General features: G+C 39.5%; 1 protein-coding gene across 5 annotated transcripts; it reads left to right on the top strand.

The window, feature by feature from the left end:
• Positions 1–13,348: 13,348 nt before the first annotated feature.
• On the top strand, positions 13,349–100,568 carry FHIP1A (FHF complex subunit HOOK interacting protein 1A). Of its 5 annotated transcripts, none has more exons than XM_050337875.1 (14): positions 13,349–13,520; positions 28,601–28,723; positions 59,958–60,073; positions 63,924–64,153; positions 65,518–66,144; positions 70,997–71,155; positions 73,275–73,361; positions 83,293–83,460; positions 86,719–86,798; positions 88,196–88,383; positions 88,883–89,917; positions 94,680–94,858; positions 95,149–95,287; positions 99,310–100,568. In XM_050337875.1, exons 4-14 carry the CDS (start codon positions 64,052–64,054, stop codon positions 99,558–99,560), a joined length of 3,015 nt encoding a protein of 1,004 aa, XP_050193832.1. In that variant the 5' UTR covers positions 13,349–13,520; positions 28,601–28,723; positions 59,958–60,073; positions 63,924–64,051; the 3' UTR covers positions 99,561–100,568. The 5 variants fall into 5 exon arrangements, with proteins under 5 accessions (XP_050193832.1, XP_050193835.1, XP_050193830.1 ...); XM_050337873.1 differs by lacking the exon at positions 13,349–13,520 and adding an exon at positions 13,691–13,871; XM_050337878.1 differs by lacking the exon at positions 59,958–60,073.
• The last annotated feature ends 9,757 nt before the right edge of the window (positions 100,569–110,325 follow it).

Raw genomic sequence — 110,325 nt, 5'->3', positions numbered from 1 at the left:
ACTTCAATTTTTCAGATTGTTTTCAATCTGTAGTTACTGCTTATACAGAAAATAGTCTAATTATGAAGACCCTACAATATTTTATATAGGAACTGATAGTCTCTGACAAGACATAACCAGGGACTGTGTTCTTCAGAAGTTAACATCTACAAGAAATTAGATCTCCACCAACCTTGGAGTTTTCCTCTTGACTTGGGTGTGCTAAAAATGAAGGCAGCAACACATCTCAGGCTTGCTTTTTATTCCACTTTCTGAACGGAAACATGCAAAATTGCACAAGGATGAGAAATAATAGTACACACGTTCAACACAACTTTTGGCTGTGAAAGGCCTTGACACTGCAGGACTCAGATTGAAGTGCTTATGGGCAGACAAATCTAAGGCTTGCTCACAGTACTCCAGAAGGCAGATCTGCTAAATTTCAACCCTCTCCATTTTCAGATGCAGATGTGAAAACAGTGACTTATATCATAACTTAATAGGTAATGTATTCTAACCTTGCATAAATGAAAATATTCTTAATAAAAGTTTAATGCCCCTTTAACCCATTTGTAAAGCACTGTGTATGGCTACATATAAACCTCTACACTTAAAACACAGCTTGATTCCCTTCCATGATTTAGTTATTCCACAGATTCAAAAGCATCAAAACTTCATACTTATGAAGGACACCAGGCACAGATCAGCCAGGACAAGCAGTGGTGAATTCTATGTCAGTGTGCTACAGTATGCACATTATTAATGATCAAAAACATTGTCTATAACATATTTAAAATATCAGGCTGGTAGGTGCCTACACATGAAAGGGTAGATTTTTTTATTTGTCTTCTTTTAACGTATTCTTACTCTCATTGTAGAACATGAAACCCAGACGTTCTCTCACTCATTCCCAGAAACTCCTCCAATACAGCTTACTCCAGTGGAACTAAAGCTGCAGTTTATGTGCACGGCCATAGAGTGGCAGCCTAGTAACAAAAAAAAAAAAAAAAAAAAATGTACTTGATATTCCTAGAAGTGGGTATTTCCTAATGGTTTAACATTGCAAAGGGGTTTCTAAACACTAGAGAGAAAAATGCAGGAGGCATGACTACTCCCTGGAGGGAAAAAACCCCTAGCCTTGATAAAAGCTCAGTACTAAGGGGAGGGAGGGGAAAGAGGTTGATAATTAGATGGCAAAAGGGGTCAGATTACGTGCCCGTGTCAGCAAAACTGATCAAAGAGTATGAAACGAAGTACTTGATTTATGTCTTAAAAATCAAATGCTTTTTTCTTCCCTTTGATACAGGCAGTTAAGTACTTTCCTCATCTGTGGAAGCTAGTGGACAGGATAACATTAATACAAGCCAATTTTTAGTCAAGCAGTTTCACAGACTTTTCATTGATAAAAATACAGCTCAAAAAGCCTCTGAATGTTCCCAGCATTGCAAATCTAAAATGTCAAAGAACAGTATTTCATTGTTCTGTTGTTTGCCATTTTATGTGTGAAATAAGAACAATTAGATCTATCTGCATTAAGCTTTATTTTTATGTAGAATTAAGTGGGTTTAGAAATTCTGAGCACATTTGAAACTGTATGTAAAAAATCACTGGGGCTGAGCTTTCTTTGCATTTATGTAAATGAAAATTAGGATTAACTCCATTAATGCTGGTGTTTTAACAGCATGAAATTAGTGTGAGAACAGCATTAGCCACAGCAACTTTTAAAGAAGTTAGTTCCCAGTGCTACTAAATTATATAGCTCATTATCCTTAAAACCAGAATTATTTTATATGAACCATTTTAATTTTACTTCAAAGGGCTGCAATTATGAAATTTGGTTATTACACAATAAATATCTTCATGCTGCAATTCCTGATTTTTCTGTCTGTGATGTCCATATATTACTTACGTCATTTGGACACCAGATGTAATATTGAGAAAATTGAGAAGATCGAGAAAAGTGGAGAGAGAAATACTAAATAATTAGCAACCAAATATGGGCTGCTCTATACTTTAAAGTGAACAACTTTCACCGCAGCAAGACTGGAAATTACCTATCAGACTAAGACATAATTTGAAAACTGAAGAGTACCTCCACACAAAGTTGAAGAAGCCTTTGCTGGCAAACTCGTTTTCCTTCAAATTACCACATATCCCTTTTACCCACACATATCCATCTGACTTACTTGGCTGACATTCAGTGCTTAAATTTCAGAGAACTGGTAAATACAATACTTCCCAGAACTGTAACAGTTACTTGCAATACTAAAGCATAAAAATGAAGGTGGGAACCTACAACCTTCTCAGCATTCTCCTGGATATCAAAACAAAGCCAACATCTTCTTTCTTCAACTTTTACATCACTATTACTTAGCTTGTTGATAATTTCATGTTTTTAATGTGAAAAGAGATGAGAGCCACATACTCAGTAATGGCTCACATAAATGGGGCTGTCCAGCCTGATGTCCCATCTTCTGCAATAGCAAATAGTACATATTTACAGGAAAAGGATGAAAATAGCTTGAGTAACCTCTGTCTCCAGCAGTATGCTTGTCAGAAAAGAAAAGCTTTTTTCTGAGCCAAAGAAGTGCCAGGAGTACTTTTTCAATATCAATTATAATAATGGGACTTGTCCTCCATTTCATTTACTCCTCTTTGATCCTGAGACTTCTTCCTAGGCTTCAGTTGCTATCCCTCACACTACCACTACCTCTTGCTTACTCACTTGCTTTAAACCTGCAACACTGACAGTGCTCTAGTGCCTTGGAGAATAACGATGGCACAGTCTCTCCTGACTAAAATTGAGGGAATAAGCATAGGAAGGCCCTGGACAGCTACCTCTCCGAGGAAGCCGGACATCGCAACTGGTTGAATTGCTGGGCCCAGGAAGCCATCTAGGATCAATGGTACAAAATCCATCTAGCTGTCACTTACTCACAGGGCTTTCAGGCAGGGATGGATACTAGGGTCAATACTGTTTAACATCTTTAATAAGACCCAGATGATGGGATGGATTGCATGCACAGTGTGTTTGTGAGTGATACCAAGCTGGAAGACATGGCTGTTACACTGGAGAGCAGGGCTGCTATTCAGAAGGACCTCTGGATAAATGGGCTGGCAGGAACCTCAAAAAGGACAAATGCAAAGTCTTGTGTCAGGGGTGGAATAACTTCACGCAATAGGACAGGCTGGAAGCCAGCTGGGTAAAAAGCAGCTCTGCATAAAAGGACCTGGGGATGCTGCTAGACACTGAGTTGAATGTGAGCCAGCAGCACACTCTTGTCTGTTATTGACAGTGCAAAGCAATAGGGCAAGAGGCACTGGACCTAAGTTAGGAAACAGGAAATTCCCATTAGGTATCAGAAACAACTTCTCATGTGGGCAGTCCAATACTGGGACAAGGGCCCAGAGAGGTTGTGGAATCTCCACTCATGGAAACATTTGAAGCTGGGCTAGAAAAAGGCTTGAGCAATCTAGTTTATTTGGTCCTGCTCTGAGCAGGGGTTTGGCCAAGGTGGCTTCCAGAGATCTCTTCAACCTGAATGATTGTGTGTTTCTATTAGTCTCCAATTGCTACAAGTGAACTAGAAGAAGGTGAGGAATGAGGTGGGGAACACAAGAAGGATATGAACCTGTTGGAGTGAGTCCAGAGGAGGGCCATGAAGACGATCAGAGGGTTGGAGCAGCTCTCTTACGAAGACAGGCTGAGAGCTGGGGTCTTTTGTGCTGGAGAAGAGAAGGCTCCAGGTAGACCTTATAGCAGCCTTCCAGTACCTAGGAAGTCCTACAAGAAAGCAGGAGAGGGACTTTTTGTAAGGGCATGGACAAGAAGGAATGGCTTTAAACTGAAATAAGGTAGATTTAGACTAGATATTAGGAAGAAAATCTTTACTGTACGGGTGGTGAGGCACTGGAACAGGTTGCCCAGAGATTATGTGGCTGCCCCATCTTTGGAAGTGTTCAAGACCAAGTGTTATGGGGCTTTGAGCAACCTGGCCTGGTGAAAGGTGTCCCTGCTCATGGCAGGAGGGTTGGAACTGGATAATCTTTAGGGTTCCTTCCAACACAAACCATTCTATGGTTCTATGATTCCCAGAAGAGAGGAAGAGATCAACTTCTGTCAAAAGAAGCCCGTTTGTGAACTCAAGCTTGAAACAGATGAACTCCCATAAATTATTTTCAGAAGTGCTTAGGACTTTGTACAGGATTAGTTTCAAAGAAATCTTGTTTTGCCATTTGAAACAATTATGCACTATACAACTATAGCACTTCAACAGCACAATCATCATCATCACAAGTCCATAAACTTCAAGTTTTAATATGTATTATTAGCATGTATTCTTGGCTACGGTTGCAAACACAATAAACAACTTCCATTTGACTTTCTAGATTCCAATAAAGAAAATGAAATGCTCTGGTTCATTCTGCCACTTTTTTTCCTACAGTTGTATACAACTTTCCCAGGTTATTTTCATGGAATTGGCAAGTTACAAGTGTCCAGCTAATGAAGAATTTATATTGCATCTTTTAAAAAAATCATTAAAAAATTAAATTAAAATATAATTGTATATTATATATATGAAATATATATAATAAATAAAAATGAATACATTAATTTATAAATTACCTTATCGAGTAGGAATACCGGCCTAGGGATACCTGCACAGGAATACCTGTTTTGTGACTGCTCTCCCAGGTTTATCGAGGTATTCATGAAGTTGCAGTACTGAGGCATTATTAGATCACCTTGTCTTACTTTCTGTGCATCACAACTATCCAATGTGTTTATTGCTTAGTTTATCCAAACAAGGCAGGGAGGTTCCTTGACTACAGCAAGTATGGCCATATGTGTGTTATCTGGTCCCACTCACAGCCACGTGCACACAAAGAACTATGTGAATAGTCATAAATGTGTATATACACACTTTTATACTATTCACACACAAATACAGAGTAAGGTATCCTGATCTGAGAATAAAGAACTAAACGAAAAATCCTACAGGCTTAAGTTCTCAACTACACCACAGATTTTCTTTTTAATAAGATACAGATATTAGATACTATATTAGATCTTTGAATATAACGGGATTTATTCTCATATGACTAATGCAGAATAGATGCTACAGGACTTCAAACTTTAATACTGGTTAGTGTCATCATTTGTCAAGGGACATATTTCCCACAGGTCGCACAATTCTACATATTTATTCCTAGTGATTCCACTAATCTGTGGTCTGGAAAGCCAAGTTCCTCTGCTAGAACTTCTCCTCCCGTCCGATGCAGATAACTCCGGCAATAAGCCCCTAGTGAGTGGAACAGATGTTGCTGTTTATTTAATTTATTTATCTTACTAATACACAGCTGCCAGGGCCAACAAATAAAAAACACTGAATTCTATCAGTATTGAAATTTCTAGTGAATGCATCTTCAAGGACAGAGACCCTAGAACTTGTATTTTTTAAAAAGAAGGGTGTTAAGCTTTAACTTGAACAAATAATTATTATGATAAAGAATCTCAAGACATGAGTATCTGGCAGCTTACATTCTTACATATGAGTTCTTGGATGTGCTAACTGTAACTGATTTCTCAGAGACAAGTCTATACAACTCATACTGTACATTTAGGCCATATTTCTTGAACTGTAACAGTCCAAGTTCAAAATTATTAACATTTTAATATATCATCCAATTTTCCTGGGATAGCATCTTTGTTCTATTTTTCTTTGTATAGGTAAATGACAATCATATGCGAGTTTCCTCTAATGCAAGTAGAATACTACAGAATCTCATTTTGGGGAGAGAAATGCAGGGAAAAATAGGAAAAGCAAAGCAACTTGACATAAATGCCCTAAAAAAGGCAGCTGAAAGTTTCCTTAAATGATAATTCTGACTATTTCTGGTTCTCTATTTTGCCTTCAGCAAGACAATTAATGGCCAGATTTCCAACAATGGTGGCAATGTCTAACTTTCAGATGCTGGAGTGAAATTCATACCTGAGTTTCATGTCCTTCATGGAGTGCATGGGGAGAATGAAGCCCCTTACAAAGGCCATCCAAGAAGTCCTCACTGAGCAGGGAGCTGCTTTGGGCTGGCTGAAGGGCTGTGTAATACACAAGAGTGTAACTGCAGTCCTGTCCTCCCTGGAGACTGAAGGTACAAACTAGGACTGCAAATGCAGATTTTTTTATTTAGTCAGAGTCTAGAAACTATTTTAGAAGGAACTGAAGGGAGCTTTCTTCAGAACGCATCTGCTGAAGAGCTGCTGTTGGCCCTAGACACAGTACATTAATAGATCATTTGCCTGCAAAATAAAAGTGCAGGACTTAATTTTAACTCATCCAAAGGAATTCAAACTCACTTCTCCTTCCTTGCATCAATGTTTCTTACCCATCAATTTATACAAAGTGGGAAACTAGGGAGTCTTTTGAAGCTGAAGTACTTTGCTGCAAAGAGCCCAAGCCTGAAAAGAGCAAGGATGAGGAGCATGATTGTACCAGCTGGCAGCTAGGAACTAGCTCTCAAAGGGTGAAAAAGAGACTTGGAGCCTGGTCTTTGATCTTAATGCTGTCTGTGAATTTTATTCAATGATTTTAAAATGCAAAGGGAAACGAACACTTCTCACCTGCCAGATGCTTTTGAAAAAATCCCAACAGGATTTTATTTCAAATAATTTAGGCACCTATCAATGCTGATATTTGACCTCAAATCTCCAACAGCCATTGACCTCTAATTCAGCAAATTGCTGGGGATGTCAGTAAAACTTCCTATTGAATACCTTGCAGAACAAGGAGGGACCTTAAAATATGGGGGGTTTTGTCTGTGATTTGGCTGGAAGTCATATCATACTGGAGGTTTTGTCTTTCTCCAGGTGTCTACTCTGAGAGCTTGAAGTATTTAATCTCACACAAGGATAGGTGCCCAGCTTTTCTCTTGTACTAAGTATTTATTTGGCAGAAATAAAATAATTAGTGGCAAAAAGTTAAAAACAATTTTTCAAAATATTAAGGAAAAACTATCAATTAGTACTTCATACTTAAGACTCTTAACAGTCACTCATAAACTCTGAAGAGGAGTTAAGCTACAACGCAAAACATTAAAACTAACTCAGTTTCAGGAAATAAATCCCTTTTTTTCTGTACATCCTATGCAAGAAATACAAAGCTAATCTTTTCTCCTTGGCAAGTCTCATTTCTGTCTCTTATTTTCTCTGTAGAAAGTAAGACCTACTGACTACACAAAGTATCTGACAATGGTAAAGAATCACTTTATCCCAGACCTAAGCCAGGAACGAAAAAGCACATGCAGAGGAACAGAACACTAGTAAGGATTGCTCTCTGATTTACTATGGATTTTTTTGGTCTAGTAGCTGAATGGTTCATCTCCTGTCATAGTATCTTCATAGTATTGGCCTATTCATAGAGGAAATCAGCATTCATATACTCACACAAAAATGCTACTTAATAATATTTCATTGTCTTTTAAGTAATACTTATACAATCTTTCACTGCCTGTTTTGTCTCTTCATCTTCCCAGGCATGCAGCTGGACAGTAGTTCCATTCAGAGTACAGTGGTCTTGTACAGTGTGATATTTTATTTCTCCTTCAGTAACAGTTTCCAGCAGGTGCAAATTCATATTAGTTCAGGAAAAAAAAACCCAAACAAATCAAAAAGAAATTCCAAAATTCCAATATGTCTTATTTCACATCTGGCAGACAGGCTTTGTATAACTCAGACTGCAGGATTTTCCCATATCACAGGTAACCTATTCCCCATTGTCAATAGCTCAGTGATTAGAGTCTCTCAGGAGGACAAAGTAGGTTTTATGAAAGCAGACAGAAGTGTGTCTTTGGGTGGGCAATCCAGTGGTGAAAACTAAGGGAGGTGTTGTGGAAACAGAGAATACTGTGTGGGTACTAATAAGCAAATGCTTCTCTGGGGAATTTACGTAGATTGCATTATAATTAGCTGGGGAGAGGCCTGGTATCCGAGCCAGTGTGCAAGAGTGCTACTGTGATCTACTGAAATTTTCCCTACTGGTGAACTGTCAACATTCTTCTTTTTACAAATCTGACATAATTAAATTATTAAATCCAGATTTTCAGAGGTGGCTTTTGAGTAGGGTGGGGATAGAAAATATGGATGTTTTTCCACTACTGACTGTGATGTGATGTGTGTGCAGGTTATAGGTAATGGAAGAGTATCTTTGGTTCTGTTTGCTCAAACACCATGTTTGCTATAATTGCAGTTTTTATAACCAGAAAAACAGAGTAATGCTGATAGCCTGATTTTCGTTAAGAAATGTGTTTTGTAGTTCTTGGCTAAAGCTCCCACTGGACCTTGGAGTACAACTAGTAATTATAAAAGGAGGACTGAGCCTTTAAAATGTCTGCTGATACTCATCCTCCACGGATATATTTTGGCTAAATATTCTTCACCTGTGTTCTTAAGGTAAGTGATTTGCGAGGGTCCAGACATAAATCTTCTCTGGCAGAGATGGTTTAGTAAATCTGAAAGAAATTTATGAGAGACTGAAAAATTTTCTATCCTGCAAGACTAGCAGCCTATGGAGAAAGAAGGAGGTTTTGGCCTTGTTTCTGTCAGAAGGAAGGATTTTGTTTTTCTTTTTTTTTTTTGTCTTTCAAGTTGTCAGTTACCTTCCTCCTCCCCAAAGCCACGACTTGAAGAATTTACAGCATAAGTCCAGGGTTCAGCTCTGTATCTTTAAAGCATAAAGAGAAAAAGAGAGCACCTGAAGAGGACAAGGGAAAATTTTCAAATAAGCAGTGGCTATATTATAGCATGTGCCTTAGGTACATACTCTGAAGCAAAAAACCCTAAGAAACAATAGGATAGAGCACAACTGTTTCCAGATGCCTACCTGTTAAAAGCCATTTTTTGAATCATGTTTTCAGCTTCACATATTCTTTATGCTAAGTTATGCTGCCCCAGTTCATTCCTGCCCTCATGCTGCTCTCTCTCTTCCGCCAGAGTAAGGATTTATGTGGTGGCAGGTGAACCAGATAAAAAACTTGATCCATGTTAAAGTTAAACACAAAAAAAGGGGGGGTTAATTTTAATCTGGACTGCGGAACTGATCTCATTTATTAAACAGCTGCATAGATCAGGGATGATGGAAATGTAGGGAGGGACAGAATGGGTGGAGGAAGGCAAGATTACTTCTTTTGATAGCAGTGCTGACCTGTGACATTTTACAGCACATGAGAAATTACAGACTACGAGTGGACTGACTTTTGGAGCACAGTGAATTAACTTATTCTCAAAATTAGTGTCAGGCCCTTACAATGTATCATAGATAACCAAATCTGGTTTTAAAGAGAAAAAAATAATTTTATTAAAGGGGCAGTGAACTTATTTTGGTTTGTCTCATAAATCAATAATTTATAATAGCCATAGGTAAGTCCTTTCAACTAAATCCTGTTATATAACTTTTTAAACAAACTTTCTTTTATTTAAAAAGTTGTTTTGAAACAGGTAAATCAATACATACCAGTTAAGATAGGCTACAGAATCTTTCAAGTTGTTTTCTGTTCACCAGAGCACAGCCACTTAAAGGTAATGTATTAATTTCCAATCTGTACACATATTTTTCTTAGTTAGCAGTCTAGCCAAGTGTCTGGATTCTATCCATATAAATATAACATTTATCTTTCATATACTAATGATCTTAGAATGGTACTACATTGTAAATTGTGTGTTGAAGCAAAATATCTGCAAAACCACATCTCAAAAAAAGCTTGGGGACAACTTTGAACATTAAGGGATTAAAGTGGTTTATACCATTCAGATGAAATGTGGCTTAGGTAGAAGTAACCAAAGATTTTTCATATGCATTTAAAGTACCGGGCTTTCCCTTCTTACCATGAAGGTTTTAAGGTATGTGTAGATAAAATTCTGCAGTAGCTTTCTGAAGATTTAAAGCAAACTTTCTTTTTTCCAATTGCTCACAGAAGATAAGGAAGAATGGCTGTGGCAAAGCATATAACATGACTTGGAAAGTTCCCATATTCCTCTTTGCTCTTAAACAGGAGATGTTTATCTTCTAACATCTTTCCTGGAAATCAGATTTCTTGCTAAGAAAGTTTTACTGAGGTGATATCTAGATCACATCTAAGAAAAATCTGTGTTAAATGGGGCAGTTCAGGGGTCATGTAATTCGCAGCGAGCATTCCGATTTCTTGACAGCGACTTGAGTTTTTGTAAATGAAACTATTTCTATCTTATGGATTTTCTCTTTGTAGTACAACTGTGACTAGTAACTGGAGAATGTAATTTAATTCTTTGCATAAAACACATTTCTTTATAGACAAATACACTAATACACTTTTAAAATATTAAACATGAGAAAATGGCATAAAAATTTACAATACAAGATCTCTTCTAAAAGCTGGCTGGTTTACCTACGTAGATACACTTGGCCATTTTTATCTGCAACAGCAAATATCTTTCTGATGCTGCAGGCATGTCCCTGGGTCACAGAAAGCAGAAACTTTCTGGAATTTCTTTAGAAAGACTGACCTTTCTGTGGAGTAAAACTGCTGATCAAAAGTGTGAGCATACATGTTGTCATGTTCTCTTAACTACTGTACATACAAAGTTAGCTGTAATTATTAAACTTCACTACAGGTACTGCAGAATTCAATGACACAACATTCAAGACTGACAGGTGCTGTTTGTTAAACTTTGTGTTACCTCTACTACTTGCAACTATCCTGTCAGTCAACTGTGTTTGGGTTCAAGTGTTATTCCTCTTACTCTTACACCTGTGCAAAGCATTTCTTAGTAGCAAAGAATGCCTTCAGAACAAAGAGGGTGAGTAGGAGGATTAGTGTGAGCTTGTGATAAGCCATCTTTACGCTTCCATGTCTTCTAACTGTGATAGAACAGCTTATCAAATGATTAAGAGATAGGGATGTAAAAGGACAGCTATCTTGGATTCAACCTAATTATCACAGGAAAAATAATTATGGAGTGTTTTTAACATGCTTAGAGCAGCAATAAGAAGAATTGAAATAGATTATATCAGCATCTGTAACAGGCACTGCTTCAGAGGCGCTCTCCTTAATGATCTGCTTATGATGAGATGTTTCACACAAAGGGCATCTTTCATCTGTGTGCTGGCTGACGGTTCCCAAGCTTCTGAGACCAAACAATTTAAACAGAAGTATCCTCTCAGTTTCTGATAAAGTCCTCTAGACAATTTTACCAAATTCCCAAGCTGGCTTCTGCTCTGCCGTCCTAGACAGCAGCTGAATGCCACCCATCCCCATGCCCAGGCCCTACAGCAGCAGATGGAAGCTGCTTCCTGAATGAATGGTAAGAAATACCAGATCTAATGCTGAAAACACCTCTCCAAACAGAGACATGCATGCTCAGATGTCTAGGCAACAGATTCTGGATTCAGACTATGAGGGGAATGGCATTAGTAGCTCTACTGAGCACCTTTACCACAGCATTTGCAATAATTATGTGGACCTAATATTTCATCTTGCAGTTCCAAACCAAATAAACAACAGCATGTGAGGGAGAAATTACAGTCTCTGGAAATGGCAGCTTCCCCTGCTCTTTGAAGTTTAGATTTAGTTTCAGTGTGTGCCACGATGTTTGTTTTACAAGAACCAATGATTCTTCCAGTCTTCCTAAGTGGAGGAGTGAAAGAACCTCACTCATGTTAGATCAGTTTTATTTCTGACTGGGATTTTTGGATGATGGTTTTATCCTAGCTTGGAAAATTTTAACTCTGGCATACCTAGGTGTGAGTTAGTTTGTGTGAGTCTAGTTATTTAGAAATCTCAGTAAATTGCTCTTTAATTACATGGAGTATTTAGAGAGAATGCTTCCTGAGTTCACAGACAACACCACTGCACTTGGTAAATTATATTATACGTTTATGTAAATGAGCTGTTACCCTAATAGGGCAGCATCTATTCCTATTTTGAGTCATTAGTGAAACACAATCAGAACCCTGACAGTCTAATTAATTTATCGAAAGCCATTTAAAAAAAAAAAAAGCCACAAGCATATTGAACTGTGCTTAACTATTCATCACAGCAGTCCATCACAGTGGCAGTGAGTTATTTAAAAATAAGAACTATATAGTATCACAGAAAAGTTTGGGTGGCAAAGGACCTTAAAGATCATCTAGTTCCAACCCCTCACCGTGGGCAGGGATATCACCCACTAGACCAGATTGCTCAAGGCCCCATCCAGCCTGCCTTGAACACTTTCAGGGATGGAGCATCCCAGCTTCTCTGATCAACTTGTTGCAGTGCCTCAGCACCTCTGAATACGTAACTTTTCCCTAACATCTCATCTAAATCTCTCTTCTTTTAGTTTAAAACTATTCGCCCTTGCCCTATCACTACCTACCCATATAAAATCCCCTCTCCCTCATTTTTATGAGCCTCCTTCAAGTATCACAGAATCACAGAATTGTTAGAGTTGGAAAGGACCTCTAGAGATCATCTAGTTCAACACCCCTGCCAAGCAGGGTCACCTAGAGCAGGTGACACAGGAACGTGTCCAGGTGAAGTCTGAACGTTTCCAGAGAGGGAGACTCCATGATCTCCCCGGGCAGCCTGTTCCAGTGCTCTGCCATCCTCATGTTGAGGTGGAACTTCTTGTGTTTTAGTTTATGGCCATTGCTCCTCGTCCTGTTGCTGGGCACCACTGAAAAGTGTCTGGCACCACCCTCTTGGCACCCACCTTTGAGATATTTATATGCATTAATGAGACCTCCTCTCAGTCTTCTCTTCTTTAGACTAAGCAAACCCAGCTCCTACCATCTGTCCTCATAAGAGATGCTCCCAAATACTGGGAAGGCCACATTAAGGTCTCCCCAGAGCCTTTTCCTCTCCGAAGCTGAACAACTTCAGCTCTCTCTCAGCTGGTCTTCAGAGGAGAGGTGCTTCAGCCCACTGATCACCTTGTAGCTTGTATCATTAGGGAATTACCTGTAATAACCTGTAAGATCGGGCTAGATTTAAAACGGTACTTCTGCCTTGCGGGTTTTCCACGTAGGGAGAAACAGATGGCAGGAAGCTTTCTTAGTTACAGGGGCACCTCTTCTAAAGTCGGGGCCTCCTAAACTCTCCTGGAGGGGGCCCGCCGAGGCAAGAGCAGCTGCCCGGCAGGGGCCGCGGCGGGCCGGGCCTCCCCGGCAGGTCGCGGCTCCTCCCCGGCGCTCTGAGTCACGGCCCGGCCCCGCTTGCACAAACCCTGCGGCCGGTGCCGAGCGGGCGCCGCCCGCTGTGAGGGCGCGGGGGGGCGCGGGGCAGGATGCCCGCCCTGAGGGGACGGAGGCTCCGGGGCGGGCGGGCGTGAGGGCGCTCCCGCCCGAGGGACTAACGGCGGCCTCGCCGTCCCGTAGCGGACGGCGATTTACCTGGCTGGCCCCCTCTCTCCCTCCTTCCCTCCCTCCTTCCTTCTTTCCCGGAGCCGGTCGTTTCGGCGGAGAGGGAGTGGAGCCCGCCTCGCCTCGCCCCGCCCTGGGGAAACTTTCCGTCGCCGCTGCCCGCGCCAGGTAGGGGCAGGTCCCGGCGGGGCGGGAGCCGGGAAGGGGCGGTGGCGGTGGGGACGGGCGCCGGACGAGTTTCGGAGGTGTCGCGCCACCGCTTGGCCTCGCCGGCGGGGCGGGACGGGACGGGGCGGGCTGTCGGGCCGGTGTCCCCCGCAGCCGAGCAGCTGCCGTCTGCCGCAGGGCCGCCGCGGGCTGAGGGCAGTATATAGGTCACTGGAAGTAATGCCCGCCTAATCCCCTTTATCTTTTTTGGCTCGGCTTTTCCGCTGCTGGTTTGTGGGGCGACCCTGGGCAGCGTTGGTCGCAAACTTCTGGGAGAGGAGCCGGGCTTCGCGCAGGGCTGCGAGTGCCGAGGTGAGAGCGTGGGATGCGCACTTTCATCTCCGGGGCGGCTTTTTGCTCACCAGTGTGACGCCTCACAGAGTGCCAGGTATTCCTGCGTGGGTCTGTCAGCCCCGTGGCCCTGTGCCTGGGTGGTCACTTCGGGTTCGGGATGCTGATTTAACAGGCGAATGACATTGATTACTTCTTTCTCGTTGCGTCACTCGCCACAGTCACCGAAGGCTGCTTTGGTATTTGCTTTGGATGCAAAAAAAAGCCGAGGTCTCGGCAGACTTCGGGGCCCTGGTAACTGGAGAAGGCAGTGCGCCCTGGTAAAGTGATTGCTGTGTTGCTTTCTCTGATCTTTGAGGAACTATTCGCAAGGTCACGTGAACCTGTCCTGTCGCCCGGGGTGGTTGGTGGTGACTCGGCATGGGTTTGAGCTGCTCCATGGGGACAGGTCCGTAGGTGCCGGCAGGTGCCCGCTGCCTTGCTCAGAGGCTGTGCCTGGGGCCAGCCTACCGCTACAGGAGTTCGCCAGGTTGGGGCATATGGTTTCTTGTAACTGAGGAATGCTCAGGCACACTTGATAGTCTTCGGAGATTTTTATTTCAGTCTGATTTTCCTCCTCTTCCCTGGGGTGTATGATTGGTTTTCTGATTAGCGTTAACGCAACTCATACGGTGATGATAAGAAGAAAAAAATGCACGAAAATGATTGTATTATTTTATATGCCACCTTACTGATCACCTTACTGATTGAATTGAAAGAGACTTCAGAATCTGGCAGTGCCCTCCCTCTCTGCCTAGGTATTTTCTCTTGATCAGTGTGAAACTCTGATGCTGTGCAAGGGTTTATAGTTGAATTTTCCTTCTGTACAACAGTATTTTTATTCTTCCTCATTGCAGTAAGAATTCAGAGCCTCATCTTGTTAGTGGACAAACATGATGGTTTTTGTTTTGTTTTCATTTTCAGAGGAAAAAGGGAGTGATAATAAACTGTCCAAAGAGATCACTCACACCCCAATAAGGTAGTAGTGTTAGGTCATGCACTACAGACCTACGTTTCTGGTTTGTGCTGGTTTCATGTCCTAATTTCCAGAAGTAAACCGTTTAGAGAAATTGTTGTTTGGAAGGGTTTCTAATACCTGAAGAAGTATGAGGGTTTTCACATTATTTGTGCTGCCTTACTTCTGGGCTGTCCAGAAGACAGAGTCCATCTGATCTGAAACTAATCTAAGAATTGGGACCTCATGCTGTAATTCGTTTCTTCCTCTCTGGCTCTGCTTTAATGAACTTGGAAAGTCAAAGAGAGAAGGGAAAGACAGAAAAGCTTACAATCTGCTTTGTAAAGTATAAACAGTTGCAAAGGGCAGGATTGTACCAGTGAGATATTGGTGTGACGATGGCAGTTGTGAAGCTCATGGAACATCCAGATGCCTTTTTCTCTTAGATGTCTCAATCAAGACAAATGTTTACAACTGACTTCTGCTAACAGCTATTTTGGTCTATTTATTGACCCATGGTGACTGACTACATGTGCTTTGAAAAAAAGTGAATTGTATTAGAATGATGAAAAATGTGTGACCAAAGCTCATGGAAGAAACTTAACTTTAGTACATACCTTTTTTTTTTTTCCCCCGCCTAACTGTGTCTCATTATATGGTGGTGATGGTAAAAATTGGATTGTGTTCTCTAAGGGTTGTTTTGGCTTTAGGTTGAGTTTTTTGTTTTGTTTTGTTTTCCCCTAAATAGCATACAAATCTTCATAGAATCTGAAACCAAGAGAACCAAAATTGGCGAAACTACTGCTCACGTGGTTTTATTTGATCCTTATGTGAAACTGAGTTTTAGAAATTATTATAGATATATTTTCTCTTCAAAAGATTATGCTAGTGCATTGATACCTATTAAGCTTAAGTCTTCAGATTTACAGTCTCAGTACCATCTGAAGCATCAGTTTCTATGTTAAACTGTTCATTGAAGAGTTATCAAGATTACTTTGCTATACATAATTTTAAGGGTTTTTTTTAAGAACTTACAAATGCTGCTGTTCCTTTTTTGCACATCTTTATTTATTAGTATACAAATGCTTCTTTTTGATGCTTGCAGAAGGTTTCATTGCAAAGCATTTTCAAATTTTAATTAGTCTCATGGAAGTCTTGTTTAGTTCTTTAATGTCCAGAAGTCAAGTTGCATACTTGACTTCTTAAAAATGCAGGTTTCCACATCCTGATCTAATATTATTGTGACTAGTAGTTTCCCTCCATCATGAGAGAGGCACTTTCTCTCTCTCTCTCTCTCTCTCTTTCTGTTCTCTGGGGCATATTTAGTGTCATTGATATGTTTGTGGTGTTTGTTATGTGCTGCTGAGAACAAAGCTTTTGTGACCTCTTACTCCAGTCATCATTTTTAGTAACAGTTTCATAACTATATTTTGGGCTACAGACACTTAAACTGCAAGACTCTTCTCAAACATGCTGACTTGGCATTGTTACCTTACTTGTGGTCTCTTCTCAGCCTAATGGGATAGGTCAGTCTTGCACTAAATAACTGTAACCCCCCCAAAAAAGAAAAAAAATCATATACTCTATCCCTATTAGAATAAGCCCCCAGGAAAGGGGGCATCAAGGAAGGCTATTGGCAAATAGTGCTTTTTGTCCTGCTTTTGGGTGTGTTTCAGGTAATGTAGTACAGAACAGCAGATGCCTATACTTTAGGTATGTTGTGTGGTTTAGCATACTTTAGGTATGCTGTGATAGTCTTGAGTAAAGACAAGCAACCTTGGGATGCTTCCAGAAGAGGCTGCAAAGGCCTGGACTGATCAAAAGGTGGGCCACAAATGACCTGGAGTTTCTGACATTTTTTCAGTCCTTTTTGCAATCCTGGCTGTTCAGTAAGAATTTCTGTACCTTTAAAAACTCAAACAAACACCTTCCAAGGAGCCGTACCTTTTCCTAATCTGATTAATTTATTTGGAAAGTAGAGGTAGAACTTACTGTGTCACAGGTAGCAGGTCAGTTAGACCTGGATCAGGTTGTTGAGGCTGCACCTCAAGAACCGTGTCTGGTTCTGGGACTCTCACTACAAGAAAGACATTGAGGTGCTGGAGTGAGTCCAGAGAAGGGTAACAAAGCTGGTGAAGGGTGAGTCTAAGTCCTATGAGGAGCAGCTAAGGGACCTGGGATTGTTTAGCCTGGAGGAGTCTCAGGGGTGACCTTGTTGCTTTCTAGAACTACCTCAAAGGAGGTTGTAGCCAGGTTGGTGATCAGCTTCTTCTCCCAACCAGTGACAGGACGAGAGGACAGAGCCTTAAGCTCCAAGGGGAGGTTCAGGTTGGGCATCAGGAAGCATTTCTTACCTGCAAGGGTGATAAAACATTGAAATGGACTGCCCAGGGAGGTGGTGGAATGTTCAAGAAATGACTGGATGTGGCACGTAGTGCTCCAGTGTAATATATGTATACACACACCAGTCCATTTTAAAGTGCCAGCTTAACTGTGGAGGTGCTGTGATGTCAGCAAAGCATTCACCAGTTACAGTTATTGTTATGAAGACTGAGGAACTTTTGCAAACACATCTTTGCGTTACTTTCTCTCTTAGGCATTGATTATGAGACTTCCTCTTATTATGGGTAGGTATCTTGCAGTCAGTGACTTACTGATAGTGAGCTGAGAATGCTTTCCATGTTAACCCACATGGCCAAAAACTCCTTGTGAGAAAGGTGATCCTGAGGGGCATATCCAGGGGAGGCAATTCCATGTGGAATGAAAACAGAACAGGTAAGGTAGGAGCTGGTGACAGTTGTGATAGAGGCTCAAGGCGTGTGAAGACATTACCTAAGAATGTGTTACCTCTGGTATTTAGCGGGATTGCTTTTAAAGAGGAAAGTTTGGAAACATGACATGAATATAGCAATTGGCACGCACGAGGCCCAAGATGTGCTTGGGTCTTTGACTTGTGCTACCTTTGAACTAAGTAGCATCTTTTCCTAGCGGTTGGAAAATTTGCACTGAAATTTATTGTGTTCCAAACTGTACTGGCTTACCATGGGTAGCGAGTTACTAGGAAATCAATGACTTTTTTTCTTTTTTTTCCTGTAAAAAAAAAAAAGAGGTCAAATTGTGATGTAATACTGAATTGCCTACACATACAGTAATGTTAGACCATGACAGCTAATTCTGGTCTAATCATGATTAGCATGGTAGTGGACATGTTATCTGCTTTTGTGTGGGGACATATATAGATAGATTAGTGCTAAAAGTGTTAGGTGAATTCTTACTATGTAGTTTTTTGCCACTTAACTGTTGAAGCATAGTCAAATGTTGTCTTCTCCCCTTGTACCTCTACTGTAGTCTCCAAACAGTTAGACAGACAGTTTTGTTTATTCCAACATTTGCATGCCTTAGAAGAACTTGTCCATTTTGTTTAAAAAAAAAAAAAAGGACAGAAAAGCTGTGTGATACTAAAAACATGTGCTAGGTTCTTTGCATTAATAACTGTTACTGAAAGACAATTGTGCCCATTATCCTTGTAATTCTAGATAGTTTTTACAAGTTACCTGTATTGTATATTGTTGGGGGGTAGGATTTATTTCTGTGAACATTTCTACATAAAAAGACTACTCTAGCAGTAGTTTAGTTTGCCTGAGGAACTGATCAAGTGATGGATGCCGGCAAAAGAGCTCACAGTTAGGATTTCCTCATGAAAGTGAAGAAAATAAAGCCTTCAAAATATTCACAAGACCTATATGCCAGTAAACTACTTCATTGTAACTTAAATTTAACTGTTGGCTGGTTTTTTTTTTTTGCACTGTGCAGCCAGTTGCAGAGTTGGACTCCTGGAGAAACAATCTCACTTGCATTCACAAAATCTTCTGTAAAACCTCAGATATCGCTGAGTAGGAGGAAAGCAAATTTTGTATTTTTGAGTTAGTTTTATTAAAAATTAACAGTAAATATAGTTGTAATAAATAAACTATTTTCACATATTTGGGGTTTTAGACACACAAGCCAAAGAGCTACGAATGAAAAGCTGCAGCCAGGTCCAAAGAGTAGCATGGGTTGTTACTGAGTTGTGTTAACTCATCTTGTTGTGGCAGGCTCCTACCCTAATGCAGCACACCTGAGAGAGAGAGAACTTGGCTTGCTGCTTCATCACTGTATTTGTCATTACATTAAGAGTAGTGTTTCTGTAAGCATGTATATCTGAAACATATAAGGGAAGAAGGGAGCCTGAGTAGAGAGGTGTGCCTTTTATAATTGCAAGTTGAAGGTGAGACATCTGTGGCTTGTTACACTGGACCCATGGGCTTTATTAAACAGAACTCTGCTGTTTGCTCCTTGCACACTTGTGATGCTTTTACGCTTTGCTTGTGCCATAAATGTGTTTTGGTTCAGTGTTGTAAATGCAGTATTCCTGTAAGAAAAGCTATGGAAGATGAAAGCTTCTCTCTCCTTTTGAGGAACTCCCTTGATTTTCAGTGCTGAACTTTGCTGGAAGCGCACACTCCCAACCACAGCGAGATGTGGATTCATTTTGGAAGTGAGGGCTCTGTTGTCTCTGTGAGTGATATAGAATCATCTGAATTCTGGGTTCTCTCCTTTGTGTGCCTGACCAAGGTACAGTGATGACAGGTGCTAAACAGCCAAAAATTTTACTGCTAACCATTAACATCTTCATAAAAGTGTGTGTTGCTCCTTTTTTTTTTTTTTTTTTTTTTCTGCTTTGATGTTGTTCTCAAACTACCCAAATGTCCTTGGAATGCTTTTGGTGTGGATTGGGAATATCAGTTATACTGGGACTCTGAGTTTCAAGGAAGTAATGGATTTACCTACTTTGTTACTTTGAGGTGGTCTTCCTTTTTTTTTTTTTTTTTCTTTTAATTGTCCATTTTACCATTCAGTACAGGGAAGCATAGAACACATAGTCAGCAGTATGTGCCACAGGATAATTTCCTTTCTGAATTGCTGACTTGCATTAAGATTAATTATGCTTGCCTGCTTGGAGTGGTTTCAGGTAAACAATTAGAAAGTTCTTTATCAGCTTCTTGAAGCATATTCATGGGATGAGGAGCATGTGAAGTGGAAGTTTGAATGGAGGAAAAACATGGAGGGCAGAAACTGATTCGCCCTCACAATTATTCTGTGCTTAATGTTTTGGTCCCAGCAGTGTGAACAACACCGGGACTCATTACTGTGAAGTGGCTGCCAGATAACACAGAGGTTTTTACGTCTGTCAGTGGTTGCATCTGCTTTCAGCATATTTTGCTGCCATGATTTTTACAGTGGTGATGTTTGCCAGCAGCATTGCAGTGCTTATGGGTTCCTGACTTGCTAATGTCGATACAGCAGAACACACAGTACTATTGAAATGTTTTTGCGAAATTCCCTTAGGCTAAATAGAGCTAAGTTTGGATTGCTTGGATGCCAGTGGAATGTTTGGACCTGAAGAACTTTTTTTCTTCTCTCAAGAACCTTTATTGTTGGAAAAAAATAAAATTAAATATTCAGAGAGTAACAACTAAGGCAGTTTAGCAAAGACTCCAATTTATAATGCATGCTATTTGCAAGTTTTATCTTTTTCTAGTGGTGTTTTTAGCAACCTGCATGTTAGTAAAGTGAGTAGATCAGAAACATTAACCCAACATTAGGAAGGGCAAGGGTCCCTACCGAAGGAAGTGGTAATACTCTGTGTTAGACTTCTGTAACTGAGGGAGCACACAAAGTTCTGGGCACACAGACCTTGGCTCTGCTGACACTCAAATCAGCTCAGTTAAATCGGCTGAATTATTTGAGTTTTGATGTCTGTAGAAGCTATCTGAACCCTTTTCCAGGTTTTAATGTTTCTTTTAGTCTTTGCTTATAAGAAAAAAAAATGATAGCAGAATTTCTGGCCTGTATTTGCATAAACTTTTCCCATTAGCCTTCTGTGAAATTCAACAGCATTTGAATTACTTTGTGTGCAGATACATCTTAAAAAGTTAAATGAATTAAAGATGAATGACGTTACCTGATTCTTCCTCTTGACAATTTAAAATTCTAACATGATAACGATGCCTCCCATTTCACAGATGTTGTATTAGTTTAGGAAGTGATAAAGTATGCATAGCTTAAATTCAGTACTTGCTGTGCATTGCATCATTACCATAGCAGGTACATGTGCCAGGATTCAGTAGGTGAAAAGTTACTGTTTAAATTTTAAAAAAGCAGCAAGTGTGGGAGCTAAAATTTTGTTGTGTTGGCAGCAAGGCATATTCTGTTACTAGTGTAGATTTGTACTGTACATTTGTACAGAGTTTTGGCAAACATTTAGAGTAACAACAGCTTAGATTTAAAAGAGGCATCAACTCAGCAACATTGCGAGAGGACTCAGCATTGGGCATGATGTCAGGAGATAATGTGATCTAAGCAGTTATAATTTCAAAGTACATTCAGATATTCTGAGATAAAAATATTATTTATTTAAGTACAGGAGTATTGGAGTCTGTGGCATAAGAGCACTGAGAAAACAGTTAATGGCAGAATAAATAAAATTTTTCATTCTAAATAATTCTACTAAAAGTCTGTCCAACTAAAAAGGTAAAGAATATTGATACTGTCTTGGTAGAGGTGACTGAAGGCTGGCAAATCTGGGAAATATTCTGAATGAGTGTATTTGGGACGCCTAGCAGAAATCATCCAGATCCAGGATTTTAATTATCTAGGAGTGTTGTGTAGGAGGTATGATGGGATGCAGGTTTCTAGTAAGTTGTTGGAGGACCTAAGTAAAGCTTTCCTGATGCTAAATATTGAAAAAAGCAACCAGAAGATAGGCACTTCCAAGCTTTGTTATAACCAGAAGATAAGTGACTTGTGTGAGAGTGAGCAAATGAGAGTCGGAGAAGGAGGACTTGTGCTAAAATAAAACAACTGGATTTTTAGAAAAGCAGACTTCAGATGAGTCTGGCTAACATGACTCTTATCAACTAGTTGTATGTTTTAAGAGAAAAAAATACTAGGGGAATATTGTTCCTTCAGGAAATTATGCTAGTGGCAGAAATTGAAAATATTCTTTTACAGAGGAAAATATGAAAAGTAGTGAGAGGCTGTCTTGGCTACTAGTGAGCTCTCCGACATCAAAAACAACAAGGAGGGAAAGGAAATCCCAGCTGGACTGCCAAGGACAAGTGTAAAAATAAAGCACAAGCACATATAGTTAAAATGCAACATTCAGAAGGGCCAACTCAGAGAGAGTAAGAAGAAATCATTATGGAAATAAAAAGTTAGTAAAAAGAAAGCCAGGAGAAGTTTGCTTCTGTTTGACAAGTGGAGCTGTGGACACATAATTCAAAGCAGATTGAGCTCTGTTGTTGGTTTGGTTTGGTTTGGTTTTGTTTGGTTCACCTCACCTTTAATAAGAGATACTGAGACTTAGAGGTGAACGTGGTGTCCAAGGCCTGTGCTAAAACCCTAAGCTGGTGTGAGGAAAGTGTGAGTTTGGGAGCATTTGGATAAGTTTAGGTTTAAAGTGTTTAAAAACACTACTGAAAGGGTAAGAGGTGGCTGATGTAATCCCTGAGCTGCTGCAGTCACTTAACTCATGGAGAATACGTGTAATACTGTGCCACTGAGAAGAATGGCTGTAGTGTCTGTCTGTACAGGTGTCAAGGGTGAGGGGGAAGTCGAAATGAGCTGTTGTAGACTCAGTTATTTATCTTTGATTATTTGTTCGAGTATTTTTCCTGGGAATTAAGCCTTCCTAAAGCAGCAGAGGATGACAAAGAAATAATGAGTAGCCCATATGAGAGTTTACTTTTAAGATTAAACCATGGTAGACAAATGCAGTTTCTGTCTCCAGAATGCTAACAAGAAGAGGAGCAGTTGGTCTCTGATAGCTTGACTCTGTGATAGAAACTGTAAAAACTTCATTCTTGCTAAAGAATTTCTGGAGGAATTAACTGTGGGTAAGTGCTAAACTGCTTGAAAAACATTGTTTTCTCTAGGAATGGACTCATGAGATAGTGTTCTGGTGTAGGGGCATGGGGGTTTTATGTATACATATGAAGGATTTATGTATTTTAAGGGATGACAAGAATCAACATTGTTATATAATTGTAAAATTAGAGAATATCATACCAAGAAATTATCATAGAATGATTGAATTCTGCTCTTAGAAAAGTTGGTTGTTTTTTTTTAAATAGAGCCGGTTCTCGGGTTGGGGCTGAGGTTTGTGTGGCAAAAGAGCCCCACAACACAGTTGCTTACTTCAAACAGAGCAAGGCTTCTTTAAAGTAATTTCTGCCTCCTGGCTTATGGGAGCAATTGGAGAAGGCCAGAAGGACCAAATGCTTCTCCCTGAGGCTTGCTTTAATAAACATTAAGGACCTTTCTAGTTCTTGGTGTGGGGTTCTGTGACTGCATCACAAATGCGAGAAGTCATCTCTGCAAGTTAAATGAAGTAATCTCGTCCAGCCAATGTTGATGTACAGTCCAGTTTTGAAGATGGAATTAATTTAAAAAGGAAAAAAAAAAAAGAAAAAAAAGTAACATGAACCTACTGGAGGGAGTCTGGAGGAGGAGAAGCAGTAAGAATACCTGGCTATCTGGAGGAATGACTGGATGAACTGGGAGCTGTTGTTTTAGCTTCAAAGAAGAGACGGAGGTAGTGGAGACATGAGAAAATGAGGGTTAGTCTATGTGTATGAGATACATGTGTTTTCCATAATGGTCTGCTTTCTTTCCTTGGTTGGTAAGATACTTTTGCATTGGAATATGTTATCTGGAAAAGTTGTGTATGATTTTAAGAACAGGTGATGAAAGCAGCTGCGAGTTGTGACAGAAATGTGATGGAATTACCATGGCATAGGAGTGATGATGTTGAAGGTGACTCAGGTGATTTTTTTAGCCTTTTACTGTATAGGGGAGATGGTTATTGTGGTGCAACACCATGTGTAAAATCCAGGGAGAGAGCAGAACTGAGAATTCATTTTCTCACTACCTCTGCTCTTATTTCTCATTGACAACACAGATCCAGAAGATATCAAAACATTATACCTCTTTCTTTATTTTTTTTCCCCTTTTCACCGTTGTGGAGTAGATGAGCGAGACTTGTAACTTCACAATATTGTGGCTGTTGAAAAATAGCTAGAACTCTCTGTTAGAAGGTAATAATATGAAAAAATGACTGTGGGCATGCCTATACCCACCCTGGCTCTGTGAGAGCAAATCCTAGAACAGACAGTGCTAGGAAATGTGGTGTGAAGTTGCCTAGATTAGCTTCAAAAGCAGTTTTGTCATATTTGTGTGGCATTGCATCCAAGCCACTGTGGTTTTATTGCTTCCAGGCCTGTGCTAGTCTGCTCTCTGCCATGCAGAGTTAATCAGCTTGTGTTCTTGAAAATTTGGAAAACTCTCTCATGTAATCCTCTGTACGTTGTAAACAACCCTCTATTGTGCTGCCCTTGTAGCCTGTGTTTATTTGAGTACACTAATTCTTTTCCTTTAATTAATTGTCCAGTTACAGCCCAAAGCAGAGGTGGCTCTTTGCTGTGTGAGATTTCTTGTCCAAATGACAGGGATAACAACAGTGACATTAAACAAAGGTTTTGATTTCAGTTGCATGCTATTGGGCAAAGCTGTGAATAGCAGAAGAAAAACAAAGATTTGAGGAAGTCCTGCAGTCAACTAATCTTTAAATCAAAAATAAATAGGCATATTTTTATGTAAAGTTAACAGTTTAGGAGACTTTTGGTTTGTTATTCACAGAGGGAAATTTCCCAGGATGTATCACTTCTATGACATGTTCTTTCTCTTAATTCATGTGTGTATGAAACAGGGACATACTTCCCTCTTAATATTTTACAGTCCATCTGTTGTTTTTGAATGCCATATATTGCTGCTGGGAGTGTTTGTATTGATTCATATATCTGTGGACTGTGGTTGCTGGGATTATTTTCCTGGGCTTTCACATGAAGTGGAAAGATAAGGAAAGCAATTTGAATTTCCCAAACCACAAAACTATGCATCTTTCATAATATCTAGCCTGGGTAATCGTGTTGGTTAAGATGCATGGGATGCAGTACAGTCTCCAAGGACAACTTTCATCTCAAATAAAATGCAGTATAATCCTGAGCTCAAAATTAATTGTGTTAAAAAAAAAAAAACAAACACCAAAAACCAGAGAGAACTTACAAATCCTTCAAAAGGCTTTTGCCATTCTTAGGATGGTCCTGGCAGCCTGTCTGTTAAAAGAAAGTTTGACATTCTGCTTTGGTGTGGGCTGAAGAAACACTGAAGATGCCCATCTGTTAGGATATGATGATATCGAGGTATAAAGTAGAGCATCTTAATTTAGGAATTCATTAATTGATTATTTTCGTGTTATAAAGATTTTTAATATACGCACCTTATCACACTCATTTTAGGACAGAATTTCAGGCTATCCAAGTAATGTAAGATGAGATATATATATTTTCTGATATTCCTATTATGAATAATGTGATTAATATGAATAATATGAGCCAGCAAAATATTATAAAAATTAATATCAATCATATGAATCAGAAAATATTACATAAAATATAACATTTTTATATCTAGTTCAAAGTTTTTGAACAGCTCCTCCACCATTTCATATTTTCCTCATCTGTCTCAGTTTTCAGAAATCAGAAGGCAGAACCTTTTTGTGTTTTCTCTCTCTGCCTCTGTTCCCTCCTCCCTTTCCAGGATACAGAATGCAGATGTGTGTTATTTTTTACCTGGTGTGTGGTGTTGCTTGCTTTCTTTTAAAAAGCTGTGTATTGGATGCAAAAGCAAAATATTTGCTCTTCCAAAAATATGTTACATAAGGTAGGACTGTGCTTGGCAATAATGGTTTATCAGTGCCTAGAAAGAGAGCCCAGTGTCAGTGTTCTCTGGAGATAACAATGTATTATTTTCTACCTGGCAGTACTGAACTGGTTATACTGTGTGATGAATATAACTCTCCTGGGCCACAAGTACAGAAGCTCTCTGTTTAATTATGACTATGCTTCTTTAATTTAATTACAGCTTTTTTAAATTAAAAAAAACTGATTTGAAATTGGAACGTTTTAAATTATTCAGACGCTTGTTATTTCATATACTAGACTGAGTCTTCTTTTGCTATCAAACCTAAGGTGCATGCTTGTGGGTTTTTTTTGGTTTTGTGTTTTTGTTTGTTTGTTTTTCAATGATTTGGGAAGCTAAAGGCTCCTAGGATCTGGAAATTTACCAGAGCTTGGTGCTACGGTTTCAGATCCAGTTTTTTTTATATATGTGTGAGCAGAGAATTGATCATTCCATGTTCCGAGTTCTTTCTCTTTAAAAACTGCACACTAATTGCATATCACAGAGAAATCTTTTGTAAACTACAAAAGAACTTTTGTAGACTACAGAAGAACAGACCTTTGTGATTTTCTATACTGCCTCAGTAGTAATAACAAAGATTCACTGAGTCAGTCTTGCAGTACTTTGAAGCTGAAACACTGAATATGTTAGGATAATATGGCACCACTCTTAAATATGTGTAGACTTTGACTCTGGGTAGGGGCTATTTCTCCTTTTTTTTTTTTTCCCCTCTTCCTCTTTTATGTTCTCTGTGATGGGCTATTTCTTATGTAGCTAAAAGGAAAGGAAAATGGTGGGTTGATCAACTTGTAGACCTCAACCATGAGGTTGTCATTTAGACTATACTTATTTCATTATGTGAGTAACAGTAGTTTTTAAGCTATGCTTCAAATTAAAGAAGATAAATCCAAGAAGAAAATTATTTAAGCTAATGGGCAGCTTGGTCAAGAACACAGTTATAGGCTCCACTTAAAAATGTACACAGCTAAGTGATAAAGCAAAACAGAAATGGAAAGACTGTATTTAAATCAAACTAATTCCAAATCAAACTTGGAATGACCAGATGCAATAGATGTAGGAAACAGACAGGAGAGGGTTAGGTATTAATTACAAATTATGGGAGTAATCTCCTTCCTGTAGAGTCCCCACTCAGAATTATTTTGAGTAATAAGAAAATATATTAAAAATAGCATGGTTTAGTGAGTTAGTGTTTTGTGAACAGTGTTTTTACTACCTCAGTGATGCTGCACACATCCTCAGGCTGTGGAAGCCAGCTAATAGTAACAAAGGCCATATGGAATGTCAGCAGAGAAAAACATACGGAGGAGTTTTTGTGAATCTCTTAAGGATTTTTATCTCCAGAGAACTGTGCAATATAATACCTTTCTGAACCGGGGTCAAAGTAGGAAAAGACCAACAAACTTTTTTCCTCATGGAATTAAAAAAAAAAATCTCAAATCTCCACATGCTATTTAAAGGGCACTTTAACAAAAAAAATCCCAACCCATAGCTCATAACCTTTTCTGGATTCATCTGGTTCCATGTTAGTGAAAGGTATTTATTTTCTTTTTTGTTCTTTAGAGTCACAGGATGGAGTACGATTGTATTAAGGGCAGGAAATGTTTTAGAGATTTCATTTGGAAATTGGCTAGTTTTTAGGACTACCTCTTTGTTTTAATAGAGGCAGAAAATGATGTTAGAAGACATGATGTTATGAGATTTCTAGTTGTCTCTGTGGAGAAATCTGATGTAATTGTCCCTACAATTCAGGAACATAAAATGACACGGATCATCTACCCTAGCCTGTACTGAAACCATGTTATATTTGTGACCTATAAACTCAAAGTGTATTCCTGTAAGATCTTAATTTTCAGATGTTTTGTTCATGCTACTTTGATGAGAAAACTGTTTAAGAACCTGGTTTAAACAATGAATTCTTGGCCAAAAATTAGGATGTTTAAAAAAATTATTTTGTCCCTTGATACATATACTTTTTTAACTTTTGCATGATTATTTTTGGCATACTGAAAACCTTCAGAATTTTACCTCCTTGCTTATAAGAGTGAAAAACTGACAGCCTCCCAATTTTGAATTTGTGTAGTCTGGAGGAATTTCTGTCAGACAGGTTAGCAGGATGTCTGTAAAATCAATTTTGAATGCTAAGCACTGTGTAAATGAACAGACACCCTTTTCATACTTGCATTTTTCTGTATGTGGGCAGCCTTGTTGCATGTCAAATGTAGATTTAATATGAATGACTTCAGTGTTGACAGAAAGGTGTGGATTCCTCCTTCTCCTTTGCATGTGTTTAGCTTGTTTAACAAGATGTTGTTATGATGCATTTCTTGTCTGAAAAATGAGTTTTGTAATCAGCTTTTTGGCAGTGTAGGCAGGTTTAGTATTCAGTGTAATACCATTTTTTTTCTTTTGAGTTTTATTATTTTTTTTCCCCCCAGTGGTTACTTTTTAGCCAGAACAGTTTCTTAGCTGCCCCAAACATATTCAGTGTGTGATGCACGAGCATTTTTGAGATACAGCATGCATGCAATTGTTTTTGAGTTGCAGCAGTGAACGGAAGGCAGTAAGGAAGGGAAGTGTGGATTGCTTCTGCAGTGGTGTGGGCTCATAGCTGATGATGTCCTTGGTGTTTTCAAGGGCTTCTCACTAAGGTATTGGTGAAAGGCCTCAAAGCTCTGACCTTGTGTGTCTGGACCTGTCTCGTGCTGTGAAACACACTCTGTAACTGCTTTTCTTTTGTATTTGAGATTTTATCATCTTGTTCTCTTTAAGATGATTTTGGGGCGTCTTCCCCCCTCCCCCCACCCCAAATATTGTTCAGGTGTTGGGCAGTCACTTTCTGTTAATAGAGAATGATAATTTTTACCTTTCTACTTTCTCTGCCTGTCCTTGTTTGTAGTGGAAAGCTGAATGCTGCTGAAAGGTGTCAGCTGAAGAAACTTTAGTTGAAGATCATTCACAAATGGAAGAGCTGCCAGAGCAAACTTTTCCTTGCTGACCTGCTGACATGCTCTAATTGCAGGTAAGATAAGTGTGTGTATGTGTGTTAGTTCAGAGCAGAAGTCTGTTTGTTGAACGGTGAGCTTTCTGTTTGCAATTATTTGGGTGTCAGGTTTGCATTTGTCAGTATTTGCAGTTTGCTGGGTGTCAGGTCAGTTTTTGTGTTATGGACGCCTGTCCTCTGAAAAGTGGCCTTGAGACTTCAGACTTATTTAAAATGTCAGATAGAGTCTCCAGCAGCACTGAGTTGCATTTAGACAACATGGACTCTGGAGCATCCTGTCAGTCTCTGGTGTTTCAGTTCTGTTTGTGTCCACGCCTGTACAGTAGGACAATTGCGTAATATTCCTGTGGCAGCCACAGTAATTGCTTACATGGGAAATGAGTATACAGCAATCATCAAATGCACTTTAGCTGTCCCTTAGTGCCCTGTGACTTCTGGAAAATAATATTATGTGACCTGTATACCCTGTAAGTCAGTGGCAGATTACCAGTGGCATGCTGACGAGAACCTGACAGCCTGTAGCAGGATTTTCTTGAGTTGGCAAGATGCCTTTTTTTTTTTTTTCCCCAAATATTTCCATGTTGTTTGGACTGTGGGATATGAAATAGTTGAAATGCCTGTCAGATGAAGAATATACGTTTTCTATTTTAGTTCTGACTCTTAACAGTTACAATGTAGAATACGAAAAGAGTTGAAGGAGGAAACACTTGTCTTCTCCAGCTGAGTTCCAAAATTGAGCACAAAAACTTCAACAAAAACCTTTTTCAACAAAAACCTGAAGAAAGGGTAGAGGCTCCTAGGCTTTGTTTTGTTATTGGATCATCTTACTCCGTATTACTCTGAAGTGAAACTAGTCAGCTGAGAGATGAAAATTCAGGTGTTTTCCCCGACCTGATCTACAAGCAGGAGTGTCATTTGGTACTTGATGCAACATTGTATATGTGCTTTGTTTTTATTAGATAAGCTGTTTTACAAGGTGAAAAGGGCTGAACACTTAATGAGTCACCTTCCCAAGAGATGCTTATTCTCAGTTTGCAAAGGGACTGATGAAAGGGCATGCAGTAGGGTGTGGTCTTCAAAGCCTGACTTGGCATCATTTGGGGAGGAGATGTGGGTGTTAATTGCAAGATTGTCATAAGGAAGTTGTGTGCAGGAGAGAAGCCCAAGCTAGCTAGGGAGGGAGCCTGACGTGTGGGTGTGAAATGAGTCTGGGATTAGTACAGGCAAGCTTGAAATCATAGAAAATCTGACAGTGTGTTCAGTTTCCAGAGTTGGGTTTGTTGGATCAGGTAAAGCATTCATACCAGTCAAACAACATTAGAAAGGGGAACAAATATGAAATGATACTTCACAATAACCACTAGTTCCTGGGTTTTATATATCCAGGTTTTCTTTGAAACTGATTAGAAAATACATGAATAGCTGGTAGATATTAACTAAATATTAACTATCTGGTAAATTCTTGTGCCTTGTTTGTTATTATTAAAATGCCAAACACTTTATGAGAATGGACACCATCTTTCAGAAACTGTTCATGTGTCAGGTGTCTGGTCTTATCCTGCCCCTGAAATGATGCATACTCATGCTTCCACCTCCTTTTTGATGGAGTTTGTTGCAATTCTTTAAGCTGATGGGAGACTGTTTTGTCAAGTTGGAAATGAGGATGTTATTCTTCTCATCCTAACCTGTGCTGCTCTGTAATGATTAGGGAGGCATCTGTTTTTGCTTTAACAGCTTGTACAGGTTCCCGAAGTATCATATCAAAGTATCTTCAAGAAACTGAGGGGCTGCAGATACGCTGATGCTTGGCAAGTTAAGTATTTAGAATGTTATTGTTTCCACTCTCTGAAGGAATTAATTGGCAACTCTGACAGGTTTGTAAACCTGTTTTACTAAATGCAAATATTAAAATGGTTCTGAATGTCAAGCCTTGTCTTAAAAGCTCAGTTAGCAGGGTGTTTGTCCAAGAGAACTGCATATTCTGAAGACTAATGGCACCATGTCCAAAATTTTATGAGTATCACCTTTTAGCTGTACTGAGCTACAGCTACTCCATGGTTCTCTGACTGCGTGGAAACAACTTTGGTTGCTGAAGTGACTATTTCTCAATCAGTTGTTGTAGGTAAGAGTTCTTCAGATGATTTGTGGCATTAGAACTTAATATCTTGCACAATAAAGACAAGTCTGTTTCTTTCTCCTGTGAGAAGACAAAAGAACAACAGTTGTTAGTTTAAACCAGAGTCCAGTCTCATTCTGTAGCTTCATTTATAGCAATGTACAGCTTTCAGTTAGCTGTTTCTTCTTTCCTTGACTTAAAATCTAGCTATGCAGTCACTGATGGCAGGCAGTGACCTGAACCAACACAGTAATGTGAATTTTTTCTCTAGTTCTCATTTGGTTCTATTCCATTTTAGTTTAACTCGTCAACTATAGTAGTATGTTTGAGTTCCCCTTAGTTTAGCTAACAGTAGTAATGAAAAACAAATTCTGGTTTCTTAATGTAAGAGCTTTAGTATCTCATCTAAGATTGATAAGTATCTGTGATTACCAGCTCTAGTCCCAACTTGTATTAAAACCTTAATGTTTTTTATCAGAAAATATTAATGCATCTGAAATAAGTATGTTCTAGTAAATTTTTGTTTTCAATTAAACTTTTCTAAGTAAGACTTTCATAGATTCAGGTTGGACTTTCAGAATGAAAGAAGACACTAAGTAGATAAAATTGCATTAGTTATATGCAGTATCTTGGGATCATGCTTCTTTTCAACTGTATTCTTCCTGTCTTGTGATGTGGGTTTTTTTTGGTTTGTTGTTTTTTGTTTTATTTTTTTCTGATGGCAGTTTGTAGGGTTTTGAGTTTGTTCTGATTTTAAAAAAAGCAGAACAATTTTCCTCCCCACTCAGGCTTGTGGGGAGGAAAGTGTCTTTTCCGTTTAGCAGTGAATTTGATCTTAGGAGCAGTCCAGTAAAAACTTGGTTACTGTCAGTTATCTGAAATGAATATTATAGAGGAAGATACCACTCTACTGATGTAGGAAATTTTTTAACTACCTTGAGCTTCACAAAATATTAATATTAATAGAAAATAGCTATTACATGATTTATATTTTAGTCTTTCAAAGGGTTCCTCAGGCCAGTTGCAGGCTACTTCTCATGGCCTTCTTTAGGAGTCAGTGATGTTCTATAAATAATTTAAATGGTTCTTATTTCTAATCTTTCATCACTATATACTAGCATACAAATTTGCTCTCACTGTGATGCTGAGGGAGAGGTCTGTAAGGGACACATCTACCTGGCTGTTTGCAGAAGTATAAAGATGTATACTTTGCTTTCAGAGCACATAAGGCTCTTGCTCTTCCTCGGCTCAAGATAAACAAGGAAAAAGCTCATGTGAGGTATTCATTGCAGAGTTTCAGGGTATGTCATAAAGAATGTTTAGTCCAACATCTTGACTTACTTGTCATTGCTTGTGTATTGAGTTCAATTAGGTTAATGCATATTTTACCCTGAAGAATGAAGCACAGTGCAGGGAAGTGTCTAATGGCAGGTAGAGGCCACTGGCGTGAGGATATAGAAAAGTATGACAGGTTCTCTTGTAATAGTGACAACTGTTTTTCTAAACTTTAGTCTTATTGAAATAAAAATAGCAAGTAGTTACTGTTCTAAAATTGGCTGCCTTAGTACTGAATCACCTTACTACTGAGTCAGTGTAAATTGTGCTTGGTAGCAGACATATGAAACCTAAGGGAATTTGTAACCATTCTTAATGAAGGCAATTTGGTAAGCTCGGTGTTAGAAATTAAGAGATTTTATGATAGACCTAAAGAAACCACAAAAAGCAAACCAGGAAAAAAGGGATTATGTTTTTATAATAAAACTGAACATTATCAACATAACAGTTTTATGTTTATTTTGGAGGAAAAAACCACCATTGTGAGGGCAGTTAACTTGGAAGGAAAAAATCATGTTAATACAAAACAAAATTGCAGAACAAAGTCTCGAAGAATTAAATTCTCAGTTGACACATTTTTCTGTGCATCATTGTTCTTTACATCCTAACATATTTTAAAACAAAAAGCATTTTAGCATAAAGCTAGTGTGGATTAATTAAATTGTTTATTATAATTTTCAAAATATAAACTTGGAATAAATGGAAGAGAAGAAGAGTAAGATATACTGCTAATATATAGGCCTGTAAGAACTGATTGAATTGGAACGCTAAATGTTCATTAGGTCTTTGTTTTGTTTTTGCAATGCTAAAATCTGCTGGGCTGAACAGAAATATATCATTGAAACCTCTCTGTAGCTGTTGTCAGACATGCTTCTTGTTCATCAGACAAGCAGTGAAGATAATGAAGTTCAATGTATTTGTTGTATATGGAGCAGTGGGGATTGCTGAGGGTTTTCAAGCTGAGCTGTTCTTACTATAAGATTTGATGGAAGAGAAGGAGGCAGGAGAATATGTGCATAGTCCCAGGTGTGTGGTGGTGTCTCTGGCCATGTGCACTCCATGGGCTTATTTAATAGTCTCTTCATTCTGTAAATTCAGTGGGGTTTGTCTTTTTCTTTTAAAATAGTTTAAAAAATCATATATGCCTTTGGTAACTGTCATGGCCTGTAAAAACGAGTTCTTTAATTTGTCACAAATTAACACATGTTCAGGAACAGAGATGGGAAGAAGAGTTACCCAGAGGAGGAGAATGCAGGATACATGTTCTGGGTGTCTAAATCATGTATCTGATACTAATGTTAATTTTTTTAAGGACTCTGTGTTTATTGAATGTTTCAGAGCTATGAATGTACATTGCCATTTATCTCTCTGGTTTCCTGAGAATTTTTTTAAAACTCTGGTTTGCTACAAATAGAATTGGATTATAATGAAAAAATAATCTGTCATCTAATTCGAGGGTACTGTTGGGCTTTTTAAAGCAGCGTTTGTGGCCTTTGTTTCATATTAAGTTCAATGTTGTAAAATTTAAATTGAATATTTCTGATGTAAGTCTTTTAAAACAAAGATCTGTACTGTGTAAGTATAACATTATTTGGGTAAACTTTTTTGCTACCCACATTAGATTAATGAGATTTTTCTGGCAGTGCTTGGGGTTTAAAGTGAAGAAGTTGACTGGGTAGTAAAGTAACTGATCCCATTGCCATGTGCACACTCAAGGCTGCAACATGCAAGCTAAGCAGAATACTTATTTCATCCTAGTTTGTGGCTCTGTTAAATAAAATAAACTGTAACTTAACCAAGAAAAGGTGGAAGTGATTATATTAATATAATGCATTCCTTAAAGGCACTGGTTACTGAAACTAACGTGTAGTTTGGAAAATGATTTATTGTAGTATTCTTTTTATGTCCATTGAAAGCTTCCCCTTTCCTCCAGTAAAGTGCTGCAGTGTATTTTATATCCAGGCTGTTTTGTTGTAAGCTCCTGCCATGTATTCTGGAGGTGTGCAGCTGACTAGGCTCAGGTTTTGAATTTTTTTTTTCAAAGCTTGAACAGAAACTGCTTTATGAAACATATGAGGGTTTTGCCTCTCTTTAGTAGGAACCTTATATTCAAGAGGAAGGGAAAATGCTTCCCTGGATTCTAGGTGTGGCAAAGACTCAGTGCATGACAGTATGTGAATGTATTTTGGTTGAATCTTTTGCTAAAGGGAAAATCTTTGGTGACTGCCCACAGAAGGAGGCTGACCTGAAACCATATTGCAACTTTCACCAGAAGTCAGTGTTGTAGATAAAATTACTGTAACTCATTGACTTGATTTGCATTACTCTGAGATTTACTTTACTAATTTCAATATTTTGTTTCAGTGAAGAGCTGTTGGTGTTTGTCAGTTTAATCACTGTAACAATTACAATCTGATTGCTTTCTGAAGCAGTTTGGGATCCTTCAGATATAAAAAGGGATACTAGAAAATAACTTGGTCTAAGTACCACTTAATATTGATTTTCTTCAACAGCATTTCTCTCACTTTATAGCTGTTGTTCACACTTAATGGCTACCCAGTTATACTGAGAAGACATGGAACAACATCATTGGAAACCTCCCACCCCACAACTCTATATCAGGATGTTGATATTTAATCATTCCTAGTTTTTCTGCTTGTTTTTATGTCTTAATGAGCTTTGCTTGGGTTGAGAGTTTGTTCTCCCTGCGCTGAAATTACTCTGCAGATCTGTAAAATGTTGCAGATTCTCAAGGGCCTTGTGCAAAATACACTTTCTACACACCAGCAACAGAGTATTACTGTTGTAGGGTGTGCTGGAGAAGAACCTTCTTTTCAACTTCATGGCATCATTGTTCAGGTATACCCTTGAGCAACCAGTTGCATTTGAAGACACTGTGGTAATGAAGCTTTTACATGTGAACTCAGTAACTTTAACATTTAACTTGCAGTACAGTCTTTAAAGATCTAATTACTTATGTTGCAATTTAAAAAACAGACTCATAAAACATTCTGACAGGAATCTCATTCTGTGGGTGATTCTAATGAGTAAGTAGGCTACAATATGATACTGGGCAAAAAATGTGTAGACTGATATTTCACTGCTTTGGAAATGTCATAGTATGTTCACTGAATGTAAGAGAACATTAAAAAGTCAGAGCCTCATCAATTTATGAAGGATTATAAATTATGATAACAGATGAGGGGGACTTGATAACCAAGGAAATCTTTCAGTTCCAAGTCCTAATGAAGGTCGTGACATGGAGAAAAAACTTACAAAAGCCAAAGTAATTGGAATATTTCTCTTCTGAAAACAGCTTAGAAACTTAAGCATAACTTTTTGCTATTTGTGAATGGCAAGACAGAAACTTTATTTTGCTGTTAAGGAAGTAATGGTAGGTGTAATCCCAGGAGGAAGTCAAAAAAGTATTATGCCTGAGGGGAACAACTTCCGTTCCTGCTTCTCTCCTTATTTTAAGGCTGTAACGTTATCTGTGTTTTCCAAACTGTCAGCTGTACAGCAAAGTGCCTTTTAAGGAGGGAACTAACATCTTTTTGTTGGTGCCATGGTAGATGCATTTTGGAATCAGTTCCGTCCATACCAAGGATCTTTGAGGCTGGGACAGAATAGATGAGAAGTTGCTATATCCGCTGTTACTTTTCTGGCCAAATAGGGCCAGGCACAGCCCTACTTTTAGCTGCTGGGATGGGTGAGATGCAAACAAATCTGCTGGCCTCCAAGGGTCATGTTCAGCTTGGAATTGGCTAAATGCAGAGTTGAAGGCTTAATTTTGGAAAAATAAAACAGGAAGGCAGTCTTTGAGAAACAGAATTCTTTTAGTTCCAGAGAAAAGGATGTGAAAAGTTTACTTTAAGAAATCAGGGATTTTTATTAATTTATTTGCAAAAAGAGATTATTTTGGGGGAATGTTTTGAATAGTGATCATGTTCAGTAGAGCTTTTTGTCCAGTTCTGCAAACATTTCATATTTTGCTTGCTTACATCTCCTTTATCAGTTTGCATCCCTTACCAGGGGCACAGTCGCTACCAGGCCAGGGAATATTTTTCTTGCATTTGGTCAGTTCAGAATGAGATCTGGAATCTGGTGTTTCCTGACATTTTGAACATGTTTGCTGCTAGTAAATTTGAATTATTTTAATATTATTACAGAAGAACTGATATATTATCAATTACTGGCTGTAAATCTTCAGAATTTGACTTACTGGCTCTAAATAATCAGTTATGGTAATAAAAATTGGGGAATAATTCTAGGAGCAGCAGGGCTGATAGTCTCTGTACAAGGTGGAAGCTGCACAGCACCCTCAGTGGCTGTTCCCAGTTTGCAGTGATGGGAGCTTTCTCCCTTCTGTTTTAGTCTTGCTAGAGCTGTTGTTAAACTGATTTGATTTGTGACCCAAACAGAAAGTACAGAATAAATGTGCTAGGGATGTGGAACAAGGGATAGGACATCATCCTCTTGGGAATTGTGAACTGTTCTGCTGGTTCAGTGCATCTTTTGGAGCAATGTTTTTAGTAAAAACTTACCAGCATCTCTCTAGGCAACTGTTTTGTCCTAGAAGGATAGAACTAAAATTAAGATGAACTGCTAATCTCTGAGTATTAAAATGCATAGCATAGAAAGCTTTGTTGTGTCTTAAAATGTAAGACTGTGGCTGGATTCTGTTTTCTTTTCATCGGTAAATCTACCTTAATTTCACTGAAAGTCAACCTAGCAGGCAGCTGGAGAGAAAAATTCAGGCTGTTTAATGAGGCACTGTTGAAGAAATCCAGTGAGACAAACTAAGATGAATGAACATGTGGGAAGCAACTACAGTCAAAGAGAATAATATGCTGCATTTTGAGAAATATAAACAAGTAGGAGGGTGGCAGTAAAGTGCTTGCACAGAGTAAGCCAATTGCCTAGAGCTGGGTACACAACAGTAGTTAATCTAGGAGATGAAGCTATTGTCCCATTGCACTGCTTTCTTAAAAGAAACCAGAAGAACTTGTCTGGCACTTTTGACAGGCAAGGTGGCATCTGAATCCGTATCATGAATGACCCTGTTCAGAAACTGTTGCTTTTCCTGAAACTGGAGGGGGCAAAGGGGGGCCAAAACAGAACAGAAAACCGTCAACCAAACAACTGAAAAACCACCCCAAATAAACAAACAAACAAACCAACCCCAACAAAACCCAAAACCATACCAAAACCAACAAACCCTGAGCAGAGTTACTGATTCTCTTCTATGAATGCTTTGGTTTTTTCTTCTATAATGGAAATTTTTTGGTTGTCTGCATGATTATCTTAAAAATATGTACTCCAGAAAAACATTTGAACTGGTATAGGGCAGTGTATCTTACACCTGTGTCTTCTAAAATGCCAGGTGGGGAGCTCATGTAGGTGCATCTGTGTTTTTAAAAGTATTTGTTCTTCTTTTTGTGTTGACTAGCATGTTACTAATAATAGACAATGTACTCTGTCAACATGTTTCATTTGCAATGTCACTATTAACTTCCAAAAAAGTTCTTAAGTGTTGTCAAAGCATTATGGGCTTTGAATCTAATTGAGACAAGCCTGGTGCTGGATGCTTCTGGAGGAGGACATAGCTCCCCCAGCGCTCTTCTCCTATCAAATTAGAGAATTTGTGTTAAGTAATATTTTTTTTACATCTTTGTTTTTAAACCTGTATGGTATGCCATCTTAGTTCAGTCTCTTAATAAAATGTTCTGTAGTAGCATACAAAAGCAGTAAGCATCTCAGGATGGAGAATAATTGTCTTCGAATTACCTATAGGGGAGTGGTTGGAACAAATGATCCCTGCAAATGGGATTCCCACTTACCTAAGTGATGAGTGAGATGTTCCACAAGCTTCCCTCCCCTCAGCATGCTCACAGCTTGAACAGAGAGGGCAAAGATACGATGTTATTTGTGCAGGTGACAGCTTCTACACCTCCAAATTGTGGCCCAGTTGAATATTAAGCATTTTATACGACGGGTCGCCCAATCTGTGATCTTCCAGTCACCCTCTTTTTAAAAGAGATCAGTGTGTACTTTTCCCATCTCCGAGACTGTTTGAGCAAACATCCATTAAAGGCCTAAGTGTTACGAAGTTTTTAAAGACCGCTTTTTGTTTGAGTCAGGAGAGCAACTGTTAGGTAAATGCACATCTGTTCTGGTTAAATTTTTTATTTGCCACAAGTTTGATTCTGCATCCTTCCCTGACCCTAACTCCTGCTCAGTTAATAGCAGGAGGGTATTCCCAGAAAAGGAATCTGTCCCTGGGGATGTGCTGTGTTTGTTTGTGGAATATAGATAATTATTTTCTTGCTCATACACTTATCTTTATGCTCAAAGTGCTCTTTAAGCTGCTTGTACTCCTGAGTGTCACTATTTTGTATCTATCACTATTCTCTTTCCATTCATCTATCACCATTCTATTTCCATTCATTTATCTCCATCTATCTTCATGATGCACAGCATGGATAGATGAGAGAAAGATTGAAAATATATCTTGGGTTTATAGAAAGAAGACATTTTTTTTGCAGTGTGATAAAAATGCCTCTGACTTACTGTGCTTATACTAACATCTCTGTGTATTTCAATTTTTATTTTGGTTTCTTACTTATTAGTTTTGGCGAGAAAATCACTCACAGCTCATCCCATCTGTATCTGGGATTCAAGGACTTATGCACTTTACTTTTCATTAAACTGCATACATGATTTTGACTTATGGATGATAGAAAATGAAAGGTGAAATGAAATGGCTACGGAGTTTTTAGAACTGAATAATTCCCCAACCAAGTTATGCAGTTACTTCAAGTGAAAAATTAACAACCTACTGTGCTTGGCATTTTAATAATGCATAGTTAGCTAGGCCTGTGTCTGGGAGTTCTGTTTATTTGCTTTTTATTCTGTTGGGATTTGGGTTTTTTTGTGCATGTGTTTTGACACATAAAGAATCAAGGCCATAAATGCCATAAGGTTTATTTAATGCATATGTAATTGTTCAATTTTTTTTAATAGCAAGATTCTGCATCTGAAACTGTAATTTTTATGTTCAACGTGTAGAGATCAAGGACTTGATATGCTTTAGGTAAGGCACCTGTGGGGTTTGAACATGAATTTAGAAATGCCTTCTGAGTAAATCTGCCTCTGTATGAAGTATGCAGCAGCTCAACTCCTAACAGCAACACATATTGGCTTGTATATATATTGCCATGTATGTACTTTGTGCTTGTATATGTATCTTTTGGCTTCCATTTTTGTGTTTGCCTGGAAAACAAAAAAGCTTGGGTTTGTTTCCTTCAGTTCTGCTGTTTCCATCTCACTCCATTTACTCTGTTCTGATAAACCAAATACTGTGCTGCAGGAATGGTACTGGAAGTGGAGGGAGAGATGACAGACACTGGTCTGTTAAGTAGCCCTTGCCTACCTGCATCTCTCCTTTTTCTGTGCACTTACCTCTAATTTTTCTTCTCTCTTGCTTTGTTGTCCCAGTTATTCCTGTAGCTCTTCTTCCTCTGCCAGCCGTTGAAGATCACGGGTCGTAATTCTAGTTCTTCTGAACTGGGCAGTGACAATAACTAAAGGATGGTAGCAGCTATTACACTATCTTAATTCTGCACTGCCTGGAGCTCCTGCAGTAAAAGTGTCCATGAACACACACAACAGGCATTCAAATTGAGCAGTTTGACACAGAAGTTTGTTTTTGTGCAAAAACAATGTACTTGTGCTTGGGATTGCCCAGACCCAGGTGCAGGACCTTGCAGTTCTTTGGATATTTAAGTTCATTTGAAAACTGTTTTACTGGAATAAAGAAAGCTGGTAGGAGTTTTGCACTATGTAATACTTATTATGATAAAACGGTGTAGTAAACTTGGTAAAATCGTGTTTAAAATTGTGTTAATCTAATTTTGTTCTTCTGCTTTCCTGCTTGGAGTACTTGTTACAGTCTTGCATCACGTTAAGTAGGTTAAGTGAAAGGGAATTTGGGGTGAACAGCACAGATTTTTATTTTTTTCTTCTTATGAGTATAATTAGGAAGTAGAGTCTAGATAAAGGTTATGTTTGTTAGGCAGTCTGTTCAGGTCCTCATGGATTTGTCCACCCAATTTCTGCTTTCCTTTGTTGAGTCAGAGACCTGGTTCTGTTGGTTGACTTCTGTCGTGTCAAAACTTTTACAAATTCTGCATTTATTTTGAATTCATTTAAGACTTCTGGGTTCATCGGTATCCATCATGAGGAGGCCTCTCTTATCTTACCTAAAAAACTTCAGGTAGCTGCTACCCCTTGCTTTACTGAGCTTCTGGTAATTATCCTATCCCAGTGGCCCTGGTGCCAACTGTGACTGGGGTTTTGGGGCATGTGTGTTTGTGTGCGGGGAGGAGGGGAAAAAGTTGATTAGTTCTGTCTAGTCTGTTTCTTTACTCACTTTGTTTGATTTGCAGATGACACTAAGTTGGGCAGGAGGTTAGGAAGTCTCTACAGAGGGATCTGGATGGGCTGTGAATCCATGGGCCAAGGCCAACGGTATGAGGTTCAACAAGGCCAAGAGCTGGGTCCTGCCCTTGGGTCATGACAACCCCAGGCATATTGCTACAGGCAAGGGAAGAGTGGCTGGAAAATAGCCCAGCAGAAAAGGATCTGGGAGTGCTGGTCAGCAGCCATTTAACATGAGCCAGCAGTGTGCCCAGGTGACCAAGGCCAGTGGCATTCTGGCTTAGATCAGAAACGGTGTGGCCAGCAGGACCAAGGCAATGATTCTCCCCTGTACGCGGCACTAGTGAGGCTGCACCTCAAGAACCTTCAGTTTTGGGCCACTCACTGCAAGAAAGACATTGAGGTGCTGGAGCATGTCCAGAGAAGGGCAAAAGAACTCGTGAAGGATCTTGAGAGTAAGTCCTATGAGGCGCAGCTGAGGGAGCTGGGAGTGTTTAACCTGGAGAAAAGGAGGCTCAGGGGTGACCTTATCACTCTCTATATCATCTGAAAGGAGATTCATACCGTATGTAGCCAGGTGGGGTTGGCCTGTTCTCCCAGGGAGTTAGTGACAGGACAAGAGGAAATAGCCTCAGGCTATGCCAGGGAAAGATCAGGATGGACACCAGGAAGAATTTCTTTACTAAAAGGGTGGTTAAGCATTGGAACAGGCTGCACAGGGAGGTGTTGGAGTCACCACTCCTGGGAGTGTTCAAGAAATGACTGAAATGACTGGCACTTGGTGTTATGTTCTAGGTGACACAGTGGTATTTGGTCAAAGGTTAAACTTTATGATCTTGGAAGTATTTTTGATTATTATAAGTAGTTTTGAAAGTGTGGGGGAAGTGCAGAGCTACAAGTAAATCATAGCTTTAAAGAGGATCTCAGTGATGTGCAGAGTATGTCTTCCTTAATCCTGTTTGGTGTGTCTGAACTGGAAGCTTCTGTCAGAGAACATGGCAATGATACTTTTTCATTGTGGGGGCATGAGGGAAGGGGAAAAGGGCATAGTTCATTGCTCTAGGGAGTAGTTTGACTTGTGTTATGCAAAGTGGGAAAAGACTATTCCTTTTAAAGTCCTGAGCTTGAGGCAGTAACACTAAGCTTTACCTCTTCAATCTCCCTGCTATGTATAAAAGCATTTGCCAGTGTGAGAGCTAACTCTGACAAAGGGCTCCATTCCCATCTTGGTTGAGAAGGAGAGTGGAATTTGGAAGGAGTCTTTCTGGGTTAGGAAAAATAAAAGCAGCTCTCACTCTCCAGCTATAGCTACAGAGTCTTTGCTGTGGTTGTTTCCCATAGATTTTGATGAGTCATCTGAACACTTAGGATGTTCTTGCTACTTGTATTTAGCAGATACTGTAACACCTGGAAAACAAACAAAACCTCAGTATCGGCTCTTAACTCACTTTGTATGAAGTTGTTTGTTTTTTCTGGCAGGGTGCTCCGCAGATCTGGGATTTTGGTACTGTGCTGGTTTGAGCTTAGGTAGAGTTAGTTTTCTTTAAAAATTAAAATTGGGTACACATACAAAGTTTTAGCTATCCACCTTAATTTACCTGTTTATGTGTGTGATAGGTCTATTTACAATTGTCATGCAAAAACCTTATAGTGGGTGAGATTTTATTGTATATACAGAGTAAAAAAAGGTTCTGATTTGACTCATCTTTTATACAATAAAAAAATGTTGCTGTAAAGTCATATTTTAAAGATAAGTGATACTGAAATTTCATGCTTTTCTTCTGAACCTGCTACTCTGTGTACTGGTTAAGAGAGTTCAAGTAGCAGTTACATTTGATCACTGGGAAAACCTTAAAAAAATCTTGTTTATTGTGCAGTATGCTTTATGTCAGATTATATAATTTCACAATTTATAATGTGCAAAATGTTCATAATCCATATTGACTATACATGTGTAACGTCAGCTCACAGTTGTATGTCCTCATATTATCTGAACTGTGAACTAACGATGCTGTATATCTGAAAATAATTCAGGCGTGCTGGGAGTTGGCATGGCGTGGCACAGCACTACTAAAAATCTGTCTTTAATGTTTCACAAGTCACTGTGTCTCGCTGCAACTCACAGCAACCAGTTTTGCCTGACAAGAACTCAAGAAACAGTTGTTTTATAGAACCATCTTGGAAATGTGTTCCTGGAATGGGAAGCACTGAGAGGCTCAGCACAGAGGTGCCCATTCTTCCTGAATTCAGCTCAGCTTCATCTGCAGTCATTATTAGCTCTCATTCTGCTGTGTGTAAGCTGATACCTCCTTAAACTTCCTTAATATTAGGTTTTGATAAGATTTGATTTAGCATACTGTAGCACTGTGCATAGCACATGCAGAAACATCTGACAGGTAAAAGGACTCCTGTTGGAGCCAAGTGGTTTGTGTTGCTGCTACTTGAATTGTTCTGTAGAAGGCAGTTTGGATTCAGTGGTGGTGGTGCTGAGCCAAACCTAATGAAATTCAGCCAGTATTTCTGTGGATTACCGTTACTTTTTGGACTCATCTACTCACTGTTGGCTTGAAAACAGAACACAGGTTTTGTGTTTAGAATTAATTGTGGTTTATGGAGCAGGACTGACTTCTAGTGCTCTCAGTTATAAGCTTGAAAGATGGGAGTTGTGAGAGAAAATTGAACCTAAACAGATTTTAAGGTTAGTGTTTGGATACCTCTATTATTTACTTAGTCTTTCTTATCTATAATTGTCAAGGCTTATCTCAGCCACTTTATCTGGGTGCTCAATTGTCACAGAAACATTTCAAGTATTAGTGCACATTTTAAATTATTGCAACAAACCAAGCAGATATCCCCACTGACTCCATTGAAACGTGCTTTAAGGTGCTGAATACTTGAAGGTGACTTCCTATTTCCAGATTGCACTTCCTCAGCAAGGTGATTTGTAACATGTAAATGTAATTGATAGCTCTGGCTGGAATCTGGAGGCTTTGCATAATTCTATTCCTTGCTGCTAATTAGTCCACTAGTCAGTTTTACTTCTCATACGATCCTTTATATATTGACAGTCCTAAGAGCGGTATTCATCTTACAGAGATATTTCTCCACAAGCAGCAGACATTCTGTTAAACTCACCATCTCAAGTGACATACTGAGTGGAGATTTCATATAGAGGTTCACAACCTAAATACTTTTGGGAGATGACCTGACTTTTGTAGGTAGTAACTTTTTGGTGTATAACTTTTTGGAGGATCAACTCAGTTCTTAAATAATTCTTAATTAAAATAACTTGCTTAAGAAAAGCAGGCTCTTGTTATTGAGGCAGTATTCTCTCTGGAGAACAACCCAAACACTTGAATATTTTGAAAACTATGTCTCTCAAGATCAAATTCCCCATAAGTATCTGTCATGGTAATCTATTGGTTTGAGACTGGATTTGATTGTTGTCAGTACCATGAAAATGTCTTTAAGTAGGACTTTGTGGCATTTCCATGCAAGTGAATAATAAGAGAAGGGTGTATGCCAGACTTATTTTCATAAAAATTTAGTAGAAGAAATTATTTAAAGCATTCTCTTGCATTGAAATAATGTAAATTGAGCCCATGAAGAATTAAAAAGATCAGAGAGAACTGGAGTTGGTTAGAGCTGGGCTGCGTTAATTTTGTGCCTGGATCTTTGTGCTATGCCTCTTAGGTGGTTTCTTTGCTACTTTGAATTCAAAGACAGACTTCTTTTGTGCCCTATAAAGAAGGGGCTATAGCTGATAAAAATTAGGAAGAAATCCATCTGGTCGCAAGAGTTGACCTCAGCTGTCCCTTTGTTTCTTGATCTGTCATTGATTCTGCCATTCCATATGATGAGGGGAAAATATCCATAGTGCAGGAAGTGCTTGAGGTTTCCAAAAGCTTTAACTCAGGTTGAAAATAGTGGGTTACACAAACCACTCCCTGCCATCATCTACTGCTTGGAGGACGTCAGACCATCACCCAAAGTATTGCACCTCTCTCCTTACTAAAAATCTCTTGGCTGTTGAAGAACAACAACTTTCTGAGGGTGTGCCGTGGTTGTTTCTGAATATTTTATGTGCACTAGCTCTTGTAATCCCACAATGTAGAATAATATTTTGGCAATATAAGATGCAAATTAAACAAATTTAATGAGTATCCAGAAATGTAATTTGGGAAGCAACTAATATCTCAGTTTTTTCTGGCCACAGCGGATCGGCTTTATGTCCCATAAGTGAGATTATTGTTTGTGCTGCTTTGCACAGGGATGCGGGTGTGGACGTGTGTTTTAGATGAAAATTTTCAAGGTGTGTTGTTCTGCTACCGGCTGGAGCCTTCCTCTGTGCCTCTCTGCTTATTTTTTTCAATACTGGTGCTGTTGGTTTTTTTCAGGGCAATAAATATAGCTGTCTAACCTTCAGTTTTTCAGCGCATACTCTGCTCTTAATGAATGTGATCATTTACACAGTGTCACTGTAGTATTGGCATGCTAAATAATTTAGTGAGCTGTGGCAGGTAGATAGCTCTGCGGTGTCTATGTTACTATGGCAATACATTTGCTTAATGTAAATATTAGTCATTCTGACCATATGAATCTCAGGGCTTCTGACATTATTAGCTGTGTTTGGGAGGTGGGAATGTGTGTATCTGAAAGAAAAGTTGTTCTGGAAATATTAATAGTTTAAAGATTACTTTCTTTTTTTCATAATTCCTTCTGCTTTGTGACTGAGCTACATAATCTATTGACTGTAATGAACAGAGAAGAACATTTCTCCCATTTCTTTATCATGGTTGTAATGCAACTCCATTATGAGGAAATATATAACTGTGTTCTGATCCTCTAAAAATTCAGCCGACTGAAATGAAAGGAAGTAGGATCTTGAGGTCCATCAACTTTGCTGATGGTCAAAGAGTCAAATAAAATCAAACTTGGAAGAAAAATTCCAGTGGTATTAGATTTAGTTCCATGACTTGAAAGGGAAGCTAAACGTGAGAGGCTTTTCCATTCCCTTTATGGGTACCAGCAGGTATAGAATTACTTACAAAACACCTGATTTGTCATAAATTAATGCATAAGCAATATGTTAATGAAGATTGTTTCTTAAATATTTATTTAGATATTTTTCTAGTCCATTTTTATGGACTATTTCCAGGGAAAATGAACTACCTTCTGCAAAGCCTTTTCTCAAACGCCAGCTTGTTCCTGATTGTACGAACTATTCTTTGTCTGTTATGATCTGCCAGCACCTTTGAGGCAACAAATAGAAGTGGTAAAAGAATTAAATCAGTTACCTTTTTGAAGTATGATATGGCATCGCAGTTGATAGTCTTTGTGAAAGTTCAGTCACTTCAAACCATGAATACTGAATAGTACCGGTGTACAAATACACTGGTACTATTTGTAACGTTTTATGTACTGCTTGAAACCTTTACGTGTTTGACTGCTAAGCTTAACATCGGTTTTGGAAAGATGATTTGTCTGGAATGTGCCACCTCCCCCTGCCTTTGGAATTGTCCCCAGCCTTCCTGCCAAACATCTGCAAGGAAGGAAAAGAAATCATAGTAAGTGGTGAACGAAGTCTTTCATTATTTCTAGGGTAGATTATACTGGAGGCTTCTGTGTGCTGCAGTCTGACATCGGTGCTCAGCACCTATTTGTGTTTGGCCCATTAACTGTCAAAGAAAGAAATAATAAAAAAACCCCCAGTAGTAGCCAAGCACAGAGTTCTGAGTTCTTTGTATTTTGCAGAATAGACTTTGCTGGACTTGTATAAGTGTTCTCTACTTTTCCTCTCTCTGAGATGATAAAACTTTTGCTCTCAGTGCTTGCATGTAGGGCAAAGCTCTTACAGGACAAGAATACAAACTAGAGTTGTTAGTTGTCTTTCCATGGCACTGATGCTCACAAATGCTAGTTTGGAATTCAAGTTAACCTAGGAAAATTAATTATTTACCACATATCTTTTCTTGGCAAGGCTGCCTGTGGGAATACTGTGCTGCTGGCTGTCTCTTTTTTAACAATATAATATGCTTTAGGTGCATCTGTTGATTACAGATGCAGGGGAGTATTGAAACATTTAGATTCAGAATAACCTACCAAGTATTAGCATAGTTGAAAGAGTAATTGGAGGAGCTTCTCTGATGATGCTTTTAGTAAACAAACCATACTCATAAAATGGCTTGGGAAAAGCCACATCTAGTGCAATGTATCGGAGCAAAAAGACTGCAGAGGCACTTTATACTCTGTGGGAAGAACCTGTGTAGAGAGAATTGCTCCTGTGAAGTCAGGCTGGCAGGATTTTCCCTCAGGCAAAGAGGTTTGATGGTTCTGCTTTTCCAAAGTCACAAGTATCCATTTGCAAGACAGATTTTTGGGAGGGATAAATTTGAGCACTCAAAAACCACTCCGTTCCAGGTTTGGCTGATGTGTGCCATAGGAACCATATGAGGAATATGGCAGAGGGAATGGTGGGTGTGTGTTCCTTGGACATAACTCATGCTCTCAGCAGCTAAAAGGGCCTGGTGGAGGCTCATCTGGCATGGTGAGTTAGTGGCACTAGAATCCGCCAGTGAAGTAGACTGCTCTCTCTTTGTCTCTCTCCTTTTCTTTTTTTTGTTGTGCCTGACTGCAGCATGGGCTCAGGGGTACCAGGGAATACCTATGGATTCCTACAACCAGAGATGCAGGGGAATGCTTTACAGCAAGAAGATGAAAACTGAATCTTTTTGTTCTGAGCTGCACTGCATTTCTTTGCTTCTGCTGCTGGAATGTGGCACGCCCGTATTTTAAAGCTGGGCTGAAGAAAGTGGAATGGAGTGCATTACAAGCTGAATGTTTAAATTGGGTGATACATTGAAAGGAACAAAAACGTGTGCCAAAAAGCAGTTGCATTTAATGTTTTACACATGATTTACTTGGCTAGTTTCTTTTATTGTCACACTGCAAGTGCCTTTTTGCTTTGCCTCACAAAAGAAAAAAAATCTAGTAGTTCTGCAATGCCTTTTTTTATGTGTGTAATGAATGTCTGTTTTTGAGTATTACCTTACAAATAAAAAGTGGAGATTTTTTCTGTAGTGGTTTTATGCTTTTTGTTGTAATTCTTTTTGTATATTGTACTTTTAATGATGTAATGATGGCTGTTGAGCAGTCCTGTGCCTTCTGTGACTCTCTTCATGGAAGGAGAGCTGTCGCCACTCTTGTCTTGGGATGGGGAGATCCCAGAGGAACTGTGCATCTCAAGCTTGTGCTTATGGGAACTTGGTTTGGGACTGACACATGTCAATCCTCACTTTGAGTACTGTTGATCCATGGATATCTGGCACTTAATTATCTCCTGTCTTGTCTTCTTTTCATTGCTGTCACAGGACAGATACGTTGTGGAGATTAAAATGGAAAGAGTATTATGGCCTGTGTACTCTTATGTTACCTTTAAAAACGATCAGTGTCCACTTACAGTGCTCACATAGATGTTTCATAAGAATATATAGGGTAGTGTAAGGCCTAAATTGTATTTTCAGTATCCTTTTCAGTAAATGGTGGTGTTCTTATAGTGATATTTGTAGTTTTGACAGAAGATGGTGAAAAAAGAGAGTTAAATCAAACAGGTTTCCTTCCAGGCTTTTGTTGTTAATTGAAAGGGTTTAGAGGGTATATGACAAGTGTAAATGTCATACATTGCAGATACAAAAATACTTTTAATCTTTACTGTTACTGCAATAAGACAGACAGACACTATTGAAATCATAGTAATAAGCGATGTTTACCTGCCTGTTGCATTGTTAGGAGAACATGGCTTTGGGCTCTCAGAAGGGTCAGGAAAAAGTCATAGGAGGCTGGTACTTTCTCACAGCATGAACTCAAAAGGCATTTATTTCCATGTGCAGAACACTTAACTTCAGAGCTACAGTAATACTAAAAGATGTGATTCTAACATCCTGCTTGGTTATTATAGTTTAATGCCACTCAGCATTATAATTAGCTTTACTAGACATTAATAAGTGGGTTTAATATTCAAACCATGGTGTTGGAGTTAAGTGTGCCAATGAACCTTATCAGTGGAGCAAAATGTAAATTTTAACTCGTTTATCTCATTAGCCTTTAATAAGGCTGTGCTTCGCAAATCATGGCTGCATCATCTGCTGATTATATCCTCTGATCTACTAAGCAAAATAGCAATCTAATAATAGCCATACATTGCATGAAATCCTTGCTCTGGTGTTCTGAAACACTTCATGTGTTTGTTTGTTTTTTTTTTTTCATTTAGAAGGCCTTGATTGTGTCTTATCTCTTCTACACAATGCCAAAATATAGAAATGAAGGTAATGTGAGAATTCATTACTCACAGGCTGTGGGTTTAGAAGCGTTTTGCCAAATAGAAGTTTCTGATGGGGCTGTAAGTCTTAAGTGTGTAGTCTGAGTGTGGTGCATAAGGATTCTGAGATTTTTTGGGGCAGGTAAACAGCCAGGTTGTCAACTGAATAATGATGACTTGCTGCTTTCATAATAATCAGAGGTCTCCAGAAGTCTGTGGCTCGTGTATTAGGGGAGAAACTGGGCTGAGTGATTCGCCTTAGGCTCATGTAAAACGGAAGAGAACTGAAGGGGAATGTTAATCTCCTGGCTTGAGCTCTTGCATGCAGACAGTTACCATTGCAGCTCGTGGTGATCGTTGTGTGCCCTGCATGCTATTCAGAGCAAGTAAGAGGAAGTTAAACACATTTGAAGTAATTATTCTGTTAAGTCCAGTTTTGATACTTTTTCCCAGCAGATTGCTCATACAATCTTGTCTACGTCCAAAGAAACTTGTTCAATCCATCTAGAAACTTACAGGCTTTGAAGTTTTCCCAGTAAATGTTTGTAAGATTCAGTGACTGGGAGTGAGCAAGGTTGGTTCTGGTGTCTGAGGCAACAAAATTTAGCGATTCCACTTGTAAGCTGATTTGGTTCAGATTTGCTCCCATTTGGTCTTTATTTTGAAAATGTATAGTAGCCTTCTCGGGTTGAGTTCTTTAATGATTACACCTCTTTCTAGAGCAACATTCCTGTGTGTGGCCAGGAGTTGGACTTGAGGATCCTGAGGGTCCCTTCCAATGCAGCATGTTCTATGATATAACAGTACTTCAGATATATATGGTCTAGCATAAGAGAGTTTGTTTAAATGGTTGCCAGAGGTGCAAGGTGAATCTCTTTTCTTACCATACTGTGTTAAAATGAGATTTAAACCCCTTTGTAGCTGAAGGATGTGAGATGGGACAGGTGCTGTAGCACTGTATTGTAGTATCAGTAGCTACCACCCTCACAGGTGCACAGAGTCTGTTGACTGACTGCTACCAGAGGTGGTACATTTACTATGCAAGTAGTCATCCATCACAGAATTTGTTTCATTTTTTGTATTGTTCATTTCTTGTTGATGGTTGAGTTGGTAGACAGATACATTGTCACAGGGAAAACTCACTTTTTCCTTTGTCAGACAAAACCGTGGATCTTGGCTGCCAGTCCTGCTGATTTAGAGGATGGAGAGGCATTGTCCCAACACCACGTTGGAATCTAGCGGGCTTGAATTTTCAAGTGTTGGCAACTTTGGGGACTGATTCTTTCCAATTAGGTTGATCATTTTGGTATCCATAATTGTAGGTATGTGTGCTTTTGGTATCAGTACTCCTGAAGAGAAGTTTTCATAGGATCGTGGAATGGCTTGGTTTGGAAGGAACCTTAAATATTATCCAGTTTCAACCCTACCACTAGGTCAGGGACACCTGTCACTAAACCGGTTTGCTCAGGGCCCCGTCTAACTTGGCCTGGAACACTTCCAGGGACGGGACATCCACAAACTCTCTGGGCAACCAGTGCCTCACCCTACTCTGAGTAAAGAATTTTTTCCAATGTCTAATCTAAACCTCTCCCCTTTTAGTTTAAAAATGTTCCCCCTTGTTCTAACTCTACCTGCTCTCCTTCCATTTTGTAAGCCCCATTAAAGTACTGGAAGGCCACAAAGAGGTCTCCCTGGAGCCTTCTTCATGCTGAACAACCCCAGCTCTCTCTGCCTGTCTTTGCAGGAGGGTTGCTTCAGCCTTCAGGTCATCTTTGGGATCCTCCTCTGGACCCGCTTTCTTGTGCTGAGAACTGCAGAGCTGGATGCAGTACTCCAGGTGGGGTCTCTCAAGGGCAGGGTTTTCTTCTATCCCTCATTAATTTGTCATTAGTTGTATATATTCGGTTTAGTGCTGACTTACTAACAGCACCATTTATTTTCAGTTAGTTTTTCAATACAGACGCTTGATTGTGTGCAAATGCTCTTACAAAGTCACTGCAGGGCCTCCTTAGACATTCTGTGACTCTCAGGGCTGAAGGTTCGTGTCCTTCAGAGTACGGGTGTACTTGAGAACAGCAGGGTCTCACAACACTGCCTGACGGCGAGATGACATATTCTGAAACAACAGTGAAGGGTTTTATTATTGGCGTGGCCATGTCATGAATTACGGTGCAAGTAGAATGGTGTCTGTGAGGCAAGGTGGACTTGAAGATAGAACAGGGATGCCAAATACACGTGGTGACAGTTTTGTTTCAGCAGAGGGGTAACTGGTGAATGATGTAACAGTTTTGCACGTAGTGAAGTACTTTCATAACTGGTGCATCAAAACAAAAAATTGGTTTGACATATGCTTTCTCATTCTCATAGTCTTTTTCACCTTTCAATTGAGAAGTTGAAAAAATAATCATAAATTTGTAATTCAGTGTCAAGAACCATATCCTCAGGAGTAAAGTTTGAGATCTCACTTCCGAACATTCAGTGGTTACAGCTGACTAATATTCAAGGCCTGTGCACACAGACAAGACTTTCTCATGCCTCTTTGAACTGCTTCTGCCTCTAGCTTGTGCTTCTCCTTTGGAGCTCTCTCTGAGGACTTGTGTGTCAGATCTGACTTTGCATAAGGCTCAGTCTGCAAATTTGGATAGCACATCTATTGCCAGTTTTCAAGAAAATTTTAACGGTGAACTGAAAAATTAAGGAGAGGAAATGGCAGAGGAGAGGTACTGCACTTCAGGCCTAGGAGATAAGAGAACACTCCAGCTGCTTTGAAAAAAACCCAAACTGTGGTGTACTGTAGCTTCTGCAGCTCCGACAGCCTCAGGCGGAAGGACAGAAGTAGAGGTGAGAAACAGCAGGGTTCCCAAAGACATACACAGACACTCCCCACTCTCGGAGCTGTGCAGGCAGGAGGAAGAACAACCTGTTGATGGGTGGAACCTGTGTGTTCCCATGCCTGTCTCCTTAGGTGTTACAGAATTAGATGGGAGAGGCTGTGGTTTGGCTTTTGGTTATCTATACCAAGGAGCATTCCTGCCAGGGCTGACATCCAACTCCCTTATTTACTAGGCCTTCAGTATCGATCATTCCAAGTGTTAAAAAGTTCCAATAGTAATTACATTTTATTTTTACTTTATTCCGATATTTACCCCACCTTCTAGTAGATGTGTTTGTTAGGTTCAGTGTTTTCCAGAGCACTCCCTTTATGAGATGAATAGTCTTCTTTTCAGTTTGTTAAGTTATTTGACTTCATTTACCCTCCAGGGGATGAAAGTTACTGGTTTATCTTCATTCCTTGCTGGACTAGAAAGACACCTGTATTGCTGTTCATGTTTTCTCAAAGGTTCAAAGGCAAGACTGGAAAAAATTTGTAAGAATTGTTATCAAAGTCTCAGATTACCTCAATCATTCTCCCCCCCCCCAAGTTGTTCCTGTGATTGTCTATCAGTTTCTTTTTTTTTGCATTCAGTTTCCATTTGTACAAGACTGGGTGATGTAAGAGTGTAAAATATTTTCGTAGTGTAGTAGACTTGTGTTATGATATCAGAGATGAATAATTAATTTTTACTCTGCATAATCGACAACTTAACACTGTTTACATGACACAAATAATTTTATTCCTAGGAAAGCTGGAGAAGCTTCAAGGGAAAATATCTACCACCTGTGGAAAATAGAATGAAACTAAATAGAAATAGAAATAACATGTAAATCTTTCTTTGATCTGGCATTTTATGCACTAAACATCATAAAAATGCCAGCAATCCACTTTGGATTTTGTTGTTTACTACCATATGTATTAAAAGCAAAAAATTTAATGTATGGAGAGAAAGCCATAATCTGTCAAAGTCCACCCAACTTGCAAATCTGTACTAATATTTTTAAATAAGGGTGTCACTGCAGGAGGAGAGGTTGATTTTTTCATGGATCTATGCTCACAGATGGGCAAGTGTTATTTTATTAAGGTTCTTGACTTTGCTGTAGGAATTAATATAAAATGAATCTTCAAGTTCTGCTTGTCTGCTCTGAGTTAGAATAAAAAGGGAGAAGAAAAACGGTGTTCTTATGCAGTTTCCTATGAGACCTAATACCTGGGGTCTTGTGCATTATGGGAACAGGAAACCAGAGTGACATGATTAGATTTTGTAGGGAGTGCTCATTTTGCCTTTTTTTTTTTCCTTTCACTTTCTTCTTCGTTGATCACAGAACTTGATTCTTCCTCATCCTTGTTCTTCAGCCACCAGTGTGCTATAGTGATTAATTGGTCTCATCTTAAACACTAATATTTATTCAGTGGCTTTCCCCAAATTTGGGAATTGATAATCATAAAAAGAATTTTGCAAGTGCTTTTCTCTTTGCCAAGCCTTGAACATAATTTAGGGCAAAGGAAGTTCACTGATTTCTGGAGCTTTCTCCAAGCTAAATTGCAGATGTCTGAAGCAAACAATGCTGGTTCACACTGTTCTTTTCTTTCTATTCTTCTTTTTAATTTTTTGAAGAAGGAAAAAAAGACCACAGAAGTACATTTACACTCAGAAGTATCAATCCACTAAATATAGCACTTAATCACGAGGCCCTGTCTGCTATCAGGCAATACCTGTACATAGGGTGAGACATGAAAATGACCTTTCAGATTTTAGTAGCTTGTTAAGTTGACTAGGTTTAAGGAGTAATTTGTGATGAGCTTCTGCCATCCTACAGTGCACTGAAACAGTTGTCCTGAAGCTGTGTAATGATATGCCTTTGCTCATTCCCTTCATTCATTAGTTCATCGTGTCCCTAACATGTTATCACTTCAGAGCGTAGGAAATAATGTTGACTTAGTGGATAAGTATCTTAGGGTGGTTATTCTCTCTAAAGTGAGTAGTTTCAGTTAACCAAGTACAGAAAGATAAATGACAAATTCCAGTTATCTGGCCAATTATGACAGTCTGTGTACTGTAATGAACATACTGAGAAGTATAAAAGGGTGTTATTCTGTGATAGATAGCTACCTAAATTTAGACAGAGTTATAAACCCATTTTTTTTCCAGGAAAAAGGGAACTTTGTACTGCAAATTAAGTTATGGAAGGAGAAATAAATGTGCTTCTAGAATAAGTATTATGTTAACAACTATGCAATATCTGTTCTATATCTAACAGTTTTCATTTTATGGCATATTCTGCCCTTTTCTGGTGTTTTTAGTTTGAAAGAGGGCTAAAGAGAAGAGAACAAGAGAGCAATTCCATCTGCAAAGTAGAAGTTCTCTGTTTTCTCTCAGAAGTTCTTCTCTCTGGACTTGGCAACAGTCCACTTGGGAAGCTTGTTGTTTGGTTTGTTGGTTTATTGACAAAATAGTCAGGATAGTCTTAGTGGTGTTTTACTGCTGATTCTTGTGCTTCAACTATATGTAGAACCTGCAGAATCATCTTAGAGTTTGGAAATTATAAACAAAAGTTTATGGCTTCTTTATCATGAAACACGGAATGTTTAGAATATATGTGTATTTGCATTTTATTGTGGGTTAGTGCTGGAAGCATACACGTCTTCTTTAATGTCACTTTGTAGACGTGAAGGCGTTATTCTTGGACTTCTTACGTTTATTATAATGAGTAATTTGACATGTTATACAAATCACTTGAAAAATCGTCTTACATATTATTGCTGGAGCCATAAAATATATACCTTAATCTTGTTTTCTGTAATCTACATATGATAATTACAGGTATATTGATAACATTTCTCTAGACCATCTTTCTCTTGGGAAGGTAGTATTTCCTGTTCTGTACACTAGTGTTCTGAAAATAGCTTTAAATCTTCAGAGTATGGAGTCTTCTACTGCTTTGCTGCTCTTATTCATCTTCCTGTCAGGAAGGTTTTGTAGAAAGGCAACTTAATAATTTCCTATGAATTTATTTTATACTTTGGCTTTGGACACTGTTTTACCTTTTTAAAAAAAAAAAAGTAAAAAAAGAAAAGATGTTCCATTCAATTCAGCATCACAACTTGAAGAAGCATGTGGCTTTCCTAAGTTATGAGGAGGCTGAGGCCGTGTTTGTTTGTCACACAGATGTCAGAATTATCTTGAAAAGCAAAACTGATGCTGCAGAGTGTATGGATTGTTTTGATTTCTTTCTTCCACTAACATAGCCAGAACTTAAAGTGGGTTTTGTTAAGTGTCTGCTTTCTGATGTGTTGCTCCCTCCTACTCCTGGATAGTGATGAATTTTGAAATAAACCCTGTACAAATTCTCAGTAGAGATGGGAAAGTTGGCAACAACTATTTTTTTACCAATAATTCACTTCAACTATGGCGAAACGAAATTAATAGTGTAGACGTGGCAGCTGATATTTGTAATTCACCTATAAATCAAGGAATGGAAGGTACCTTTCATTGAGTGACGTGTGCTATGCCCTTTGGGGTTGTTTTTGTTTCTCTTTGAAGCTTGGTATGGAAGCACACTCACAGTACAAAGTTTTAAACTGAGATTTGTAATGCCTATCTCACACAGTACAACACCAAGCACTTCGGTCTGTAAGCCTTGGACATTTTAATTGCTTGGTTTTCTGTAGAAACAGGCTTTTCTGGGGTCATCAATTTTGGTAGTGGTGTGGGAATGAGCCAGCAAAGTTAAAGCCTTTGAATTGATTTCAGTTCAATGACATCTGCCTTCTTTAGTATGTAGGTAGAAGTGAACTTTTCTGAACTGCTATTTCTAAGGATCTTTTTTTCCAAGTTTAGTTTAAGGTTTCAATATCCCTTTTGTAGCAGCTGTCTGCTAGTAGCAGACAAGATACCTCCATCTTACTGTGCCAGAGCTCTACTAAAAATAGAGAGATATCTATCTCAGATTTTAAAAACCCCAGCTGCTAGTTTATTCTTAAGTTTTTAACTGATGTAATCTGTATTTTGAACCTCTAATTGTCACTGAATTGTTACCTTTCTGTAATAGGCCAAATGTGAGGAGATCAAATACAACAGAGAAACAGGTTTATTATGTTCCTCATATAAAAGGAACAAATTGTGCCACTTGAATAGCAACCTAATTTTTTCTCTCCCTTGCCTCAGATTTATGACCCAGGGATATGAATATGTAGTTCATTCCTCCTGGGACTTTGCAAGAGTAACTTTAGTGATTGTATGCTCTCGAGATCCAGTGAAATTGCCTGTGTGCAAATGCATGTGATAGATGAACATGCCCTGTGGTGTAACAGGTAAATGGGGCCCTCCCTGAGGAGGCCAAGGTCTCTTTCAAGTATTCTGTGTTGTTTAATTACTGTTTTCTTGAGCAATCACTGCCATCTCTCTAGCTTTGGTAACATACTGTTTGATGAACTGTCTTTGCTGGTTAGCTGTATACCTTCCTGGACCCACTCTCTGTGGTTTTAGCTTAACCCATCAATACATTTTGGACCATACCATACCCAACTGGCATCTCTGTTCTTTTGTTTTGGCTGACACAATGCAGTAGGAGTCTCTGAGGGCTTGGGATTTGGCTTAGCCTGTGTCCCAGTGCATAGGCTTGCCAGCAGGGGTTGATCCCATTGCTTGCCTTGGAAGCAAGCCCGTTCGTGCCATTGTAGCACTCCTGAACTGGGGCGGTCAGCTGGGCCTCCTGATTGTCACTGCTGCTTGTTTACTGTGGGGGAACTGCACGTTCATGTGTCTGGAGAACCATGTACTTATTTAATGTCCTAACCTGGATCTCCTAATGTGTAATGCCACAGGATTATATAGATCACATGAAGAGCTTAGTGGTACCCCCATTGAGCTAATGCGAATCTACAATAAACATGTGAGTCATGTAGCTCCACAGACATTTGATAGAAGATGAACTGTGTTTTTTAACTGCAGCAGGCTGACTGTAGATGGGACAGTAATATTTTTGTCTCATTATAAACATACTCTGTGTGTGGTGTCTCTTTTGAGATAGATCATTAGGCAGTCTCTGTGGGGACAAGTCACAAGACATTCTTACTTTCATGTTAATAAGTTGGATTAAATTGTGCTTGATGAGAACAGATTGATATTTTGATTAACTACATTGTTTTACAATTTGTGGTGACTTGTTCTCTGTTAGGATTTTAAGCAGGTAGCTTTCTCAGTGTAAAACATATCTTCTCACACCTACACATGAAAGGCATAGTGTCTTTGCAAACACTGGGTAGAAAAGCTAGATTGAAGAAAGCTGAGTAAATGTGAAATGTTTGCTTGAGGCAGACAAAGGACAGGACAATTGTTGGACTGCAGCATTGAAACATGAAAGAACAGATGAAGAGGGAAAATAATTGTTCATGTCGTTTAAACTGTCCCTCTACTAATTTTCTTCAGCTTTCTTGCTAGCAGAGCTTCTGAAGGTGAGTAGGACTTAATGAAAATGAAGATCCTTTGATGCAGTGACTTTTAACCACTGATGGTTCCTCGGTTGCCTACCACAGACCTACTGATCTCCGGTGAGCATCTTGTAATCTTTCTGCACTCTGGTGGAGACTGTATAGATTTAGGGTGGGAATGTGACTGTTTTTCATAGGCTTTACTTTTGCAGTGAAATTTAACACAAGCACTGTGAATCCTTTCCTTTGAAAGGATTGATGTCTTCCTTTGAAACACTATTGTTAATAAAATTTAAACCCTCTTCCTAATCATAGTCCCTAAAGAAAAGCTGACAAATTTGGGCAGAAGGCTTTCTTTTCAATCAAAGGTGAACAAACCCTGAACAAGGTCCCTTTTAAGCTGGAACTAAGTTGAGGCATGTGAAAAATTGCCACTCACTTTTCTCCTGCTTTCCCTCATCCACTTATCAGAGACTGCAGAGGTGTGATTTCATACCTGTGCGTAAGACCATGTAATTTCCCACTGCTTCTTTGAAGTGATCTAATTTCAAGCCCCTTTTATGCTATGCTAATCCATGAAAACATTTTGATATGTACTGTTTCTTTCACTGCCGTCGAGGTTTCTCTGTTTGCTCTTGTGTGCCTGGACTGACAGGGTGCAGAGCTTTGGCCGGTACAGCAAAGGAGTGCAAAGTATTATTGCTTGTGTTCCTGAACTGTTGGAGAACATGGCATCTTGGGCTCTCAACAGAAGACAACCTTGATAATTAAACTGAAAAGCCATGCAACATATTTTGTACCTACCTTACTGTATTAGGCTGTGCATCTTTTGTCTTTTTGTTATGCCTTGCCCTGGAAACCCCAATCTTGCAAACTACTGTGCTGGTTTTTTTTAGTTCAAAGGTGAGACTTTTGAGAAGAGACACTCCATTGGGAGGAAATGGACTTCACAAGGGATTCTCGCTAGGCTGATCTTCCAGTGTACTTTGCAGTAAAATAAGTACTTTTGTTGATTGGGGAGTTCAGCCCCGTAATCAGCAGTGTAAACGGGTTGATGACTTACAGATTTCTGGAGGAGAACTGCAAGCAGATATCCTCCATGAGTCTGGTGACTGGGTCTCAAGCTCATTAATGTAGAGCTGCCTGGTGCAGTTGTGGACTGCTGCTTTTTTTAAAACTGGAAATAGGCTGAGCTGTACTGAAGTTTTCTGCTCTCTTCCATCCATCCTCTTCACTTACCAGAGACTGCACAGATGCAATTATAGACCTGTGTATGTGACTGTACAACTTTGCTGCTGCTTAGGGAGAGACAGGTGCTTCCTAGTATGTTTGTATATGCAACACTTGACCTGATTTTCAAGGAAAAAACCCCAACCAACTAACTGGGTCTATACTGAATGCTATTTAATATGAAACAAACAGAGTTTATGAAAGTGGAAATTAGTTGCCTAATTTTTCAAAAGCTGTTGTCCAATTACAAAGAGAATATACGAAGATCTTAGGAGAAATAGTGACTTATCTCTTTAAACCTGAGTTCCTCATGTGTGTGACATGTACACTGGTGCTTCTTATTCCATATGGGGATTGTTAGGTATATAAAACATTGGTGGTGGGGGCAGGTACCTCATGTAGGAGAAGAGGGATTAGAGTATTGTCATCACAGGTAATTGAAATAGCTCTAGAAGGCGTATGTAAGTGGACTTGACCTTGTGATACGGTTAAAAACCCGATAGATAAGATATGAAGGGTTTACCTGCTTAAGAAGGTTCTGTTATTGTGTGGCAGAGTAAAGGTATTAAACTGAGCAGTGGCTTTTGGAAGTAGAATTTTGAATGGCCTGCATGAGAGGTGTATTCACAGTGGGTAGATTAATAACTTAATCAGGATTTAGCGGAGACAAAAGGCTACATTTTTGGAAGATGTTAACCATGAAATGATTAAAATAAATGGTTATATTGTTCTTAGTAGCCCTCAAGTTCACCCCTACCTTTTCTTCTATGAATCTGTGTTTTATAAATTAATTTATTTGCTCACCTTTGGACTCATTGTGATCAGGTTATTTGCCCTGCTTGACTGGAGCTAGTTTTACTTCACAGAGAACAATGTGATGTTGCACTTACTGTTGCACATTGCGTCTTGCAAAATGATCAGGAAAACCTACGCATCTAGTAACGAAATCTGCTTGCAATGAATATATTCTGTCTGCTACTGCTTTAACTAGCCCAGCATAGTAACTTCAGATTGATATGTATTGGAAGATAGTATCTCTTCCAATTCATTTACTTTCCTTTTTTAAAATAAGGATGCTGTTTTTAGAATCTACTTTGTGACCACTTAAGTTGTCAAAAGCTTTTTGAAACACTGAGTTTGGAGTCTTTGAAGCCTACACAATCTAATAGTGTTTTGTATTACTGAGGAAATCACAGCATCCCAAGATGCTTTTGAAACTGGAAATATTTGCTTCCTTGAGGGAATTGATTTGAACTTAGAAATATTATTGCACACTGTATTCTGCTTGTTGCTATCTTGTTACTTTTAGATTAGAGATGATTAAAACCCGTAGAATTGGTGGCTGTGAGGGTAATGTCTGTGTTCTTCGACTGCTCTGAGATTTCTGATCCAATAGCTGGGCTAGATGCAACTGAACCTAGCCCTAATCAACAATGTTTGCTGCAGGCAAGTTGTTTTCTGCTAATAATTTAAATTTGCTATTTTTGTTCTTTGATGCTTTGTACAGGCTTTTTATGATGACTTTCTGCAGTAGGAGTAAACGTTCAGAATGAACTATTGGAGATGTTACTGTTTGTCACCGAGGGACAAATGATCTTTTTGTGATTATTTGTTAACAAAGCGGTAAGTGGCTTTAACGTTGTGATTGTATGTATTTGCAGTATACTGTTAGGTGGAGGTTTTATTTATAGTACATAAATGCTGGAGATGAATTTGCCATTTTACAGTTTGTCAGTCACATACTCCCAAAGATCTGTGCCAAGCAATGGGATACTGTTTGTGCCTGTAATAACAAATACAGTTAATGGACCAGACAGGATGAATGAAACATCGGCTTGAGGAGACCTTCTTAAAAAGTTTCTGTGGCTGCTAGCACAGACATTTCTGGAGTTAGCAACACTGAAAGCGCTTGCTGTTCTGATCTAACTCTGACAAAGATGCAATTTGAATCAAAACAGCTGGCAGCTCTAAATGACCTGTGTATCTGAGAACTCCCTGTGTTGTCGTTTGAGTGTCATTTGAGCCCAAATTGGGACTTAGAAATAGCAAGAAGTTCTTAAATATCTTAGATAAATAAGACCTTAGGGGATGTTACGGAGGAGATGAGGGGGCACTTGCTTGTCTTGAAGACTTCTTTCACCAGAGCTGTATCTGTTCTTTATGAATGGTGACTAGACTTAGGATATCCTTGTATAGGAAAAGGTGTCAGTACTACAAGTGCAGACTGTAGCAGTCATCTTCCTAGGCAGTAAGCTGTTAACAGAGGCAGGACTTGGGTGTTCAGTAACATAGTGGTGGTTATAAATTCTTACACAAACATCAGTAATTAAATACCACTGTTGTGGAAATTGAGCTTTCCTACTGGACACATAGACATAACAGTGGCTCTGTCACTGGACCTCTTGGCATCTTTGTGTATTTTAAATGTGTGGCAAGATATGTACCATTTCTGTTCACTTGAGGTCTTCTCATCGCTGCAGAGTGTAGGCAGCATGTCAGGAATCTGAAGCACCAGTGTGGAACCTGTACCACAAAAAAGTTTGTTTAGAGAGCTACAAGACAGGGTGGTTGTTTAAAGGAGGGTCTGTCTGATGGTGAGGAAGTGAGTACTGGCTTGATATTTGAGAAGTAGCATCTGAGACTTGGATAGGAAAGATGCACGAATTAAAAAGAAGAAGGAAGAAGAAGAAAGAAAATAGTGAAGGCCAAGAAGGACATAGAACAGGTTACAGGAAAAAAGAGGGTAATAGGTTGAATAGCTTTGGGTTGCCCATGTTTGGTAACATCCTAGAGCTTTGCAAGCATCTGGAGAGTCTTACATCACTGATCTTTGATTTTTATTGGAATTCTTGAAGAAAACCATAATCTCCCTTATTGTTGTTTACTCACTGAAATAGTGGAAGCAGATCTGAAGTTTCTGATTCTACTCTTGGTGTCATACTGCTGTGCTGCTGACGGAATTTGCCATGTGATAGCTAAATGTGTAATATCAGTTTCTTTTCTTTAAATTCTTAAACAACACGCAGAGGCTACATTGAAACAACCTCTACGATGCCCAGTCAAGCAACTCATACATTCCAGAACTGAGCTTGCCTCTGCTTTGTTAATTAAGTTCTCTTGCTACACCTTCTGATACCATCTTTAATTACGCAATCACATTAGTTTTTCCAAAGCTGCTTGCTTCACGCACAGGACAGATCTGCTAAAAGGATGAATCGGAGCTGTGCAGTGAAGGACACTTTTGCCTGGAGGAGTCTGCTGGACTTTTACAGCAATGGAAAGATTTCTGTTTGAAAGAGAGTACTAACAAAGAGGAAATTGGCAGGAAGTGGGCATGTGATTTGAAGAGTATGCCAACTAAATATTCTTTGGATTACTAGCTATGGTATTAGGCAAGCTACTTAGAGCAGGCTTTTTCTAAATGGTGTCTAAACGTGCATCTTGGTTCCCGAGTGTTTTTTGGTAGGAATGTTGAACTCACAGAGCTGCAAACACGTCATCAGAAGTTGTGTATTTAATGTATGGTCGTACCTGCTTAAGTCGATAAAACCTCCCAGATCCCAGGCCTCTGAAGCCGGGTTCTCAAATCTACTTGGTACTTTTATCTCTGATTATTTTGCTGTGATTTTCTTTTTGTTTGGGGGAGTTTGTTTGTTTATTTGTTGTTTTTTTTTTTCCTCCTGATGCGGAAACATCAGTAACGTAGAAATAGTACAGTTCATTTTTACAGGACTGTTTAAGAAGTAGCAGTATACAGGTAAATACCTTCAGGTAAATGAGCACATGGAACAAGCTGTTGGGAAGGAGAACGCTTGAAAGTGTAAGGCCTGTATAAGCATGGAAGAGTTAGGCAGGTGAGAAGTGTGGGTGGAGCAGGAGGACAAGGGGTATAGACTTTGGTGATACTTTGGTGGCTGACTCTCATGAGGTAATTCTCACTGGTTTTGCACAGTACTCCCCAGTGCATCTGGTTCCAGGTGGTTTGTGATCTGGAGAGTAGCTTGTATGGAGTGGCAGCTTCATTCTGGAAGTGACGTTACCCAAACAGATAAACTGTGCAAGATTTATGCTGGTTATGCTGGCTTCTTCACACTGGAATGTGTTATCTGCAAAAAGGACGGACTAGACTGTGTCAGTGAGAATGCTTAGCAAGTGTGTAAGAAATGCATTTTAAATGAAAGAAGCAAGGAGTGGGGGGGTGGCACTGATCATGCAGTTGAATCTTCAACATATGAATATGTGTGTGTGTGTGTATATATCTACACATGGGGAATGCATAACCATTTTTTCCTGTTTACTTGCCTCAGAAATCTTAAATGTTGTACCCTGTGTGTTTTTTGGACTCTTTGAAAATGACAAAAGTTGCTGCTACTTGTGAGACAGGCTGTATGTTTTCCTGTGCAAGCAGAGATGTCCACTACAGAGAGAAGATTTTCATCTTTTAAGATATGCACGGGGAAGACCCATCTGTACTGGCAAAGAATTGCTGTATGGGCTTTGGCAGCTTATGATACAAAAAAATTCTGTTTGTTGTTGGGCTCCTTCACCCTTCCCCCCCTCCCTGCCATGGTCCCAAACTGAAATAAATTAAATGCCTAGTTGGTTTGTGAAAAGGAGAATAAAAATGTAAATGTTATGGAGGATAAGAAGGAAAGCAGGGGACTCTGTGGCTTAGATATTGAGGAAATAATATATTCTCTTAAGCCTCTCAAATATCTGGAAGATACCCGTCTTTGTTTCATTTTAACTTTCCCCTGCAGGTGTGCAACTACTTTGGTACTCAGATATCTAGGATATTAAATAATGGATGAAAGGAATGTTTCAGTGTTTGATCCTATTTTCATAGTCCTTTAATATGACATCTCAATTTATTTGGCTTTGGATACATGAAGGTTTTATATTTTATGTTGTTTGGTTTTGTTTACTTTGGTATTGATACAGATGCACCCTTTTATGTGAATATGGTACTCTACAGATGTTTTCAACTGTTTATGATATGGTTTCTGGCAGAAAACTTCTAAGTATTTGTAATTATACCTATTATTGGAAATACTGTTTTTTTAAAAAAATAGAGAAATAACCTTTACTTTTTTTTTACCTGTGTAATTCTATGCAGCATTAGTTACCAAGCGACTCTGAAGAGAGATGTGGTCAGATGGCAAAAGTGTCATAACAAACTAAAAATGTAGTGACACGCATAAAATGTTTACTGCATAAGCTTCTGTTGTACTTGTTTATTTAGCACCTTATTTCAGTCACTGATCTCAAAAATTTGAGCTTCATAAGCTATTATCATGAGCAGAAGTTTGAGATTGGTCCCATATTACATACTTAAAAAAATTCTATCCTCAAACAGAATTAAAAGAAAAAATGTTTTAGTGTTCTCTGAGTATGCTCTTTTTTGTTAGGCACTATAATTTGATGTGCATAGGTATCTATGCATTTCTTTTTGGTTTTGTTTTCTTTTTAACAGATTTCTGTGGATACCAAAGCTCAGAACACCATATCAATCTCATCATGACGCTTGAACATCTGTAGCTCACTGGAGGATTTAAAAGAATTCAGCATGGCCTAGTTGACTTGACCTTTGGAAGATTTATAATGTCCTCTGGAACCAGTATCAGCAAAAATCGGCAGGCTCCCCGCCTGCAGGGTGTTGACCCAGAAACATGCATGATAGTGTTTAGAACACACTGGGCACAGGTAATGTTAATTAGTTTTATTGATTTGAAGTAAACTGCATTAATAGGAATTTGCTTCGTTCTTTCTTTTGGGATAAACCTGAATTGCTCAGGAACAATTGTCTTTCATGCAGATTGTAGTAGATAACAATGAATCATTTTTAAAATGCAAAGGAATTGACCTTCCAAGGTATGGTTAGCCTTTACTAATCACACTTTGAACTGCAGATTTGCATCTAAATGGAAGTGGTAGGACATTGTAATATCTTACTGAAGGCGTAGATCTTCTTACTGGCTTTCCTGTTGATTCACTGTGACTTGTACCCTGCTGCAAACTTCTGTGCTTCCTTTCCTTGTGCTGGGTAAGGCTTGCCTATCTTTTGTGAAGTATATTAGATGCATAGTGCAAAGCTGCATGCACTGTTGTTTGTTATGGATAGATGTAGATTATACGCTTCAGCATATTCTAAAAATTGTTTGCATGTCATCAGGATTATAATTGCTTTCAGGCAAAGATGTTTTGCTCTGAGCACCATACTTTGAGGCCTTATCTGCTGCAGTGACATGAATAATGGTTTATGTAAAATTGATTTCTGTGCTGCTGTTTTTGTTGTCCTTTGGCTATCCCAAGAAGCAAGCCAGACAAATGGTGGTGCTTCTGAGATGTTCCCAGTGTCAGTCTCACTGAACTCTAGCGATGTTGTCATGTTAGGGGAGCCACTGTTCCTTTGTGGTTTTGTGGCAATTGTCCTCCACTAAAAGGCTAAAGACAATGCTTGTTTCACAATGAGCTTCATTGTTTGCGTGCACAACAGACTTTAATCCAGGGGTATAAGTGCTGGCACGACAATTATTGCTCAATCCTAAAACTATATTGAAAGTTGCACGAGTATGTGGGCATCAGTGGCCATTCAGTATCATATGGGATGTGGCAAGGAAAGAGCAGTGCTGTGGGGCTGCTGCTACTCTTGCTACTGCAAATCATCCCATGATACTGATACTCCTGAGCACAGTTACTCTGGGTGAAGAGCAGGTCCTTTGATTTCAGTCCTCCGTGACAAAGAAACTCACTTCAAACTGAAACTCAATCCCTGAACACTAAGGAAACCTAGCTTATCCCTATTTCAGAGAAGCCCTGGCTTTCAGCCATAGGACAAGTGGTAAATTTAGGTGCTTATTAGAAAAAATAGTGAACAAAAGCATTATGTTCTGGCCTTGTACATGTTAGATGTGAAACATTTAGTTTCTGTCAAACTTTCTCAATCTGAAAGCATGAAAAGATTCTATGATTTTTCTGTTAAGAATTTTGATTATTTTTTTCCTTGCAGTAGTAAGTGCATATTTTTTAAAATGCACTCAAACTGATCTGCCTTTGTTTCTCTTTAGGTTCTGAAAATCTTAGAGAAGCATGATCCTTTGAAAAACACTCAGGCAAAGTATGGGGCAATCTCACCTGATGAGGCCAGCACTGTTCAGAATTATGTGGAGCATATGCTTTTCTTATTAATTGAGGAGCAAGCAAAGGATGCCTCAATGGGGCCTATTCTGGAGTTTGTGGTCTCAGAAAACATCATGGAGAAGCTTTTCCTTTGGAGCCTACGGCGAGAGTTCACTGATGAGACAAAAATTGAGCAACTCAAAATGTATGAAATGCTAGTAACCCAATCTCATCAGCCTTTGCTGCATCACAAGCCCATTTTGAAGCCTTTGATGATGTTGCTGAGTTCCTGCTCAGGAACAGCCACTCCAACAGTAGAAACAGAGTTGGTCGTCCTCTTGAACCAGCTCTGCTCAATTATCGCCAAAGATCCCTCCATTTTAGAATTGTTTTTCCACACTAGTGAGGACCAAGGAGCTGCCAATTTCCTCATATTTTCCCTGCTGATTCCCTTCATCCATCGAGAAGGAACAGTAGGCCAACAGGCCCGTGATGCACTGCTTTTCATAATGTCTTTGTCTGCAGAAAACAACCTTGTTGCAAACCACATAGCGGAAAACACCTATTTTTGCCCAGTAAGTTGTTCTTATTTTGCGCGGTCTTCAGTGCTAAGCTAACTGTCTCTCCTGTAGTTTCTTAATCTTTCCTGTCTCTCTTGATAAAGATGTGTTGTAATGCCTTTATTTCTGCTAACAACTACTTCATGAATGATGACTCCGTTCAAACCAGCCCTAATGCCAAACGCAGGCTCGCTTCTTGTTTCCATACCAGTGTCTTGTGCTTTTGGGCCGGCACAAGTGTTTTTGCAGTCACACAGTGAATTGAATTGGGAAATCGATGGAAGTTGTAAGAGAACTCAATCAGAGGGAAACTTGTTCTGTCTCACTGTGAGGCCCCTTTATGATTCTGGGGCTGAAGGGTGTGAGAAATGGGAGTGAGGTGTTCTGAGGAGGTTGTTTCTGGTTGCAGTGCTGGCTTAAGCAGGCCATGCTTGCCACACTGACATCAGTTCAACAGTTCAAAAAGCAAGTGTGAAAACAGCAAGAGTGTTATAAAAATGTAATTTTTTTTGCAAGATAAAAGGAAGATTTGCTTGTTGTCACGGAATGGGATGTTTCTATGGCAGTCTCAGGCAAAGAACCATCTTGCTGTGTTTTGCTCTGTTACAAAACTTGGTAGTACTGTTCCACTGTTACATCTGGCAAATCAATCTTACTACATGAATAGAAAGCCTTTGCTGTTAAGTAATTAATCTAATTTAACTAACAAAGCTGGCCTACTCCAGTTTTACAGCTAAAGCAGAATGGAATACCACCACCTGTTTATTCATGCCTTATCACAGTTCGAGATTTGCAAGGGATGTATTCAAACCTTAGTATCATTCTCTACAAAAGTTGCTCTTGTGTGTCAGTTTTTGGACTGATTCTTTTATCTTCTTCATGGCTTGCATTTTAATTTAGTAAATGCCAGAGCCTCACATAGCTACTAAAGCAGGGAGCTGTAGAACAGAGAAGACTAGAATCCCTGACTTAAACATCACTGCCTGATCACAGCTGCTCCAGCCATAGGTTTCCATTTATTCTGAGATTGCTTTGAGCCATAAGGCAGAGCCAGGTTTACAGGCTAGGGGAGGCCTACAAGTTGCAAAACAAAACTTCTGAATGATTTCTTTTGGTCAGTTGTAAATATTGCATCAATTTATTTGTTTTCCTGATGAGAGATTCCAGTTGACCTTGTTTAATAGATGCTACTAAAGAATATGATATTGGTTCTCAAACTGTCCCAGATTCCATTATTGGATTCATGCTATAACTTCCAAAATTATATCTTCCAATTAATTAAAAAAAAAAAAAAGCAAAAAAAAAAAGGAAAAAAGCCTTATTATACTGAAGTTAAAAGCCAGCTTCCAACATCAGGGAGCCATGATTGACAATCATTCCAATTAGGAAAGCTTCTTGTCAAAATGTGCTAAAATCAGACTTTTCTGAACAGTAATGAGACTGGCCTAAGTCTATAGTAAGACTTTAATGTAATGCCATAGATTCAGCTTACTAGCTCACTGTCTTTCTCAAATTTGAGTTGTGATGAGCGGAAGAACAGATTTGGTTCTGGTGGAAGAATCTGTAGGTGTCAGTGGCCTTGCTGTACATCACTCAAATCAGTACAGCTGTTACCTCAGGTGCTCTCCCAAACAGTTACCACAGTCCTGTGCTGACAGGAGCCGTGTTTGGGTGGCACTGTGATGTTATCCCTGGTTCTGGGGCTGGGTTGGCATACAGGGTTTTCTTTACCGTGCCTTGTTGCATAGTATAGGCATCCCCTGTGATGGAGTCTGGCCACAAATCTGTGCTGCCTCATATATCCAGATCAGTGTTAGATCTGTGCCAAAGTGAACCTCAGGGTTTTCTTGATACTGTTTTTTGACTTAACTTTGGTTAGCAGCTTTTTAAAAACTGGATTGTCTGTAGTTCCATAGTATTCAGAACTGCAGGTGAATAAACTGTAAAGGAGGAAGGAGAGAGGCTGCAGTAAGGTACACCACTAACAAATGTTTTTAAGACAGAATCTGTAGGCAAACTATTGGATAAAGTTTTCTGATGTCACACCATATAATTTTTATCATGTTTCGACCTGAAAGTTTTCTGAATCTGACTGAAGACACTATCTGTTCAGCATTATAATAAGAAAATAATGCTTCTTAAAAATTTTGAGCTGGATAACATCTCAAAGTCTCTCCATAAAAACATTTATTTGTAAATACGTTCAGAGCTTAGGAAAGCAAGTATTAAAGCAGGAGGAGGGATGGCTCTGCAGTGTCCTTGAAAAGTTAAGACTGCATAGAGATAGAAAGATATGGATGTGAGAGGAAAGGAAATTATTAAAGGGAAGGAGTTGTCCAGGTAGCAATTGATTGTGCATTAATAACACATTATAATCACATAAGTTGTCTGTGATTACAAATCATGTAGTCAGTCAGTGTCTTCTGTGAGTCAAGAGAAAGTAAAAAGCAAACTGGTTGATGGTGAGAAAGAAACTGCTGGAGATGCTTCTGAAAGTAGATGAGCATGTGGGATTGACATGACAAATGTTGGGAAAAGTTGAAAAGGACACTGCTTTGCAGAAAACAAGAAATAAAACCAATCTTGCCCTTTCAGGACGTGAACTCATTCATTTCCTTACTTCTCAGATTTTTTTTTCACTGATGTTTTGTTACTGATTAAAATTGTAATGTAGTCTGTATATGTGCAGTGTTTTATAGGTCTACTTATAGGATGTTCTGTTGGTAATTTCAAATGGTAATCCTGTTCATACCATATACTTTGTGAACATTTTCAAATATTTTTTATCTAAAGAGATGGAATTTCTTCCAGTGGCTACTCTCTTAGTGCTTAAGAAACAGTTTTGTAGAGCCATTTGAGCTGTACTTCATAGTAAGAGTTTTCTGAACTCTACAGATTTTAGCAGCTACATCTGAAATTTCTAAATTCAGTAAGTCTGACAAACTAAAGAATTCAAGACAGACTGATTGTGAGTTTGCTGCTCCTTTTAGTGGAGAGTAAGTAGTATGTTTTGTTCAAGGTCAGTTTCTTATGCTTAGGGACTAATATCCATATGAAGGAGAAATGTGGATAGTACACTGCTTTGAAAATCAGATTGCTTACTTAGATGGTAGTATGTGTTTATGAATAGCAATCAAATTTTAAGCAGACAGTGGAAAATCAAGTGTGCATTAATTAACAGCATGTAACACAAACAAATCTCAAGTTCTGTCACTGTTGGAAGCCTGGGTTTGTGTGTGGAGCTGTTTGTGTGGGTTACATATAGGTGGTTCTGTGGCCCAAGGAAGATTTTCATAACTTTTTTCTGAGCTCTTCTACTGTGAGAAAGAGGGAAAAAACCCAACAAACCAACAAAAAAGATTCTGGTTATAAAAGAATGTGGTAATACAAATAAAACTTTGCTCAATAGCTTTAGCTTTTTAATTTTTTAATGTGTTTCCAGCATTGTCTTTTACCTATCCTTTATTTATCTATCTGCCTATATATGTGTATAAAACTGTGTATATGTCACTGTGCTAAAGCTGTGAATTATCTGCAGTATTTTCCCCTCCCCCTTAATATTTGGCTTAATTATATATGCCAGAATAAATGCATCTTAAAAATTATGTGAACTGGGAATGGAAAGTATCCAGAAAGACAGCCTTTGTCTGATTGGATGGGTTAACAATTACAGTCGCTTGCACTTGCATTTAATCAGAACCTGAATCTCCTTCTGTCAGCCCTTGGTCTTTGACCTGCACATTGTCAACTGTTTGTTTTCCAATAGATAAGAGAATTGTGTTTCATCTCAGCTTTGACAGTCTAGCCCTGTAGATGCCAAGTAGCCCTTTGTAAGAGAAAAAACTCTTAGAGGAGTCTGTTGAATGAAAATTAAAAAGATTTCCATCAGGCTGAGTTTTAATGTTCCCATAAAAATGAGAGTCATCTTAAAAATTATCTTGAAGTTGTATAAAATCATGTCAGAAGGGTAAGATTACTGAATAATATTTAGATAGTTTCCAGACTTAAATAAGTTCAGTAATTAAAATCCTCACCTGAAGCTACCATTTTCTAGATATATTAAGCAAAACTTAAAAAACACTTTTTGGAAATATGCTTTTAAAATTGTAACTAAAAGTGTAATTTTGTGCTTCAGTGATACATTCTACATAAATCACCTGTAAGCCTTAATGTTACTGGAAAAAATGTTTAATCAGTAACTTATTTCAGACTTTTTTATTTCTTCTTCCCCCTTCCAAATAAATAAGAAAGGAAAAAGGGAAGTTATGAACAGTTGTGGGGTTTTGGCTTTTTTTTGGTTTTGTTTTGGTTTTTTTTAAAGGGAATTCAGCTGAGTTCAAGTGCCTGGGAATGAAAATCAACACCTATCTGTGGTCTAAGTGACACTGAACATCAGCTTTTTCTTGATGGGGCACTTTACCCCTCCATTTCTAATGTTTTGTGGTTCCAAGTGAAATTACTTCCTATAGGCGTATGTAAACAGTAACATTTGAATCACCAACAAAAGACAAGCTGTGAATATATGGCAGTGATGGCTGTTTCTAAAAGGGACCGAAGGAAAGTGACAAATGGTTTTAGAAGAATTTAAAAAGAAATTATTACTTAGGATTAAAAATTTAAAAATAGACAAAGCAACCTTATTTTCCCCATCACTTTCTCCTAAATACCAAATCTTGAAAAAAGAATGTTGTATAGAAGGCTCTTTAAAATATTCATGTCTTTCTGCCCCAGGACTTTTTTGAAAGAAAATGAGATTCATCTTAACACTCTCTTGTATTCGTAAAACTAATAGGAGAAACCGTTTGTAGCATTGCCATTCAAGCAGATGGATAGTTAACTTATTTCCTCTTCTATTTTTGAAATACAGGTGCTAGCAACAGGACTAAGTGGCCTCTATTCATCTTTGCCTACAAAACTGGAAGAAAAAGGAGAAGAATGGCACTGTCTGCTGAAAGATGACTGGCTTTTGTCACCAGCCCTTGTGCAATTCATGAATTCCCTTGAATTTTGCAATGCTGTGATACAGGTAATTGAGCAGAGTTGGCCTATTCTTTTGACGTAGTAGTCGGTTATATTTTCTGCAGAAGTTTGTAAATTATGGAGTTAATTTACTTTTTAATGGTGTGGACTTTTAAAGTTACACTATAATAAATTGCTTATAAAATGAATGCTGTGTGCTGTCTGTCCTAGTTATAAGGATGAATTAATAAATTTTTGGTTTTTAAGTGACAGGTGTTACAAAGCTTGATATTTCATTATATAATTGGGAGGATTTTCTGTTAAAAGAAAAAAAACAAATGTTTATTGCATTTTAATACCACTGTTGATACTAAAAGTAAATCGAATGCCTTTACATCTGGGAAAATGTTTTTGTGTCTGTGTTAAAGCTCTCATAATAGCATACAAAGGAAAATAGCGAAAATAATCTGTTTTACCTGTTGGTGAGGACAACATAAAGAAAGCCCTCCAAGTAGAATTTAGGTATCTTCCTAAAAATATAAATTCATTTTAGATTGGCCTGTTTTGAATCCACTCTGTGCTTAATATTTCTTGTTAACAATTTTTTTTTGCTTTGCTTCCTTACTATTTTTTTTTCTGATTTAAATCTAAAATGAGATTTCTGTCTTTACGTATTGTTTTTAAGGCTAGAAAACCCTATAGAACCCCAGTCCAGTTTGTCATTAAAACATGATATAAATTCTACAAAAACTGTAGATTTATGTGTTATTTGAAGAAATGTGAAGAATAGAATTGAAAGTTTAGTCACATTTATTGTTAAATAAAACGTATGACTTGATATAACATATGTGAAATAAAGGAACTGATTGACTGTTAAAGCACTGAACAAGCAAAAATAATAGCTGTCATTGTTCAAATGCAATATACAAGATTTTTTAATATGCATGTTTAAACACGAATGGGGACAATATTCATTTTGGTGTCTAACCAGAGTTATCCTACAGATCTGCATTTGTGGGAGACCATATTTCATACCTTTATTTCAAAAATTATTTTAAAGAGTGCTGGAGAAAAACTAAAGAGGAACAAATTATGTTGAAATCACTGTTCAAATAAATTCAGAATCGTAGAGGATCTTCAGCTGACGTGCAGAAGGAGCAGCTTCTGACAGCTGGTTGATTATGTCTATATAGTCTTTGTTCAGTTGAATTGAAAGGTTGTTTACTGCAGGAATTTTTGCTCTGTGCATGCAGTGGTCTTTGTGGTGTGGCTTTCTCTGTGCTGAGTCAAAGACTTTGGCCAGAGATTAAAAAAAAGGGACTGTGTAGCTAAGACATTTACTACTTTTTCCCTGGATCACAGCAAAGAAGGAGGTCACCCTTTTTCTTCCCCTTTCCAAATTAAGGGTTCCAAATTAAAGGAAGTCTGGTGAGAATTGCAAGTGGGAGAATGTATTTGTGGCCACAAGTAGGCTGTGACATTCTAGTCTCTATGTGAACTTCAAACAAAATATATTTGAAAGCTTCTGAATGTAATTTTATTTTGCTTTTATATACCTGAATTGGTACTATGTTTTCATTGCAAAGGCAAAATGAATGCTTCATTATAAAAGTGAATTTTTGTCTTTTAATAACAGTTCTTTTTTTTTTTTTTTAAGATCCTAGCCATCCTACTGAATGAATAATGTAGGTTTTGGTAGATTTTCTGTTTTGTTTTACAGTGGCTGGGAGAAGGGCATGTGAAACAGTATACTTTTACCTTTGGTTTACTTACTCTTGAACCATAGGAAAGCAACTGTTCTGCTTTTTCTTCTTGTAGGGAAGACAAGTTAATGGCAAATCCACCTTCAAGTGACCTTGATGAGGTTGCGGGAGCTAAATTTAGAATCTCAAATCTTCCTTTGATACATGGGCATACACACTTTTCCGTCCATCCATTCATCCTTGTCAGCATGCAGGAAGATTGAAAAGCCCTGTCTCTAACTCTGGCAGACTTACTGTAATTAAGCAGTTTCTTTGTAGAGGGAACAGTCTTTAAGAACCTGAATCATAGCAAATGCTGGTGAGAAGGACAAATGTTTCATTAAATGGGAAAGGTTTTGGTAGCGGATAATAGTTATCTGTTCCCTGTCTCATTTTAAATCTCACTGGAACTCTTCTGTGTCTTTCTCTCCCTCACCCTCCTAGGTGGCACATCCCCTGATACGTAACCAGCTTGTGAATTACATTTACAATGGATTTTTGGTGCCAGTAATGGCTCCTGCACTCCATAAGGTCAGTGGTGTATGCAAGCATGACACAAAATAATAACGGGCAAAAGTATTATGGAAGACCTCTCTGTAAAGATCCTATTAAATGTACTGTCAGTACATGCAATTCAGTAGGTTTCTAGACTAACTTTCCATCTTTTCATTCTATGCTTTACTAAGCACAATATAGGTATTTCTGAAAATGTTTAAAATTCTTAAGTGTGGTTCAGAACCAAAATATTTTTGTTGTCCTAGGCTCACATATTGTCAAAAAAGCAGTGACATTTTAGATGTTTCATTGTGGTAGACATGTTTCCATGAGCATTTTTTCTCCAAATATTTTCCTAAAGGAAAATGCCCACAGGAAAAGGTCAATAAATATTACGCTAATTTTAGTGAAGTTACTATTGTTTTGTAGTTCCTTATGATAGTTGGTAAAGCTATTTTCCTAAAGTGGAGTCTGGTATCAATTTTCTAATGTGTTAGTGTGCAGTTTATGTTACATTGAAGAAAAAATTTTCCCCTTTTCTTTGAATTTTAGGGGTTATCCTCTGCAAAATACGACACCAATGTTGGTGAATTTCCTTAATTTTTTGTTGGTTTCTTAGGCTGCAAGAAGTTACATTTCCAACTGTTGCAGAATATGTCAATTATGTCAATTCTCCATCCCTGGAAGTATTCCAGGCCAGGTGGGATGGGGCTCTGAGCAACCTGGTATAGTGAAAAGTCCCCCTGTGCTCTGCAGAAGGGTTGGCACTAGATGATCTTTAAGGTCCCTTCCAACCCAGGCCATTTCTATGGTTCTATGATTCTTTGAATTAACAGTCTTCATTGCCCTGTAAAAGAACACCTTGTTTGAGGAGAAAAAGGAGGAACTGCTGAAAGTAAAAATCCATGAAAAACTTGCCAGAAGATAACCAATAAATTACTTTTTGAAGGTCTCCTGATTTTCACTAAGCCTGCCAAGCAGAAAGCACTGCAGCTGTTCCATTTCCTGAGAGGACAATGAAACTCCATATCCTGCCTTTTTGTCCACAACTTGTTTTAGTAGCACACACAATTCTTCATGATAAATAATCACCAAGAAAGTCATAAGCAGTGTAGAGTCTTTTACAATGATTCAGCAGACCTCAAACAATTTGGAAGTTGGTGAGGGTTCAAGTAAAATTTGGCTGTAATCCATATCAAATCTGTAGCCTGTCACTGCGAGTTCACCTCCTTACCTGGCAGTAATTTTTTCTATTTCTGTATCTGGACTTAATCCCTTACCAAGACTGGGAATTAGAAGTGAAAAGCCTAACCAGTTTTAGGTCAAGGTTATGGATAACAAGGGAGATATCAGAATGGATTCTAGTCTTAGTGAGTCCTGTTTTTATCTCTGAAGTACTCAAGACTAATCTTAGATTGTTTTGAGTGCTACCGTGCCTGTAAAAGCCAGTCGTATCGGTCAGTAAATCTGCTAACACCCTATAGGGTTGATTACTTCCCTGTTAATGTTACTTAAATTATTCAGAGATTGCTGTTCTGATTACCTTTTGTTTCATGTGATTAAAATTTTGTTGAACCTCATTTATATACCCTGAAACTGGGTGAAATCGTAGTTCTCTTGAAAATGGGAATACTGACTGCTAACATGAGAGTTTTAAGCCTAGATCTTTCTTGAACCCCAGCATTCTGTTTGGTGCCTTGTTCTTCCAGTAATAAGCCTTTTCTTGATTAGCATTGAGATTGACCTTTTCCTCTTTAAAAATTAACTACTTGTGTATAAACTTCAAATGCATTTAATGGAGAAGATGGATTGCACCATCTAGTGGATCTGATACAAGCCTCTCACATCTGTGAGACCAAAACTCCATAGCAAAAGGAATCAAGTAGAGGCACATTTGACCTCTCCAGTCTTTCCTTGCTGTGCTCCATGTTAATTTAACAGAAAATAAATATTTTACATACTGGATTTTGGGACAGATGTCTGTGTGCTAAGACAGATAATTATGCTATTACAGCTCTTTTGTATATTAAAGTAATTTCTAGTTGCCATTGGAAACATTCATGCTAAGTTGAGGAGTGGGCTTTGAAAACTGTATCACCTATTGAGGGATTTGTGTTGTAATTAATCTTTAGGTTAATAAAAAATTGGAAGGGCCAAAATGAGAGAAAGGCCAGTGTACCATGATGGTTTTTAAAACAGAAGTTCTTTCATTTAACACAATACTAAATGGATCTTGATTTTTCTGTTAAATTCACTTGAAGTTGGTTTGATATCAAAGTCTACTTGTGGCTGAAGATCTTAATTTTCATGCAGTCATTCATGTTGTTTTGGTTGTTCTGACTCGTTCTAGCTTGTGAGTTGAAATTCAGCATGTAATGGAGTGTGGTATAAATACCTGATTAGGAAGACAGATCTGTGAAAGGTTATAGGGTGGTAAGAAGAGATTATGATAATTATTGGCATATCTTCCTAAGGTGTTTCTATAAATCTTTTTTCCAGAATTTAACTGGGGTATAACAGCTGCTTCTGTTAATTCTTTGTGATCGGGTGGGGAGGAAGGAAGGAAGTCTAGACCTCATATAGCATTCAGCCCTTAACATCTCACATCCAGTCTGGTACCCATGGTTCAACCTTAATGATGATCTCCAGAGGTTCCTTCCAACCCTAACTATTCTGATATACTGTGACTTTTTCAGTGTATTCTGTCACCAGGTCCCTGTCCCCATTCAGTAGTGACCATGCATTTTTCATAGTCTTTCTTTTGCTGTTGAAGCTCTTCTTCAACTCCAACTGGGCTTTGGCTCTCCTAATGCTTTGCCTGCTCACTCAGACACTTTTTCCATCTTCCTCCTGGGCCACCTTTCCCTTCTCCTGTCTCTTCCTTTCATGTTTCAGATTTACTAGGAGCTCCTAATTCATCCATGCAGATCTCTTACTCCTTTCCTTGACTTCCTTCCCTTCTCCCATGTTAAAACATTTGACTATCAAACACGACTTTTGGTTAAAGTAACATAAGAATTTCAGTAAAAGTATTTCAGAATTTCAGTATGTGGCCCAGAACTTTGAGATATGCATATGTGTGATCTTGAAATGTTTGTAACATTTAAGGAACTCTGTAGTAAGCTCTGCCTTTTTTAGATTTTTTGCAGATTATCTCCCTATAAATACTTACTATGTACACAGTTTACTGTGTGAATGAAACAGTAGAAGACTGTTGAGGATGGAGATGTGTTTCTATGAAAAAGTCAGGGGGTGGGGAGACCGATATGTGTTGCTTGGTGTGATTTTCTGATTTTATCTCAGGAAGCTAGTATGGAGTTGAAAAAAGAGTTCTCTAGTTCAGGTTTTTTCCAGTTAAGGAAGTTTCAAATTGATCGGGCAAGCAAGCTAGCTTGAAATAACCTGTTCCTCACAGTGAGCTCTGTGAAGGTTATTTATGTAGCAGATTAACTGTGATGTGCTTAAATAACCCAAACATTCTCAAGCTTGTGACTACCTAACTTCATTTTTCAAAGATAAGCATCCTAAATATAGCATATACTTGTAGCCTAATTTATACCTTGTCTGTACTAGTCTTGTCACTTGGTGTGGGTTATCCCACCTACACGTGTAATGAGCGATTGACAAGTGTGTTGGTATCTCCAAAGCTGCACATTGCTGAATGGGTAGTCAGAGCCCAGAGTTCTATTTACGTAGCTGAGGATATGCGTTAACTGGCTGTGCTGGATAGCCCTGCCTTGTCCTTTGGTTGTCTGGCTGTTACTGTACTTTGTACAGGAGAGTTAACCTCCTTACTTCTGACGTACAAGTTTTTCATCATAGACATCAAAAAAGTAATTCAATGATATTGTTTGGGGGGTGGTGGTAGTGTGTGTCTTTGTGCGAGGTCGCAAATTCGTTTTAAAACCAGAAGGAATAAAATGTTTTGTCGGTCAAGATACAGAGCTAAAGCAACTGTTCATTTGGTAGTTTTCTTTTTGTAGTAACAATCCATTATTTAAACTTTTGCCCAAACTATCTTTTACTATTTCTGGTGTAAGTGTCTGGGATTTAAGAAAATTGAGACTTTCTGACAGAATCAGTTTCTAAATTAAGACTGGTAATTTTTGATGGCATATCAGTTGCACCTTGAAATTATGCAGTTCTGTACGTTCTTCCCTACGTTTTGGTACTTAGGAAAAAAATAATTGTGAGAAGGTATAATTGTACTTGGGTACAGAGCCCATACCATTCAATTCTGTGACGTATTTCACTGGCTATTTCTTGCTGCACTTTCAAAACTAACATCTTTGAGCTCCATCAATAAAATACAAGGTCTTCTGGGGACAAATTATACAAGGGTCTAAGTGATCGAATAAGACTAATTTTCTCCTCAGTTGAAACCTAATTGAAATCCCAGGGTGAATCCAGAATCCATTGAAGTAATTTTTACTGGTTCTGCTAAGGCCGTATTGCCTTATTTTAGTCTTCATATATTTGTTAGTAGACTGTGTTTATTTGCTATGTTCTTTTAGGTAGTCACAGCACTGTTAAGTGAAATATAAGTGAAATCCTTTTCAGAAGGTGCTTAATATGGATATATTTTGTAGTCAAAACCACGTGCTGGATAATCAGGGGCCACACCGTGGTGTATGTAAATATTATGTTATCTTTGATACAATTCAAATTGGTTGTGTACATCGTTGTACTGTAAGCACATATGATTTAATTTTAGTTTGGCATTCAGAGAATTTGGGTGACAAAGACAGCTATTCAGAACATCGTGAATGTTTATGTAATTTTTGGTACTTCAATTTACTGAAGAAAGCACTAAAAATTTGACAAATTATATGATAAAAGCAAATTTTTAATGTCAGCATTTAGTGCTTTTACTACATGGCATGGAATTGCTAACTGTGATATAATTATTTTTCTACTTGGAAGGCTTGTTTTAATCTGAATAGGCTTGGTTTAGTCTGAATAATGGAAAATTGTATCAGCTTTTTAGTGTAAAAAGTTGCTGTTGGCCAAGTGAACAGAAATGCTCTGTGGAAGTGCTGGCATGGTCCTGTCAAATAAGCTCTGTCAAATGGACCTCAAATATACTGCACACTAACCTGTCTAAAAGAAAGCCTCTAACATGGCATGCTACTGTGATAATTCAATAATACTTGCTTGATGATTACACAGCTCAGCTAGAGGGAAATGACCTGTAAATTATACTGTAGAGATTAGAAGGAGCATCTTTATAAATATCCTACAAGACTGTCAGTTCCCATTTAGAGATAATACCATCTTTCACCTTACTGAAAAGCGTTCGGACAGCTGCTGTAGAAACATGCAAACCAAGTGTCACTGGAAAACTTTGAGAAGTCTTGTGCTTTTGGAGAAGCCCAGTAATAGCACAAAGCTTAACTTGAGCAGCTGTGGTGTGGGTATACGTAAAGGTGCCTTTCACTCTTTGCATCAAACACTGTAGTGCAGTTGAATTTTAACCTGGTGTAAACTGAACCAGTTTATAAATGTAAGCTGAGGAAAGCTGAAACAGTTTGCGTTTTCTGGTTCCCACAGTGTGCAAACTTCCTCTGTCCCTGATCCTGCTTGTCTCTCCCTCTTTTGCCAGGACAACTGTTCATATTTGAAACTCATTGAGGTTAAAACTCACCTTTGCTTCTGGATAGTTTTAATCTGAATCAATTCCCTCATCCAATTGACTGTGAAGAGCAGTGAAACATGAATCCTTTTGCTTATGTAAGCAGGGGGCAAGAAATTGAAAATTAATAGGAGGGAGTAGAAATGGAATTTTTTTTGTCAGTGAGGTGGGCTTATTCAGATTAAAACTGCTTGTGGATCTAGAGAATAAGTTCTATTAAGAACACTTGTGTTCTTTTCATGGGAAGTACGCCAGTAATAAAGAATCAGTGCAATTGGTCTAACACAGTGAGTGTAATATATTAAACCAAACTCACAGTGTCAGTAATTTCTAGCTCTTTGCTATTACTTTGCACAGTAACTTGGAAAAGCTGGATCTTCTTACAGTGTTCTGCCTCACCATCTAATCAGTCATCAGAAGAGGCGAGAAAAATTTGCTAAAAATTATTACATAATTAGAGACGGGTATTACATGGCTAAAAGTGGCTTTCTCTGTTCAGTAATCTCCTGTCAAGTGTCTGTCTGGCTATGAAGACTCTCAGGTAGTCCCTTTTGTAGCAGTTTACATCTTGATTGTTGTATAGAAAAACATGTGGATCAGGCTTTTTTAATGGTATTTTTAGATGGATGCTTTAAATTTATATGTATATTTTAAAAAATCCAGCAACTTTTAGTTGTTACAACTGTTAATAATGAAATAAAATAAAAATGGTTGAGTGTTCTGATTAATGCAATGGATATGGGGTTTTTTTCTTGTTTTCATTATCTTTGGAGCAGCAATATATCCCTGGGCTCTACCATTAGCAGAAGGGATCTAATGCAAGGGATGCTACTGGTGGGTTTCTGGTTTTGTTGATGAGGAGGCAGTGGATTTTAATATTGTTGAAATACCTTTACCAAAAACATAGCTTGAAATTTACTTCCTTAGCAAAGGGCTTCTCTAGAAAACTAGCATGTCTTGATTTTATTAGTCTCCCTTTGTTGTGGTTTTTTTTTGGTGACATTTGAATTACCAGAGGTGAAGAATTTTCAAATTAAGTGTCTGGTTTGTGTAAGTTTTGGCTTGCTTTTTATCGTCTTTGATTCAAAGATATTCAATTCTGAGGGCTAGCTAAAAGCTTACTTGGGCAAATTATACTATAGCCAATGTTTACAGTAAGAGTTTTTGTAAAGCTGCCTCTGTATTTGACTGTAATGGACATACTTGACATGGGTAGTACCTGTTTAGTTCCCTGGGAACATTTGTTCTTTTGTTGTTTACCTAAGTGCTGATTTGAATTTATTAGAAATTATTTCCCCTTTCCTCAAATCTGTCTCATGAGACATTTGTTTAAGAGGAGACAACCAGCAGGTAGTCTGAATGAAGCTTAATAGCACGGCTTTGGTATCTTAGAAAACAAAGATCTTCAATAATAACTGCACAAATTGAACTAGTCTCGCTTTCAACACTCCATGTTTTATGTATGATGCAATCTGTAGAGAAGGTGTGCAAAGTTAAAAGGATTTTTGCCAAGGATGGGTTTTGCCTAGTGTAACTGATTTCTCCGACATCCCTCTCTAGTTAATTGCAAAAAGAGTGAGTTCTCTAGAGGCTGAATCAGAGCAGACTAATGTATCCCATAGAGTAAAAAGAAAATTAGCCTTATGGAGTTAAAATTGGCTTCCTTGCATACTTCTCTAGGTGCCTCAAATCTTCAGAAGTTACACTTACTGTCAGACATGCTGAAAGAGAGAATCAAACCCAGAATGCAAGGTGGCAAAATAAAATATAACTGTAAAAGCACAAGGCATTTGCTTGCCGGGTTAATCTGTCTTTTTCCTAAACTGCAAACATGGCTTTCATTTAAATGCCCCAAAACAATATTTTTGTTTGATTTGCTCTTTTGGGGAAGCAGAAGGATGGTCTCCTTGCTGGTTTGTGTGTTTAAGTTGCACACAAGGCACACTGGGAGAGCACTGGAACTTCTAGACCATGATAGCATTAAAATTGCTTGCGCAGCATTAACTTGCCTGCTTTGAGTGTTGCACAGTGAGCTGCAAAATAGACCCTAGCTTCATTTATTGAGGAAGTCTGAAGGAGAGTTGTGGATAAGGCAGTTCGTTTTCATTGAAAAATAAAAAGATTTTTACAAATCCATTTAAATATTGACAAAACTTAGTCATCTTCTCTCTTTCTTGGAAAATGGTTAAGCAGATTCAACAGCTTCTTTCCCAAGAAGAACGAAAAAATTAATTGTAATGTGGTACCCTGCACAAAATCCCCTCAGTTCAAAAAATTAAGATTTAACAAGATTGTAAGTAACTCCTTTGTGAACTGTTAGGGCTTCATTATTCTTTAGTTGGTTCTTCTAACTCTGTTTAGTGGTATCAGTGAAGTGTTGGCTATTAAAAATAATTTCTTTTTTTGTCTAGTCCCCAAGCTGTTAGGAGCACTGAACATGCTCTCAGAATTCAGCATTTCTTTTCTAAACTGGTCTCCAGCTGGCTGTCTTCTGCTCTGTGTTTCATTCATGATATGCACTTTGAAAAGCATATGGGTTTCTCTCACTGCTAGAAATGTAGGATGAGTTGTCCAAAGAGTATTGGTTTCAGAAAAAGGGCACTGCCCTTGTGAATCTACTGGCTTTTCTTGCTTTCATTTACAGCTTCAGCATTTTATATATATACATTCTGTCAGCAAACAGCTGTGAAACCTACAGGCCAAGAATGTGCCTCCTTTTCCCTGTAAGGGATGAAGAAGTGACATGGAGACATGACGATGTATTACTTCTGTCTGGCCTTTCCTTGGCAGAAGGTTTAAACTCATCAGTGAACTGTATGCTGTAATAATGATGTCACATGATGGATTTCCTGGGCTTTGCTTTTTACTGCTTGCTGCTATTAAAAAAAAAAAAAAAAAGTAAGCCTGTTCTCGGGGCAACAGTCACTAACTCTCACCAGAAACCTGTTCTTTTTAACACCACAAGTCTCCAAACCTTTTGGCTATTGAAAAAAAAAAAAAAAAAAAAAAGTGCTGAGCTGCTTCTATTTCCTGATGAAAAATTCAGCTGCACTGGTGCTTTTTTTCTAATGCCAAAATGAGCTAGTAACCCACTGTATTAAGGATGGTGTAGCTGAGTATTAGAATAAAGCCCCAGACTGAGAGTGATTCAGTGACCTTCGCTTTAGAGCTTCTCTCTCACAAGGTCTGCAGACTGCATACCCCATTCCTATGTTCTGTGTAACCAGCCAGAAGCAGCCTGTGATCTTAAATGCTTTAAAGAGAATGTTTGCATCATGACATTACTGTGTACATGGCTAACATGCAGCATAATGGAACGGGGATTTTTTACAGCATGTTACGTAAACGTTGCCCTTCCGAATATTTTCTAAATCCTCTTAGCTCTTAAGTGACAGCTTTTTTTTTTTTTTTTAATAAAATCAGTCTTTTCATTTATCCAGCTAAGTTTGGTAAACAAAAGATGTTTAATACTTCTTTTCATATAGTCAGATTCTTGTATTTAAGGGTTTATCTGTGTGCACTTAAGCTTATTAGGTTCCTGGGTACTCTATTTTAAAAGAGCTGACTTTGCAAAAGCAGAACATGGTGCAGAGGTGGGCTTTGGAATTTTCTGTGCTTTGCCAGTGTATCCTGTGAATAGATAATCTCCAAAGGATTGCAGTAAGCAGAGCAGTGTGCGTTATGGTATGCAAATGTCACATGAATATTTGAATTCTGTTTTGATCTACTAATAGTCAGTAGTGAAGATTTTGGGTTTGGCTTTATGTGTGTTTATATGTATATACATACTCATTTTAAAATTTGAGTAGGAATTGTGCTGTGACAAAATGAAAGGAAGGAAAATTGTGACAAAATTCTGGACATCTATGGGGATTTTCTCTTTAAAGCTCTAGGACTATGGCTTTGTACTTAGCTTGTGCTGATTGTGCTCTGACATTTATTTTTAGTTGTGTTAGATGTAGGTCTTCACAAAATCTGAAAAAGCTTCTGAGAGATGACAGAGATGTGATGCAAAAGAGGTGACATGGACAGAAAGGTGGTGGGGATCTAGTATGATTTGGTTCTTTGATTTTCTGTATGTGTGAGATTTGGGGTGTCAGTTTGGGGAAGGATTCTTTCTTGGGGAAGCAAGACAGGTGAGAAATGGGTTTAAAAAGCTTGCAAGGCATTCAGAAGCATGATTTTTGCAAATTTAGGAGCGAAGGCCTCAGTGGTTTTGTGGTAGTGTTATGGGTGGAGAACTTAGAATGTTTACCAGGTATACAGTTGCAAAGGATGGATGGATGGATGGATATTTTGTGTGTGCATTTGCATTTACTTTACTTTTGCTTGTAGGTGACTGTGGAAGAAGTAATGACTACTACTGCATACCTGGATCTCTTTTTGCGCAGCATTTCAGAACCAGCCCTCCTCAAGATTTTCCTCCGCTTTATTTTACTGCACCGACATGAGAATGTGCATATCCTGGATACACTGACCAGCAGAATCAACACACCATTCCGGGTAAGGCAAGCAGCTGATGCCTCCAAATTGATCCCAGTTGTTAGCTGCAGTATCACTGATCTATTCCTCAGGAATCTAGTCTGTATTACTGCAGCAGGTTTACTTAACTATGATGTTACCAGCTTTCTTTGATTAGAAGGCGGCACTTTTTTGGTCAGGTGACCAGGCTGCTGCTTCCTTTTCTTTGCCTTCACTCCCCTGTGCAATAAGATTTATCTCAGCTTTGCACTGAATCCCTTCTCAGCCCAGGCACAGTGTGTCACAGCAGCTGGAGGGAGAGCTGACAGAGAGTAGTTACCTTTGCTGACAGTTCAACCTTCTGGCTGAGAAAATGACTACTTGTTGCACCAGACTGCCCTTCTGAGTCTTGCGTGGCTGGCAGCCTTGGCTGACTCTTGGGTGGTGCACAGCTTCATGGATGAAATTAAGAATAATGTTTTAGTGCAAGTGAATGTTTAGAATGTGCAGTAATGTTTTAGAGAAGCCAGAACATCAGCACTTGCATTAAATTTGTGTATTAGGGACAGTAGCTTCATCTGAAAATTATTTTGAAATGTGAGTGCATGCAGATATCGATATATGCTGCTGTTAGTGCATCTCTAAGATGGATTAACTATGAGAACTGAAACAGCTTCTGTCAACAAAAATGCAAATGCTGTTGTCTCTGCTAATCATTAATACTGTTACATTGGCAAACAAGAAGGGAATTGTAAAGAATTCTGCAGCCCTGAGCAACTCAGGATCTCAGCCAAAATGATTCTGTGATGCTAAAGGAGTTTTCTGCAGTACAGCCTGGCCAAGTGCAAAAGCCAGAATTGCAGCCTTCTGTGTGTTTCCATAGCACAAAAGCTGTGTACATTGTTGGTGATGAAAATACTGATTAATAATTCACAGGGTTAAACTTATGTATAGACAGGCAACTTGTAAAAAGGACTTTGCATTTTACAGGACTTGTAAAAATAATATACTCTCTCCTGCTTTTTAAGTCTTCTTACAAAATTCAAAAATGGATTTTATTTATTCAGAAGATTGCCATTTTGCAATATGGTTGCAAAGACAAACGAATAATATTTCCCTGTAAACTGAAATGTCTTAAATACAGGATAATTTAGGGCAGCAGCAGATTTTTTTGAACTTCCGTGGCATGAAGAAAAGTTATACTTGGCTCTCTCTAAATTTCACAGAGGAAATGAGATTTCCTATTTTTCTCTCATGTCCCTCCCCTGGCTAAAACACACCTTTCTTGTAAGAATCTGACTTTTTCCAGAGGCTTGTTGTGAAGCTCTTTAGCTCTGTCCCCATATTCCTGTTGAGAACCCCAGCTGTGGATATTTCTTTGTCTCTTGTCCCTTTACTCTCTCCATCTATTTCTGTAGACGTGAAGTCTTGGAATATCTGTTGACTCCGAGTATAGGCAGTGGAGAGCAGTGACAGGGCAACAAGTCTGAGCTCTGCTTTGCCTCTCAGCAGGCCAGTTCATGAGCATTTTCCATTTCTCTTCTCTCTGCTTATTCCCTTTCCTTCGTTCTTCTGTTGGTGTTCAATGACCAGACTAGGAAAGGCAGTCAAAGAAGGTTTCTCTTTTCAGAGGCTATCAAGTGAGGTTCATCTAAGCTTTGTTATTTAACTGTTTCACAGAGATACCTACCAAGTTAGGGGAAATAAATGGATGTATATATATATTTCAAGAAATCTATGCATTCATCTAGTCTTGGTCACCGTGGACAGCTGATCACATTGTCACTCATCTGAAAGAGAGAAGAACCAGAAATGGTGAAACAAAGAGTCTTTAAGTTGGCATTCTTGAGAAAGCACAGGCTGGAGAGAGGAACACAGTGCTGTTGCAGAGCTAGAACAGAGCATTTTAACACTGGGAGTAAGGGGAGTGACTGCAGGAAAGAGGAGCCATGTGGAAAAGAAGCAATGCCCAGGCAGGATGCTGGATTTAATTCTGAATGAATTATAAGTTATGTTCAGTGACTGAAAAAATGGGGTAGAAAGATATCTGTAGCTTTTTCCTTACTTTGGCCTAATCTCTTTATTTTGTTAGCTACTGAAAAGTGCCATTAATGTCATATATTATTATATGTTATCATTTCGTATGTTATTTACATAATTGATACAGGGAGAGACAAGATTTAAACACCCACTTGAAACTTCAGGGAAGGATCGATTTATGCTAAATAATTCTCGCAAGAGTCAGCCTGGTCCGGGAGCCTAAGCTAGCTGTAAGATAATGTTTCCATGAGGGAGCAGCACAGGAGAAATATATATTAAGAGGCAGGAGTACAGAGACAGTGTGGTCTATGAAAGCTTACAGCTTACAGCTCATGCTTCTACCATTTTGGGCACAACTGCAGTCTAACAAGTGTCTGGCAGGTAGAAATGTCCTGTGTGATAGCTTTGAAAGTGTTGTATGTCTAATTAATGACCAAAAATACCTGTAGAAATCCATGTTTTCAGTCTGTCCTAAAGCCAGGGTGAAAGTGGGCTGCCTGTCACAGAATGAGTGTGATTTTTGTCTCTGCTGAGTGTGACTACTGAAATACCTGGTTACAGCTGTATTTAATCAGACCTCTGCCAAAAAGGCAAGCATGCAATTCCTGCAAGGAATCCTATTCTTTCCCCTGGTCTTACAGAATGGATTTTCGTGCTTTGCTATAACTCCCAGCTGTTCAGCTGACCTGTAATAGAGAGATTACAAACATTTCCTATGGAATAGATTCTGACAAAAAAAAAATGGCTTGTTTGTCCTGGTCTGTGTCCAGTGCCTTAAGCTGTATTTCTAGAACCATTGAGCTTCTTAATGTGCAGAACACTAATCATTCCTTATACTGAAAGCAACAGAAACTTGAGGTAATTTATAACTTTTCTTTCAAAAAAGACCTTTAATTCGTTCAAATTCTGTGTCAGAAGTAAAAACTAGCACACTGTATTGGAAGTTAAAGGGTTCAGTTCACACTAAATTAAATTAATAAATTTGAAAAATAGTTAAGACTGGTAAATCACAGATTTTTTTTTTTATAGCTTATTTGGAGGGAAGTTCTGGATTTCCTTTTGTTGAAATAAAACATTATATGTATAGCTCTAGATAACTTAAAAAATTCCCATAGGGTGCTGACAAAATGGAATATTATACTAAGAGTATCTTATAAAGCAGGATGTTCTGGCAGAGCAATTTTGTAATGTAGTATGCAGGGAAGATTGGAAAGATCCAATTTTTCAGATCAAAAACTGACAATGTTTATTATTTTCCAGCTCTGTGTGGTCTCCTTGGCATTGTTCAGAACACTCATTGGCTTGCATTGTGAAGATGTGATGTTACAGCTAGTTTTAAGGTAAAGCCCAAACTCCTTTTTCCCATTCCTCATCCTGGCTCTGAGACATATAATCTCTGCCTGTGGATGCAGAGCTGGATGAGAGTTCTCCAAGAGAGCAGAAATCCAAGCAACTACAGAGATAAGAATATTTATGATCCTGACAAAAGTCTACCAGACCTGACGTAGTGTGATTTACGTCCTGAGATCTTCAGAGCAAGAGATTTTTCTTGTGATTTATTTCTATAGAAGTGAGGGAAGCTAAGAATATATTTATCACCTCCTTATTCCTTGCTTCTAAATGTATAATTCTTCTCCTGTGCATGTTTTCTCTAGTGCATTATGCACTGTGATACAGAGCTATATACTTGTTTACAGCTTCCACCTTCTTTCTTGTTTTTCACCTCTTTGATTCCTCTCTCAGTGAAAATACTTCAAGTTCCTGAACTGTTGTAGGTAGATTGCAGTGTACTGAATGCATTGATGATTTTTGGTTTAAAATGGCGATTCTATACATTGCTTCAAGATACTTATAATTTTGGAGTGTATATTAGATGATGGGCTTTTAGCATTGCAGATCACATGAATGTTTCAGATACTGTCTGTCCCTCCAAACACAGGCATTAAGGTGAAATTCCCTGTAGCTCTGGCTGTTGTTCCTGGGAATGCTCTTAGGATCTGTGTGAACACAAGTATGACACCACTCTAGCAGAAGAGTGCTGTGGTTAACTTTTTGTTTATTTAGGGAATCTTTTAGAATTTGTTTACATATTAAAAGGCAGAACATCAGTCCAGTTCTGCCTGAGGGTCTTACTAAAGTGCTTTTTAAAAGTGAAACAAAAGTGCTCTAAAGAAGTTTAACGTGAGACTGTGCTTCCTCTATTTCTTGTACTCCCAATACTTTTTCCCCTCCTCTGTCTGAGAGCTCAGTCTTGATCTATTGCAGTAAGACACCTTGTTGACCCTTCCCTCCTTTTTTTCTGGCTGCTTACCTGGCAAACATAAACTGCCTCTCTAGATTTCCCAGGAAAACAAATAAATTGAGGATTCTGGGACAGAACTCATTCACTGTCATACTAGCCCATTCTTCTGGCCTTGGACATCTGCCCATCCCACACTTGCTCTGTACTTTCTTGCAACAGGTTTCCTCTAACCTGCAAAGGATTTTTCGCTTCCCTGTTCTGATGCAACTGGCCTCCTGTCTCTACTTGTCTTTACAGTTCATCATCAAACCAAGTGTCACAATATAAAGAGTCAGGGTTTCATGCTCTTGAGAGGTTTAGAAAGTGGATTGCTGTAAATATTATTACTGTTTCTTTTAATGTGGAGAAGGCAGAAAGGTAGGAAGGGAATTTTGTGTGTTGCTGTTTTCTCTAACATGAAAGGATGATAAGTAATGCTCGACACTGCTGTTTCAGGTATCTGATTCCTTGCAACCACATGATGTTGAGCCAGCGACGCGCTGTGAAAGAGAGAGACTGTTATTCCGTATCTGCTGCAAAACTGCTGGCCCTGACGCCAGTCTGCTGCTCTACTGGAATCACTTTGACACTTGAAAGCCAAGGAAAAGATTATATTCTGTGGACAAAAGCAGCACAAACTAAAGGTAATTGGTGCTCAGGGGCAGACCAGATCATTAAGTGCATTTGATTTGGTAGCAGCTCATGGGAGGAAGTCAGAAAGAATCAGAGGGGAAGGAAATGTGGTGGGTAACAATAAACTGGGCAAGCCTGGACTAGAAAGCTTATTTAATTCCTTCCATGTGTCTGGGTCTATTGAAACCTTGTTTTAACAGCTATCCAGCTTGAATATGCATTCATGAAAATAATGTACAGATACATGAAGGCAACCCTTGCTGCTTCAGAGTGGTTGCTGCTTTAAGGTTTGAATGCAGGCTTCTCTCACAGAAATCTTGAATTACAGCTCTGTCTTTGCAATAGGAACAAGTCAGGTATGTTTATGAGCAAATCTCTTAATGGTTATGCTTTTGTCTTCCTGCGTTATTGGATGGTTGGAGTTAAAGACTCTGCAATGCCTTAGTGGATCCCTTACTAGAGAAAATTTGATATTCTACTCATGGTATGAGTCGTCTTCTTTACTTCTAGATTCTGATAGACGCTCTTTGGAATCTACTTGCATTGTGGAATATGGAAGAGCTGTGGACATCAGCTACTTGCAGTACCTGGGGGAAGCTCAAGAAGCCATCATCCAGTGCTTGAAAGATTGTAAAGTTTGGTCTGCCTTGTACGATGGAGTAAACCCTGATCCAGACACCTTTATCCAAACGCTTGCAGAGGAGAACAGTACAGATGTGGAGCATCCCATGTTTCAGCTCCAGCAAAGGACACCCAGCACAAGCAGCTCCTCTCGAGTAACTCCATTCAGTGACAAGATGCAGCTGGAGCTAGAATGGGATGATAGCTATGACACAGGGATTTCTCCTGGTTCTAATGTGAGCTCACCACAACCATATGATGACCTGGGAAGCACAGAAATGCAGCCACCTGCAGAGCCACCAAAACACATACAAGAAATGAAAAAAAATGCCATTATGCTCATCAAAGGTTCTTACATAGAGGATTCAGACTTTCAGGATGATGTTATGGTTTACAGGTTATGTGCCCAGAAGGATACTCAAGATGATGACAGCTCCAAGGAGAAAACTTTAAATGCAGACAGAGAACATAAGGTCCAAAGCCAGACAGTAGTCAATGGGCCTCTTGCAAAGACCCAGCTGGAAACAGGCTTGGATGAGCACAGTAAGAGAAATTCAAGCTCAACTCAATGTGTAATGAAAGAACAAATAAACCAGAAAATGACTGAGATTGATCCACAGCCAGACTTAGAGCTGAAGATTTCTTCTCAGGAGGCAGATTGTAACTTAAGACTGCTGAGCACAGATGGTGAGGATTTCATTGCACAGTATGACAAAATTATTAAGGAACTGGATCCAAACAGTGCAAGCTTGGAGGAGCAGAAACTGGATACTCCTGATCCTGTCTCTCCAGCAGAAGAGGAGGAGGACTTTGAGAATTTTTCAACAGACACCCCTTCTGCAGAGAGCATATCATCTCCCTTTGGACCAAAGGAGGATGTCTCTCCTAAGCACATTTCGAGGAGCCAGAGTGCTCCGTTTACAGGTGGAATGTCCTGTTAATTACATATATAACAAATGCAGGATGGCATGGTGATTCAGGGGGGCCAAGTGAGATCACACTGTGGGGCACACAGCACAAGCACAGAGCAAGGAACAGTTCTGGCAGTAAGGAGGGTATAGCCCGAATAGCTGAGACCAGTCCAAGGAGAGTGAGAGATCTAATGTGAAAATACAGCAGAGCCATCAGTGTGGTGACAGCAAATGGTGGTTTCTCAGGGGGGTTTCTTTGGCTGCCTTTTTTTTTGTTTTGGTTTTTTTTGTCTGTTTGTTTGTTTGGTTTTGTGATTGTTTAAAACACTGAGCAGGGGTTATGTTGTTTGTATATAAGAGCTCCATCACTTTAGAGGAAGCTTTTTCAGTTGAAAGGGGATTGGAGTAGCTGTTCTAATATACAGATCCCAAGTAAATAATTTGCTTTTTTGTAGTTACTTTCATTTCTGATGCAGTGGGTGCAGTATCATGGTGCCATTTTTCCCCTCTCTGCTATTCCACATTGTAGCACGAGGTGTCAGCACTAGTGCCATGTCTGTATGTGCCTGTCTCCATGCTCTGCCCTGGCATCTCGTTCCTCCAGTGTCATCCTGCCCTCGCTGTTGGCATGCTTTTCTGTCTGGTGCCACGCAGCAATTTAAGCTCGGTCTCTGCTGACTGTCCTAGCTATTCAAGAATGACAGTACTACCAGAGGTCAGAGTAGGCTTTTGATCTGCATGTGTAAGCTCCTTGCACTGCAGGCTCCTGATCTTTAGTTATGTCTCCTAGATACCAGAGTAATGCAAATAATAAAACATAATGATGGATCTAGGTTTTCTTACCCAAAACAAAACCTCTATAAGATGGTTTCTTGTTCATTTGGAGGGGGAAAATGTGTGTTCATTGAAAACCAGCCCTTTCTGGTCAGCTGTGGCCAGAATGCTTGGCACTGTTTCATAACTGAAAAATGCAGCCTGATTTTCAAACAATTTGCTCTTTTTGCTATGGTGGCAATTTCTTGTACCAGAAGCTAATCATATCCAAATCTCTGTTTCCCAGTATCTGCTGTCAGATGTAGTCAAAAATGTTGTCTCTGTCTCTCATTCTTCATCTAGTTCCCCCCCCCATTTGTTCCTTTCCAAAAACTCACATCAAAATCACCCCCTGCCCAAACCCAAGAAAAACTCAAAACTGAAGAAAATGACAGATAAAAAGCTAATAACAGTAAGCCTCCCTCTTTGCTCCCCATTCACAGTATATCTTACTCTTAGGCTGTTTACTTTGCTTTAATGCAGATCTTGGTGATTGCATGTAAGGAGGTGCTCAGAATCACAGAATATGCTGAGTTGGAAGGAATGCACGAGGATCATTACCTTAGCCCTGCACAGGACCATCCCCAAGAGTCTCAGCATGTGCCTGAGAGTATCGTCCAAATGCTTCTTGAACTCTGTCAGGTTTGGTGCTGTGACCATTTCCCTGGGGAGCCTGTTCCAGTGCCCAACCACCCTCTGGGTGAAGAACCTTTTCCTAATATCCAACCTAAACCTCCTCTGACACAACTTCAGGCCATTCCCTCGGGTCCTGTCACTGGTCACCACTGCCTCTCCCCTTTCCCTCACAAGGAGGTTGTAGCCTGCAATGAGGTCTCCCCTCAGTCTCTTCTCCAGGCTGAACAGACCAAGAGCCCTCAGCTGCTCCTCACACAGCTTCCCCTCAAGGCCCTTCACCATATTCATTGCCCTCCTTTGGACACTCTCTAAGAGCTTAATATCTTTCCTGTATTGTGATGCCCAAAACCACACACAATATCCAAGGTGAGGTGGCCTCAGTGCAGAGCAGAGCAGGACAATCACCTTCCCTCAACTGGCTGGTGATGCTTTGCCTGATGTCCCCTCAGGACACGGTTGGCCCTCCTGGCTGCCAGGGCACAATGACTCATGTTCAACTTACCATTGACCAGGACCCCCCGGTTCCTTTCAGTGGCACTGCTTTCCAGCATCTCATTCCCCAGTCTCTGTGTACATCTGGGATTGCTTCCTCCCAGGTGCAGAATCCAGCACTTCCCCTTGTTGAACTTCATATGGTTGGGGATTGCCCAGTCCCCCGATTTGTCGAGATCTCTCTTCAGGGCCTCACTGCCTCTGAGGGAGTCAGCAGCTCCTCCCAGTTTTGTGTCATCTGCAGTCTCAGTGTCCCTTCTAGTCCTGCATCCAGGTTTTTATGAAGATGTTGAAGAGCACAGGGCCAGAGATGGAGCCCTGTGGAACCCCACTAGTGACAGGTTACCAGTGTGATGTTACCCCGTTCACTATTACCCTCTGTGCTCGACCCATGAGCCGAGTGCTCCCCCACCACATGATGTGTTTATCCAGCTGTGCTGGACATTTTGTCCAGAAGGATGCAGTGAGAGACTGTATTGGAAGCTTAACTGAAATCCACAAAGACCACTTCAGTTGTCTTCCCTTGATCAACTAGATGGGTTACCTTGTCATAAAAGGAAATCAGGTTTGATAAACAGGACTTTCTTTTCATGAAGCTGTGCTGGCTGTGACTGATGACAGCATTGTCTCTCAGGTGTTTTTCAGTACCTCCCAGAATAATCCCATAACTTCACCAGGCACTGAAGCGGGACTGACAGGCCTCTAGTGCTTGTAACACCACCTTGGAAATCTTGAGATTGCAGGGTCTTTCAAAGATAGCAACCTGGTATAGTGGAAGGTGGTCCTGCTCTTGGCATGGGGCTTGGAACTAGATGATCTTTAAGGTCTCTGCCAACCCAAATCACTCTATGATTCTGTATTTAATTTGGAATGTTGTATTATGTTTGTATATGTTTTTGATAAAGTTCTGGGTTTCTTTTACTGTTTTGGGATACTATCATGGGATGGGGCTTCTCTGTGGAGTCGAATAACCTGACAGAGGCTTCCCACACCCAGTAAGTGTCAGCAGTGCAAAGATGCTTTCTTCAGGTCTATGGATCTGTGAAGAAAATGTCCCATTGGTGTCTTATATCCAGTGCAAAAGCGTTAAACACTATCATCCCTATTTTCACAGGAGCAAGACAGAATGTGTTGTTCAGGAATAGGAATTTATATTTTACTCCCTTCCTCTCCACATATCGGTGCTTGACTTCATGGCCATGAAAGGAATAATTTTTTGACTTTTCATCTAGTTACCCTGTTTCTTAACAAGGCTCCCAAACTCTGCTTACTTCCTCCGATTCTCATTCTAATAAATTCTTGGTGGTAAAAGTCTCACTTCTCACTGAGGAATTTTTTAATGTATTTGGTAACCTCTCTTGCAGTGGCAAGCATCAGTTGTTACAAGTATCGATATTCGGTCTTTACCTGCTCAGCTTTAAAGTGTTACCTAGTGGAGAGAAACACTGATACCTTCTCCTGCTGTCCCTTTTGGTACAGTAGAGTTTCCATTGCGCTGTGGTCTTCAGGAGCTGGGTGAAAATGTCTCCATGAACATGATAAGGGAAGCAATAGGTTATGCTGGGACAAAAGAAACTGTATCTCAGCAAAAGGGTTTGCAGCTGCTCCTCTGGGTACCCGGGCTGGGGGCATTCCTGCAGCTCTGATGGCTGACCTGGTGCTTGAAAGGCAGCAGCCATATAAAGCCTTGCCAACACTGGCCCTCCCACCTTTCATCAGCTGAGTGGAGCTGTGCTGGACAGTAGCCATGTGCAAGCTGAGGGGAGCTGGAATGGGGTTGGATTATGGCCACCTGCCTGACCCTGGAAATGCCCATGGCGTGCACCTTGTGCCAGGATTGAGGGTGGGATACTCAAAGTTAGCAGTGCTGTAAATGCATCACCCAGGGATTCTTCTGCCTGATTTTCCTGGCTTTTATGCAGCCAGAATAGTGTAGTGGAACTGGGGGTGGGACAAAGGATGTTTTTAAGACTTGACTTGTGGTTAGGTCACTTGTACAGGCTGCCTCAAGCATCTCATCAGCTGTGTGGCCTAACAACATGTAGTGAAGTCGTGGGTGAAGTCATTCTCAGCTTTGCAAAGGTTTCTTAAGCTTGAGCACTAAGGGTTTATGTACTTTCGTGGTACATGCTTTTGTATTTCAGTGGTTGTCCTGCTGCATGAATACACAAGCTAAAGCTGTTATTTATTAGTGACATTTATATGCTAAAGCCTATGTCTACCAATAATTTTGCTTATAAATCTATTTTAATGTCTTCCCTGCTTTGTGGGACTGTTTGCAGTACTGCAAATGCTTTTTCTTGTGATGTGAACTATCACAGCTCTTGATTTTTATGTTTAGATTAGCATTTTCATGTTGTTTAGAACACCATTTTTTTGATAAGAAAGCTAGCTGTAGTTTACTTTGCCCAGTCCTTACTTAGAAATAAGGCACAGCAGGAGTAAAAAGAGCAGATTCTGTTTGCGTGGAAACTAGTAGGTACCGTTCCAATTAACTTCAAGGGGAACAGAATGGCAGACAATGACGTACTAGGCTAAATCCTTATTGGCACATGTAAAGTAGAATGGTTAAATATGTTAAATATGCCATTAATGCAAACGGGCTATCTAGCAAATGTGCTTTTAATCACAAAAGCTTTTAACACCTCTGTTAAGTCTGGTTTGTCTGTTCAGCTACAGTTTGGCTTTTCTACCTGCTGTCTTTATTTAGTGTGTGGGAGGTCTAATTTGCTTGGTTATGATGATCAAAATTCCTTTTAAATTACTATTTCCTGTATCTCAGGACTTTTCTTCTGTGAAAACAAAAGCATTGGTTCCTTCTGATTTTCTTGCAGGACCGTTCATCAGTGTAGTGTTGTCGAAGCTGGAGAACATGCTGGAGAATTCCTTGCATGTAAATTTGCTGCTTATTGGGATTATTACTCAGCTGGCAAGTTATCCACAGCCACTTCTTCGCTCCTTCCTGCTCAACACCAACATGGTGTTTCAGCCTAGCGTGCGGTCACTCTACCAGGTATTTGACCACAGGTGTTAGCCATGCCCACTGGAGCAGTATTTTTGGTGTTTCCTTAAAATTTATATTAGCTCCTTTCAGTTTCACCTGTAGCTTTTCCACATGTCTGAGAGCCTCTTATTTAATTTCCACATTTTAATTACATTTGTGCAAAGAACTGGAAAACTTTGTATGGCCATAGATTTTGTCAGAACTCTGTTTTAATGCAAGTAGAGAAAGCCCAAGTATTCAGTTTGTGGCTGCACTGGGAGCAAAGGAAGAAGTAGTAATTATTACTGTTGTTTTGACAGGTGCTGGCATCTGTGAAAAATAAGATTGAGCATTTTGCTTCCATCGAAAAAGACTTTCCAGGTCTTCTTCTGGAGGCCCAACAGTACTTGCTTTTTCGTGTGGACATGTCTGATGCTGCAGAAGAATTGCTAACCAAAGGTAAATGTTAACGCTCGAGGAGTGCCAGGTGGAATGACTTACCAGTTACCCCTCTCCTTTCCTACAGATGATTAAAAGAAGATGTGGTGTGAATATCATTAACCAGATGTATCCTTCTGACTTTAAACTGATGATGCTCAGTAGACCACAGTGTGTGGGTTTATTTGGATGTTCTTTGCTCTTTAGAAGCTTTTGTTTGTTACATAAAATGTCTGTTTAAAGAAGTAACAAAATCAGTTCTTGGCTTGCTGTCAGTTTGGCTGTAAACAAACTCACTTTCGAGGCATGAGGTGAGGTGGCATATGTGCATGATTTCATTTTATTTTTAGCCTGACCTTCAGCTAGTCACTGGTTCTTTTTTGATAAATGTTAGGGAGGACAGAAGTCCAGGATGAATTGTTTTCTGCAACAATTGAATAGGGCTTCATATCAATTGAATAGGGCTGCTATGAAGGAGACAGATACTAGCCAGAAAACTTTTAATGTGCTTTCTTGGATGACAAACCAAGCAAAACAAACAGAAAAAAACAAAGGGGAGATGTGTAAAAGCCAGGACACTTTGAGAGCAGTAGAGAGACTTCAACAGGTATCATCCCACCAAGCCAGCTTTAGAGGGACTTCTGTAACATCTGCTGCTTTTCCAGCACAGTGCACCCTGCACCTGTCTTTACAGTTACCAGTATTAATTTATACTGCTGGGGACATGCTGGTGCAAATAAGCAAAGTGAAGTCTTACATGCTAAGAACCTTCCAGACACAGCCAGGCAATGGGTGGAATTGGGGCCCTGCCCAGAGGATATGCTTGTTCTCAGCCTGCTGCTGAGCCAGCAAAGTTAGGTTCAGTTTTCCCCTAAAAGCCAACTACCCATGTGATGGGAATATGTCAGACTTGGTGAGTGACTAAGAGCTGACTCTGCAAAAGGGTTCAGGAGAGGCTGCATTTACAGGTGTGTGCTTACTCATCATTGGGAGTCATTAATAATCACTGGTTCTGCCTACACCTCTGTGAAGATGGTGATAGTATTCTTGGATTTCCAGAAGCGTGGAAAGCAGGACTCTTTATGTGCCATTTTTAATTGTATTTTCATTTTTCAAGGCTCTGACTAATAATCTACCTAGTTTCCAGTCAGCAGAGCGCATGTTTCTAAGGTTTGCAGTACAGCTAGCCTGTAAAATTATGATCCTGCTAAGGCCGCTTCTTGAAGAATTGCTCTGTGGAAGGTGCTTGTTGTAAAGAAGCTGTGTACTGCAAACGTCAGTAGTGTTTTAGGCTCTGCGTTCTGGTGCCATAGATTAGAAAGCTTTACAATTAGATGGTATTGTAGCTAGCATGTGGGAGATGAGATTAGGAGGTAATATTTAGAGTCCTTTTGCCTCTTAGGCAATAAGAACTTCTATAAAATGAATTCCTGATGGCATTTATTTATGCTTCTGATTTTACATCCGTTTTCTTGCATGGACCTTAGAATTTGCTAGGTTGACTCATGCTGATCATTATTTAGGAATTTGAAACAAGGCTGCTAAGTCACCCTGTTGGTAAATTTTCCTCTGTATAGTAGCAACTCCTGCAAAGAAGGCTTCTCTTGACAAATGGGTGGAGAGTAAACAACTGTCCGAATAAGTGCAGGCTTGGTTCCCAACAGGACTGGTGATGGAAGTCATCAAACTGTAATGCTGGGGCAAAGTTGGCTCAGTAGTCCATCAACCAGTAGTTCATTATATTGATTAAGAATTGCAAAATAGGGACTGCTGCAATAATGATAAATGAAAACAAACAAACAAAAAACTCCAAAAAAACAATCAAACAAGAAATTAGTAACTCCTGTAGCACTTATTTGCATTTGCTTGAATGCCACTTCTGAGCGTCATGCAAGCTGGCTGCTTTCTGAGGGATTTTTTCCCTTGAACAGGAGTGGTGAATAACCCCAATGTTCCCTACAAGTCTGAGCATAACTGGCCTCCTGCAGAATTCACATCTGAAAACCAGAAGCCAGACTTAGTGAGAAACACAAATGTAAAACCGAGAGTGTTTCCTTCCTCTTTACAGGGATGGTCTCTGAAGGTGGTCAAGCAGAAATGGACAGTTTATTATTTTCTGCTTGCAGTAGCTTACGGTTTCCTTACACAGTAGATTGGGTTCTGGTTGCATATATAGAGCTGTCACAATGTAGATTCCATGGGAAAAGCTGCCTTTCTTTCAGGGCATTGGTAACCATCTTCACAGTATTCATTTTCTCAAGTTTCAGTTTTGTGATTTAGTTTGCCTCCTGACCCTAGAAAGAAGTGGAACAATCCTGATCAAAGTAAGGAACCGAAATCTCTGATTCCTAGATCAGCTTTCTGTGCTTTTCTGCTATTTTGGGTTTTTTTTCCCCAAATAAGCAGTTAAATCTAAATCAAAATTATTTTTAGGGAAATGTATTGATCTCAGTGCTTTTTAAAGAGAAGAGTAAAAACAAAAGCCAAGCTTTGACAGTATACTAACATTCTGATTTTATTGGCTAAACTATTAAAAAAACCTTAAAATATTAATTATGAAACATTTTGACATTAGAAAATCTGAAAAAAAAATCTTCAAGGGAAGTTCAAAACTTTATCTTTTCATTGTAATTCATAATGTAAGTTGTTTTTCCTCCCACAGTCAGATTTTTCCACAGAATTGAAATTCCTATACTCTGTCTCTAGTACATAGAAATGAGTAGAATAACAACATGAATGATTGATAAGTCTGGGGTTAGAAAGGTGTTTTAAACTCAAGAAAAGTATGAGTCTGTTAAATGATTAAGATGAACATTTCTTTTGAGTGTTTGGAAGTGTACAGTAATTCCACAGTGCCTTTGGAGAAGGACAAGCAAGGAACAAAAGTGCAGAGCTGTTGAACAGAGGGATGGCTGAGCTCCTCGCCTTTGCTACTTGGAGAGATTTCAGAACAAGGCTGGTGTCACTTGAGACTGAGTTGTTTTAACATAAATTGCATGCACTTTAAGGGAAACCTCTTCTTAATGCAGAAATGTGATGTTTGGCTTATCTGCAGTATGTGAGTTAATATAAGTACTTTAAATTTTTTTTTTAATGATTTACTTATACAGCTCATGAGAACATCCACTTGTAAGTTAAACAGGATTTTATCTGTCCATGCTTGTGGCCTCAATGACATCTTGTAGCAGTGAGCTCTGCAGGTTAATTTTTCTTTGTAAAGTATTTCTTTCCATCAGTGTTAAATTTTGTCACCTTTTTAGTTTCATTAAATTAATTATCATCTAATTAAAGGGCAGCTCTGCTTCAGGTTGAAACAAGGAGCAGTTGATTGAAATTTAGGTGCTGCTGTCACTGCAATTCCATGCATTCTGATGCTTGAGCTCTGATCCTCTGAACTGTCAGCAGCACACACTCTAACAGAGCACACAGTGGTTTTCATTTGTTCTGGTTTTAATGTTTGGTTGCTTTACAGGGGCTTAATTAAGTGTTGTTAGTGGGGCCTGCAGCTGCAGAAAAATCAAATTTTTAAACCTTTTCTCCCCTTAAATTCTCGCTTGCTTCGAACTCATGCAGTGACCTTCTAACTCAGCCTCAAACCCATTTACATGATGATTCACAGGGAGAGGGTGGAGAAGGAGAAGTCAAAACTTCAGTGTGATCTGGGGGAGGGATAGGACCAGGTATCGTTGAAATGGAGACAACCACATTGGGTCTAGCTGGGTAGATATTATCTGCTATTTCAGAAAGTAAATCCATATTACTCTTTCCCTTGACTCCTCTTCTGCCCACATATTTCTCTCATCAGAGCCGGAACTGAATAATATATAACCTGGGGAAAGATAGGTAATAAAAAATGCAATAGAATAAGGCCACGTAGAACTTTAAAATGTTGGATCCCTGCACAATCTGGGTACTACAAATTACCTCTGAACACAATCCTTGTAAACCGTGTTTGGACACTGTACATATACTGTGTGTGCTTAATACACAGTCTTTTCTTTTTTTCTTTCTGGTTTTGCCTCTCCCTCTTCTCCTGGCTTTAGGTAATGTCCAGCACAGCAGTATCCCAGGGAAAGGAAGGAACCTCTCTGAAGCTTACCCAGCTGTACTGCAGCCTTTCCTGGGACAGAAAGGAAAGAAAAGCCTGGCTCATCCCAGCCTTCCTGCACACGTGAGGAACGCCGTGCTTGCAGCTGCCCTCTTCCCGGAGTTCCTGAAGGAGTTGGCAGCTCTAGCCCAAGAACATTCCATTTTATGTTACAAAGTACTGGGGGATTTTGAAGATTATTATTAGTGGGGTTTTTAAACATGTTTTTAAAAAGCTTTTGGAGTTTAAACAGATTTTTAATGCAAAGCTGCTTACAAAAGAAGGTTGTACTTCAATATTTCCTGAAAATACTTGATTTAGAGAGGGAAGAAGGAGGCAAAATATTATTCCAGTTAGGCCTTATAATTTCCCTGTGTGCTACATAACTTATTTGAGAGATTTCTGATACTGCTGTGACTGCAGCTTCCTTCCTCATCCCTTCCTCTTTACACAGCCACCGTTCTTTAGTGTTACTAATTCCTGTTGAATTTCTGCAATAGACTACTTGTAGGCTGGCTAAGAGAGGCAAACGTGTTAACTTTTTCTGTTCCAGATACACACTTCTGGATAACTTGTTAGGAGACGGTTTGTTTGAAAAAACATTGCCCTGTGGGGAAAGTTCACAGTATAAAAAGACATGCACAGTCTGCACAAAACCCCTTTATTTGATGGATTGTGCTTCTTGGTGTCATTGTTCTCTTTCCTTCCTTTTCCCTGAAACCAGGTTCTTATCAATCCACATCTGAAGCCATCTCTTTAACTAGTGGGTCAGGTTTTTGAATTCAAGTGATCTTATGTGTATTAAACCCCTGAATAGCTGAAAGCAGGTGCTGGACCCTACACATACCATATTGCCTTATGTTGCAGACAGATCTGCAGCTATCAGCTGTTGGGCTTTGAAGTCAAATGAACTGTGTAAGTGGATGTGGATTGCAGACTGCCTGGAATTTTCCTTGCAGTTTCTCGGCATTCTTGGGTAACTACTGCATTGCTACCTACACTCTGCAAGCATGCCTTATTTAGTAAGATTTGCACAAAGTACAAAACAAAATGTTTCTATGCAAGCTGTTATTAGTATGTAGTTTATTTTTATGCTTATTTTAATAAGCTAAAGAAAGATATTCAGTATCTTTCTGTAGTGTTAAATGGACAGCAGGCTGGTTTTGTCTGTTTTTTCTTTTTTATTAAATGAAAAAGGTTTGCTTGCTCCTGAAAGGTGTTCTGTTTTATTGTTAATTTTTTTTTTTACTTAAGGGAAAGTTAAATACTGTTTGTTTACTTTTAATGTAGGTGTTGACTTTTCCTAATATTGCACTTTTGGGATGGTGAGGGGAAGACCAGACTACTCACCAGCTGCAGGAAAGGAAGGAGTAATGGGGAAAGCTGTCTGCTGGTGACTAACTGCTTGAGAAAATTCTCTTCTGTGAGTAATGGGCTTCATTAGAAGAACCCAAACATGATGAATTGGTGCATCACCACTGCATTTTGTCTTATCTGAGTCACATAATTGTGCTTCCAGTGTGCTGTAGTTGGCTGCATGAAGAGGGGCTTAGTTCAAGAAAGCCTTAAACCCATATCTCCAGGATAGAAACAAACAGTGACCCCAAAAAATATAAAGAAACAGAAATCAGAAATAACACTTCCATACATTAGTCCTCCAGGTCATTGTAATTCCATAATGTGGGATGCTCCAGCTAATCACATCCTGATGTTGAAACACACTTTCTCAGAGATTGCAAAGAAAAAACCACTTTTAAAACAAAAACAGACACTCCAGAAGAGTCTAATTAATTACGGGTCAAATTCCTCTGGAATTTGCAGTGCAATTTAAGCTTCTAAATCCTTTAGATGGTTCAGAAAGTTCTGCCTTTAATCTACAAGCTATAGATTAAAGCACTTGCATTCATTGTGTCAGACTGCTGTAGGCTGTTCCCAGGAAAGAAAAAATCCCAAAGTCTACCTCTAACAAAATCACCTCAAGAACTTCTCTGGGTCCATCTTCACTTGTTTGCTGCACATTCTTCACTTCCATGATGGCTTGGGGTCGTGTTGCTCCCTAGCTGAGTCTGTCTGGTTTGCTTTAATTTCTGAGTTGTTTATTTTTTTAGGTGCTATTGCGTCCATCCTGTAAATCACCTACTGACCTCCACATGGCTGTCTTTCACCTCACAAGCTTTCTGGGAAGCTGAAGACAAGGCTGTAAGATTTTTTTTAAATCTTAGTTGTCTAGAATGAAGAGAGCTCTTTCTTTTTTTTTTTTTTTTTTTTTTTTTAACCCCTGCATTGCTGTTGTAAATGGGTAATAAGATTTATTGATTTTTTGGGTTTTTTTTAATTTGTCCTAGGGCATGATGGGTTCTTTCCTCAATCCCCCATTTTGCTGCCACTATTACCAGCAATGTTGCCTTTCACGCTGTACTCACAGGCCTGGCCTGAGGGGGGTCAGTAACATGTGTTGAAAGTGTTTTAGCATTATGGATATAGGGTCAGTGCTTATTCTCACCTCTTGTGCTAGGAACTCCTCGTGAGCAACAGAAAAGTGTGATCAGCTGACTTCTAGTGGTTCAGAAACAAGTGCTAAATTCCAGAAGCAATCTAATCCTTTTTCTGAAGGACTTATAAAGGAATAGTAAAGAATTAGTTTGCTTTCTTTAAAATAAAGAACTCTGCAGATCAGTGCTCAAGGCAATAAGGTTACTACATGAACATTCCCTTCCCTTGTTTGTATTCTAAAATAAGAATCTTTATTTGCTGAGTAGAAGGGATTTCTTAAGAGGTTGTTAATTTTAACTGGTGTTTTCAGCAAATGTACAAAGTCATGGCAGTTTTATCCCAGCAAGTCTATTAAGCTACATGGGGATTTTAAAATGTGAACTGCTCAAAAAAGCATCTGTAAATTTGAGGAAGGAGAAGATTTGCCTCATAAGCTGTAGTAGAGCTTACACTCTGCATCCAGCAGGATAAAGTCAGCCTTTGAAATCTGGAGTAGTGTGGAAGACTTCTTGCTGAAAGATCAGAACCCTGTTTGTGCACAGTGTCCCCTTACAAACAGAGAATCTGTCTGTCAGCTCCCCAAAAGGAAGAGGTGGATGAGTGCAGTGACCCTGGCTCAGGGCTGTAAAAGAGGAGATCATGGGCGTACCTTTGCGTGTAACCCTACCTCTTGGTTCCCCTGTGGGGTTCAGACTTGCAGCTATGTCTTAGTTGTGATAGCAGCATAATGTCTGGCACCCAGCACAAAAACTATTGGCAGGAATTGCCTCTTCCTGACTTCAAAATGCAGAACTTGTGATTTAGCTTGAAAACGTTGATCTTTTGAGATTAATCACATCTGCATGCGTAAACTCTCCAGCCAAATGCTTGTTTAATAAGCTCCGTCCCTCCAGTTGGATAATGTGTGATCCCATCTCTCACCAATCATACATTCTGTTCCAGAAAAACCCTGTGCCTGTGGTCCAGCCTGTAGGCCCCTGGAGGGCAACATCGTTATGCTGGAAGAGTCATGAAGTGCTCTGTGGTCTGGCTTTCCCCACACTCTGGGGGTGTGTGGCTAGAGCTGTCCCTCTTTGGCACATTGGCTCAACATCAGTCACGAATGAAGTGTCTTGGCCTCAGCAGATCTATTCCAAAGACTGCAGGTGGTGGCTCAGTGATACCAAAGTTAATTTCCAGTCTCATGCTAGATGTTTCATGCTGTGAATGCCACGTTTCCAATCATGTAGCCTTGGAGTGCGTTTTTACGCTGTTCTGCCATAGCAAGGAATCTTTACAGCACCCTACCTACAAAGTGAACACTGTCTTAAAACAATTGTGGTCATTCTCTTTTACCTTTGGCCGTTTTTGGGTGCCACATGGGTTAATCTCAGCACACGTACACCTGATTTGTATTACTTGGACTAAAGCACTCAGCAACTTTCATTCAGAACAGCATCCCTTTTGCACGTGCTGATCTTTGGACAGTTGCAATTCATGTGCTGTACTTACTATCTTTATTACTGTATTCTAGGTATTTTTCTTAAATTTGATTTTTTTCCATTTGTGCTCTAAAGAATTTTGCGGTATTTCAAATGAGATCAAGCTGTTGGTGTGGCAGTTCTGGGTGTGAAAGATGCACTGTCTTTTTTGTCCTGGTAACTTCTGACCTTGGTTTGGAAGAACAGAAAAGAGAACTTCTGTTTTCAGCTGTATTCTGTGGGGATGAGAAAATTCCCAGTATCAGGCATGGGCTGTCCCTCCCACCAGCACACCCAGATACATCCTTCCAAGCATCCAGTCCATAAATTACTGTGTATTCTCTTTCACTGGGGTTTGTCACTTTGTAAAAGGGGTGGGATGAATTCAGCGGTGTCCTGCTGCAGTACCCACTTAGTGCATTTGCCTATTAGTAAGATGGGTGAATTTCCTAGAATGGGAGAAGACACAGTGGAATTGGGGTGGACCTCGGGCATGGGCGGGGGCACTGTTCTTTGGAATGGGAGCAGGACCAGATAGACAGTAAGCCTGAAGAGCATTTCTGCCACCAACGCCATTCCAATTGCTCTTTGGGCCGTGCACACAGTGCCCAAGTGGTCTGTTCAGTCCTGCAGAGAAAAACATTTGCAAACAAACTCGCTAGCATCCCGCAGAGTCCAAGGGTTTAAGTTCAGGAGGTTAAGTTCTGTTTACCAAGAGAAGTTCGCCAACCAGCACAGAGTGTACGCACTCCCTACTCTTTTGTGTGCTCTGCTTAAGCCTCACAGAAGGTTTTGTGCTTCAGGAAGGGTTTTTTAGCTCCAGTAAGACACTCTAACCTCTCAGGGTTGGAAAGAAAAAGGATGGGAGTGAGGTGATTTGTTGCAGTTAAATTATGTCATTGTATCATCTGAATTTGTAGCCACAGCTCCTGTTTGAGGGCAGCTTGATTTAATAAGCAATTTACTGTGCTGTGTTTACTGAAATTGCTATGTCATGCCTGCAGTTTTTATGACGGCTCCTATTACATTTGTAACATTTAAATTGCATCTGTGGTTATGAGTAGAATACTGGGATTTTCCTTTCTTTTCTTTTAACTCAGCTCTGGCCCTGTACAGTAATGATGCTGCTGTGTCCAGATCTGATTTAGATAATTACATTATATTCTTCCTTGCACCTTTTTAGCATTATCAGCACAGAGTGTACATGACACTGGGACCGCTCTCGTTAATGAGCAAACCAAAGTTAAAACACTGCAGATTAGCAGGGGGCACCTGCCTCTGTGTGAAATGCAGTCAGAATTTACATTTGTGTTTCTCTGATTTACCAGAGACCAGAAAGAAAAAGCTCATAGTAAACTTGAAAAATTAATATCACCATGTCCTGTGGTACCTGTCCAAGTGGAGAGCACTGCCACGTGATGTTTTGGGTCAGAACTGCGCAAAGGAGGGTAAAAAATTGCTCCTTGTGAAGATGGTGTCAGACTTGCATAAATAGTATTTGGGTAATGTGACAGTGGTGCCAGCTGTCTGACTGCAGACAGCCAAAGAGTGCAACGCTACTTCAGTGACTTTGTTGGCGGTGAAACCCCAACTCTGACTAAATGCACTTTATTTTTCAGGGGCCTCCAGCTTTTCTAAACATGTTGTGGCCCAGCATCAATGTACTTCATTTGTTATGTGCTCAGCTGGAAGCCTCTTATTTATGAATAGGAGCATTACTTGGATTCTCAAATATGTAGGTACTTAAAGTGGCATTTTGTTGCTGACTGTGCAAATCTTCTTTTTGTTCATTGATTATAATGGTTCTTGTGTGGCAGCTGGATTAAATTAAGACCGAAGTCTCTGGGCTAAAAGCCCTGATGGAACTTTTGTGCAAAGGCTGCATTTCTCAACCAAATAACTTTGGCACTTCGGCAGACTGCCTGCATACAATTACGTATTGTGGACTAAATACCTGCAAACTTACATTTCTGATGAAGCCAGTTCCACAGCAGCTGTGTTTCATTGCAGTCTAGTTTAAAAATAACTAGCTTGGCTTTAGACCAAAAAATAACATGGACAAGTCAAGTCCAAGACAACTAAACTGTCTCCAGCTTGGTGCTGCTGTGTCAGTTTGGCCAGAGCTCAGACGAAATGCCATCTCCACCTCAAAGGAGAGGGAGCGGCTCTGGGTCTCCCTTGCTGGGAGCCCAGATCCCTCTCTGGTATCCCTTGCTGCAGCCTGAGCCAACAACTGGTGTCTCTTGGTGTCCAAGTGCAGCTTGGTGTGGGAAACTCTAACCAAGGTCTGTTGTGAAACTCCAGGGTCATAACACTGGAGTTTGAGCTCCAGTTTGAAAAAAATCCAGCAGCCTCTCAGACCAGCCTGAATATTTGGCCTCTAAAGCTTTAGAAATGAGAAGGTAAAATATATAACTTATTGATGGCTATGGCTGCTTAGGGAGTGTAAATGCTGTAGATAATTAAAGCTGTGGCTGAGGCAACCGTATGGCAGGAGAACTTCTGCTTTGCTTACACAGAATGGCTGTGCACGGAGGGAACAGTGAAGCTGCTGGCCTTCAAGCGCTCTTGTGAGCATCTTGGTGGTACAGCCTCTGCAGCTGCAGGCACTGAGCTCAAATGCAGGCCTTTCTCCAGCGGCTGCCATGACAAGGCAGTGGATGTTGCACAGAGTAATTTGCTGCCTGTGTATGTGCTGGGTTAACCTGGGGTCTGGCACAGCTGTCACACGTCTTTTTCTGGGTCAAAGCCAGAAGGTGAGATTGGAATCATTTGCAGGGTCATGAGCTGGACCCCCCCACCCACAGATAAAGGAAAGATCGGGGTCCCTCACAATACAACTGGTCAGCAAACGCTGCAGACAGCTGTGAAATGCCTGTACACCCTACGGGAGATCTCAGAGGTCTCGTCTGGGACTAGGGTGGTCCTAGAGGGAAGGTTCAGTTCTCACTGGGACCATGAACAGCTGTGTTGCTCACTAAACTCTGCCTTTTTTTGCAGCTTTGTTGCCTCATGGTGGCACCTGAGCACTCCTGCAGTTTGCTTTATTGCAGCTGAAATTCAGACCGTATGGCCTGATGTGGGATGTGTGTTGGAGTACAGTCAGAAGAGAAGCAGCATTCCTGGTGGTTTTGTGTTTCCACTGCAGTCATCCCTAATCACTGATATGGCTTGGCCAAGGGGCTCTTCAAGACCGAGTTTAAATTTGCCATCACAATGGGCAGAAAAAGGCGCAGCAAATGACAGGTCATGACAACGTAAGATTTTGTATTTTATTGCATTCCTCACACTGTTTAGCACACTATCTGAAGATTTGTGGCTTCTGAGGGGATAGGGATGACCCGCACTCAACAGCCAATCCAGTGCAGGTAAGCTTCTAAGCATTTGGGTCGATGAATCTTGACCTCCTGTCTGCTGTAACTTGGTTTTACGTGGCCATTGCCTGAAGCAGAATCCAATGAACTTTGGAGTATTTGTAAACAGCACTGCAAGGACGATGCAGGCAACAAGGGCAAAAAGACCAGCAGCGTGCTGTTCCCTCTTCTCCCTCACACAGTTTGAGAAAAGAGAGCTGATTGAAAACCCAATTGGTTTTTCTTTACGTGTAAAAAAACAGACGCTCTCCATGTTGAGCATGCACACAAGGCCATAAATCACTGGGAAGGCGCTGCTGAGGTCAGTGGTTGTGAAAGTGTGTAGGTAGAAGGGTGCTCAGAACTGAAATGAGAGCACCACAGACAGAACACTGACGCCGTGCCACACAAGTGCAGTGGGAAGGGGCCGTAGTGAAATCACAGCATGAATACTCTAGCTGTAAATTTTTTAGTTAAGGTTCCTATCATATGCTTCTATTTTTAACACAGTTAAAATTAAATTCTGCAGCCAAGGCTGAGCGCTAGAAATTCTTTCTTCACTACTTCGAGCATTGCCAGCATCTTTTTAGAGAACTTTCTTCTCCTCTTCTGCAACCTCAGATACGGGATACTTAAGCTATATGAGATAGTAAGTATCAGCTCTCCACCCTCAGGACTGACCTCCTAAAAGACTTCCAGCAATGAGTAGATGAGATTGTCGCCACAGTGTCTGGTGTCAGCTTTTAATTTGTGAGCATTTTCCTTGGCCCTCTCTTTGTGGACGGTTACTGCTGAAAATCTGCGTGAAACTGTCCTTAATTCACCCTGCCTAATGCTGTTGCACAGATGGCATCTGCAATCATTAGATCAGAGAGCACTGGAGTAGCTAAATGAGACTTGCAGGTTGGGGTCAAAGCCTCAATCCTAATTCTTGAGTTCCTAGCCTCGATACAACCACACTTAGAACAGCCTCCAGGTCTGCAAAGTGTTCTGACATCAACACTTCACAGTCAGGCTCTGCTTTCTATCCTGCAGACCCTCCTGCCCTGTGGAGTTGTTTTGTCTTTAGCAGATACTTAAATTCCTTGAGGCTGCTGCTTCTGACTTATGTGCTCCATCAACTACTGCTATGCAGATATAAACCAAAGCTGTTTTGCTCAGTACAGAGTTCACCTGTTGAGTATTTAGAATTTGCCTTTAGCTCCATTTAGGGGAATGGGAAGGTGGTGGTTGTATTTAGGCTGCTGTATCAGGCCCTTGGCAGCAAAAAGGATCCCATGTTTTGGTTGTATTAGTTTGATCAAAAGGGTGTGAGGTGACTGATGAGCCCCTTAATGCAGGCTGGCATAGTGGGAGCAGTCTTAGCTGCCCCTGCTGAGCCTTCCTGTCACTAAGTCCAAGCGCTGCCAGCTATCACTGCTTTGAAGTTGGTAGCTGATATCTCCACAAATGTTAAAAAGCTTCATCATCTTGATCTCAACTGACTCAAACCACTTTTTTCCTATCAGAAAGAAATTTACATTTTGTGTGTGTCTGCAAAAGAGTTCTTTAAAAATTTCAGAAGTGACTGTTTCATAATATAGTGCAAAATTTATAGACTATGGCTGCTCTTTCCTTTCCCTGGAAGGGAAGAATATTACAATTATCCCATTTTAATCTTTCTTGTTATCCATTGTGTCTTGCAGGTAGGGGTGCAAATTGAGACTTACAGTAAATCACAGAATGGTTTGGGTTGGAAGGGACCTTAATCTAGTTCTAATCCCCCTGTCATGGGCAGGGACACCTTCCACTAGACCAGTTTGCTCAAAGCCCCATCCAGCCTTGAACACTTTCAGGAATGGGGGGCATCTGTAACTTCTGTGGGCAACCTGTTCCAGTGCTTCACAGTAGGGACTTTTTTCCTAATATCTAACTTAAACCTGCCCCCTGTCAGCTTAAAGCCCTTCCCCCTTGTCCTATCCCTACATGCCCTTGTAAAATGTCCCTGTCCAGCTTTCTTGTCAGTCCCCTTTAGGTACTGGAGGTGTTGTAAAGTCTCTCCAGAGCCTTCTCTTCTCCAGGCTGGACAGCCCCAGCTCTCTCAGCCCGTTCTCACAGGAGAGCTGCTCCAGCCCTCTGATCACCTTTGTGGCCCTCCTCTGGACTGGCTCCAACAGGTCCATGTCCTTCCTATGTTGGGGACCCTAGACCTGGATGCAGTACTCCAGGTGTGGTGTCACCAGAGCAGAGGGGCAGAATTGTCTCCCTTGACCTTTCCTCTTTTGGTGCAGCCCAGGACACGGTTGGCTTTCTGGGACGTGAGCACACAGTGACAGGTCATGTCAAGTTTGTCATCCACCAGTACCCCAAAGTCCCACTTCTCTGTGCAGGACCACCTCTCAAGCCTGTTCAGGTCCCTCTGGATATCATCCCATCCCTTTCCTCCAGCCTGTCGGCCACACCACACAGCTCAGTGTCAGCAGCAAACCTGCTGATGAGGGAGCACTCGATCCCACTGTCCATGTCAACAATGATGTTAAACAGAATCACTCCCAATACCAATCCCAGAACACCCCTTGTCACTGATCTCCACTTGGACATCCAGCTGTGACTCTTTGTTTGTGACCTTCCAGCCAATTCCTTGTCCACCGAGTGGTCATCCATCCATCCATCCATCCATGTCTCTCCAGTTCAGATGAGGATGTCATGCAGGACAGGGTCGAGTGCTTTGCCCAAGCCTGGGTGGATGATGTACTCATATAGACTCTACTCACAGAGAACCTGGTTCATGATTTTTAAGAGGTTTTAATAGCAAAGTACAATTCTAGAGTAAAAGAGTGGCTAAGTAGCCAGTAGAGAGAATTATCAGCAGTAGCCTTGCTACATTAGTTGAGATACTTCCTTACTTTAAATCAGCTTAATTATTACTCTTCCAAATACACTGTTGTTTTCTCTTTTTTAAGAGGCACCCACTTACAGCAGTGGGAAACTCCGTGCAGCAGCATACAGCTGTGCAGCAACAAGCATTAACCTTGGAGGAAACATGAACCTCTGGGAAACAATTGTGGTTTTCTACACTGAGGGAGCACCCTTAAACTAAGATTCAAGATTTCATGCAGATGTCCTTGTGCCTTCTTGTTTCTTGCTGTCATGGCAAGAGTTGAACAGAATTCCAGTATTTAAAGTTTGTTGTATAATCTAAACCTTTACTGACTGAACACCAAACTGAAAACTCACACTACTGTAGATAAAAATGGTACTCTTTGCTCATGATGTGAAAAGTGATAGTAAAAGCCTTACTGGGAAGGTCAATTACACGATAATCCTGAGAATGGTGTGATTTGGGGAGTTTTCACAGGTTTAGTTTTTTTGCTTGGTTGATTGGTTTTTGAAGGGTCACAGTTTTTGACTGCACTGTGTCAATGGCTTTTTGTCAGCTGTTTGACTTATGAATTGTAAAAGTATATTTTGTGAATAATGGGTATACATTTTATTCATTAAAGGTATTTTAAACCTTCTAATTAAAGAGTTCACACTTGAACCTCGAGCCAATTTGTACAGCAATGTCCTCCTCCAGACATACATTAGTGCTGTGACTCAGGAGAATGAACTGCCATTAACCTACTTTGAACCAGTGTTGCAAGCACCACATTTGCAAAAGGTGACTGAAGTCCCAGGGCCACACCT

This window comes from Myiozetetes cayanensis, unplaced genomic scaffold (assembly GCF_022539395.1).
Source record: "Myiozetetes cayanensis isolate MyiCay16 unplaced genomic scaffold, myiCay2020 scf7, whole genome shotgun sequence".
In the NCBI taxonomy this organism is placed as follows: domain Eukaryota; kingdom Metazoa; phylum Chordata; class Aves; order Passeriformes; family Tyrannidae; genus Myiozetetes; species Myiozetetes cayanensis.
The sequence above is the reverse complement of the archived record's forward strand: the minus strand, read 5'-3'. Positions and strand labels throughout refer to the sequence as shown.

Excerpts from the sequence above, each read along its gene's own strand:
- FHIP1A (XM_050337878.1), top strand. The coding sequence starts at position 64,052 with ATGTCCTCTGGAACCAGTATCAGCAAAAATCGGCAGGCTCCCCGCCTG. Across the intron at positions 73,362-83,292 it reads TGGCTCCTGCACTCCATAAG|GTGACTGTGGAAGAAGTAAT; the intron begins GTCAGTGGTGTA and ends TTTTGCTTGTAG. Across the intron at positions 86,799-88,195 it reads ATGTTACAGCTAGTTTTAAG|GTATCTGATTCCTTGCAACC; the intron begins GTAAAGCCCAAA and ends CTGCTGTTTCAG.